Genomic DNA, 144,179 nt, shown 5'->3' with positions numbered 1-144,179 from the left:
GCTTGCCAATGCATCAGCTCCAATCCAGCTGCCGTTTGGGCTGAAAAGATCTGCGACAGATTTAACGCCCTTGTCGGTAAAGCGTTGAATAAAACACCGATCAGCAGGCATATCATGGAAAAGGGAGTTGTAGAACAAAGGTTCTTCCAGAAACATCTGTTTCGTGTAAGAAGGTGTAGCTCTAGTTATTGTCAGAGCTTGCCACGCATTTAGTATGCTCTGATAGAAACCAGAGAGGGGGGATGTGTCGATTTTGGAAAGGTTCATCAGGAAAAGAGAGTGGTCATAGCCTAGCCTCCCAGCCTGTTGCAAAAGGTGACGAGCGACGTTGACCCATGGTGGAGAGGGTCACGTGTATAGCATGCGAAAAGCAACCGAGAGTCGAAAGGCCATTAGCCGGCTCTTTATGTCGACCAGGCCTTGTCCTCCATCGGACAGTCGTAAACTGAGGACCCCAGGTCGCAACCAGTGTTTTCCGTCCCAGAAAAAGGACACGAAGCACTCCTGGAGCTGTTGAAGCAACGCCGCTGGAGGATGCAGCACGAAGAACCTATGCCATAAGGTGGAGGCCACCAGTGTGTTGATGACCAAGACCCTTCCACGATATGACAGTTGTGTGATCAGACCTTTCCATTTTTGCAGTTTACCCTCAACAAACTCAAGCAGACCAGCCCAATTTTTTGCTACTGTGGTATTATTACCTAAGAACACTCCAAGGTATTTCACACCATCATTGGCCCATGACAGTGGAGCAGGAAGTCTTGGCGCCAAGTAGCACAATGGACCGAGCCAAAGGGCGCTCGTTTTGTTCCAATTTACTTTGGCTGAAGAAGCCTTTTCAAATAAGGACAAACAATAACGAACGATGTTAACGTCATTGATATCTTGAACGAATACACATACATCATCGGCGTATGCCAGTACCTTCATGGGCCGTTCAAGCTGGGACAAAACAACCCCTGTTAGTCTACAGCGCAAATAAACCAGTAGGGGTTCGATGGAGAGAGCATAAAGCAAGCCGGAAAGAGGGCAACCTCGTCTAATTCCCTTGTTAATAGACAAAGGTGCAACAAGTTCATTGTTTATATTAAGCACACTATAGATATTATTGTATAGTATTTTAATATAAGAGATGAAGGTTGAACCAAATGCAAACCGCTCAAGTACTTCGAAAAGGTACCGATGGTCAACAGGGTCAAAGGCTTTCTCCTGATCAAGGCGAAGAAGTCCTAAATCTTTAGGGTTTTCCTTGCACAGTTCAATGATGTCTCTCACAAGGGAGATGTTGTCATAAATGGAACGTTTTGGGACACAGTAACATTGGTCTTCTTTCAACAACGAGGATAAATAAGGAGTAAGTCGCAATGCCAGGGTTTTTGAAAATACAGTAGACGAGGCGTAAGTTGTCATCATCGGGACCGAGAAAAAAGTGACGACTTAGAAATGTGACGACTTACGCATATGCGAACATTCATGATGACTGTGGGGTGAAGGATCAAGTCGCACGTGGCCTGGACATGTATGTGTGAGAGCCGGCTATTGTACCAAAAGGAAAACACAATCCTCGGGGCATAGGTGGGGGTTCATTGGTGAGTTGGAAAGTGATCAAGCAAAGATGGAATTCATGAATCAGTTTATCAAAAGTAAAGATAATGAACAACTGTAAGACAACTCGTATACCATCGGTGATGGTATGGTGACAAATTACATGACACACAGTCATCGTGGTGATGATTACCACTCAATGCTTATGTGTGAGTGAGTGCGGTAATGTACAAAACAAGCCAATATAAAACCATTATCGGACTTCAACACGAAGCTCGATTGATCCTTTACTTCTTCGCGATGTAATCCGTTATGTTTGACTGTCTCAAACTCTTGGGCATCTGGTGCATGAGAAAGGACTCAAACCGGTCATTGCATTCCATGATGTTGTCTGGGCAATCCTCCACCAAAAGACAGTATCGGCACATCACATCCAGACAGTATCGGCGAATCCACGCTGCCTGATTCGCCGCACCTCTTGACCTTGCCGATTCCCTACCTCACTTTGAATCTGTCTGTCCAGTGCATCGGCAAGGTCTCGGCATCATCATGCCGGAGGTCCGCAGCGAATTTACGTGCCTTCAGCAGCAACATTTCACCGTCCAACCGAATATTTGGCTGAGCCGACATTTGCCAAAACCAGATGATGAGCGCGTCATCGACATCTTCAAAGGACACACATTTCACGCGTTTCACACTTACCACCGGCCTCGTGATCTTCTCCACTTGTCCAAATATCTTTCCCTTATTCTTCAAGATATCGTTCAATGTCTGCCGTTTGATGTCCAACTTCTCAGCTCTGGCTGTTTTCTTCATTAGTGGGTTTGCCTTGCAAAACTGGATAATGTCGTATTTTTCTTGGTAGGTTTTAGTTGTAAGCTTACGCTTAGTCGCCATTGTCCTGCCTGCAGTGCGATCAACGTGTGTACGCAGTTATAAATAGCCTATCACTGGCGGTGTAAACGAATGAGCGAGCATCACGATTCCATGAAATCAGGCTTCTCACGAGGCAGCAGTTCCGTGTGACGAGTTAGGAGTGGTAATTTACTTGAGATTCCATTACGCGGGAACGGACAACATCTGACGACTTAGAGATGACGACTTCCAGAGGGATGACCCTTTATTCAAAGGGATTTAACACAAGATAAATTCGGGACTTTTTGACGCTGCCGACTTAGGCGAAGTGACGAGTTACACGCTGCCGACTTACGCCTAGTCTACTGTATCTTATAGTCCGTACATAACAGGGAGATAGGACGCCAATTTTCAATACTCAGCATGTCTCCCTTTTTTGGGATAAGGGTAAGAAGAGCTCGTCGGCAACTCCGAGGTCGCTCTCCAAGCTGGCAGCTTGCGTTCAAGGTGTTAATGAGTTCTGGACCCAATAAGTGCCAAAACTTCTTGTAAAATTCGGTTGTAAGTCCATCCAATCCAGGTGCTTTCCCAATGGCAAGGCCGTGCAGGGCAGTGCCAAGCTCATCCAAAGTGATGGGTCTTTCCAGTTGGGAACGCCCATCTTCACACAACACTGGCACGCCTACGGAGATCGAGGCGACACTGACAGGATTTATTTGTTCCATTGAATATATTTTCGAAAAGTATTCCTTCACGAAAAGTTTGATTTCTGATTGTGTAAAGGTAATGGATGAATCTGCTAATCACAGCTGAGAAAGCTGTTTACTGGGAAGACGTTTCTCTCAGGAAAAGAAGTACTTGGTTGGTACGTCTGCCTCATTCAGGTGTCGCAACCTCATCCGAACTAAGGCACCACGTGCATTCCTCTCGGTTATTTTCTTTAATAAGGACTGTTTCTCAGTTAAGGTTTTTTGTATGTTACTATTATTTTGTCCGATGACCCGTTGGAGTTGTAAAATCTCCAACTGTAATATTTTCTTAACTTCATGGACAGCCCTTGGTGAGAAAAAACGATACAGTTGACAGAACCCTTTAATTTGGGTTTTTACTAAATCCCACCATATCAACGGGTCAACGGAACAGCTTAGCTTCTGTTCGAGGAGAGCCGTCCAGAAGGATTCAAAGGCCTGAATGAAGTTGAGGTTTTCTAGTAAACTGTTATTGAATTTCCAGTGAGAGCTCCCTGGACATGGTTTAGAGAGTTGAATAAAGACTTGAGCTTGGGAATGGTCAGAGAAACCAGAAGGCACGATATCGGATTTATAAACTCCATGTAATAAATGAGAATTTACATAGATGTGATCAAGCCTCGCAAGTGAGATGTGGTTGTTGAAACAACGACACCATGTGTAAGACCGATCAGAAGGGCGCTGCACGCGCCAAATATCATGGAGATTATATTTTGCAATGATGTGTGCAAAAAAAGTTTTGCGGTACATGGTTGGGGTTCCGGCCCGTTCCGGTCAAATGAAGCATTAACAGTACAGTTAAAATCGCCACCAATAATTAGACAAGTCTGCAAATCCAGTGTTTGCAGGAATTTTCTCAGTTCGGCAAAAAAGGAGATCCGCTCGTCATTTTTGCTTGGAGTGTACACATTGAGAATTGTGAACTTGACCTGGTTGATAGAGAAGGTCACAGTGGAAAGGTGTCCATCAATAATACTCATAAATTTAAGGCAGGACGGATGGAAATGTTTCCATAAGACAAACATGATGCCTGCCTTTGACGAGGAGTTGTTACTGAAGAAACATTCCATAAGTAGTCGCCACTGAGCCTGAACAGATCGGACAGCATGGGTCTCTTGTAACAAAGCTATGTCAAGACCGTTGACCTCTACCAGCTGTTTAATTTGGATCTTGCGGAGCGGACTCCCACCACCATTAACATTTATCGTTCCAATTTTGAAACTGGCCATGAGGAAAATAATAGCTTCGAAGAATAACATCAGAAGTGGGATAATTGATTAGGATCCCTTTCCACCTTGGCAATCAGTTTTTTTTAAGCGGTGACAGTGTGTCTGGTGGAAACCGAATAAGTCAGGCTTACGTACGATAGCCTGAGCACACTCGAGGAAGGACGGTAGATCGGGAAAGTATTCCGTCAGGTTTATATTGCGTTTCCTGTATGTATTTTGTAAGAAGAGTCTTATTTGTTCAGGGGGGGGGGGGTAGGACCTTGACTGGTCAGCTTCTCCACCGTTTCCACCTGACTGTTCCTGTTTGCTTCCTCCAGGTCAGATTCGTCAGAGTCGGTTTTAGTTTCCGAGTCACACAAGCTTGTACCGTCCTGCATATCGATACTGTTGTCAGTATTGATACATGGATCTGTACTGGTTACCACGTCTATGTGCTCTTCCATTGTGGGAACATCTCCTGGTAAAGTAACGGAAATAACCGGTGATTTGATGAAACGGAAACACCATCAGTGGATGTAGAGATCTCGCTTCCCTCAACCGTAACGGTGTTATCGACCTCCAATGGCGTGGAGGAATACAGTACTTTAGGGGGGGGGGGGTCTCGTAAAACATCCATTTTAACATTTCCTGCGTTTCCAGCTTCACCACGTGATGGACTGGGAGCAGTAACAGGGTTAACATTTGTTTCACCATTTCCTGCTGACAAGGATTTCGGGTTAACATTTACCAAGGTGACAGCAGGTTCATCACTAGTGGTCTGTGTATCACCGTCAATGGACTTTCCAATGGGAGAGTTTTTAACGAGTGAAACAGTTTCATTTACGGCGATAACAGGCGAAGTGGTCTCTGTAAGGGAGACGTCGATGTCCTCACCGGCAAGTATGGTAAACTTGTTGGTCGTAGGTACCGGGGTCCGGGTCCATTCCGGGTCCATTCCGGGCCCATCCCGGGTAGGCCTTGTCGCGTGATGTCAGTCACAACTGCGGGAATATTACCGACAGATTCCTCGTTTGTAAATGCTCCCTTATTCTGGGTTAAACGACCATTAGGTCAAGTCTTTCGCTTCCTTGATGAAACCACGGTGAAACCATCACAAACATTCGTTTTGCTGTTTGGACTATCGGACTTGAAGGCCTGAGAGGACTGGGCCTTATTACCGGACACGAGATTCGCTTCCTTCACAGTCGAGGAAGAAGAAGAAGAAGACGTACTCTTGTTGACGAGGTTGACTTTGAGCAAGATCGTTTCAAGTGTCCGAAATTACCACATTCGAAACATTTCAGGGTGTCAGTGGTTATGTAGACTTGGTAATCATGATTATCAATTTTGAGTTTTAAAACGATGTTCAAGGTTCTTTCAGCGTTCGAGGGAGGAAGTACCACATAAGCTTATCTCCGAAAATACATCACATGCTTCGTCCGATCGTCCTGGCTATGTAAAGGTTAAATGGTGATCTGAGAAACCACAGAACCATAACGAGATAGTTCGGAGATCAGCGTCTGATTCTTCAGGAAAGGAGGAGCGTTCGAGATCATGACCTTCACGGCCGGTGTGTCCAGAGGGGACACGAGCACGAAATGTCCGTCGTCTGTTGAGAGTCCGGTCGATACAATTCCATGAACCAGTTCTGTCTCAGACACGAAGATTACCACACGTTTGTTCATTCGCGAGGGGCACGAACTTTGTCAGTACCGACTATGTTTCCTGAGGCGATAACGAGATCCTTGACGCTGACGTCGTCGGGCGGGACACAGACGACACCATGTTTACGTGTTAATGCTTCAAATGCCGAATAACGGGAATACGAAGTCATATTTAGAAGGGGGAGGAGGGGTGATTGCTCTCATGCAGTAATTAAATACGAGCCAAGACAGGTTTCCAAAGGAAATAAACACAGCTACAGTGAAGAAAAAACGATCCGTTGAAGGGCCGGGATGGGCCGCCAACTAAAAATTATCCACAAATAAGCTGTGGGCTCTTTCTCTCTCTATCTCAGGGAAAAGGTATGCGAGGAGAGAACAGGGGGATGGGGATGGGATGAACCGAAGGCCAAACCATGAAATAACAAGGACAGATGGGCGGGGTGGGGTGACAACGGTGTGAGGGAAGGCCGGAGCGCGAGGTCTAACGGGGAGGGAAGAGGGGAGGGTGGGAGCACAAATAACGATGAAAAAGAGGATAAAAACAAATATGCAGAAAAAACCCCCATGAATACATGAAATAAAAAACCACACGAATATACCCAGAAAAAAAGGAAAAACAAAAACCGCAAATGCCCCCGAAAAAAAAATGTGAATAAAACTGGTGCGACCACATCCGCAAAAGAAAACAATTAATAACAACAAAATCTCGAACACATGCACGGAAAACCGCGAATACATGAATAAACTGAATATGCCCACGAAAAACCGCGAATAGGTGAAAAAAAACAAAAATGCGAATACGCCCGCAAAAAAACACAAATACATGAAAAAAATGCGAGGAAAACTGCAAAAAGAAACCACCAATGCATGAAAAAAGGCGAACATGCGAAAAAAACTAAACAAACAAAAACAACATGGATACAACCACAAAAAAGTGAAGAAAATCAACAACAAATATACAACAAAAAAAACAACAAAAAAAATAAACATAGAAATCACCAAATCTGTACAATCCCTCCACATGATAAACAAAGATATCACCCAATCTGTACAATCCCTCCACATGATAATAAACACAGATATCACCCAATCTGTACAATCCCTCCACATGATGATAAACATCAATATCACCCAATCTGTACAATCCCTCCACATGATGATAAACATAGATATTACCCAATCTGTACAATCCCTCCACATGATGATAAACATCAAAATCACCCAATCTGTACAATCCCTCCACATGATAATAAACACAGATATTACCCAATCTGTAAAATCCCTCCACATGATGATAAACACAGATATTACCCAATCTGTAAAATCCCTCCACATGATGATAAACATAGATATTACCCAATCTGTACAATCCCTCCACATGATGATAAACATCAAAATCACCCAATCTGTACAATCCCTCCACATGATAATAAACACAGATATCACCCAATCTGTACAATCCCTCCACATGATGATAAACACAGATATCACCCAATCTGTACAATCCCTCCACATGATGATAAACACAGATATTAGCCAATCTGTACAATCCCTCCACATGATGATAAACATCAATATCACCCAATCTGAACAATCCCTCCACATGATGATAAACACAGATATCACCCAATCTGAACAATCCCTCCACATGATGATAAACACAGATATCACCCAATCTGTACAATCCCTCCACATGATAATAAACATCGATATCACCCAATCTGTACAATCCCTCCACATGATGATAAACACAGATATTACCCAATCTGTACAATCCCTCCACATGATAATAAACACAGATATCACCCAATCTGTACAATCCCTCCACATGATGATAAACACAGATATCACCCAATCTGTACAATCCCTCCACATGATGATAAACACAGATATTACCCAATCTGTACAATCCCTCCACATGATAATAAATATAGATATCACCCAATCTGTACAATCCCTCCACATGATGATAAACACAGATATTAGCCAATCTGTACAATCCCTCCACATGATGATAAACATCAATATCACCCAATCTGAACAATCCCTCCACATGATGATAAACACAGATATCACCCAATCTGAACAATCCCTCCACATGATGATAAACACAGATATCACCCAATCTGTACAATCCCTCCACATGATAATAAACATCGATATCACCCAATCTGTACAATCCCTCCACATGATGATAAACACAGATATTACCCAATCTGTACAATCCCTCCACATGATGATAAACAGATATCACTCAATCTGTACAATCCCTCCACATGATAATAAACACAGATATCACCCAATCTGTACAATCCCTCCACATGATAATAAACACAGATATCACCCAATCTGTACAATCCCTCCACATGATGATAAACACAGATATTACCCAATCTGTACAATCCCTCCACATGATGATAAACAGATATCACTCAATCTGTACAATCCCTCCACATGATAATAAATATAGATATCACCCAATCTGTACAATCCCTCCACATGATGATAAACACAGATATCACCCAATCTGAACAATCCCTCCACATGATGATAAACACAGATATCACCCAATCTGTACAATCCCTCCACATGATAATAAACACAGATATTACCCAAGCTGTACAATCCCTCCACATGATAATAAACATAGATATTACCCAAGCTGTACAATCCCTCCACATGATGATAAACACAGACATCACCCAATCTATACAATCCCTCCACATGATGATAAACACAGATATCACCCAATTTGAACAATCCCTCCACATGATGATAAACACAGATATCACCCAATCTATGCAATCCCTCCACATGATGATAAACATCAATATCACCCAATCTGTACAATCCCTCCACATGATGATAAACATCAATATCACCCAATCTGTACAATCCCTCCACGTGATAATAAACATAGATATCACCCAATCTGTACAATCCCTCCACATGATGATAAACATAGATATGACCCAATCTGTACAATCCCTCCACATGATGATAAACATCAATATCACCCAATCTGTACAATCCCTCCAAATGATGATAAACATAGACATTACCCAATCTGTGCAATCCCTCCACATGATGATAAACATAGATATTACCCAATCTGTACAATCCCTCCACATGATGATAAACATCAATATTACCCAATCTGTACAATCCCTCCACGTGATAATAAACATAGATATCACCGAATCTGTACAATCCCTCCACATGATAATAAACATAGATATCACCGAATCTGTACAATCCCTCCACATGATAATAAACACAGATATCACCCAATCTGTACAATCCCTCCACATGATGACAAACATCAATATTACCCAATCTGTAAAATCCCTCCACATGATGATAAACATAGATATTACCCAATCTGTACAATCCCTCCACATGATAATAAACATAGATATCACCAAATCTGTACAATCCCTCCACATGATGATAAACATAGATATCACCCAATCTGTACAATCCCTCCACATGATAATAAATATAGATATCACCCAATCTGTACAATCCCTCCACATGATGACAAACGCAGATATCACCAATCTGAACAATCCCTCCACATGATAATAAACACAGATATCACCCAATCTGTACAATCCTTCCACATGATAATAAACATAGATATTACCCAAGCTGTACAATCCCTCCACATGATGATAAACACAGATATCACCCAATCTGAACAATCCCTCCACATGATAATAAACAGATATCACCCAATCTGAACAATCCCTCCACATGATGATAAACACAGATATCACCCAATCTGTACAATCCCTCCACATGATGATAAACACAGATATCACCCAATCTGTACAATCCCTCCACATGATGATAAACACAGATATCACCCAATCTGTACAATCCCTCCACATGATGATAAACACAGATATCACCCAATCTGTACAATCCCTCCACATGATGATAAACACAGATATCACCCAACCTGCACAATCCCTCCACATGATAAACATAGACATCACGCAATCTGTACAATCCCTCCACATGATGATAAACACAGATATCACCCAATCTGTACAATCCCTCCACATGATAAACATAGACATCACGCAATCTGTACAATCCCTCCACATGATGATAAACACAGATATCACCCAATCTGTACAATCCCTCCACATGATGATAAACACAGATATCACCCAATCTGTACAATCCCTCCACATGATGATAAACACAGATATCACCCAATCTGTACAATCCCTCCACATGATGATAAACACAGATATCACCCAATCTGTACAATCCCTCCACATGATGATAAACACAGATATTACCCAATCTGTACAATCCCTCCACATGATGATAAACATAGACATCACGCAATCTGTACAATCCCTCCACATGATGATAAACACAGATATCACCCAATCTGTACAATCCCTCCACATGATGATAAACACAGATATCACCCAAGCTGTACAATCCCTCCACATGATGATAAACACAGATATCACCCAATCTGAACAATCCCTCCACATGATAATAAAGAGATATCACCAAATGAATACAATCCCTCCACATGATGATAAACACAGATATCACCCAATCTGTACAATCCCTCCACATGATGATAAACACAGATATCACCCAACCTGCACAATCCCTCCACATGATAAACATAGACATCACGCAATCTGTACAATCCCTCCACATGATGATAAACACAGATATCACCCAATCTGTACAATCCCTCCACATGATGATAAACACAGATATCACCCAATCTGTACAATCCCTCCACATGATGATAAACACAGATATCACCCAATCTGTACAATCCCTCCACATGATGATAAACACAGATATCACCCAATCTGTACAATCCCTCCACATGATGATAAACACAGATATCACCCAATCTGTACAATCCCTCCACATGATGATAAACACAGATATCACCCAATCTGTACAATCCCTCCACATGATGATAAACATCAATATCACCCAATCTGTACAATCCCTCCACATGATGATAAACATCAATATCACCCAATCTGTACAATCCCTCCACGTGATAATAAACACAGATATCACCCAATCTGTACAATCCCTCAACATGATAATAAACATAGATATCACCCAATCTGTACAATCCCTCCACATGATGATAAACACAGATATCCCCAAATCTGTACAATCCCTCCACGTGATAATAAACATAGATATCACCCAATCTGTACAATCCCTCCACATGATAATAAACATAGATATGACCCAATCTGTACAATCCCTCCACATGATGATAAACATAGATATGACCCAATCTGTACAATCCCTCCACATGATGATAAACATCAATATCACCCAATCTGTACAATCCTTCCACATGATAATAAACATAGATATTACCCAAGCTGTACAATCCCTCCACATGATGATAAACACAGATATCACCCAATCTGAACAATCCCTCCACATGATAATAAAGAGATATCACCAAATGAATACAATCCCTCCACATGATGATAAACACAGATATCACCCAATCTGTACAATCCCTCCACATGATGATAAACACAGATATCACCCAACCTGCACAATCCCTCCACATGATGATAAACACAGATATCACCCAATCTGTACAATCCCTCCACATGATGATAAACATCAATATCACCAAATCTGTACAATCCCTCCACATGATGATAAACATGGAGATTACCCAATCTGTACAATCCCTCCACATGATAATAAACATAGATATGACTCAATCTGTACAATCCCTCCACATGATGATAAACATCAATATCACCCAATCTGTACAATCCCTCCACATGATAATAAACGTAGATATCACCCAATCTGTACAATGCCTCCGCATGATGATAAACATCAATATTACCCAATCTGTACAATCCCTCCACATGATGATAAACACAGATATCACCCAATCTGTACAATCCCTCCACATGATGATAAACACAGATATCACCCAATCTGTACAATCCCTCCACATGATGATAAACATCAATATCACCCAATCTGTACAATCCCTCCACATGATAATAAACATCGATATTACCCAACCTGTACAATCCCTCCACATGATAATAAACATCAATATCACCCAATCTGTACAATCCCTCCACATGATAATAAACATAGATATTACCCAATCTGTACAATCCCTCCACATGATAATAAACACAGATATCACCCAATCTGTACAATCCCTCCACATGATGATAAACATCAATATCACCCAATCTGTACAATCCCTCCACATGATGATAAACATAGATATTACCCAATCTGTACAATCCCTCCACATGATGATAAACATCAATATCACCCAATCTGTACAATCCCTCCACATGATGATAAACATCAATATCACCCAATCTGTACAATCCCTCCACATGATGATAAACATCAATATTACCCAATCTGTACAATCTCTCCACATGATGATAAACACAGATATTAGCCAATCTGTACAATCCCTCCACATGATGATAAACATCAATATCACCCAATCTGTACAATCCCTCCACATGATGATAAACATCAATATCACCCAATCTGTACAATCCCTCCACATGATGATAAACATCGATATAACCCAATCTGTACAATCCCTCCAGATGATAATAAACATCGATATTACCCAATCTGTACAATCCCTCCACATGATGATAAACACAGATATTAGCCAATCTGTACAATCCCTCCACATGATGATAAACATCAATATCACCCAATCTGTACAATCCCTCCACATGATGATAAACACAGATATTAGCCAATCTGTACAATCCCTCCACATGATAATAAACATCGATATTACCCAATCTGTACAATCCCTCCACATGATGATAAACACAGATATTAGCCAATCTGTACAATCCCTCCACATGATGATAAACATCAATATCACCCAATCTGTACAATCCCTCCACGTGATAATAAACATAGATATTACCCAATCTGTACAATCCCTCCACATGATGATAAACATCAATATCACCCAATCTGTACAATCCCTCCACATGATGATAAACATCGATATAACCCAATCTGTACAATCCCTCCAGATGATAATAAACACAGATATTAACCAATCTGTACAATCCCTCCACATGATGATAAACACAGATATTAGCCAATCTGTACAATCCCTCCACATGATGATAAACATCAATATCACCCAATCTGTACAATCCCTCCACGTGATAATAAACATAGATATTACCCAATCTGTACAATCCCTCCACGTGATAATAAACACAGATATTAGCCAATCTGTACAATCCCTCCACATGATAATAAACACAGAAATCACCCAATCTGTACAATCCCTCCACATGATGATAAACATCAATATCACCCAATCTGTACAATCCCTCCACATGATGATAAACATCGATATAACCCAATCTGTACAATCCCTCCACATGATAATAAACACAGATATCACCCAATCTGTACAATCCCTCCACATGATGATAAACATCAATATCACCCAATCTGTACAATCCCTCCACATGATGATAAACAGATATTACCCAATCTGTACAATCCCTCCACATGATGATAAACATCAATATCACCCAATCTGTACAATCCCTCCACATGATGATAAACATCAATATCACCCAATCTGTACAATCCCTCCACATGATGATAAACATCAATATTACCCAATCTGTACAATCCCTCCACATGATGATAAACATCAATATCACCCAATCTGTACAATCCCTCCACATGATGATAAACATCGATATAACCCAATCTGTACAATCCCTCCAGATGATAATAAACATCGATATTACCCAATCTGTACAATCCCTCCACATGATGATAAACACAGATATTAGCCAATCTGTACAATCCCTCCACATGATGATAAACATCAATATCACCCAATCTGTACAATCCCTCCACATGATGATAAACACAGATATTAGCCAATCTGTACAATCCCTCCACATGATAATAAACATCGATATTACCCAATCTGTACAATCCCTCCACATGATGATAAACATCAATATCACCCAATCTGTACAATCCCTCCACGTGATAATAAACATAGATATTACCCAATCTGTACAATCCCTCCACATGATGATAAACATCAATATCACCCAATCTGTACAATCCCTCCACGTGATAATAAACATAGATATTACCCAATCTGTACAATCCCTCCACATGATAATAAACACAGATATCACCCAATCTGTACAATCCCTCCACATGATGACAAACATCAATATTACCCAATCTGTACAATCCCTCCACATGATGATAAACACAGAGATTACCCAATCTGTACAATCCCTCCACATGATAATAAACATAGATATGACTCAATCTGTACAATCCCTCCACATGATGATAAACATCAATATCACCCAATCTGTACAATCCCTCCACATGATGATAAACATCAATATCACCCAATCTGTACAATCCCTCCACGTGATAATAAACATAGATATTACCCAATCTGTACAATCCCTCCACATGATGATAAACATCAATATTACCCAATCTGTACAATCCCTCCACGTGATAATAAACACAGATATCACCAAATCAATACAATCCCTCCACATGATGATAAACACAGATATCACCCAATCTGTACAATCCCTCCACATGATGATAAACACAGATATCACCCAACCTGCACAATCCCTCCACATGATGATAAACACAGATATCACCCAATCTGTACAATCCCTCCACATGATGATAAACATGGAGATTACCCAATCTGTACAATCCCTCCACATGATAATAAACATAGATATCACCCAATCTGTACAATCCCTCCACATGATGATAAACACAGATATCACCCAATCTGTACAATCCCTCCACATGATGATAAACACAGATATCACCCAATCTGTACAATCCCTCCACATGATAAACATAGACATCACCCAATCTGTACAAACCCTCCACATGATGATAAACACAGATATCACCCAATCTGTACAATCCCTCCACATGATAAACATCAATATCACCCAATCTGTACAATCCCTCCACATGATGATAAACATCAATATCACCCAATCTGTACAATCCCTCCACATGATAATAAACATCGATATTACCCAATCTGTACAATCCCTCCACATGATAATAAACATCAATATCACCCAATCTGTACAATCCCTCCACATGATAATAAACATCGATATTACCCAATCTGTACAATGCCTCCACATGATAATAAACACAGATATTAGCCAATCTGTACAATCCCTCCACATGATGATAAACATCAATATCACCCAATCTGTACAATCCCTCCACATGATGATAAACACAGATATCACCCAATCTGTACAATCCCTCCACATGATGATAAACATCAATATCACCCAATCTGTACAATCCCTCCACATGATAAACATAGACATCACCCAATCTGTACAAACCCTCCACATGATGATAAACACAGATATCACCCAATCTGTACAATCCCTCCACATGATGATAAACACAGATATCACCCAATCTGTACAAACCCTCCACATGATGATAAACATCAATATCACCCAATCTGTACAATCCCTCCACATGATGATAAACATCAATATCACCCAATCTGTACAATCCCTCCACATGATAATAAACATCGATATTACCCAATCTGTACAATCCCTCCACATGATAATAAACATCAATATCACCCAATCTGTACAATCCCTCCACATGATAATAAACATCGATATTACCCAATCTGTACAATGCCTCCACATGATAATAAACACAGATATTAGCCAATCTGTACAATCCCTCCACATGATGATAAACATCAATATCACCCAATCTGTACAATCCCTCCACATGATGATAAACATCAATATCACCCAATCTGTACAATCCCTCCACATGATGATAAACATCAATATCACCCAATCTGTACAATCCCTCCACATGATGATAAACATCAATATTACCCAATCTGTACAATCCCTCCACATGATGATAAACAGATATTAGCCAATCTGTACAATCCCTCCACATGATGATAAACATCAATATCACCCAATCTGTACAATCCCTCCACATGATGATAAACATCAATATCACCCAATCTGTACAATCCCTCCACATGATGATAAACATCGATATAACCCAATCTGTACAATCCCTCCAGATGATAATAAACATAGATATTAACCAATCTGTACAATCCCTCCACATGATAATAAACATCGATATTACCCAATCTGTACAATCCCTCCACATGATGATAAACATCAATATCACCCAATCTGTACAATCCCTCCACATGATGATAAACATCAATATCACCCAATCTGTACAATCCCTCCACATGATGATAAACATCGATATAACCCAATCTGTACAATCCCTCCAGATGATAATAAACATAGATAATAACCAATTTTCACAATCCCTCCACATGATGATAAACATAGATATCACCCAATCTGTACAATCCGTCCACATGACAAACATAGATATCACCCAATCTGTACAATCCCTCCACATGATAATAAACAAAGTTGTCACCCAATCTGTGCAGTGTACAATCCCTCGACATGAAAAAAACATCACCCAATCTGTACAATCCATCCACATGACAAACATAGATATCACCCAATCTTCACAATCCCTCCACATGATGCTGTCATTGCAAAAAAATATCGAGAACCACGGATTACGGCAACCGGTCCCTCAACAAATGAGTCGATTGAGTTCCAATACGTTTGAGCAATGAAAAACATCCCTGAGAAAAATGCAATTCCACAAGCAGCAGAAGACTCTTGGGATTGGGCACAAAAAAATGCAATCTTCACACCAGCGATGAGATTGGCAAGAACAGAATGTCCTCTTCGAGTCGGTCATGCCAAGGCTGCCGATGACGTGCGCTGCAGCATGCTTCCACCTCATCCGCACATCCGGCAGGGTATTTGTGATCATGCCATGGACAAATCTTAAACACAGGATTACTGGAGACTCGCATTAAACAGGTTTTGAGACAAATTTGATCCAACAGTGGCAAAAAGAAAATGAGAAGAAATTACTTGTATAATTAACTGCACGACTATTACTCCTTCCACCTCGTGGAGTTGACCAGGGATTGCATTTGTCCCACAGTCTTTCACAAACCGGTTGGCCAGGCCTGACGTTCGACTGGAGGTGACTTTGGCAGAAATTTATCATTTGTTTAAGGTGCTGGTGATGACTCACCTACTCTTCGAGAAAGAAACCACAGGATTTTTTACACCAACTAATTGTCGCAGATTGGACACTCGGCTTTACGTCAATCTGGTCAATGGCACTCAGTGATGCCTCACCTTGTCTGTGAAACACCGGGATGAGTTAATAGCCACTCTGGGATAGACGGCTCAGAGGGGAGTGCACATTCCTTTTGGCTATCCCTATAGGTTTGCAGTTTTCAGTATTATCGAAATTAATGTCAAAAACTGCTTTGAAGAACAAATAATGTCTAAAAAGCCATCACAAAACTCAGGATGGAACTTTGTGTTGGAGACAATGCACCAGTGTCTTGGGAGGACCTGCGGGGTGTTGTGACAACTTTGAGGGGAGTGACATGAATGGCACATTGAAAGCTTGTCATGGATTTATTCATCAATTATGTCATAATGTCCAAGCTTATCCTTCATGGAAATGACGTACAAGGTACTCTATAAGTCATGGTCAGTGATACAAAACTTATAAAAGCATACATTTACTTAAAACTAGAAGGGCAGTCTTCAACGACATGATGGCGCAAGATATGCCTCCACCCACGTTATTACATCATTAGACATCCTTGTACCAAATTGTATTTAAAATCCCTGCACCAAGATTCAAAGTAAATAATCCTGGCTGCCGTCCAATCAGGTTGAAATTTAAAACATATTTCCCATGACTATTACATCATAATTGTGACGTTTCGTGTCGATTTATGAAGCAGATAAAGATGGTTTTTTTTTTTGGTTTTTTTTTCCAGAGTTGTTCAATCCAATATAGTTGCGAGACCTTGTGGCCTATTAATTATTCATGAACACCCTGGTATCCCCAAGGCTTGGGGAACATGTGGGTGAAGTTTCCCCTCGATCTTTCAAGCTATTCTGGAGAAAAAGAATTTTAAAGTTTTTTTCCCTTAAAAAAGTCATAGCTGCCAAACCATGTGGCCTATGACGTCACAGGTGGAGAACTTTTTGTTTCTCATGGATAGGTGATCACACCAGTAAAGTTTCACCTCGATCTGTTCAGCCATTTTGGAGTTGAAAAGATTTTTGAAGGGTTTTTTTTTTTATGTTAAAAAACTGGCTGGCTGAAGGACCACATAACCGATGATGTCAATTTTTTACCCAATACGATTTCGCCCTAGATGACCCTCAAATTTTTCATGATGATGGGATAAAGTGTGTGACAATTGCAATTATGATGTCATAATGAAGCCACCTATGACATCAAAAAACTCCATTTATTTCCCATGTGGAGTACTTCACATGTGGCAAGTTTCAATTTTTTTCAAGGAGCGATTTCGGCAGAGGTCCAAAGTTTTTCCTTTTGTCAAACATGCTTGCCACATCACATGACCTATGACATCATAATGATCACTTAAACATTCGACATGAATCGTCACACCTTTGGTGAAAAGTTTGTGTCAATTGGATAAGCAGTCACAAAGAAAACAGAGAAAATTAGCACGGATGTACGTACGTACGTACGGACAACCTGAAAACATCATGCCACTGGTGACTGTCAGCAGAGGTATAAAACACACACACACACACACACACACACACACACACACACACACACACACACACACACACACACACACACACACACACACACACTCAGTTCCTTCACACAAAAGCCAACCATGGTGACCACACAGAAACCTTAACTTGCAAGCCGCACACCCTCTCTCCCAAAGTAATAAAGTGAAGCCTTCGTGGGAAGTTCGCCAAGATTAATATTGTAATATAGAACAGAAGATAAAGCAATACTATATATATATATATATATATATATATATATATATATATATATATATATATATATATATATATATATATATATATATATATATATATATTACCTACCTTGTATTGTGGTTTATTTAAAGGTTAAACTAAGAGGGAACAGCACAACATTCACACCACACACATTTAGCATGCTCTCCTACATATACAGTTTCCATGAAGCCTTCCCATCGACAAAGCATCAACTCTTCCGAGGACGACGACCGTGGAACAACGGCCTAATGACACACACAGGAAACACATCCTCACAGATCCAGCAAAAACTTACAAGCGATGCACACCGAGAGAACATTTTGACATCACGAGAATGGATAGACTGAGTGGAGTGCTTAATGTTTGATGAACATAAGATGTGATCGATAAAACATAAAACAGTAAAAAAAAAATAAACAAAAACTTCCAAAGACAACATCATATGTTATATAATAACGAGGGGTAACTCATGTTCTTAAAAAAATACAAGCTCATTGGGATCCATGTGAAGGCAAAGAAAATATCACATGACTAATGAAATTTGTAATAAGGAAAGGGGGGAGGAGGGGGGCGATGACGTGAAAATGAAAAGGGGGGACGAGGTGAAAGGGGAATGGGGGGCGAGGTGAAAGGGGAATTGGGGGGACGAGGTGAAAGGGGAATGGGGGGGGGACGAGGTGAAAAGGGAAGGGGGCGATAACTCAACGTTGTGCACAAAAAGGTAGTGGTGGAAGGAATGGTGAGTGAAACAATATTACAGCATATGCAAGTCAAATAGCACCTCTTCACTGGAGTAGTGACCATGATTCCTCGTCACACACCAACATTTGATACAATGATTCTGATCAATAGGGGGAGCCTGCAGCTTGCAGCTCATCCACCCTACAATTTACTAGTATTTTACAGGAGCAAGGAAAGAAGATACATTAGAGTTAAAATAGCTACCTACGGCTTTTATTTGGAGTCTGACAGACACACGTCCGCCGACTGCAAACAAGCAGCATGTTAGTCGCTAAACTCCGACCCACAGGATCAGTCGGACAAACGTGTTGCCCCGCATGCGTGAAACGAAAAGCGGGGTTCAACAATTGGTTCACTTCTATCCTTCTGTCTACAAACGTCAGTTTATGGTCGAGGAAGAACTTGATTTGAATTGAATGTTGTTTTTTTTTTTTTAACACGAATCGGAACATCAATCAGAAAACGAACCTGTAGTTTAGCAGAACTCTGGCTCAGAATTTGTCCTGATCGTACACGCGTACAGAGATGAGTGAGATAACATCTTCACTCTGTCTGCATGTCTGGCAATCGAACAAAATTGAAAATCATTACAAATATTAAAGTTACCGTTTTTAAGGATATTTGGAAAGGACACATACAACAGGTGTGACAAACGAATGGAACATGTTAGATCAGGTAGTGTAATCGACATTGGGTAAAACGCCGAATTAATTTATTTCTACGATATATACAATCTTTATCTTCATTAAATGGAATTATATACTTGAGCACTGTTCAACACAAATCGCCTTCTCAATCCTTCCAAGGTTTGCAATACTGGGACGTGTTAAATAGGATGGTTGGTGGTCAAGACTGCTTCAATAGCACCAAACTGGAATTTTTAACAATCTTTAAAATCATTATATTATTAAAATTGAAGTGGTGTGCGGGTGTGTGCAATACACACACACACTATATATATATATATATATATATACACACACACACACACACACACACACACACACACACACACACACACACACACACACACACACACACACACACACACACACACACACACACACACACACACACACACACACTCTTCCGGTCAAAAGTTTTAGAACACCCCCATTTTTCAGTTTTTACTGAAATTTAAGCAGTTCAAGTCCAGTGAATAATCTGACATGGTACAAAGCTAAGCGGTAATCTGCCAGAAGTTAAACAAGCTCAAATGAGCTAAGATCCTCGTCCTCTTAATGATGACATCATAAAAACGAATATGACGTCATTGTGATGTTTCAGGTTTGCGATAAATTATCTGTGCTAATGCCCGGCTTGATTCCCGCAAACAAAATTCAAACAGCTTGCCGAGTTTCGGAGATAATGGTATAGGCGATTTCCATTAGCAGCGATATTATGACGTCAACTCTTTTTTTCAAGGAAGAATTTCCAAAATTGGAGATGGTTACTACCTGCGCGTGGGCATTCTGCATATACATGGCAAGTTTCACAAAGATCCGATGAAAACACTGGGTTGTGAAACAAAAAATATCAAGAAATAGGAATGACATCATAAAAATTGATATGATGTCATAGTGATGTATCATATGTGTGGTAATTCATCTCTGCTAATGCCCTGTTCGATTCCAGCAAACAGAATTCAAAAAGCTTGCCTAGTTTCGGAGATAATTTTTTAGGCGATTTCCATTAGCGGAGATATTTTGACGTCATAACTTTTTTTTGTCGAAGGAATTTTCAAAATCGGAGATGGTTACTGTCTGTGCAGGGAATTTTTACATATATATGCCAAGTTTCAGGAAGTTTCGATGAAAACTGTAGGCTGTGAAACAAAAAAGTCCACAAGAAGAAGATGAAGAACAACAACGTGAGTAAGACTTGGAGATCTTCCACGAGGATCTAAGAAAGAAGTTTACGTTACCAAAAACTGAAAAAAATGTAAATTTCAGAGTTGTTAAAAAAGGCCCTTTTCAGGGAACAAGTAATGGGTTAGCAACTGCAGCTGTTCTGCAGCAATGGAAGTAAATTAAGCCTTGAAAGTTGATGCAAACAATTCCTACAGGTGTCCCAACTTTTATTGAGTTACAAACCCTCTGTCAATATAAAAGCAGTTGGAACAGACTGTGTTGCTCCACCCTCTGGAAGTATTATTTGGACAATATTGCACTGCACGAAGTAGTATATTGCTATCATCATGGCGAGAAAAAGACAATTCACAAAGGATGACAGAAAGACCATTATAACCCTTAAAAGTGTAGGTCTTTCCCTTGGAGAAATTGGAAAGGAAGCCAAGGTGTCAGTGAGTACAGTTTCCTACACCATCAAAGGGCACTTGGAAACTCTGACAGGAAGAGGTCTGGCAGACCCAAAGCCACAACACAATCAGGAGACAAGTTTCTGAGAGTTAACAGCTTGCGTGATAGGCGGTTCACATGACAGCAGCTTTAAGCAGAGCTTAACACTGGTCGAAGTAAGGAAGTCTCAGTTTAAACTGTGAAGAGAAGACTTTGAGCTGCAGGTTTGACAGGTCGAGTGGCAGTAAGAAAGCCATTGCAAAGATTGCAAAACAAGAAAAAGAGGCTTGCCTGGGCCATGAAGCACCATCAGTGGACTACTGAAAACTGGAAGAAGGTCTTATGGACCGATGAATCAAAATTTGAATTCTTCGGTTCATCACGCAGGATTTTTGTACGCCGTCGAGTAGGCGAAAGGTGTGTGACACCAACTGTCAAACATGGAGGAAGCCTGATGATCTGGGGCTTTTTTGCTGGATCCAGAGTCGCGACTTGCACCCTGAACCAAAAGAGCGACCACAGCATTTTGCAGCGCCATGCAATTCCCTCTGGTCTATGCCTAATACAGTGTTTCTCAACCTTTTTTTGTCCCATGCCCCACTTTGATTTTCAAAAAAAATCGTACGCCCCACTATGATTGGAGACACTGCAGTATATACTACATATGTATTCAAAGGGCTTCATTAAAATTTTATTGCAAATTTTATTCAATTGCTACTCACTTCAATGGGAGCCCTGCCCTTGATGCTGGCTGCAGATTTGTTTGATTCGAGGAACCAATTTTGTCAGTTTCAGCCTTAAATCACCACGTTATGTGATTTCCAGTCGATTTCTCTTAGCTTTCTCTCTCTTTCTCTCAAAAGCGATCATGTATTAATTCATTAATTCTGAATCCTCAAGAACAAGACGGTAGGCTTCAAATCATGGAATGGCCAGCACAGTCTCCAGACTTAAACCCCATCAAGCTAGTTTGGGATGAACTGGACAGAATGGTGAAAAGCAAAGCAACCTACAAGTGAAACATTATTTGTGGGAACTTCTGCAACAGCGTTGGGAAGAACTTTCTGAACAATATTTGATTCCATTGAAGAAAGAATGTCACGAGTATGTTCAGCTGTTATATCTGCAAAAGGTGGCTACTTTCAGTAAAAACTGGAAAAATGGGGGTGTTCGAAAACTTTTGACCGGTAGAGCGTATTTATATATACATATATATAAAATCATATATACATATAAAATCATATATATATATATATATATATATATATATATATATATATATATATATATATATATATATATATATATATATATATATATACACTTCAACACTGCATGGGGTATCATGTTCTATGAACTCTCGTTGTTTGTTGAGAAGCTACTACAAAAGCACGTAAAAAGATGACGGGTTGGAGTTATTTTACTCAAAACATTCAAGGAGACTGGAAGACATGATATTTCGTAACAAGACGCATTATTATTTTTAAAAAACAAGGTATGACATGTATAAATGTTACCCTAATTTTATCATCTTCTCGGAGGTTTCGTTCACATGGTACTCATGAGCATGCCAGTCTGAAGCCTCAGCTTGAGCCTCAGGTGAGCTAAAACATTCTTTATTCATTAGACATCCTACGGACATAAATGAACTCGTTTTACTCTGCGTGCATTCCACATCATGCGCACTAATTTTACCTCCCTGTACCTTGTGTTTGTTTATTTATTTACGTTTCTGTACACCGCGCTTGAGGCCCAGTTGCACGTAAACATCTACATTTCCAACAGAAGAGACGTAATTACATTTATGAAAAATGTTTTTCGAGTATTTTTATCTTGCAAAATAGACCGTAGTGAACACACAGTCGTGTTAAAAGATTGGCCTTTAAAACCCTTCTTAAATCGTCCTTTTGAAGGGGGACAGACAAATTCACACTGTTTTATATACCACTAGACGACCCGTGAACCCGTTGGGTTCCCGTTGTGACAGCGATTGATAAAAAAATCATTAAAAAAAAAATAGCCCCAGCAAACTATACCGCTGAAGTTGTTTGCATTGATCAAATAATCCCAGAGAACTTGACTCAATCGGGAATTGGTTTTTTAATAATTTTTTTCGTTGCCCGATTTGAACGAAACTTGATATTGCGCATCAATGTGAAAAAAAAAAACGGTGAAAAGAAAGTCGAAGAAATTATTGTGCGTAATCTTCTAAACAATTTTATTTCTTAATGAACACGAAAATTGTGTTGTTCGTCTTTCGGCTGCTTCCGTTTGGGGTCGCCACAGCGGATCATCCGGTATGATCCGCATACTGATTTGGCATAGGTTTTACGCCGGATGCCCTTCCTGACGCAACCCTGGTCGCCTCTTACGACACACGGATAAGGATTGGGTTTCGCCATGATTCCGGGCTGCCCTACACCCTCTCATAGCACGGCCCAGTGCAGAGCCCCCGTCATCAAGCAATCCTCCAACCCAAGCCTCCGAGTAGCCAGATTACAGGCGCACGCCACTACGCCCGGTTAATGAACACAAAAGTATTAGATCAAAATGGCGATGTTTATTTTATGCTTAAAAATAAATCGTTCTTTGTCTGTACTAAATGTTTGAGATTTAAAAAATAAATCATTTCAACAACAACAAAAAATATAGCTCCAGAAAACTATACCGCTGTGGTTGTTTGCATTGATCAAATTCTCCCGAAGAGTCCTTGACTGAATTGGGAATTTATTTTTGAAATATTTTTTTTCGTTACCCGATTTGAACAAAACTTGATACTGCACACCGCAGGAGAATGGTGAGTATGGTGGGCCGAAAATATTTGCACTATCGTGTACCGTTTTGGCTGTATTTCGGGAACATACATACATACATGATGAGAGATTTAGTAATATATAGATAGATGCCAGACCACCCCTTAGGAAGGGAATATATCCATGGATGTATTTCTGACTCACCAGATTTCATCAGCATGGAATGGACTCCCCACAAGAGTTGAGCTGTAACGGAGAGACATATACTGTACATATATCTATAAAGGCACTCGGTAGAGCACATACCTCCACCAGGTGAACAGTTTATGTTTTGTATTCCACCAATAGGCCGAATCCGGATCCGGACCTGAACCAAAGTCTAATCGGCTCGTTCTCGTCACCGACCAAACTCATCCACCTCGTTTTGTCCTAAACCGTCCATAAGTTCGAGACATCATGTTATACATATTGTCTTGGACCCAATATCTCAATGGTGAAGAATTACTTTATAAATTCTCGTATCCGTATCTTCACCAAAATCTAATCAATTTCGGGCACAACGTCTGTCCATCTTCAATGATGGATAATTAATCATATGATTTTGCACACACATGCCCTTCCCTTCCACCATTACAAGTACAAGAAAGCAAATCCACGACCAACGAGTCAAAACAAAAATAAAACAAACACCCAACGTAGTGAGATCTTCAAACAGTGAAACAAACCTAGATAACTTGGATTAAAGACATGGGGGGGGGGGGGGGGGAGAAAAACAAGTGTACTTTTGCATCACAATTTGCAATACCATGGATGTGATGGTGGTGGTGGCATAGTGGTTATCAAGGCTTGGAGATAGAAAGGGAGAAAAAAGGACCGTGCATGCCAAACCACAGCTTCAAATAAATAAATAAAACAAGAGCTGCACACTCATCTTGGTGTTTTTACTACACTTTATCACAAATCCAAAAGCGGGAATGCAATTACGAATCCCACAAAAAAATATGGACAACACATGGTGAAGGAAGCCACACGTGGGTTTAATCGATGGTCGGGAACGGCCCCTTTGGTGGAGACAGAGTCATCGTTGAGTAAGAAAAGCATGTAATTCAAGATCAGGTATACACTCATGACACCTGTATAATAAATTAATTAATTAATTAATATCGTCTGCTCATTGTGCGTCACATTCCTTATCCCAACGTCCAGGAGTATATGTCAATAAATTGATTTGCAAAGTGATAAACACTGTCCATAATATTCGAGGCAAACGTTAGAGCAAGAGGAATAAGAAATGGATTTACGAGGAAAGGAAATGTCGTGCAGCACGTGCTCGATGTGTCATGCGCAGCATACCGTGTCGGAATCCTGCTCAACCGCAAGCCGCGAGCACACGCTCACGATTTAATCACATGGCATCCTGCACCACAAACGGACCACCACACAGCTCAACCATGAGAAGCCTGTGTCACAATCAGTGCCGACCAGTAATCTCCTCTTCGCAGGATTAGCTGCACATTCTGAAAGCCAATAACTGGTCGTTTGTTTCCAAACCATAACTGACAGATTCCTGTCATGGCAATGGATGCAGCAGAAGGTGCCATGTGTGTGGTGGAAAAGGCTCCAGTAAGTTGAAGGGAACAAGCTCGGGTTTGAGGGAGATACTCGCACGGAGGAGCACGAAGAAGATGTGTTAACTTCAAATTGCAAGAGATGGTTTTTCCAACTCGAGCTGCAATTTGTTTATGAAAGAAAGCACTAAACACCGCTGTTGTGACATTTCCCTGCACACCCCACAATGCCCCGCCACGTCCATACAAGTCCCGACAAGTCCCAACAAGTCCTGACAAGTCCGGCAAACACAAACACACCAAGCATGCACCGGTGTGCCACACCACACCCGCACAACCATAATACATCCCATGCCGCAGCACGTCCTGTCAACCTCAGCACACCCTGCACACAACGATGCACCCCAAAGTGCTGCAATAAGTCCCACACACCTCAACATGCCCCACACACCGATGCGCCTGAACGCCCTGATGCATCATGCATACCGTGATGCACCCCAACGTACCGAAACACATCCGCAGACCTCAACGCTCAAGCATGCCCTGATACACCACACAAGCCCCGACTCGCCATGCACGCCCAGACACACTGTGACACACCCCTGCACATCCCAAAGCACCTGCACACTGCGATGTACACCAACATGTCTTACACACGCCGACACAACACACATACATCGAGCCGCCCCACACATCCCAACGAGTCTGCACACCTCGACACATCCCACTTGCACCGAGACGCCCCACACATCCCAACGTGTCCACACACCCTACGGCGCGCCCTGCACACCTCAACACGTTCCGTTACACAAGGTAAGACCTCTGCTTAACAAAGTCTTTCCTCCAGATCAGACTGCACACTTGTGCCATAAGAATGACCTTTTATTTAATTGTCTTTATTTAATTTATTTAATTTAATTTACAGACGGGCAGATCTCTCAAAAGCACCATGAAAAGGGCATGTCGTTGCAAACTCGCATGAAAATCAATTAACTTGCAAAGTCGGAAAATACATTTTCCTTTCAACTCTGACCTGCCGCACAGGACATCTCCCCAACACATTCACACAATGATGATCCTCCGGATGCTCCCATCATCATCATCTCTGCACTTTCACGGCAATGGCTATTTAACACCTCGACCATTCAGACCAACAACCCCGTTGCCTGCATCGTGTGATGTGATAAAAGGTCTCTTGAACCATGTGGCAGTTTTGTTGGTGCATGTTCGGGTGGACTTTGGGGGGGTTGATGACGGAATACGTGTCTGGCAGATGAGTTCAGTTATTGGAGTCGAGGCGATTCGAGTTTTTGGAGGCAAGGCTGTTGGAGTTATTATTGCAGTTATTGGAGTTGAGGTTGTTGGAGTCAAAGTTATTTTGGAGGTGAAGGAAGGTTCACCGAAGGTGAAGGAGGTTATGTTTTCACCACTCTCTGTCGGTTTGTGCACAGGATATCTCAAACGGTTGGACGGATCCGGATGAAATTTTGTGGACAGGTTGTATTGGGTGTGTGACAAGGACAAACGGATTAGATTTTGGTGAAGTTCTGCATCCAGATCCGACTACTAGAATTTTTTAAGTGATTCTTCACCATTGAGAGATCGGGCCAAAAACTATATAAAGCATGACATATCAAAAAGTTGTGGATGGATTTTGATGAATCTCGGGACAGGTTTTGTGTGTGACAAGGACGAATTCATTCAATTTTGGTGAAGATCCGGATCCGGATATGAGGATTGTTTAATCTTTAAAGTGATTCTTCACCATTGAGAGATCGGGCCAAAAACAATCTAAAGCATCATATTTGAAAAATGTATTGGGCCCCGATATGTTCTTGTAGATCAGGCATTACGTGGCGGAGGTTTGTGATCTACCGAGTGCCCTTCTAGTTGGAGTTGTTATTGTAGTCGAGGTTATTGGAGTTATGGTTGTTGGAGTTATTATTAGAGTTTTTGGAGTCAAGATTATTCGAGTTATTATTGGAGACAAGGTTATTGAAGTTATTATTAGTGATTGGAGACAAGGTTATTGAAGTTATTTTTTAGTGATTGGAGACAAGGTTATTGAAGTTATTTTTAGGGATTGGAGACAAGGTTATTGAAGTTATTATAATCTACATCATTGGAGTCGAGGTTATTCGAGTTTTTATTGGAGTCAAGGTTATTGGAGTTTTTATTGGAGTCGAGGTTTTTGGAGTCAAGGTTATTGGAGTTATTGGAGTCGAGCTCAAGAGAGTTGAGGTTATTTGAGTTTTTGGAGTCAAGATTATTCGAGTTATTATTGGAGACAAGGTTATTGAAGTTATTATTAGTGATTGGAGACAAGGTTATTGAATTTTTTTATTTGAGTGATTGGATACAAGGTTGTGGAGTTATTATTGGAGTTATTGGAGTTTTTATTGGTGCTATTGTAATCTACATTATTGGAGTCGAGGTTACTGGAGTTATCAGAGTTATTAGATACAAGGTTATGGAGTTATTTGATACAAGGTTGTGGAATTATTATTGGAGTTATTGGAATCAAGGTTATTGGATTTATTGGATACAAGGTTGTGGAGTTATTATTGGAGTTATTGCAGTCAAGGTTATTGGAGTTTTTATTGGTGCTATTGTAATCTACATTATTGGAGTCGAGGTTACTGGGGTTATCAGAGTTATTAGATACAAGGTTATGGAGTTATTGGATACAAGGTTGTGGAATTGTTATTGGAGTTTTTATTGGTGTTATTGTAATCTACATTATTGGAGTCAAGGTTACTGGAGTTATCAGTTATTAGATACAAGGTTATGGAGTTATTGGATATGAGGTTGTGGAATTATTATTGGAGTTTATATTGGCGTTATTGTAATCTACATTATTGGAGTTGAGGTTATTATTGGAGTCAAGGTTATTGGAGTTATTATTGGAGGTGAGGTTATTGATTTATTCGAGTTATTGCAGTTGAGGTCATTTGAGTTATTATAGCGCATTGTATAGTATTCACAGGTGCACTGACATTCAAACCAAATTCGATGGATGCTTTATGACATGTTGCATCAGTCAGACGGAATACGAATGGCTAAGCGTGGTATTGTCCAGTTGAGATGTTAGCATCTGTGGGGATAGATAAATATACAGAACTAATGTTTACAAGAGAAAACAGCACACTGGATGAACAAGCAGGGTGTGACACTTTAATGAATGAATGGAAGGAATGCCATGGACCAGACAAACAGTTGGATGAATGTAGCAATAAGGAGGTGAATGAGCAGGTGGATGGAAAAGGGTGGGAGGACAGGTCTATGACAGGGAATCAGGTGGGGGTATGGCCCATGAACGGCACGTGGGGGGAGTGGTGATATGGGCCAGCGATGCGGCACAAAGCAGGAGGGGGTGGGTTTAGAGGTCTGTGATGTGCTACGGGGTTGGCGGGGGGGGGGGGGTCTGGGTCTCTGACGCGTCACGGGGATGTGGGGGTCATAGGTCTGCGCCGCGGGGATTGGGGGAGATGAGGTCCAGGATCGTGCCTCGGCACAAGGTGGGGGCATACAGTCCCGTTCCACGGTACGGGTGGTCAGGAGGGAGGGGTGTTATGTGCGCCCGAGACGCGGTACACGGAGATACGAGCCCACGATGCACAAAGAGAACGCACATTAAAGAGACACGCGTGGGGAATACGCGATGAACGGACACGGATACGAGACGGACATGGCCGCGCAGGCACATCCCTGACCTGAGTCCATGAAGCTGACGTCTTGCTTCTCCACCCGCTCACGCCTCACTCGCTACCTCCCCGGGTACTGACGCACGTTGCCTTCCCCGGTACTGACGCACGCAGCCTTCCCTCCTACAGACTCACGCTGCCTTCCCTCCTACAGACTCACGCTGCCTTCCCTCCTACAGACTCACGCTGCCTTCCCTCCTACAGACGCATGCTGCCTTCCTCGCATTTTCTATTCCCCACGATTTCAAAGACCTTTGCAATAAAATGATTCTTTTAAATCCCTTAAAGGTCACACACCGAATGAATACCTTCGGACAATTCCAGATCCAGTTCAGCCAGACGAGCCTTGAGTTCCCCGGGTAGAGGCCCACACTCCGCTCCACGTTCAGCCATGCCGGGCTCGGGCCGAACCGGGGCCGCGATTACAAATTCGCCCTCTTCGGGATCAGAGCGCCATCACTGCGCCTGTGTGTGCTCCTCCCACCCCACTCACAGAGCCTCATTGGGTCCGACTCGCTCACTCACTGCACCTCTCTGTGCTCCTCCCAACCCTTTCCCTCCACCACTGACCCTCATTGGGTCCAACTCGCTCACTCACTGCATTCCTCCCAACCCTTTTCCCTCCACCACTGACCCTCATTGGGTCCGACTCGCTCACTCACTGCACCTCTCTGTGCTCCTCCCAACCCTTTCCCTCCACCACTGACCCTCATTGGGTCCAACTCGCTCACTCACTGCATTCCTCCCAACCTTTTCCCTCCACCACTGACCCTCATTGGGTCTGACTCGCTCACTCACTGCACCTCTCTGTGCTCCTCCCAACCCTTTTCCCTCCATCACTGACCCTCATTGGGTCCAACTCGCTCACTCACTGCATTCCTCCCAACCTTTTCCCTCCACCACTGACCCTCATTGGGTCTGACTCGCTCACTCACTGCACCTCTCTGTGCTCCTCCCAACCCTTTCCCTCCACCACTGACCCTCATTGGGTCCAACTCGCTCACTCACTGCATTCCTCCCAACCTTTTCCCTCCACCACTGACCCTCATTGGTTCTGTCTCGCTCACTCACTGCACCTCTGTTCTCCTCCCAACCCTTTTCCCTCCACCACTGACCCTCATTGGGTCTGACTCGCTCACTCACTGCATTCCTCCCAACCCTTTTCCCTCCACCACTGACCCTCATTGGGTCCGACTCGCTCACTCACTGCACCTCTCTGTGCTCCTCCCAACCCTTTCCCTCCACCACTGACCCTCATTGGGTCCAACTCGCTCACTCACTGCATTCCTCCCAACCCTTTCCCTCCACCACTGACCCTCATTGGGTCTGACTCGCTCACTCACTGCACCTCTCTGTGCTCCTCCCAACCCTTTTCCCTCCACCACTGACCCTCATTGGGTCCAACTCGCTCACTCAGTGCATTCCTCCCAACCTTTTCCCTCCACCACTGACCCTCATTGGGTCTGACTCGCTCACTCACTGCACCTCTCTGTGCTCCTCCCAACCCTTTCCCTCCACCACTGACCCTCATTGGGTCCAACTCGCTCACTCACTGCATTCCTCCCAACCCTTTTCCCTCCACCACAGAGCCTCATTGGGTCCGACTCGCTCACTCACTGCACCTCTCTGTGCTCCTCCCAACCCTTTTCCTCCACCACTGACCCTCATTGGGTCCAACTCGCTCACTCACTGCACCTCTCTGTGCTCCTCCCAACCTTTTCCCTCCACCACTGACCCTCATTGGGTCCGACTCGCTCACTCACTGCACCTCTCTGGGCTTTCAGTCAGACTCCCCTCACTCACTGAAACTCCACACCACCCTTCTCCCTCCTCTCCACTCCGTCCCAATCAGTAACCCTCACGGTGTCCAACTCCATTCGTTGGATGCAAGTTGCTCACACACTTCAACCTCCATTCCACTCACCTCACTGTGCCTCTCTGTGCTCCACATTGTATCAATAGCTCATCCACTGATGGGCAGACAGCACCTCCATCACTATCTACCGATCTGGAAACTGATGGGCATGCAGCACTTTCATCACTCTATCAATGTGGAAATTGATGGGCATGCAGCACTTCCATCACTTCCAATCTGGAAACTGATGGGCAGACAGTACTTCCATCACTCGCCACTGATCTGGAATAGATTTGATACTGGTACCTCCGAGCCGTCTGTCCTGGGTTCGAATCTCAGCCCATTTATAAAGTCACCATAAAGTCACGTGCAGGGTGAAACTTCATCACACAGATGTTTGTTAAACTGTCCATATTATCCCGAGTATCATCAGTTGTTGGAGATTCCCACGGTGTGCTTTGTGAAGAGTTAGGCGAGTTATTACCAGCATCAAACAAGGCTGGACTGCAGGTAGAAAGTGATCTGTTCTTGGAGATTCCTTGACACCAGGTTACACTGCTCGATATCTTTATAATTTTAAAGTCAAGGCTCATGGAGGACCGAGAACAGAACGAAAAGAACAGTGGAAAGAACGGGAAGAGGGAGAGGGTGTGGGACACACCAGCAGCAGCAGGGTAGAGGTAAACAACAATGACGCATTGTGGTCAACCTGCGACAATATCCGGGAACGGGCCGATTGGGAAACGCACATTGAAAGCACTCTCAAAACATCAACTCAACACCTCTCATCCACGTCAACCTCCGCCACGGTTTTATCGGAACGAGCCGATTCGTCATGCAGTCAAGGATTGCTTAACCCCAATACGGGTCGTTCAAAGACTACGCAACACTTTTTCTTAGTTTTTCGGGAGGTGCGTACCGACTGGCTAAATTAAACCTTAATTTTTATTCGACATCGATTACAGTTTTCGGAGGTCCCTCATCCTGTGTTACACTCAACCCAAACAAAACCAATGGAAATCTGACAAACCTGGGTAGTGCATAATTAGCAGAGGCCTCCAGGCCTGATGTCTTCAGCCCACCAGAAAACGAAGATAGCGGCCATAATATTTCGTTTGGGTGCCGTGGAGAGTGGCGTCGAGACAAATGCAGGTGCCGTCCGGCAGCTGTCCCACCAATGGCTGCATGCTTCAAAAATCGACCCTCCAAGAACCACGACCACCACCAAGTGGAGCTCTTACAGGCCTGCCACACGCAAAAAGAGGGATATGAGGAGAAATAAAGGACAAGGGGAGGGCACAGGGCTGGATACAGCCACACACCCCCAATCACAGAAGTGAATAAAAAGGTGCAAATTAATAATTTCCTCATAAATACAAGTTCACAAGAAAGAAAGAAAATCTAAACTATTAAAGTTATTACGATCAGTATTGGCAAAGATATCCACAGTTGTACAGAGAGAATAGTGTGATATTCTAACCCGAACAGCCCCATGACCCCAACCTCAGCAACCCCAACCAGGAGAAGCCCAACAACCCCAACTACTCCCTCCAACACAATCACCCCTCACACGTCTCCAATTCTAGCAGCCCGCCTTCTCAACTCCAACTTCAACCCCCCACCCAGCAAACCCCTCCCAAACCGGTGATGGTCATGCTAGGTCTGATCGATGTGTGTAAGAAAGCTCATTTAACCTGGTGTTGGCTTCGTGGTTAGGGTGGCTGGCTTGGGATCCGAGGGTCCTGAATTTGAGCCCTGTTGGCTGCTGAATTAACACCAGGTGGGGTCGACTCGGCCCGTCAGCCTTCCGAGGCCGGCGAAATGAGTAGCAGTGCACTGGGACAGGGGCACAGCATCAGCGGCACTCCAAGAAATGATAGATACCTGGCAGCCAAAGCTGCCGCACGCAAGAACAGAGAACAGAATAGAAAGCTCTCACTGGTGCCAATGTTCATGATCGGATTCTGAAACAAAAATACCTTGTACCGCTAATCTGTTGTCAATAACTCCAATGCTTCATAGGTGAGTATAGGTATTGAGAAACTATCTGCATCTGATAAGTTAATGATATTAAACGGACTAAACGATCGTAATAACGGTCCACAAGAGAACCTACAAAGTCCGGCTTAATGTTCTCTGCGTTAAAGGTGTGCTACAAAGCACTTCACGTTCGAAGATGAGCGAGATCAGAGCATGGTGGGACTCAAACGCGATCTGGACTGACCGATGCACACAGAGCACTGGCAAGTCCTCGAGCAGGTAAGAGACTCCAAGAGAGCGTTTGCACACCTCGTGGCACGAACCACTTTGCCTTGGGATCACTCAGTTTATCTGCCATATGGGTGGCTGGAGTATCAAGTATGTGACTTATTTGCTGAGTATGGTACAAGCTGCAAGTTAAACTTAATGGATGTTTGCGTTATTGTGGTGTATTTCTTTGCATTATGTGCTGTGGAAATGATAAACCTTTTTTGATCGATTCAAAACATTAACATGGAAGAAGGAGGAAATCCCAGGAAACGGACAAGGCAGGGAATCCCAGGATGGTAGTCGTATGAAACACGCGCTCCCTGACAGCAGGATAACAACCCTCCCTCTTAGGTCAGTGAAGCACTTTGACAATGGCACATGTGGTCATAAAGCACAACATATCCATCCAGGGAATCCCAGGATGGTAGTCGCATGAAACACACGCTCACTGACAGCAGGATAATAACCCTCCCTCTTAGGTCAGTTAAGCACTTGGACAATGGCACGTGTGGTCATAAAGCACAACATTATCCATCCATTGGGACCATACTCTATGCAGAGCGTTGGTGCTGCCGAAGCAGTCTCCTTGGCTATTGGACACAATCCTGGACGGGCCGTCACTCCGACACAGGATACAACATATCTGAGAACCAACTCTTTGCTAACTTAACATATATCTTTGCGAACTTCACATTATTTTTGATAACTCTGCCCCCCTCCCAGAATGTATAGCGATGTGTGGTGAGGCCAGCCCCTCTCTCGCTCCTGTCTGTCACTCTCTATCTCTCATTTCATGAACTTTTTTTGGTTGTGTTGCACTCTGAGTGAAACAAAGAGCCAAAGCTCTGAGCTAATTATCCCACCCACCACAAAATACATACATTAAGTTGCGCCCGGACATTCACGGGGGATACGTTCCTGAAAATGCCACGAATGGCAGGGCATTGTTTACATAAGAAAAGGGGCATAGGTTCCCAGTGGTTCGTGATTCATAAGGGAAAATAAAAAATCCCGCGAAAAAGCGAAGCACAGGGCCGCGAATGTCGAGCCATTGTTTCAATGGGAAAATGGGGGGGTCGGTTCCCTGCGTTCGTGATTTTTAAAAGATTTTTATTTTATTTTATGAACACAAATGCACGTGATTAGTTTCCTTAAAATGCTTAAAAATGAAAGAACAGCAGCAGGTACACTTTTCAATATTTATTGAAGGTACGGCACAATATGATGCAACTTTTGATGACGATTTAAAATCCAGTGAACTCAGTGGAGTCTAAAGAGGACAGAGATAAGGGTGCTAGTGCATCGTGCACCAAAAGGGATGCAGGTGAGGGTGTTGACGAGGCAGCAGGTGAGGGTGCTGAAGGTGTTGATGTGGAGGGGCAGGAGCAAAAAAAAAAAAAATAATAATAATAAAAAGGGCGATTGTGAGCTGCTTTGCCTAGTGGGGCAGGTTTCTGTGCAACTCTTTGTATGGCAGAAAAACATCATCCAACCCCCTCTTGAACTAGAGGGACTGCTCCATTATTGTGGTGGCATCTTACAACCAGTCAGTGACGAACCTAATCTCCTGCAGCGCCTCAGCCAGGAGCTTCATGGTCAGGTTGGGCCTTGCTACCTCATTCTCCTCTTGATTGCCACCCTCATACTCTTCCTCCGAAGCCTTAATGATGACCTCCAACTCCTCCTCAGTCAGCTCTTTACAATGCAAGGCGATGAGCTGTTCAAATTCCTCAAGCTCCATATCGTCAAAGCCTTCCCATCTCACCTCCCATGCCAACCTGGCAATGTTGGCAGTTAACAGCTCGGTGTTGGTGGGAAAACCTCTGAAGTCGTTGACTGCCTGAGGCCATAGATTCTGCGAGCAGGCGTTGATGGTGGAGGCTTTCATCTCGTCCAGCGAGTCTTTGATGGCACTGATACAGTGCATTATGTTGAAATACTTCCAACAATGCACGACGGTAAACAATGCACGACGACGGAGTCGAACTCCATGGCATCCACAATGTGACGGAAGGTGTGGCAGAAGTAACAAGTTTCAAATGTTGAAATCACACAATGTTTGAGTGGTTGGATCAGGGAGGTGGTGCTGGTTGGCAGGAAGATGGCCTCCACATTGGCATGGGCAAACTTCAGCTGCTCTGGGTGGCCAGGAGCGTTGTCTACCAGCAGGAGAACCTTGAAGGCGAGGTTCTCGTTTGCCAGGTACCTCTCCACTTGAGTGACGAAAACAATTGTGGAACCAATTCGTCAAGATTGTAGCTGTTATCCACGCCTTTCTGTTGGCATTCCAAAACACGGGCAGAATTTGCTTGTTTTAGCCCTTGGGAGTGAGTGGGTTCATGTCAGGATACATCATGGGTTTGATCATGCAGTCCCTTTTGGCATTGGCACAAAGAAGAGATACCTGGTCCTTCGCAGCCTTGAAGCCCAATGCTGTCCTCTCTCCTTTTGAGATGAAAGTTGTCATGGGCAGAGCGATAGATGCCTCCCGAGGGGCGGAGATATGAATAGCTTTGGATGGGGGGGGGGAGCATTGCCGGGAGCGAAGTGGGAGGAGCCTGATCGGGTGGTTCGAAGTCTGAGACGATGGAGAGAGTCTGAGGCCAATACAACGAGAAATAACAATTGGAAGTCGGAGTGACCGAGGAGAAAAGGGGTCTGAGGTAAACTTAGGAGAAAGAGGACTGTGGAGAGCTCGTGAAGGAGGTCGTCCTGCCTGCCCGTCTTCGCCCTGTGTTTGTTGGTCCTGCCTACCTTTTCGTCGTTCCTGCCTTGCCCCGTTAGTCGACCTACCCGTATGCCTTCATCTCATTGTCTCATTACCTGCTCCCCCCCCTCACTTCCAGTCCCCCAGTTTTTGTCCCTTTCCCTGTCAGTGACTGAGTCTGGTGTGTGCCACCTTAATTCTTTAGATTTCTTTTATTCTCGTGATATATAATTATTTATTAATTGCATCCTGTTCCTTCCCTCCCAACCTGCAGTCATCTCAGGATCACCATTTCCCTGGTTGCTTGTAGTTTGGGAATAAACCTGTTGTTTTTTCAGAAGAGCAAGATTTCTCGTGTTTCTCCTCACAATGGGCGGGCGTGTCATGCGCCATTGATTTGGAACTTTTCCATCGGATTTAAGCTGCTTGGAACATCGTGGGATTTTACTCTCCCGGCACGATAAGCTCGACGTCAGTCGAATCGTCGACACTGCAATACATATCACACACTGGCATAGCTAAAAATATTGGCACACTTGCACTTTTTCCTCTTTCAAAAAATGCACCATTTCTTCCAGAAAATTGTTGAAATTAAAAATATATTTTGATATTCACAAATGTATTTCTTTGGTTTGCAGTGATATAAAACAAAACAAAAGAATACACCCGAGCGGGTTTGACGGTCAGCTCGGATACAAAACTTGAGGCATCCGAGTGTTAATCAACCTCAGCAACTACGGAAAGTGAAAACAGAATTCAAATTGAATTTAAAATAAACGTGAGGCCGCTCGAAGCAAAAATCTCCATATTTTAGGAATCATTCCCAACATCATTATACAATTTTCAAACCTGCGTTTAAGGCCGTGAAATAAATACTCTAATTGTGTGCATTTAATGGCTGTATCCAGAACAGAGCTGGACCCCAACTAAAAAGGACCCTCGGACCACCAAGAAGCTCAATCACTCGTTGCTTGCACGGTGTCACGTGACCAAGGCAGCTCGCCGTCGGATGAAATGCCCTAACATCTTAAAACGTTCGTTTTTCACCGGAATTCTTTCACATATTTGTTGAGCACATCTCCAAACCATCTAAAATATAAACATTAATCTCACAGAAGCTACGAATAACTAATAAGCAGTCTCTCAGGAGGACAGGTTATGAGGTGAAGCAGTGAACGGAAAGCATGTGGTGTCCCTTCCAGTGTCACAGTTATTTAAATTTAACATATTTTCCTCATGAAAAGTGTGTTTCTGAGCGGATTTGCACAAAAAGTATCTTCATTAAACATGTAGCTACACCAGAAGGTCCCAAAAGTGAAAACAGAAATCAACTAGAACCAAAGACAGCCTCGTTATATGGCATTGAAACGGATGGAAGCCCATGGAAGTTACCCCTCGCTTCAATGCATTCCACACAGACCAAGGATATAAATATCCAATTTTCACAAAACTTGATGCAGCCGAGTGTTACTCAACCTTAGCGATGATGAAAAGTGAAAACAGAATTTAAATTGAACTTAAAATAACCACGTGAAGCCGTGTTGAAGTCAACGGACCTCGTGTTGCCCAATAAACAGGGCCAGACGACAGAGGTAACGAGAAACTAGTTGGTCGAATTAAATCTTATTAATAATCCCGATGAAACACATTATGCATTATAGCTGTCTGATGCTTCCTTATAGGCCTTTCGACCAATCAGTCATTTTGCACTTGATGACCCTGTAACCTTGACCCCGGTGAAAATGCGAAAAGGGACTCAGACGATCTATAGAAAGCAACTAGTGTTATCGTCGTGTCAAGTTGGAACTCAATTGGCCGAGACGTCGAGGAGGATATAGAAAAATATAAATTGTTGACAGACGGACAGACCTGAGGACATTGAACGGTTTTATTAGGTCAGCGAGCTGACCTAAAAAGCTGAAAATTACTAAATCTTAGCTTATTCCACACATAAATCCAAAAATGGCCTGGACAATATTATTGGCACCTTTTAGAAGTTGCGAGAAATAATTAGATTTCAAGCAGGTGATTCTCCTTTACTTTGGAATTGAACTCACCTGTGTTGAGTTACGGGTGCCTGCAATATGGAAGTCATTCATTCAACCAGTTTGAATAGAGAAAAGAAGTCATTGTGCAGTTTTGTGTCACTTTGTGTCCCGCAATCAGCATGGAGAAAAGAAAGAAAAGCAGAGAATTGTCTGAGGAGGTCAGACACAAGATTGTAGCCAAGCATGGACAACCTAAGGCCACAAGTCCATCTCCAGAAACCTTGATGTTCCTGTGTCCACCGTACGCAATGTTATCAGGAAGTTTAAGGCCCACAGCACTGTAAATAACCTCCCTGGATGTGGCTGCAAGAGAAAACTTGATCGAAGATTGCAGCGAAGGATTGTTCGAATGGTGGAGAAAACACCTCAATCAACTGCCAAACAGATTTAAGCTGACCTTCAACTCGCACCATCGTCGCCAACTCAATGAAAGGGGGTTCTATGGTAGGAGACCCAGGAGGACCTCACTGCTGAGACAGACACAAGAAAGCCTGACTGGAGTTTACCAAATCATACCTGAACAAGCCAAAATCCTTCTGGGAGAATGTCCTGTGGACAGATGAGACCAAATTAGAGCTTTTTGGTAAAGCACATCATATCTATGTTTACAGAAAACAAAATGAAGCCTTCAAAGAAAAGAACACCTTCCCTACAGTCAAACATGGAGGAAGTTCAGTGATGTTTTAGGGTTGCTGTGCTGCCTCTGGCACTGGATGCCTCGAATGTGTGCATGGCATCATGAAATCAGGAGATTACAAAGGAGACATTTTGGAGTGCAATGTTCAACCCAGTGGCAGGAAGCTGGGTCTCCATCAAAGATCATGGGTCTTGCAGCAGGACAATGACCCCAAACACACTTCAAAAATAGCTCTGCAAAGCGGGTGTAACCCCTCAGCCCATGCATTGTAGAAGGAAGCAGTGATATCATGATGATGCAGTCAGTTAGAGCACGTTGGACGCCATATCGAAAATCAATCAGACTTCAAGATGGCTACCGTGGCGGCTAGTGAAAATCGCAGCGTGCCCATTTTCGAAAGGAACCTTCCTCTACTCAACTCCAACACAAACACTGCAAAAATGCATTTAATCGGACAAGCCAAGCCGTTCTCGAAATCGATGAAAACCAATTTCAAGACGACTGCCGTGGCGGCCACACTGAAAATCGCAGCGCGCCCATTTTCGAAAGGAACCTTCCTCTACTCAACCCCAACACACCCTGCAAAAATGGATTTAATCGGACAAGGCGTTCTCCTCGAAATCGACGGAAACCAAAAGTTGACAGACGCCCGGACAACGCCTGTGACGACAATACCCCTTAGCCCAATTTGAGCTGAGGGGTAAAAAGCACCCATGAATGGTTCAAGACAAAACGCTGGAATTGTTCTGAAGTGGCCAGCAATGAGTTTAGATCAAAACCCCCATTGAGCACCTGTGAGGAGATTTGAAAACAGCAGTTGGGAGAAGGCACCCTTCAAATCTGGGAGAACTGGAGCAGTTTTCACAAGAAGAGTGGGCCAAACTACCAATAGAGAGGTGGAGGAAGCTCATTCATGGCTCTTGGAAGCGCTTGACTGCAGTTATTATGTCCAAAGTCTGTGATACTAAATATCAAGTTGAGGGTGTCAATAATTTTGTCAATGCCATTTCTTTTTATTTTCTGATTTAGAAGGATGTATTAAGTTCTGAATCAAAAACAAAGGTTCTGTAATATTAACAGTGAAATAAAGAATTGTGGAGACAAACTACTTTTGTCAATTTCAACTTATTTTTCAAGAAAAAAAAGTGCAAGATGTCAATATTTTTGGCCACAACTGTATTTCACAATTCTAAGATATTTCCAAATCAGTGGATGAAACATTCAAAAAGGATGAATCAAAATGGAAGAAAACCTCTACCATATCACTCACCAATGATGGCAGGTAAACACGTTCATGGATCACTGCTGTTTGTGACTGGGAAATTACAATGATCTCAATCCAGGAAGAAACCTGCAGAAGGCATTACGACAAAGCACAACCCCAAAGGGGATATACTGTGGAACGATCACACAAGAGGTGAGCTGGAGTCTTAGTGCTTTATTTACAGCGTTACTGTACACACCGAAACCAAAAGCATACGTTTGGCGTTGAGTAGGATGAGAGATGCTGCAATGTTTTTTGGGGTTGTTTTTTTTTTTTTTTTTTAACAGTGGATTCACCATTGAGAAGAAAAATCACATTTGACCAAATGCAGAGGCTGTCACCATGTTAAATATAAGCTTATATGGCTAAGAGCCTCGTGTTTGCATCACAAACAGAATCTCATATCATCCAAAACATCATAAAAAATATTAAGGCAGAAAGCTTCCTTCAGCAAATTCAAGTTTTTTGGAATTGTGGCAACGATTATGAAAACGGACATGATACAATTGTGAATCAAACAAAATCAAGTTTCCTGAAAATGCAAACAAAAATATCCCTTTACAGAACAATGGACGAAAATGAATCCCTTCAAACCAAGCTTGGTTCACTTCACATTTGTCAGTTTGTGGTACCACTCCCCACATCACCAGAAACAAACGATTGTGGGTGAAAAATGAAAAGCTCCCAGTTTTAAGTCGCCCCCTTCGAGTCTAATAGTTATGTGCACAAAATACCTGGAATTTTTCTTTTTTTTGACAAACCATGAAAGTTTGTAAAAAGTTCAAACACACGTTGGTAAACATTTTTGGATGTGGGGTCACTTGAATATCATCGATGTGAGCAGAGTGGCCATTTTCAGATGGCCTCCAGAAAGTTGGGTTGGTAGAAAACAAATGGCCAACACGTCTTGGTTTCATGTTTCCATCTCAAAATTATCCAAGTCTCTTCACCAAATAGCATGTCAGGACATTTGCATGGAGAGCATTGTTCACTCGGTGTCAGATTTTGTGGCATGTACAACATACAAGATAAGGTGAAGGGCTCAGAGGTATTGGGCTCATTGACATGATAAATAACAATAGAGGGGAGATTGTTAGTAAATGGAAGGATCATTTTAAGGAACTGCCAGATGTGGATAATTAGTATTTGGAGAGGCCAGCAAGGTGCAGGGTCCAGGAAAAGGAAGAGAGCAGGAGGAGGTTGTGGCAGCTGGAAGGAAATTGAAGAGGAAAAGCTCATGGAACCATCAAGGAGATGCGGCAGTGGTGAAGATTCAGGGATTGGAAAACGAAGGAGTGGATTTACTTTGGTAGTTGGTTCGGATTTGGAAGAGGAAACTTAACAACTGTCAGACTTGGCTCCAAGAATAAAGAGAACGTTGTGGAGTGTTGGAATTACAGGGGTAGCAAGCTGATGAAACAAGCTTCTCAAGTTGGGTGTGTGAGAGACAGACAGACACAGACACATAGACACAGACAGAGAGACAAGAAAAACCTACTTGTTGCCAATTTATGTTCACACATGGTATGTGCACATGCCACACAAGTTTTTGAGCACCCAAATTATGCCATACTTTATATTTTGCCCACGGCACACCCCTCGTATCATGAATGGGATCCCATACTTCATAATGACTTTGCTTGAAATTTCTTGGGTTCAGTTTTTTCATGCAGGTGCAACACGAGGAGCCTACCATGTTGAATGCTGGTTGCACCAAAGGCATTTGCACCATCCCAGCATTGCAACAAAGTATGTACCATTTGACTCATGAATCATCCAACATCATGGTCCATTCCACAAGGCCCCTGAAAAGGTAAATGATGAGACTATTTGTGTTGTGCGCCAAGAGAGCCCTTACGGTGTCCTGCAGAATCAACCTGTGGTAATGTTGGTGTTAGATATGATAGTCTAAAAATAGTTTGCTTCGATAGTCTGCAGAAAATGCTGAGAGACATTAACACGACTGATGTGGGGGCAGGGGTGTAGCTGTCACGATAATAGCAGAGAAACTAAAGTAGTGTAAATCATGCAACGTGACGGAGAGCAACAGCTGTCTGAAAAACACCAATCCGTGACAAACGTATGAATCGGACTCGGAAGCAAAATGGTTAAAACATCCACTCCCGACACCAAGAGGTTGGCGGTTCAATTGTGGCAGTCTCCTTCATAATCACTGGCAGTCTCCCAATGTCAAAGACTTCTTGTTACTCATCTGACGTTCAGTATTTCAAGGGCAGAGCACAGACAAACCCCACGGGTTGGCTTCCCGTGGAAAGGAGGTTGGGGGCTTCACCATCCCATGAAATCTCTCTCCTCAATTGCCGTGCTGATTGTGGAAAGAAAATACGTCAGATGGCGTCACCGGTACCCAGAGTTCCCCCAGGAAGTTGTCATTTCTCCCCAATGTCAATGTGTTCGTCTGGAGCAGAATGTATAGTGTTGTCACAGATGCTTGCGCGTGTGTGTCTCCATTTGCGGGTTTGAGGAGATGGAACGAAGTCCTCCTCGGACTCAACGCAGCCACCTTTTTCTTCGTTAAGGGATCACAGTTCATAGACCAAGCTGTTCAACTTTGTTGTTCTCGGAGTTTTGTTCGCTTTTTCAGGATCGTCACCGAATGCCGAGCTGCCTCCAATTGCAGTTTGTTTGTTGTAATATTCCCAGGGATGGTGTATGTGTGCATTACGGCTCTCGTGGTTTCGGCAACGTAAAGTATCGATTTTAAAGTACTATGCAATCAAAGTTCAAGTGTTGACGTGAAAATAAAGGATGCCTGCTTCTTTTGTGATGAGGCACTATCAGACAAGCTTAATGGGACAAACATTTCACCTTGGTCATCATGTTCACAAATGTGCCATCGAACTGGAACATTAACGACTTCAAGGAAAGTTCAAGGCAGGTGAAATGATCACACAGGCCAAGCATCATGTGCAATGCTTTGCTTCATTCTACGATGACACCAGATATCCACATGGGAAGGAATGCGGTGACCACGACGGCAACAAGACAAGTTACGGATAACATTTGCAGTCAATGGAATACACAGACACAAAGATGGAAAAAGTTTCCCGAGTCTTAAAACTTGTTCTTCTCAATAGAATAGGAACGACGAGGCCAAAAACGCGTAGTTGGTCCAACCAATCATATCCACGGGGCAGCAATCAAGGACTGCCACCTTCTACAGCTTGCAGACCTCAAAGTTTATAAAGATGGTGCTGATTTATTTATTCCATATTATAAACAGTAACATAGGCCCTGATTTGCGAATGGCTTAAGGTGAAGATCAGGAAAAGGTCATCTACCTGGTGAAAGCAGCGAAGATTGTCTGAAGGGGTATGTTTAATCTGCAAGAGAAGTTCACCTGTTTTCCTCGTCACCAACTTTTTTCTTTGTCTTCATTCAATGTCAGAAACCTTCTCCACCACCGTCACCAACTGCGATCAGCAGTGACCTTGAATGCTCCAAACAAAGAATCGGCAAGCTAACAATCACACGCATCAGACTGTCCTCGCTGTAGCCCAGGTGTTCAAGTACGATAGGTGCGAGCGGAGAAGACAATCCAATGCACTTGTGCATCGTCGCAGAATAGAAACCTCTGCACCCATGTAGTGCCACGCTTCCAAAGATATTGCAACGGTAAGTGTGCGCGATTACGTTCATGTGATGTTCTCCGATGGCGGTTTGTGGCTTCACAAGTCACGCAGATAGTGGGGGATGTAAAGTGGGCCCCGGGGGGGGGGGGGCACCACAGAGTTCAGGATGGCCCCACATCCAAATTCCTTTACGTCACAGTTTACCAGTGTGCCGACCTTCATCACAAAAATCACATTTTTACAGATAACTATGAAAACAAGAGCATTTATAAATCATTTCACCCAATCTGTCGATTTGTTAATCCACTCAATGGAGGTGTGATTTAAAAAAAAAAAAAAAAAAGAAGGGATAATCAAACGTAAACGTTTTAAAATACAAATGCTGATATGTCTGGCATTGTGGATACAATGGCAAAAACATTCGCTGGCACCTCTTTCAGTGTCGAGACAAGCGTACATTGTATACAACTCGGGGGGAGGGGGGGCAAATTATTTGTACACAACTTACTGATAACCTGAAAAATAGTTAACTCCTCGGAAATACTTGCATGAATTTTTACACTGCAGCGATCAAAACCATAAAAATATATCCATCATTGAACAAAGACAAATTATTATTTTATCATTTAAACATCATTAGAACCTAAATTGTAATATGTCTGGCCGTTTAGCGTTTAAAATTAATCTTCATGCTCTGAACAAACCGTTTCGGATTTTTTATCGTTCACCTTTTGTATCGAGACGAGAGTTCCGAAACACAAGAGCTCCTGCTTTCAGAGCCCCATTTCAAGCACGCATTTCGCGTAGCTCTGGTAGTTACCGAGCAACTTCAAAGTCGTCGAAGTTTACCAGGTGGATCTTTGGACTGAGGGCGAACACGGGGATCGAAAGGCGTTCCGTCCAAAGGCACCGAGCTCGGGGTGCCGTGACCACGGTCTACGTCTTACGAACACGGTGGCCGGGGGTGCAGCGGTAACAATCTGTGTCGACCGAAACCACCTCAAAATGCAACTGTGCATGCTCAGCAATTTTCAGTGGACATTTCAAGTCCCATTAAAAAGAACCCAACACATAAAACGCCTTGAATCACAGTCCAAACAAAAGCAGCCAACCCATTTGTTTGTTCGTTTTGTGTTTTTTTTTCCCTACCGAAAAGGCGTTTCCAAAAACGTGGACGTAGATCTTCCACTTTGAGGACAAATATGTGGCATCCACAGCATACGATTGGCCTGTGCAAGTCTAGTATGTACATGAACTCAGCGGAGGCAAACTGTGGTGACGTCATCGAGCAGGTCCAGGCACTCGCCTTCAATCAACCTGTACGTTCCAGTGCAAAACCCTCAAAACCAGGCACATAATGCCGAAACAAAGTCAATTCACTTGCAGCGGGGGGGGGGGGGAATAAAAAAAATTAAATTAAAAGAAGAGCAGCAAGAACAGACGGCAAGGAAGTTGAGCATCGTAAAAAGCATGGTAAAGAGAAATTGAAGAGGAAGAGCTGCTGATCACCAAGTAGGTAAATCGGGAGAGATTGAAAAGCGATGCAGGTCCAAATCCCTCGTGAACAAAACGGTTGACGCTTAACGTTCGCCAACCTGAAGAATCCAAACAAAAGTAAGTCGGATTGTGGAAGTGAAGAATCATTTGCAGCACCTTGCAAGATGTCCTTCTTCAAAAGGCAGTGCCTGATGGTCATAGTCAGAGACCTTCAGCCTAGAAATTCAGGCAACCGACCTGTCCTGGGCTCCTTCGGTCACGGCCGACAAGGTGACCGACGCTCGAGCACACCATTATTGGGAGGACCGGCCCGTGGTGGGGTGAGCACGAAGCTGTCGGCGGGTGAGAGGTGGTGAAGCACGTGACACCCAACCCGTCTCCGATTGTCCTTCAGAAGAGCGCTCGATCAAACCACCACCCTCGTCCACATCCTCGAGCTCCTTCCCGTCAGGTGGAGAGTCCCGCAAAGGTCTACAGGTGAGTACCGTATCTCGTGCAGCTTTCTGACAGATCTCTGCATAACTCAGCTTTTTTGGTTCCACCTGATGAGTACAGCAAGTAAAGGGAGAGAGGCAAAATAATACATCTCACTACATGTGTTCAATTTGCTTTGATAGCTGTGGGATGAACAAATGATATGGAAAAGGTCAATAAACTTGACAAACAACAATTAATCTTCTTCTTCCTGGACCGTATACGGTTGACTCCAATCAAGCCGAACACGACAAGAGAAGAATGAAGAACTAGTCTTGGTGGTGAAGGCTGGTGTACGATCACAACAGGACACGCTGATCGAGGTGAACTCACTGCCACAGAAAGCAAGGGAAAGCTGACGTTTCGGGCATTAAAACCTTCTTTGGAGCAAAAAAGTGATGACGTTCAAAAACTTAATAGGATTTCTAAAAGCAGGAACCAACAACTAATTGAACGTGTTAAATAAGGTGGTGAATAAGCCTCTGGATCAACAACGGTAAACATCCAAAATTTATTTTTTCTACGACCTTTAAATTCTACTTTCTTACCTCTGCCACCGAAGGTGGACGGTGGTTATGTTTTCATTCCTGTCTGTTTGTATATCTCAAAAAGATTCGAACAAGATTGGTTGGACAGGCTGGGTGTGTGACAAGGACAAATGGAAACCGATTTTGGTGAACATTCGGATCAGGAGGCGAGAATTTTTAAATCGATTCTTCACCATGCAGGAATGGGACCAAAAGCAAGATATAGCACAACATCTCAAAAAGCTACGGACAGATTTGGCCGAAACTTGATGGATGATTTGGTTCGGTGCCAAGAACAAGCCGAATGGATTTTGGTTGAGGTCTGGATCTCGATTTGGCCTGTCAGTGTGATACAAAACACAAGCTGTTCAACCCGGCAGAGATATGCGCTCCTCCGAGTGCTATTCTAGTTTCAGTTAAATTACACAGTTCAACACTGCAGAACACAAACCACCAATTTTTTTTTTTTCGGCACTTTCAAAACAATTTCGTTTAGCGGTACTTGGACAAAATATTACAGCATTTTACGTCATCACAACCAATCGAATTTGCCGCTCGTAAACCCTCTCTCATTCGATGGTGTGATTGTTGTGTTTGATTGCATCGCATTTCTCTCTGCACATCAGTGCATTTCGTCATGTGTTTAGACTGCCTGCACATCTCAGACTTGCTTCACTGTACATTTCATGCACACACACTCTTGGGTGTTTACAGCAACACCTTTATGTACACAACTTGTTTGCCATACTGTACTACGCGCTGTGTGGTAGGCTGAAAAAAATTTAATGAAATATAAGCAACCACAAATCAATGTTAATGAACACTGCAAAGGATGATGCTTATCAAGGCAGATGATCTACAGAACACCAGTTTGGCATCATGAGAATACACAGTACCATGCATGCAACCACCAAGCTGACTGAAAGGTAACAACTGAATTTGCTCGGACATCAGAAGGAAGCAATACTACTCAATCCCCAATGCACAGGGCAGTTCAACAAGCTCACCACCTCATGCTCTCGCACCATCTCATCCTCTGTAATCACCGTTGGAAATTTTGAAATAGGGGCAATGCCCCTGGGCTCACCTGGTGGAACCAGAGAGCCACTGGTGGGCATGGGTGACCCACAAAATATGTAAACTAGCTGCTCGTTTGAACAAACGAGTTTCATTAAAATTGTGTGTGTGGTTTCAGAGAAGAAAGCAAATACCTATTTTGGGGAGGATGGGGGGGGGGGTCAAACATGGACTCACTTTGACCCCCTTGGACCCTGATTTTTTTTAAATGCCGTGAACAAACTTTGGCACATCACGGGTGATGAAGGTTGTGGTCAAGTTTCATCAAAATCGTGTGTGTAGTTTCGGGGACGAAGATCCGACTGTTTCCATACTGAATGACTGACTGACCAACAGTACGCGATGCTAATACCTCACCTGAAGTATGTTCCAGGTGAGCTAACAAAACGGCTTCAACTCATTCTCTCATGCAATGTGAAGCATAAAAATAGCTGAACACAGATGAACAAGATTTTAAATAAAAACCAAACAAATTGCAAAAGCTGTCACAACTTGATCCTGACAAAAGAATCACAGCATGTTCAAAGCCGGAACATGTGTTGCTGGACAGCTGGAGCAAAGGTCAAGACAGTACAACTTACGGGGGGCAAGCAAGACGACGAATATGTGCCTTCGCAGGAGGGAGCAGCAGCACGTGGCCTGGGCGGCTCTGGTTCAGGCTCAATGACTGGCTCCACACTCAGCGGAGACAGACAGCTGTCGCCGCTGCATGGGGTAGAGTGGACATAGAAAAGACAAGCATGAAAATTCGGTGATCATTTTATATACGAGCCTTTTGACAACACAATGTTGTGTGAACCCAACTGTGCCCTCAAATCTCATAATCTTTCAAATCAACAGGACCAGCCCAGGAGCCAAGAGAGCAAGACTCAAGAAAAAGAAGAAAGAACGAGATTGAAATGAGATTAAAAGGAAGGATTGCAGAGTGCAGAGAAAGAAAGACTGAAATACGGCTTAGTTAAGAAAGAAAGGCAAGATAGCTGCTTCCGGCCTTGGGGTTTCCCTCCACAAGTTATTTGTCATCATCGGGCACAAGATGGGGACTACCACCACAACCACCCAGGTGGGGTAAAAGCAGCTGGAATATGAGACTTGCCTTCCAAATGTCACACGTGCTGTGCCGTCGGAACAAAGGGGTTGCAGGTCTGGTGGCAGAGAGACGGGAACGAGAGACCGCACCTTTCCCAGAGTTGTTGTTGGAGGATTGGTGGTAGACGACTCTCCATTAATATTGGTAGTCTAGTCAGGGAACGGAGTATGCCATCATGGTAAATAATAACAATTATGACATTTATAGAGCAAGAGGCCTTAGTAATGCAAGAAGTCTGTGCTGTTTGCATGCCACAAACTTACAATAAAGACTGTAATAACACAAGGGTAAGATAATAAATGGAGTGAAAATAAATTTTGTGAGTCCGTCATTTTCAAAACCACTCACTTCATTTGTGTCCAATTATCCTCCGAAAAAGTCACACGGTTCAACACCCTCACAAAGCAAAAACCCGACAACTCCTCGATGCTCTGTGGAGGTGCATTCTTGTGGTGGGGCTACGATACCGTCTTGACAGCAAGATAACCAGCGCCTCACACGGCTACATCAGAGATACTCATACTAAGCAAGTGGTCAACAAATGGCTCGCACTCGCCCCTCCAGAGGAGCACTCCTGTGGTGCCCTGGACGGCTCTGGTTCAGGCTCAATGACTGGCTCCACACTCAGCATGGACAGACAGCTGTCTCTGCTGCATGATGTAGAGCAGACAAATAAAATGATCACCAAATTATCATGTTTGTCTTTTCTATAAGAGCCTTTTGACAACACAATGTAATGGGTGAACCCAACTGTGCCCTCAGATCTCATAATCTTTCAAATCAACAGGACCAGCCCAGGAGCCAAGAGAGCAAAACTCAAGAAAAAGAAGAAAGAATGAGATTGAAATGGGGTTAAAAGGAGGGATTGCAGAGTGCAGAGAAAGAAAGACTGAAATAGGGCTGAGTTGAGAAAGAAAGGCAAAAGAGCTGCTTCCGGCCTGGGGGTTTCCCTCCACAAGTTATTTGTCATCATCGGGCAAAAGATGGCTCCCATTCGTGCCCGAATGTCCTCCGAAAAATGTCACACGGTTCAACACCTTCACTCAGCAAAAACCCGACCACTCCTCGATGCTCTCCAGACGTGCACTCTTGTGGTGGGGCTTCCGTCTTAACAGAAAGATAACCAGCACCTCACACAGCCACATCAGAGATATCAGAGATACTAAGCAGGTGGTCAACAAATTGCTCACACTCGTCCCTCCAATATCACACACAAAACCGTATTACACAAATGGATTGGCAATGATTACAAAATTCACTATATTATTGAATTTCACTCTGATACATCATGCTTATGTGGGGGGGGGGGGGAGAGAGGGTGGGATACAGACGCTGGTTGGTAGACAGGGAAGGTGATATGGTTACAGTTTAACTCGGTGTGGTGTCGCCAACCTTGGTGGTCCCTCGCACCACATCTGCCAAGCAATTTTGAGAAGTGCTGTCATTTCGAGAGCCGGTCGATGCCCCAGGTAAAGGTGGAAAATCAGAAGCGGCGAGATCGATGCTGGGGGTTGCTGGAGGGTTGGGATCACAGGGAGATGCTTGCTGAGAGTGCTGCAGGGAAGAGAGAAAGCGAGACAATTTCCCATTCTATCCAATCAAATACAGTTCACAATGTGGTATCTTGCGCACGTTTTAACAATTTTCAAAATGTCAGTGAAGAATGACTATCCTGAGCTGATTTGCTAAAAGAACAAAACTTCAACGTGGTATGTCCGAGAATGAACAGAGGGACAGAATGGTTGAGTTTCCTGTCTCTGGAGTACAGGAAGATTACTGCACCAAGTTCAGAAATGGTGCCACAATTTAGAAATACAACACACACGATTATTCCATTGACACTTAATATTTTCTTCCTGGGAAACTTTGTTACTCTGCACGACCAATTATCAAAATACGTATTTGCATCTTTAGAAACATCAACTTCCCTTTGAACAGCATGTGGAGTGAGCAAACAAAAAAACAACCCCTGCACTTCAGCACATAAGCTGCAAATAACCACGACCACCCCTCGATATAAACCTTTTTAGGAACAGTAGGTTCAGTTACATTGTTACAGCATCGAAGGTTCATCATGGAGGCTCCAAAAGAGAATTTTAGCCTGAAAACCACCAGAATGGTGAGCCAAGTGCTCAAATGGGAATGTTAAACACCCAAAAAAGTTCATGAACGATTTTATTTTCTCCACGAGCAAAGAATAATTTGCACCAAATCTGTTGAATTACAAAAGTTAAGTTAGCCTCGCACAGGTGAAAAATTCACAATGGGGGAAGGAAGGGAACTCTTTACATGTAAAAAAAAGTTACTTTTGGAAAGTCACACATTGGCATTCATAAAGAATGAGCATTAAAATGTCTCTCCAATCACATCCCTTGTTATTATCAAGTCTAGGCAACTCACTGTCATCTTCTCATCTTCACGCCTCCGCCGTCCACGGAAGGTTTTCCTGAAGTAAAGATGGAAGACTTTAGCGAACTTACAGCAGCAAAACTCGAGGCAATGCAATACCATCTTTACAAGTGGACGAACAAGAAATGCCTGTTATGACCAAGCTGCCACCAAGTACAAAACAGCAAGGAATCCACTGAGACCGGTCGACACCGACCTGCCTCGAGACGCCACGTTGGGCAAATCCAGACCGTTGAAATCTCCCTGCGAAAGCGGCAGCTCCATCTTAGGAATGATGCGCCAACCACCATCCGCATGCTTGGAGCCAACCTCTAAGGGAGGCCGAGGCCCAGGAAGCTTTCGCAAAAAACCTCGCCCATCTCCGTTCATACGCTCCGTTCCCAGCCCAATCATGGACCCACCACCTTCCAAAATGGTCTTATCCACAACTCCCCCCGTTCCACGACCATGAGGTTTTCCTCCCCTGCAAACAATATAGACAGCTGATTTCCCAATGAGATTCCCAACACAGCCAACAAGACAATGGAATAGACAAAGACAAAAAATAAATAAATAACAATAAAAAGGAAATCACAGGTTTGAGATCACAATCACATTTAAAAAGTTTAATGATACACAGAATGTTCCACTGATACATACCACTCTGATGAAGGGTCAATTTGGAGAGTTAAATTAAAAAAAACACACACACACACACACACACACACACACACACACACACACACACACACACACACACACACACACACACACACACACACACACACACACACACACACACACACACACACAGTGGGGGAGAACAAGTATTTGATACACTGCCGATTTTGCAGGTTTTCCCACTTACAAAGCACGTAGAGGTCTGTAGTTTTCATCACAGGTACACTTCAACTGTGAAAGACGGAATCTAAAACAAAAAATCCTGAAAATCACATTGTATGATTTTTAAATAATTAATTTGCATTTAATTGCATGAAATAACTATTTGATACATCAGAAAAACAGAACTTAATATTTGGTACAGAAACCTTTGTTTGCAATTACAGAGATCAGACGTTTCCTGTAGTTCTTAACCAGGTTTGCACAGACTGCAGCAGGGATTTTGGCCCACTCCTCCATACAGATCTTCTCCAGATCCTTCAGGTTTCGGGGCTGTCGCTGGGCAACACAGACTTTCAGCTCCCTCCAAAGATTTTCTATTGGGTTCAGATCTGGAGACTGGCTCGGCCACTCCAGGACCTTGAGATGCTTCTTTGGGAGCCACTCCTTAGTTGCCCTGGCTGTGTGTTTCGGGTCGTTGTCATGCTGGAAGACCCAGCCACGCCCCATCTTCAATGCTCTTGTTGAGAGAAGGAGGTTGTTGGCCAAGATCTCGCGATACATGGCCCCATCCATCCTCCCCTCAATACGGTGCAGTCGTCCTGTCCCCTTTGCAGAAAAGCATCCCCAAAGAATGATGTTTCCACCTCCATGCTTCACGGTTGGGATGGTGTTCTTGGGGTTGTACTCATCCTTCTTCTTCCTCCAAACACGGCGAGTGGAGTTTAAACCAAAAAGCTCTATTTTGGTCTCATCAGACCACATGACCTTCTCTCATTCCTCCTCTGGATCATCCAGATGGTCATTGGCAAACTTCAGACGGGCCTGGACATGCGCTGGCTTGAGCAGAGGGACCTTGCGTGCGCTGCAAGATTTTAATCCATGATGGCGTAGTGTGTTACTTATGGTTTTCTTTGATGTTGTGGTCCCAGCTCTCTTCAGGTCATTGACCAGGTCCTGCCGTGTAGTTCTGGGCTGATCCCTCACCTTTCTCATGATCATTGAGGCTCCACGAGGTGAGATCTTGCATGGAGCCCCAGACCGAGGGAGATTGACTGCTATCTTGAACTTCTTCCATTTTCTAATAATTGTGCCAACAGTTGTTGCCTTCTCACCATGCTGCTTGCCTATTGTCCTGTAGCCCATCCCAGCCTTGTGCAAGTCTACAATTTTGTCCCTGATGTCCTTAGACAGCTCTCTGGTCTTGCCCATTGTGGAGAGGTTGGAGTCTGATTGATTGAGTGTGGACAGATGTCTTTTATGCAGATAACGAGTTCAAGCAGGTGCAGTTAATACAGGTAATGAGTGGAGAATGAGAGGGCTTCTTAAAGACAAAACTAACAGCTCTATGAGAGCCAGAATTCTTACTGGTTGGTAGGTGATCAAATACTTATTTCATGCAATAAAATGCAAATTAATTATTTAAAAATCATACAATGTGATTTTCAGGATTTTTGTTTTAGATTCCATCTTTCACAGTTGAAGTGTACCTATGATAGAAAATTACAGACCTCTACGTGCTTTGTAAGTAGGAAAACCTGCAAAATCGACAGTGTATCAAATACTTGTTCTCTCCACTGTACATGTATACAGGAAAAATATATTACAGATGCTAAAAGCAACCAAGCAACCAGACTCAGTGGTGTAATGGTTGGAGTGTCTGCTCCAAGTCTGGGAGGTCGGTGGTTCAAACCCTCGCTGAGACACAAAGACTTCAAAAGTCTTTCTCTACCTTACTCAACATTTAAAAAGGATAGAGGATGGACAAACAGCAGCCATCGGTTGGCAACCACAGTACATGCTTAATGGGTCTACTGGCCTCATATGTTGAAGTTCTTTGAAAGAAAACTCACAAAAAACTTTTTTTAAGAACCTTGAGGCCCAGGACACCTTCACAAGAAGTCTTGCCAATCCCCTTTCATACGATATGGAATTAATTAAATGTAGAGTAAAAAGAGGTGACAAGTGTTCATGGTGAAGACAGATTTTGCAGCTGATGGAAAGACTGTTCGGTGAATCTCCAGCTGCTTCTGGACATGGAGCCAACTTGGGATGACATGGATATAGAATAGTCCCATACTTCGGAGTAGATCATTGAGGGAGGGGCTTTCGGGACGTTTTCGTAAGAATGTATCCAAGTGGCAAGGCAGATTCCAGGACAAGAGAGCTGAGAAGCCAATCATCATTTACTTTGTGGTGTGCTGCGCCATATTGGTGTGTTCATATATTGTTGTGTGCATCATCTTTAGCACAAACACAAGTTTGGACAACGTCCAACTGTTGGTTGGATATCGATCGATGAAAGAACCTTGGATTTTGAAACACATGGGCCAACATGTAAACCTGCACTAACCCGTTTCATGGTCGGGTTATCGGCGACTAAACCGTCTCCCCCACCAGGTTTCTTGGTGAGGAGGGTGTACGACATGGACACCCAGCAGGATTAAAAACAAAACCTGTCAAAGGGCAGAGGGGCTCCTTGTGAGCCAATGGCCATCAATATCTCGTGCCAAACTGTCTGCGGACGTCCTCCTGTTGTTGGGTTACCTATTTATAAGGAGGTTGGTGGCAGGTTTTGCACTTCAGCCACCGTAAAACCTTTCATTCCGCAAAACATAACAAAAGCACAAAAATCTGAAAAACCACAACCTGTGCAGCTGCCCTCCCCAAGGCGGCTGACGGGATTGGAGCAAAGCCTTCGAGACCCCCACACTTAGGTAGGAGGAAAATCACAGGGTAACCTTCCCAGGTCAGATTACAGTAGAGTGTGTCGGGGTGGTGCTGAGGAGTCGTCCACCAGACAGCGGTCTCCTTGGGTTAACATGAGGTGGTCCCTTAGGGTGGGTACCCATGATGTCCTATCCCCAAGAGAGGATGATGACCTGTCTGTTATCATCTGAGCTCAAGCGTTTGGACATTGGTATTGCAGCACTCTCTGAGGTTCGGAGACCGGATTGCGGTGAGATCATGGCGGGTGGTTGCACCTACTATTGGTATGGTCACTCTGATGGTTAACATGGCCAAGGAGTTGCTGTAGCTGTGTCCAATAAGCTGACTCCAATGATAATTGAGGTAACACCAGTCAATGAGCGTATTATGAGACCAGGGATTCGTCACTCCTTGGGTGTCGTTTCCCTGGTCTCTATATGCTCAGACTGAGGTGAGTGATCTCACCGTGAAGGACACATTCTGTGCCACGCTCGAATCTGTGGCTCATCAGTGCCACAGGCGAGATACTCTTCCAGTCTTGGGGGATTTCAATGCATCAACTGGAACTGATAGGGATGGTTATGAAATATGTGTTGGTCCCCATGGGTCGAGAACTGTGAACCTAAACAGCACTAAGTTCCTGGAATTCGGGTGGCTGGTTCATGGTTTCAGCGCCCACAGGCTCATCGCTGGACTTGGTATACCAACACTGGTGATGTGGCAAAGGAGATTGGTAGACCCTGCAGTTCTAGATTATCCTCCAGCACCCATCAATGAGTACATGGTCACAGTGTTCAGTTTCTCAATACCGACTACAGGCTTATTGTCGCAAATCTGAAGTTGTAGCTTAACTCCGGGAAAATGGGACCATCCCAGTCGAGGCTGGATTTTGCGAAAAATCCCAGGAGGTGTGCATGAGAGGGCAGCTGAGGAGCTTGCGAACAGGCCGAGTGGATATTTGGGGGGTCTGGGTGCTTTGGGGAATCCTGAAGAGTTGTGGAATGCCTTCAAGACCACCGCACTTGATGTTGCCGGTGGATGTCTTGGAACTCACCGTAAGGTGAAGAAGAATTTTGTCTCTCAAGGGACAATGGATACCATTGAGCAGAGTCACAGGGCCAGGCTGAATGGCAGAGCTGAGCTGTTCAAGCAGCTGAGGCATAAAACTGCATATGCACTAATGGTTGACAAGGAGGCCTATGTGCGAGGAATCTGTGAGGGGGTAGAGCATCACCTGTGGTCAAGTGATTCTCGTTCTGTTTTCAGGGGAATTTGCACATTGCGTTCCTCGAAGCACGTCCCTCGGTGTAGTGCAGTTACAGCAGAAGGTGGGAGGCTCTTGACAGAGGAGTTCAAAGTGAAGGCCCGCTGGGCCGGATTCTTTGAGCGGCTGTACCAGGCTGATCGACCAGCTGTCGAGTTGGATGTCAGGGGTATTACCATCCCTGTTGCTGACCCTCTAATCAACTGTGATCCACCTTCGTTTGTGGAAACACAAGCTGTGGTGAACTGGTTGAAATGGGGTAAAGCTCCATGATCTGTGGCATCCATGCTGAACTTCTCAAGGCTGGTGGAAATGCTGCACTCGTGTCATTGCATGTCGTTCTTTGCTCTGCCTGGAACACAGGCATCACCCCAAATGACTGTGCTCTGCCTGGAACACAGGCATCACCCCAAATGACTAATAGGAGCCTTGTTGTCCCTCTGCAAAGGGAAGGGTGATCGCCAGGACTGCAGCAACCACCGAGGGGTAACACTGCTCTCGGTGCCGGGCAAGGTCTTTGCTCGGATAATTCTTGATGGGGTTCGCCACCACCTGCTTGAGCACCAGCATCCAGAGCAGTCAGCTTTTACACCAAAGAGGTCAACGATTGACAGTATCCTTGCTCTTCAGGTCCTCACCGAATGCAGATGAGAGTTTCAGCTGGGGATGCTTGCAGCTGATGTTGATCTCTGTAATGTGTTCGATCCAGTGAATCGGGATGCCCTCTGGAGGATTCTTGGTCTTCGTGGGGTGCCAGCAAAACTAATCAATCTGATGTCTGAACTATACTCTGGTACTGAGAGTGCTGTGAGATGTGGTGATACCATCTCCGACTTATTTCCAGTTGTTACTGGAGTTCTTCAGGGGTGTGTACTTGCCCCCACACTTTTCAGCACTTGTCTGTACTGGATTCCGGGGAGGATGTCAGAGAGATCAAGCTGCGGTGCATTGTTTGGGATTGTCAAGATCTCTGACCTTGATTTCGCAGATGATGAAGTCAGTTTTGCGGAGACTCTCAAAATCAATTTGGGGCCCTCAGGGTGCTGAAAGAGGAGTTGGAGTCGCTGGGATTACGGGTTTTCAGGGTCAAAACTAAGATCCAGGCTTTCAATGACATCTTGGATGCTGCTATTCTGTCTGTACCTGTTTGTGGCGAAGATGTTGAGGTCACGGAGAGATTCACTTACCTTGGCAATGATATTGATGTCGCTGCTGGCTGTGAGCCATTGGTCAACCGACGTCTGGGTCAGGCCTGGGGAGTCATGAATTCACTGGACCATGGGGTGTGGCCCTGCCGGTACCTGTTCGGAAGGATGAATGTCCGAGTCTTCAGGTTCTTGGAGCTTCCAGTCTTGCTCTATGGATGTGAGACTTGGACTCTGACCAGGGATCCGAGACGGAGACTTAATTCCTTTGGTGCCAGGTCTCTTCAGAGAATCCTTGGCTATCGCTGGTTGGACTTTGTGTCCAATGAGCAGTTGCTGAGACTCAAATTAGATTTGTTACCTGCATAGTCCGTGAGCGTCAGCTGCGGCTGTATGGAGATGTGGACGTTTTTCTGACGCTGATCCTTGCTCACCAGATTTTCTCAGCGAGGGAGCCTCGTGAGTGGAGGAGCCAATGGGCCGACCACATGCCTCGTGGTTGCAGCAGGTTGATCAGCATCTCAAGGAGATTGGGATGGGCCAGGCATCTGTCTGGGGGATGGCCAGACGGAGGCCACTGGAGTACCAGCAGAAAGTGGGATGCAGTGACGCGCTGCTCCGTCGTATGCTCCCATACCTGACCTGATGGGCCAAAACATTATTCATTTGGCAAGGGTCACAACCTCTCATGACATTACATTACAAGGCATGGCGAGATCTAAAGAGTGACCAATCGGATTCAAGCAATGAAGCTGTGCATGTATCAGTTTATGGAGGGATGTTTCAAGATTGGAATCAGATGATTAATCGGACCTGTGCTACACAGGAGTTGAACTTGTCATGGACTTTACATGCTTTTCAGCTAAGCACAGTTTATGATGCAATCTGATCAAAAATCTTTCAGTTTAATGAAACATTATTTGAAACATGAGCAGACCCACAGAAATTCCACCAAACACGAAATGTGACTTCAGGCCCTCAAACCCCTCCAAACCCTCCAACTCATCAACCCCCCCACCCCCAAGGCTATCACCCCTCTCCCCCCCGCCACAAGCCTTGAAATATATGTCCTCTCTCCCCCTTTCATATTTAAGTCCTCAATTAAATCAGATGGCATCAGCTCACATGTCCTAAAAGCCTGTTCTGCTGCTCTTGCATTTCCTCTTTCTGCCCTTTTCACCCTTTCATTTACCATAGGTCACCTTCCATTTGCTAGAAATCAGCCAACATCACAGCATTACATTAAAAACATATCCTCTTAATAACTGACTGATGAGCTGGCTTCCAATCATCAGCAAGGTCATGGAATCCATTATCGTAGTTGATATAAAATCCTTCTTGTTTTTTCCAACAGCCTCATCTCAGATCATCAATTTGGATTCAGACCTGGTCACTACATTGGACATGCTACTTTTACTTCCCCAACAATGAATGAGTGCCAGCTTGCTGGTATCCTGTGTCAGAGCGGCAACCTGTCCAGGATTGTGCCCAATAGCCAAGGAGACTGCTTAGGCAGCACCAACGCTCTGCACAGAGTATGGTCCCAATGAATGGAGGCCCTAAATTTCAGACATGAGATTAGGGCTGTCTGTATGGACATCTCTTGAACTTTTGATTGTCTGGCATCCTTCCTTGCTCTCCAAATTCTTTGCTTGTGGAATCCAAGACAAGCAACACTCTTGGAATACCGACTTCAAGTCTCGTAGCAAACATGTGGCTCTCAACGGAACCCTTTCATCTTCTCTCCCTGTAAAGGCTGGAGTACCACAAGGCAGTGTTCTAGGCCCCATATTATTCCTCATCTTCAACAATGATCTCTGACTGGAATGTCCTCTTTGCTGACGACTACACACTCTGCCATGAGATCCCTCGTCCTTCTGACAAGACAGGCAGGCAAGCAGCATCTTCCCTCTCCTCAGGCCTTGATAAAATCACAAGCTGGTCAAACATTTGGAATACATTTTTCAATCCTGACAAATCTCACTCTATCCTAACCTCCACCCGAAACCATTATCTTTTCGACCCCAATCAACCCCCCAAGCCCACTTCAGAGTTCGCAGATTTTCCTTCCAATTATGTGATTGAGAATTTTCAGCTCTATCCACATTGTTCACTGTCTGTATTGTTGATCTCATTCTTCCATATATTAATATAAAAGCCTGCCTCAGTTTTGTCCTCCACCCTCTTTGTGCTGTGATTACTTCCACCACTGAAGGTGTTTGTCTCTCTGTGAACAGGATATCTCAAAAAGGTGTGGATGGATTCGGACAAAATTTGGACAGGTTGGGTGAGTGACAGACAAAATGATTAGATTTTGATGAAGATCCAGATGCAGAACCGGCCTGTCAGTGGGATACAAAATGTACACTGTTCAGCCTGGTGGAGGTATGCGCTCTACCAAGTGTAGTATTTTTTTTGTCCTGTTACATCCTGATCCATCCTGTGTTCTGCCTCCACCACTAGTATTAACACCATATACAAGTTTGTTTTTAAATAAATATGTATATACAGGTCATGGACAAAAATTAATAAATAAATGGATACACAAGTGTCCACAAGCGTCTGAAATTCTGCAGGAGGGATGTGGCACCATTCTTCCATGAGAAAAATCAATTAACTCACACCTGTTTGATGGAGGTGGCAAACGCCATCTCAGGTGTCGTTCCAGAATTTTCCATAAATGCTCGATTGGGATCAGATCTGGTGACTGACAAGGCCATGACATACTGACGTGGCCAAAACTATTGGCACACTTGCACTTTTTTCAAGTAATGCACCATTTCTTCCAGAAAATTGTTGAAAAAAAAAATCTTTTGGTTTCCACAAATGTATTTCTTTGGTTTGCAGTGGAACAAAAAAAAAAAAGCTAAAAAAAAAAATACTAAATCTTAGTTTCCACAGAAATCGTAAAATGGCCCGGACAATATTATTGGCACCTTTTCGAGGTTGGAAGAAATAATTAGATTTCAAGCAATGATTCTCCTTTACTTTGGAATTGAACTCACCTATGGTGAGTTGCAGGTACCTGCAATATTGAAGTTATTCATTCAACCAGTTTGAATAGAGAAAAGGAGTCATTGTGGTGTTTTGTGTCACTGTGTGTCCCACAATGAGCATGGAGAAAAGAAAGAAAACCAGAGAATTGTCTGAGGAGGTCAGACACAAGAATGTAGCCAAGTATGGACAATCTCAAGGCCACAAGTCCATCTCCAGAGACCTTGATGTTCGCGTGTCCACTGTACGCAATGTTATCAGGAAGTTTAAGGACCATGGCACTGTAAACAACCTCCTGGATGTGGCCGCAAGAGAAAACTTGATCGAAGATTGCAGCGAAGGATCGTTCGAATAGTGGAGAAAACACCTCGATCAACTGCCAAACAGATTAAAGCTGACCTTCAGACACAAGGTACGACAGTTTCAACCCACATCATCCGTCGCCAACTCAATGAAAGGGGGTTCTATCGTAGGAGACACAGGAGGACCCCACTGCTGTGAGAGAGACAGACAGAGCGAGAGTGAGAGTGACATAAGAAAGCCTGACTGGAGTTTGCCAAAACACGCCTGAATAAGCCAAAATCCTTCTGGGAGAATGTCCTGTGGACAGATGACACCAAATTAGAGCTTTTTGGAAAGGCACATCATCTCTATGTTTGCAGAAAACAAAATGAAGCCTTCAAAGAAAAGAACACCTTCCCTACAGTCAAACATGGAGGAAGTTCAGTGATGTTTTAGGGTTGCTGTGCTGCCTCTGGCACTGGGTGCTTTGAATGTGTGCATGGCATCATGACATCAGGAGATTACCAAGGAGGAATTTTGGAGTGCAATGTTCAACCCAGTGGCAGGAAGCTGGGTCTCCGTCGAAGGTCATTGGTCTTGCAGTAGGATAATGACCCCCCCCCCCCAAACGCACTTCAAAAAGCACCCAGGAATGGTTCAAGATAAAATGCTGGATTGTTCTGAAGTGGCCAGCAATGAGTCCAGATTAATATCCCATTGAACACCTGTGGTGAGACCCAAAAACAGCAGTTGAGAGAGGCACCCTTCAAATCTGGAAGAACTGGAACAGTTTGCACAAGAAGAGTGGTCCAAACTGCCCGTATAGGTTTTGGAAGTGCTTGACTGCAGTTATTTTGTCAAAAGGCTGTGCGACCAAATATTATGTTGAGGGTGTCAATAATTTTGTAAATACCATTCATTTTTTCTGTAACATGAACAGTGAAATAAAGAAATGTGGAGACCAAATCCTTTTGTTATTTTCAACTTATTTTTAAAGAAAATTGAAAGGTATTTGAAAAACGTGCACGGGTACCAATATTGTTGGCCACAACAGTATCATAAAGGCCCTGTCACACCTTGACGATTTAGCCAGCGTATGCCGACGTATGAAAAATTTGTCTAAAACGCTGGCACACGTCGAATACGTATGGGTAAGTTTCGTATGCGTTAAGAGCACGCTGGCATACGTCGTAGTACGCTGGCATACGTCGTAGTACGCCGAGCTGTTAGACAAATTTTCCATGCTTGAAATTTTTCGACGTATGCCAGCGTATGACTCACACGTTCCGCATAACGCTGGACATAAGTTGTAGGCACGTTACGCAATCGTTGACACACATCGACACACGTTACTTGTAAGTTACTCATAAGTCGAAACACGTCGAGGTAATGGTTAGCGTCAGTGTTCCAGACTCCCTGTTTTTTTTTTTTCTTCCCCCTTCGGTATGACGGTGATGTTGACACTTCAATTTCTAGTGTGGTTATAATATAATATAATATAATGAATAGGCTGCCGCTCAGCGATTTAAATCATAACCGCACTAGAAATCGAAGTGTCAACATCACCGTCATACCAAAGAAAAAAAAGAAAAAAACAGGGAGTCTGGAACACTGACGCTAACCATTACCTCGACGTGTTTCGACTTATGAGTAACTTACAAGTAACGTGTGTCGACGTGTATCAACGATCGCGTAACATGCCTACAACTTATGGCCAGCATATGCAGAACGTGTGTCATACGCTGGCATATGTCGAAAAATTTTCAACATGCTGAAAATTTGTCGATGTACTCTGCGTACTACGACGTATGCCAGCGTGCTTCAGCGTGCTATTAACGTATTCAACAATTTTTCATACGTCGGCATACGCTGGCGTAAACGTCAAGGTGTGCCAGCGGCTTGACACTTCGATGTCTAGTGCGGTTATGATTTGAATCGTCGAGCCGCAGCCTATTAATAGCCTACACCACGTGATCGTCGGCGATACGCTGCCGCGCTATGCATGAGTTAGACTATCGTTGGGCATAGGTTGTGAACGCCGACAACACGCTCAGCATTCGTGGATATGTTATCTATATGTTATCGAAACGTTCTGTGTACGTTACTAATACGTTATGCATTGGTCCAACTCGTTATGAATACGGCCAAAACTGGAAAAAAAAAACAAACATCAATAGTTCAGCGTACGCCAGCGTTTTACATACATTTTGATACCTTGCCATACGCTGGCGAAAAACGTCAAGGTGTGACAGGGCCCTTACCAATGCTAGGAATTTAAATAATAAGATGGAAGAGCCTGAGGCCAAAGTAGATGGCGAGAAGCATGATATAGTTGCAGTAAGCGAGACATGCTTTCATGAGGAGAGCAACTGGAGGACAGGATTAGAAGGGAGCAAGGTGCTTCGGTGTGATGTGAAGGAGAAAATAGGAAGAGTGGCAACCTGGGTAAAAGACAGCATTACATCAAGAGAAAGGGGTGATATTAAAGAGGAAACTAATGGGTGGAGAAGAGATGGTAAGAGTCGTAAGATACTGGGTAGGATGCTTTTATAGGGCTTCGGGTGTGAAGGATGAGGTTGAAGGAGTACAGGAAGAGTCCTTCAAAATGGAAGAGGAGTCCTTCAAAACATCTGTTTTTGTCTATATTAAAGTTTTGTAGTGCCAAGCATCTTATTAATCATTTGAGACTACGGTACTCATGTCCACAGGTGGAGCAGTTAAACAACTTGACAGAGAGATATCTCCGAGCCTGTCTCCACCATAAGGTCGTTCCTGTATTTATTCAGAAAATAATTCAACATTCCAGAATGAGATCAAGTCCGTCTGTTGAGTGTATGTTTTTGCAGGATGAACTTGGGAGAACACAACGACGATCCTCAGGCCTACGTAACGCTTTGCGAACAGAGTGGTGGCTTGCACGGGAGTTTTTTGTCCTTCTTTGACATGGTACGTCTGTGTAGATATATCACAAAGATTGAGGATTGTGTCGAGTTGGTTGCAAGACAGAGAAACGATTGAAACATTGATCGTTTAAAGGTGAAGTGTTTTGGCTCTATTATTCCTGATTCTTCTCAGCATGTTCTCAATTTGTCGGACGATATCCTATCTGACACCGAAAGGTATATTCTCGCTCATGGTTTTGGGTTCAGCATTCCAAACAACAACATTAAAAGAGAGGAAGTTTTTGCAGAGTTTGAGCTTATTTTTGAGCAGTTGAGTAAACATTATGCAGTTTCCATTGAAGCAGATCAGGCGATGAAGGCTGGACTTTGTGATCTGGCATATGTCTACTGTGTGTAAATAGAAGTCAGAAAGGTCGTTTGGGGCCAAAGGGAATGCATTACTACCATGAAGAATTTAAGAAGAAACCCTGGAATCCACATCTGTAAACCTGACAAAGGCTATGGTGTGGTTATTTTTAACCAGGTGGACTACGTGAACAAAATGTTGATTATTCTACAGGATCAGTCCAAGTTTCGGCAGCTGGGAAACGTGGATACACATGACCGTACATCACGCTTGGAGAATGAAATCGGTAAGAGGTTGCTCCAACTGCATAAACGTGGTGAACTGTCAAGGGAATACAAGCCTCTGGTTACAGGAGTATCAAGCTGGAAGGCTCTCTTCGTCCGAGAATGTATGGTCTACCGAAGGTTCACAAGCAGAATGTTCCACTGAGACCAATTCTGTCCATGGTCGGCTCTACCCAGCATCAGCTGGCAAAATGGCTGGGAGAGTTCCTGCAACCAGCATTCGAGTCTGTCTCCAGGTTTGTCATCAAAGATTCTTTCACTTTTGCTGATGCCACAAGGGAGACGTGTCCAACTGGTTTGGAAAATGTAATGTGTTCTTTTGACATTGATCGCCTGTTTACAAATGTCCATATGACAGAGACCATTGATATATGTGCACATTTTATTTTGCTATATCACATGGAACTTGAGCATCTGCCCATTTCTGAATCTGTCTTCGTAGAATTGATGAACATGGCTACAAGAGATGTCGAGTTTAGCTTTAATAACATTATGTTCGTCCAAATTGATGGGGTGGCCATGGGCTCTCCTTTGAGCCCAACGTAAGCAAATATTTTTGTTGGCTATCAAGAATTGCAGAAGTTGACCAAGTTGCAGGTATCTCAATCCCCCATCGTATACTAGATATGTGGATGACATATTTTGCCTGTTTGAATCTAGTGAAGTCTGTGACCACTTCTTGAATGAATTGAATTCTCTTCATCCTGCCCTCAAGTTCACGACGGAATTGGAACATTCTGATTGCTTAACCTTCCTGGACTTCCTCGTAGGGAGATCTGCATCTTCATCTACTACGTCCATCTATACAAAGCCCACTTTCACCGGCCAGTATACTCGATGGGACTCTTTTCGTTCAACGAGATACAAGATTGGTTTGATCAATGTATTAGTGAGTCGAGCGAAGAAGATATGTTCCAACTCTAAGCTTCATACAGAGATGGACAAGATTGCCAGCATCTTCAGTGAGAATGGATATCCTGAGTATATAATCAGGAAGTTTATGCACAAATTTCTCACTGCTACAGACGAATGGAAGATGGGCCCTGAAAAGTGCCCGGTCTACATCAAGATTCCTTGGAAAGGGAAAATGTTGCAAATATATGAGGAACAAATCAAAAGATGTGTCTCAAACACATATCTGGCTGTTCGTCCAAGAGAGATTTTCACCTCTCGACATCAGAATCCTGCAGTTAAAAAGGATGTTCTGCCTACCTCAAAACTTAGCAATAATATTTACGAGTTCAAGTGCCGGTGATGCTCGGTATGTAGGCCAGAACTACCCAGAGTGACTGACCGAATCAAACCGCATCTCCCTTTGTCCATCAGGATAAAGATTCTGTTAAAGTTAGAGTTCAGGATAGTAGGGTAAGGCTATTAGATTTCAGGAAGGCAATCATTGAGGGTACGAGGATAGAGTTGGGTGATGGAGATTGGGAGAAGCTAACAATAGGATAATCAGCATCTGAGAAATGGGAAACCTTCAAGGAGCAAATGTGTAGAGTGCAGAGTAAGTACATTACAATGAGGTGTAAAACTTGAGGCAGAAAGAGACCAGGGTGGTTGAGCAGTGAGAGGAATGCTATTAAGGAGAAGCAGAAGGTATTTATTAGGTTTAAAATAACAGGACTGGAATTAGATTTATATCACTATCAGAGTAAACAGAGGCAAGTGAAGAAAATAACTCGGCAAGCCAAAAGAGAGTATAGTATGAGAAGGACATGACTAAGAATATTAAACATAATAGCAAGACATTCTTTAAATATATCAGGGGAAAAAAAACAGGTTAGAACCAGTGTGGGCCCATTGAGGAATGAATAGCACCGGAAGAGTCGTTAGTGATAAAAGTGAGATGGCAGGCTTATTAAATAAGTATTTTGCTTCAACTTTTACAAAACAACAGTCAAGAGAATTGCCAATAGCAGAGAGTATCTATGAAGGAGGTGAAGAAAGGGTTTTTACAGAAAATCCAGAGTGGAGAAAGTAAAGGAACAGCTCGGAAATCTAAGAGAAGATAAGGCTTCGGGTCGAGATAATATGCACCCGAGAGTATTGATGGAGGTGGCTAAGCAGGTAAGCGAGATGTTAACGGATATTTTCAATAGCTCACTGGAGTCAGGACAGGTACCGGAGGATTGGAGAGTAGCAAATGTAACACCATTATTTAAGGACCCAGAAAAAAATTGGGAAACCATGGAACTGTTCGTTTGACTTTAATTAGTTTGTATTTATTTGAGGAAATGGTTCCTCATCTGGTCCCCAATTAATGTCTTCAACATCTTCCCCACAACTAAAGGTAGTCAACATGGGTTTACAAAGGTCGGTCTTGTCTCACAAAGCTTTTTAAGTTCTATGAAGCAGTGTCATTGGGTGGATGAAGGAATGGCAGTGGACAGAGTATAATCTTGGCTTTAAGAAGGCATTTGATAAGGTACAACATCGGAGGTTGTCAGCAAAATTGAGGGCTTGTGGAGTGGCTGGTCAGGGAGCTAATTGGAATGCAAACCGGCTTAATGATGGGAAGCAAAGAGTGGCTGTGAGTGGGAGGATGTCTTGCTGGGAGGATGCAAGTAGTGGGGTACCTCAAGGATCAGTACTCGGACCATTATCTATATTAATAAATGGCAGTGTGTGAGTGCACGGGTCTTCTCCATAACTCCAAAACCATGAAACCCAGCATGCATATAAACAAAACTTCAAGGAAGTGCAAGACTGAAAATTGGGTGTTTGAGTCAATTAAAACACCCCTTTTGAAGATAATTAATGGCCTTATCAAGCGCATCCTTGGACACCTTAATCAGGCCATCCTCGGACCCGTCGCTCCCTCGACGGGGTCTTAAGGCACTTGGTCCTCGGTAACCTCGCTGGGGTTTGAATTCGTCATTTTGTTCAGCCTGCTCAACAATGCCTTGAATTGGAGCAGGCCGCAACGGTTTGTTTATGATAAAGTGCTCAAAATGGTTTTCTTCACTTTCCTCACTCATATCATCAGAAGCCACATCAACAGACCTACGGAACACTGTATACATCGTTTTTATAAGTGCTATAGTTTTCAAATTAGGAGCTTGGAGAAATTTCAGCATTGTATGATGCAATTTTCCACGATCTACTCTCACAGACAAATTAAAGTATATAATCAAAATATAATTTGAGTTTGGAGGATCGGATCAAGTGGACTAAATAACTCAAAATGTGGAGTGAAATCTGAAAATGTGAAGAAATCAGCGATGCTTCATTTTTAGCAAGTATGTGCCATAACCAATCAGCTGGCTATCGCTTACCAAGCCAGCCGTTCCTTTTCAACCATTTCATTGGAGTGCTTAAGCCATGTGCCAAGCGATCCACGCTACTACAGTTGATAGCAGGACAGTTCATGTCCCGATAGGGATGTACAGTCGACAGTTGCTTCAAGGTATTGGTACATGTGGGTCGATTTGGATTTGAAAGAGACTCTCCGCGGATGTGTGTGCATGTCTGCATGCCTGGTTACGGGCGCTGTGGAGGCAGTTTCATCCCGTATCTTATGATGATGGGTGATGGAGGTTTTAACTTTTAACCTTAGCAGCGTAGGAGCGATCACATTTTCCTTTGTCTTTGTGACTTTCAAAAACAATTGGATATTATATGTGAATCGGGTATTCGTTATAAAAGTAATATAGTTTCTCTTTCCGAGTTTCAAAGCAAAATATATTTGACTAGTGAGGTACCTAACCGTGCTTTGCATAGGTGGGGCTGGACAGCCCCTGGGCAGCTGGTTTGTGAAGGGCTGGGGGGGGGGGGAAAGACGAAACTACAAATGCCGAATCGGTGAATGTCATAGGTGGAACCCCTCACAAAACTCTCATTCTGCTTTAAACTCAATCTCTCTACATTTTCTTTCCACACAGCATCATTCCAATCACAAATCGATACTATATCATTAACATAACAAAGTACAATATCACAAGCACTTGTGAAGTAAACGAAGAGAAACGCCATTCTGAGAAAACATCCGGATCAGGAACAGCTTCGTATGGATCGAAAGTCAAAATCATAATTATATTAAGATATTTATGAAAACTCCCACCCACCTTCGGACACTGGCTGGGACCCTAAAACGTTCCACAGAAGGTTTGGCAGGGCTAGCCCCAAAAATGAGGGAGTAGTTCAGGGTCAGATGGACGGACAGACACTCCTGCTATCTATATTAATATTTCGGCACGCCCCTTTTTTTGTTCCACCATCAGATTTTTGTTACTGCATGAAATGAAACAAGCTTTGACATATATAGTAATGATATTATTGTCTTCCTTTAGAGGCCCCTCAAAATTCGTTTTGATGATTATCTATATTAATATTTCGGCACGCCCCTTTTTTTGTTCCACCATCAGATTTTTGTTACTGCATGAAATGAAACAAGCTTTGACATATATAGTAATGATATTATTGTCTTCCTTAAGAGGCCCCTCAAAATTTGTTTTGATGATTACCTATATTAATATCTATATTAATATTTTGGCACGCCCCTTTTTTTGTTCCACCCTCAGATTTTTGTTTCTGCATGAAATGAAACAAGCTTTGACATATATAGTAATGATATTTTTGTCTTCCTTAAGAGGCCCCTCAAAATTTGTTTTGATGATTATCAATATTAATATTTCGGCACGCCCTTTTTTTTGTTCCACCATCAGATTTTTGTTACTGCAAGAAATGAAACAAGCTTTGACATATATAGTCATGATATTATTGTTTTCCTTAAGAGGCCCCTCAAAATTCGTTTTGATGATTATCTGTATTAATCTTTCGGTACGCCCCTTTTTTGTTACTGCATGAAATGAAACAAGCTTTGACATATATAGTAATGATATTATTGTCTTCCTTAAGAGGCCCCTCAAAATTTGTTTTGATGATTATCTATATTCATATCTATATTAATATTTCGGCACGCCCCTCTTTTTGTTCCACCATCAGATTTTTGTTACTGCATGAAATGAAACAAGCTTTGACATATATAGTAATGATATCATTGTCTTCCTTTAGAGGCCCCTCAAAATTCGTTTTGATGATTATCTATATTAATATTTTGGCATGCCCTTTTGTTGTTCCACCATCAGATTTTTGTTACTGCATGAAATGAAATTATATTAATATTTCGGCACGCCCCTTTTTTGTTCCACCATCAGATTTTTGTTACTGCATGAAATGAAACAAGCTTTGACATATGATATAGAAATTATATTATTGTCTTCCTTAAGAGGCTCCTCAAAATTCGTTTTGATGATTATCTACATTAATATTTCGGCATGCCCCTTTTTTTGTTCCACCATCAGATTTTTGTAACTGCATGAAATGAAACAAGCTTTGACATATATAGTAATGATATTATTGTCTTCCTTAAGAGGCCCCTCAAAATTCGTTTTGATGATTATGGTAGTTAAAAAGTTCATGTTCATCCGACTTTTTATTATTCCTACTGCACTTCATTAGAACATAGATTGTGGATGGATGCGCAGATCCCAGGAGAACAACTATAGCTGTACAGAACAATTCATATAATTATGGATGGATAAAAATGATATTTAATTGATATTATAATAAATTGTTTATTTAAAATATCTTCAAATTTTGTGAGTTTTTACTTTGTTGTGAAATATTAGGTCCTCGGGTCTCCGCATAGTGGCGTACAGGCTTAAGTCGTACTTCTGTTTACTACCGTAGAAAATCACAGAACCATCCGATCGACATGCTGTTAACAGTTTCAGAATCAGCTAAATTCTACAACATATGAATATGTAGACGAAACTGATCCAGCTTTTTGGATCATTTTAAAGTGGGGTGCCCTGGAATTTTAATGCGCTCTATGGATCCTCCGGAACTCACGAATGGTACACGTTGTGTAGTCACTAAACTACGTGGTAATGTCATCGAAGTGGAGCTACTGCAGGACAGTCGAAGGGGAAAACCTGAATGATAATCAATGGATAAAAATGATATAATATATTGTTTAAAATACATTCATGCTATCTGTTTTTTTACCATATGTCGCCAGTGACGCCCGTTAAAGATGGGCACCTTTACTTGTATAATATAGATAACACCCAATTTCCGAGCCGTTCACCATATTAACGCGTTTTCTAAATTAAAGAACCAAATATTTTCCAGTCATCACACAACAATGTTCATGTGTGTATGTGGTGGTCATAAAGCATAACATTCTCTCTGCCAGCTCCCCTACCCCCACTCCTCTCTGTCTGTCTGCCTGTCCAATCCTTGCTTCACCCTCTCCTAATACAGTGCAGCACCCTTCTCTTTGCTTCACCCCACCCTCCCCCCCCCGACGTCTGTCTCCTCCTTCTTCTTCTTATTGCATATGGCCAATATGGATTGTGCTAAAGTTTAATGTCCAGGTTCTGCAGCCATGTGGCTGCCTCATGGGTGAGTTGGTGGAGAGCTAAAATTCCTCCCGATAACTTCCGTAAGGGACAGTGTGACGTGATGTGCTCCATCATCTGAACTACTCCGCAGTCAAAGAGTGCATCCGACCTCATCCTCCATCGGTGGAGGGTACTACCGCAAAGGCCCTGTCCAGTACAGAGCCTGTTGAGGGCTGTCCATTGCCTACGTGGGAGTGTGAAACCGGGTGGAGGAATGGTTGGATCATGTACAATATGTTTATTAGGAGCAGTGGCAGCCTCCCAGCTGGTCCTCCACAAGTCGGCTTCGCTTTGATGGTCTCCGGTAAGGAACTCGGCACGGTTGCATGGTGGTTTTCAGGACTTGAGGCAGCAGCACATATGTTCAGTGAATAGGTACTGGGGTGAAATTTCGGGAGCCAAAATGCGGCTGATGTATCGGGGTGATAGCACATCCCTACCGATGGCTGGCGGAGCAATGTTCCAGAGAATAGTAAGCCAGTCTTTGTTGGCTTGAGGGTTCCAGACACCGTTTTCACCACGGCATTTAACTGAATGTTGATGGCCTTCGTATGGGCATGAAATACTCTGCCGCTGAGTATATGAGGGCGAACGTTGTCGTGCATAAGGTGTTAACGCCAGCTCCCCACGATGTTCCGACCAGTTTCCGGATGAGGTTTACCCGTGCACTGAACTTCTCCTTGCATATTTGCAGGTCTTCTTTGAAGGTCAGTGTCCGGTCGAAAATAACCCTAAGGTATTTAGGATAATGGACATTTTCAACTTTCATCCTGCAAAATGTCACATCAATCTTTGCATTTGCTGTGCGATTGAGAAGATGGTGGGTGGAGACGGCTGTTTTGTTGGGGTTTGGGTGGAGCTTCCATTTGTTTAAATACTCCTCCAGTATGGCCAGATCTCGGGTGAGTTGGTTCCCGACAGATTTTAGGTTGGGTCCCTGTGCTACGTGTGCGATATCAGCATCGGCGAGTTTGAAGGAGGGCGCCGTTGGCAGGTCACTAACAGATGTTAAAGAGGGCAGGGGCCAGAACAGATCCTTGAGGGAGGCCATCATTTAGTGTTCGAACATGCCTGATTTTGCTGTTGAGGCCAACACGGATTTTTTGGTCCCCAAGGAATACCAACAGCAATCTGATTATCTGCTGATAGCGGAAGACTTTCGAGACCGAGGAGCCCACGGCGGCAGACTGTCATCAACTGATGACAGGTCCACCTAGGCGGTTGCAATCTTTTGTTTTTTTTCTGAAAATCAGCCTCGATGATGGTGGAGAAGGCAAGAACCTGATCACAGGAACTGCAGCCAGGCCAAAAGCCCCCTTGCTCATCAGGTAGGAAGGCCTCGAGGGTGGGGGTTAAATGGGAGAGGCTATTCACCTTGAGCAGACGAAAGTGGGGCCCTCTCCATGAGCTTTCTTGTCATTGATGGGAGGACAATAGGGCAGAAGTTGCAGGGCGAGTCTGCTGGCTTACCAGTTTTTCGGATGGCAATAACATTAGGCTTCTTCTAGGATGCAGGAATTTGCCATGTTTGGTGGACAGCAGTAAAGAGAAGGGCAGACAACCAGGTACGACCCTTTTCTCTGGGGTTTTTAAGTAATTCAGAGAAAATTCCGTCGGCCCCTGCGATTTTTGGTTGCCGACAGTGTGGCATGCGTCTTTCCCCCTCTCTCCCGGTCCGTTCATGTGTCCGTGTGACGAAGTTGACGTCGTCCCGAGTGGTCTTTCGGACCACCACATGGTTGTTCTTCACATTCTGTAATCGCAATGCCACCCACTGGACCTTCAAAGTGAGCCTCTTGAAAGACAATGCTTTTCCTATTGCCTTTCGAGCCTTTTGGAAAACTCGACTGATGCGGAAGCCTTCCTTCTCTTGCCTCACACAATGGTGGAACAATGTGAAAACCCATATTAGGACCTTTTGCCAGCAATATAGCTCCTTTTGTACAAAAGATGAATCTGCGCTGCAGTCTCTTATCGCCAAAGAAATATTGTCTCCACAGTCAAGCCTTCCAACTCCCAGTGCTGAAAGAACTAGTTCTCTACTAGCAAAGAAAATAGCCCTCCTCGCTCAACTCTGCATATAGCAGGTTTGAGGGGCTCTCGTAAGATTACGAATGGAGAACTTCAGCTTCATTGAGACTCCTTCCAAGTTTCTTTGCTTCGGAAATGCGAACAAAGAGAAGCCAGCAGATAACCTCGCTGCAGGCACAAGGAGGTCGAGCAACTCCTGATCCAAAAGACATCAGAAGCTTGACAAAGCAAGATTTCTCTGACTTGAATTGTGCCAAGAACACACACACACACACACACAAAAAAGACACGATTCATGATTTAACCACTCTTTGTCCACCTTCTCCGAGTCTGCATGTAAACAACTTGACAAAAAGTGATTCGAGGAACTTTTTACCGCTTTGCAAACTTTGCCCACGGGGAAAGCTTCTGGGCTCGATGGAATCCCTGCAGAGTTCTACAAGGCCTTCTGGGACTTGTTGGGAACTGAAATGCTTCACCTTTTAATTCATAGCCTGCAGTCAGGCTTGTTCCCACTCAGCTGCCATAGGGCTATACTTGCCCTCACACCAAAGAAAGGAGACATCTGGCAACTTAAGAATTGGTGTCCAATTTCGCTCCTCTACACAGACTATAAAATATTCTCAAAAATCCTTGCCAACCGCCTCAAACCCCTGATTGGGGAGATTGTGCACTCCGATCAATCCTATTGTATTCCTACAAGGACAATACATGATAGTATTTTCATTGTACGTGACGTGATCGATATTTGTATTGCTGATGAAAGAAATGCTGGTATGGTGTTTGTAGACCAAGAAAAAGCCTTTGACACGATTGATCATTCTCATCTCTTGACTATTTTATGGGGGTTTGGTTTTGGGGAGAATATAAATTTGTCATATCCATTATTGCAAATAATATTTTTAGTCTGCTCAAGGTAAATAGCATCTTAAGTCAGCATTTCTCTGTTACCAGGGGTATTCATCAATGGTGCCCCCGTCTGGTCTTATATATATTCTCTTTCAATTGAACCTTTACTGATCCGTTTACGCACACGGCTACATGGGTTTTATCCCCTGCCGTTTAGAAATCCCGAAAGAAACATTGCTTACGTGGATGATCTCTGCGCAGTTGTGCACTCCGATGATATTTGTGTGTTGGTTGAGTCCATCAATTAATTTAGCTTGGGTAGCTCAACAAAAGTTAAATGGTAAAAGAGCAAGGCTTTTTACTTGGGTCCACAAAATGGAATCCCCCCCCCCCCTCCGGCCCTGCCAGGGCAGCTTGAGTGGACACATGAAGTAATACACGACCTAGGTGTCTTCCTTGGAACTCAGGATTATATTTCAAATAACTGGGAATTGTTGATTGCCAATACTGAGCAGCGGTTGTTAAAATGGAGGGGACAATTAAGGCAGCTTTTCTTCCAATGTTGTACTCTGGTCATTAATAACCTTGCGGCATCAATGCCATGGCACAGTTTTAAGGCACTACAGGCCCCAGGTTTTTTACTCAAAAACTTCAGAACATTTTTATGGATTTTCTTCTGGGGGGGAGGGGGGGAGTATTGGCTCAGGCCTGGAATATGAAGCCTGCCCATCGTGAAAGGTGGACATGGGCTAATAGATGTGACAAGTAAAGTGATGGCTTTTTGCCTCCTTTCTGTACAAAGGCTTCCATACTCTGACGTCCAATGGAAAGCCTCCACCCACTGCTTGCTCAGGCAAGCTGGTAAACTTGGCTATGGTGATGAGCTTTTTCTTCTTGACATGAAGCGAGTGGATATAACATTCGTCCCTCTGTTTTACAGAAGATAGATGGAAGCCAGCTGCTGACGTTGCCGTAGCCACCAGTGTGAGGTCCGTCTCAGTTATTGGTGGAATTTTCTCTGTGATTTTACGAATTTTTAAGCAAACTGGGTTAAAATGGGACCCAGACATTGAAGCTGCCATCCCTTTACCCCAATGTCCTTTTCCAACTCTTTTAATTTTGTTTCAAGGTTTTATATCTTTTAATCGGATGGAGAAATCATCAGTGTATGGTCTGTGTTATTACCCTTTTTCCTCGCAAACCCGCAAGCTCGTTGGCGAGCACTGCTTCAAGTCGACCTTCTGCAACAATAAAATGGCACGGGATGTACAAAGAACCCATCGTCAAGCGCTCAGGAGATCTACAATGGTGGCTGGCACACAACTTCTTACCATGCAACGTTTTGTCCCATCGCATGTGTCCTGTTCACTCAGATGTGCCCTTTTTGCGACCCCCCTCCCCCCCACCCCCACCTCTGAGACAGTTTTTCATACTTTTGTTGAATGTTCAAGGTAGGCCCCGCTTTTAAAATTTTGATCACACGTTATTCAGGTGCTCGGTTTTAATATCTTTCATCAGTGTGAAAGTGAATGTCTTGAAGCAAACTTCTTGAGTTGAGGCAAAACTTGCCATTTATTTGTCAAGAAAACGTAAACTGCAGAACAATGACATTTTTGCTGATGAAGTTTTGTTTTTAAAGCATTGGTCGCGTCTCGTGTCCGTTTTGAGTTTGAAACTCATGATCCTGTCTTGTTTGAAGAACGGTCGTGTGCTAAACAATCTTTATGTGATATAGCTGATGGTGCTTTAATAATTAATTTATAGTTATTGCTTCTTTAGTTACCCCTTCCTCTTTCTTGTCTATTTTTGATTGCTGTGTGAACACCCTTCACCATGTAAAATTGGAGCTTTCTTTGTAATAAAGAGGGAGGAAAAAAAAGTGTGCGTGCGTGAGTGTCCGTCCTAATCAACTGTTTCGTTGGAGTACTAAAGCCACTTGGCCAGCACTCGACAATATACGCACTGTCATTGAATACTGTATGTCGATTGACTTGAACAAAGTTCAGGAGGCACTTGCCTGCGTTGGCCCCACTGCAGTGTATTGGGTGATGTCTGGCTCGCTGAAAATGTGCAATTTCCCCTTTTTCTATGTTATTCTTTCATTACAAGACCCATCACTTCAGCAGAGATGAATAGAAAAAGAAGAAATGAAAAAAAAAAAATGAAATGTTTCGTGAACATCACGGCAGGATAGCCGATAAAGGTACGCACACTCGCTCAAAGCTGTGTAGTCTGGGTTCGAATTATGACCCAGCTATAAACTGTCATCCTGGTGTTTCACAAGCAGGGCAATTCATCATTGTGTATGCCGTTAAACTGGACAACATCTGCCAGAATCCTCCCCCTCTTCACTCATCATTCTAATATCTCTATCTCTCTTCCTCCGAACGTACATGGACGGTGGTCATCTCTGCACTTATCCGGATGGTGATTATGTCCGGGCGGTAGTCATCTCCACACGTGTCCGGACAGACCCTCCCCACACTGACTTCCCTTGCACCAACCCTCCTCACTCCCCAACCCCTCCTTGCTACCCCCCCCCTCCCCATCACTCCCTACCCCTCCACTCCTTACTCCCTCCCCTCCTTTATCTATCCCCATCAGTGAAGCGACGGGTTGCATTTGCTGGTTATTCCTAATTTACATTAACGATTTGGATAATGGGGTAAAGAGCAAGCTTTCCAAATTTGCAGATGACACAAAGCTTGGAGGTGAGGTGGATAGCAGAGGGCGTGGTGATCGGATTCAGGAGAGTATTGATACTTGCATAGATTGGGCAAAAGATTGGCAGATGTAACTTAACCTGAGCAAGTGTAAGGTGTTGGGGATGGGAAATAACAATGAAAATAGATATTACAGGATGCAAGGGGTAATTTTAGAGTGTGTCATACAGGAGAAGGATCTGGGGGTGGTATTAGATATGGGAGGTAAGCAGGCAGCTACAGGTAAAGCAACGATGGGTTTAGGTTGTCTTCAGAGGGGGATCATGTTTAAAATCAAAAGGTGGTGGTTTTAACATTGTACAGGAATTTAGTGAGGGCCACATCTTGACCATTGCATGCAGTTTTGGTCACCACAAATCAGGAAGGACATAGCTGCTAGAGGGTTCAGCACAGGGCTACTAGATCGACTCCAGGCCGAGCTAGACTCAGCTGTGAGGAGCAGCTGAAGGAGACAGGGCTTTATATACTAGAAAGGAGGTGGTTTTGAGGTGAGATGATAGAGATGTTAATGAATGGTGTAGACAAAATAAATTCAGAAGAATAATTCAGCAATGTAGACAGTGATAGGACCAGGGCCATAGCCTGAGAGTAAAGAAGAGAGTCAAGATGGTAATAAGGCAGGGGACTTTTACTCAGAGAGTAGTTAAAGCATGGAATGGTCTCCCTGGAAAAGGTAGTGGCAGCAGAAACCATGGATAAGTTCAAATGGGAATGAGGTACCTGGAAGTATTGGCTAATTTCCTTGTGTGTATATGGAAAGCTTAACTCGATGGAAGGGGTGGGGAAATGTGGAGAAACTGGTAGAGCAAGCAATGCAAGTAAACTTTCAACAAAATAACTTAAAAGACAAGCACTTACAAAGCATTCAACATGACATGTGTTAACTCTCTCTCATTAGCATCTCACCTGCCACGCACAATGAAGGGCCTGTGCTGCGATTGCTGCCCATGCTTGAAGTGCCCAGGGGTAGGAAAACCATTGAGGAAGGTCGTCCTTGGAAACGAGTTCTAGCAACAAATGAGAGGCAGAGTATGCCAGCAAAATACTCAATAAATCAAAAAGTAAGTTTGTGAATTAAAAACCTGTGGGAGATCATAAAACTACACAAATCGTTTGCATAAACGTGCAGGTAGATACCAAGTGTGTGTCGTAGTAAGTGGCTGCCGGGGACCATGGTTGAGTCAACATTCCATACAATGGGTACTGTCCATACAGTGTCGGCATGTACACCGGTTGATGGAAAGGTTGCTGAGGGTATACTCCAGGTTCGTTGATCTGATGACTCCCGTGTGCAAGGAATGTGCTCAAAGATGCCATGGGCTTGGCTTTAATGCGAGCCTGCCGGGATAAAGTAGTCGTGATATTCGGTCATGCAAATTTTCAGGAATTAAAAAGATGGATTCAACAAGAATAATTGAGAAAGTAATTTTTTTTTAAGTGTGGCACCTTCTTTATATGATTGAATCAAGTTTTGCTTTGCCCATTCAGCAATTCCATCTGAATGCATCGTTCATGGTGCTGTGATCCCAAATAAAATCCCAAATACTGTTTGGTGTCTGATGTCTCCTAATGTTCTTAGAATCCAAGTAAAAAGTGCACTGATGTCTCCAGGTCATTATGCTGCTCATTCCTCCATGAGCCTTATATCATAAAAAACAAAAAACAAAATCTTCATTTTGAAAGCGTTTTTTTTTTTGCCTGTACAAAATATTCTGCACAAGGACAGTTCCTTGTGGAACAAAGTACAATCTCCTGGCCCAAGATCAATGCAACCATTCAAAATTTGCCTGCAACAAGGTCTGTGGTTTTGAACGGTACAGCCAGTCCAAGGCAATGCACAGATGTTTACACATGGACTTCCATCATGAGATGGTTACACCCTTGGAATTCCTTGCAGAGAAGTTCCTTATGAGCCCATTTGAACTTGGTCAAGTTCAGATCTTCTTACAAGGTGAGGTAGGCTGTCGAGGATGGCGACACACTTTTGGCTCTAAACTGCTTTTTAGATCCTCATGGAGGATCTCCAAGTCTTACTCACGTTGTTGTTCTTGTGGACTTTTTCACAGCCGACACTTTTCATCGAAACTTCCTGAAACTTGGCGTATATATGTAAAAATACCCTGCGCAGTCAGTAACGATCTCCGATTGAGAATATTTCTCCGAGAAAAAAAGTATTGATGTCAATATATCTCCGCAAATGGAAATCGCCTAAAAAAATTATCTCCGAAACTAGGCAAGCTTTTTGAATTGTTTGCGGGAATCGAACAGGGCATTAGCAGAGATGAATTACCGCACATATGATACATCACTATGACGTCATATCAATTTTTATGACGTCATTCCTATTTTTGACATTTTTTTGTTTCATTTGTTTCACAGCCTACAGTTTTCATTGATACTTCCTGAAACTTGGCATATATATATATATATATATGTAAAAATACCCTGCGCAGACAGTAACCATCTCCGATTTTGAAAATTCCTCCCAGAAATAAAAGTTATGACGTCAAAATATCTCCGCTAATGGAAATCGCCTAAAAAATTCTCTCCGAAACTAGGCAAGCTTTTTGAATTCTGTTTGCGGGAATCAAACAGGGCATTAGCAGAGATGAATAACCGCACATATGATACATCACTATGACATCATATCAATTTTTATGACATCATTCCTATTTTTTGTTTCACAACCCAGAGTTTTCATCGGATCTTCGTGAAACTTGCCATGTACGTATATGCAGAAAGCCCACGCACAGGCAGTAACCATCTCCGATTTTGGAAATTCTTTCTAGAAAAAAAGTTGACGTCATAATATCGCCCCTAATGGAAATCGCCTATACCATTATCTCCGAAACTAGGCAAGCTGTTTGAATTTTGTCTGCGGGAATCAAGCCGGGCATTAGCACAGACAATTTATCGCAAACCTGATACATCACAATGACATCATATTCCTTTTTATGACGTCATCATTAAGAGGACGAGGATCTTAGCTCATTCGAGCTTGTTATATACATTGTTGAGGCTTATATGAGAGCTAACACACAACACACAAGGGGAGCAGGAGACAAGAGGGGTGGAAGAGGGATGGACAAAACAGTGGGGAACAGAGACATTAGGAGATCTGTGGAAGGGAGAGGGATGGGGTATACAAGATGGACAACACAGGGACTTTCAGGACCTTAAATGACAGGGAACTTTTGGGAAGGAAGGTATGGAATTTGAAGGAGGTGGGTTTGGGATGGATTATGGGGGTAGAAAAGATCATTGCCTTGGATGGGGGAAGATGAAAGGTGGTGGTGAACAGCCGTTTTGAAGACCTGGAAGGAAGAATGGGATTGAAAAGTGTGGGAGTTTATTCCAAAGGCTGGAAAAAAAAAAGAGGAATGAAAGAGTGAAGGTGAGCAGTGATTTTGGTAGTTTTACCAAAAGGGGGTTGCTGGTGGACCTTGAACACCATGCAGAAAAGTATGGGGGGGGGCGAGACTGGACAGGAGACGGTAAAAGACAGAAAGACCACAGACCTGCCTGTGGTGAAAGTGAGAGGCCCAGACTCAGCCTCACCACGGAAGATACCAATGATCCGAAATGCCTTGGTTTCCACAGCGTGAAGCCGAGAAAGGTGAGAGGAGGGAGTACTAGCCGAGGAGGTCGAGCAGTACTCCAGACTGCGGACAAAAGCTTTGTATGTGGTCAAGAGCTCAAGTGGGCCGAGGAAGGACTTTGCATGACGGAGGATGCCCATTCGGCGAATGTCTTTGGAGGACAGGTTGGAAATGTGGCTTTCCCAGGAAAGATCATGGCAGAGAGTGAGACCCAGAAGCTTGAAAAGTAGGGCTTCTTCCAGAGGATTGTTGAGAAAGTAGATTTGGGGAGGGGTGGGGGGGGGGGGTCCAAACGGTCCTTTCAGAGAGACATAGTAAGAGTGTGAGATTCGTCCGGATTGAAAGACATGTTCCACGTGTTGGACCAGTTTGTGATTTTATCCAGATCTGCAGAGAACGAAGAAGCTGCTGCTTGCTGGTCTGAGGGATGACAGATGGCACAGCAGAGGGAGGAGTCATCAGCAAAGAGATGAAGAGGATTTTGCAGAGAGTCGGATAGATCATTCATGAAAACCAGAAAAAGAACAGGGCCCAGAACGCTGCCTTGAGGAACTCCAGCCTGGACAGGAAGAGGGGATGAAAGAACTCCATTTAGGGCCACACGGTGACTGCGACAGGAGAGGAAGTCTGCGAGCCATGAGTGGAGATGGCTTTGGATACCATCGGAAGAGTTTGGTGAAAAGGGCAGGGTGCCAGACCGTATCGAAGGCTTGCTATATGTCCTGGGATATGGCTCTGATTTCATGTCTGGCATTAAGGATCTCCATCCATTGTTGGGAGAGCAGAAGCAGCATATCCAGGATAGAGTGACCTGGTCTAAAACCAAATTGATGATCGGAAATCAGGCCATTGGCAAAGAGGAAGGATTTAATGTCTGAAGCGATGATGGATTTCATAACCTTGCTGATGATTTGGAGAAGGCTGATTGGTCTACAGTTGCAGGGATCTGTTTCAGCCCATTTTTTGTACAGGGCAGTAATATTTGCTTTGCTGATTTCAAAGTGGATAGCAGATGCCCTTGAGCAAATGAGAGGGTGAAGAGAACAGAGAGAGGGTGAGCAAGAGCAGAGGAGCAAGCTTTTAGGGTACGTGGGCTGATGCCGTCTGGACCGGTTGCAGAATCTGAGTCGAGATTTGGCAGCAAGCTCTCCACCTTGTCAGAGGAAAAGGACACGGAGTCCAGGGACAGTTGGGTGTGACTGGAAAAGGTGGGTACAGAAAGCGATGGGTTTCAGACACAAGATTTTGATGCAAACACCGAGTTTAGGCATTCAGCCTTTTCACGTGCGGTATCAGCAGTGCGGCCATTTGAAGTAAGGGAGGGGATGGAAGGGATGGAAGGGATGGAGGGGGAACAAACACCAGAAACAGATTTGATTAGATGCCACCAGGATTTTGAGGAGGGAGAGAGGTTTGAAAGTTCAGACTTAAGCTTCAAAAGATGTTGTTTTCTGGCTCTCCTGAGGGTAGATACACATGTTCTGAGCTTTATGGAAGGAACTGAGATTACCCTGAGTTGGGTTTGCTTTCCATGAGGCAAAGGCAAGTTGTTTCAGGACAACTGCCTCGCCACAAGCTTCAGTGAACCATGGGTGGGAAGGAAGGGTAGGACAATTGAAGACGAGAGGTGATACATCTGTGCATGAGGGAGAGCAAGTTTCTTTGAAAGAATTCCCAGCAGGAGTTGATGTTGGAGAAAGTCACGATGGGAGACCAGTCTCGAAGTTTGATGGCTGCTTGGAGACCCTGCCAGTCGGCTTGAGTGAAATGTCAGACTCGACGGCGCTGAGGTGGTTCTCTGATAACAGCCAGAGAGATGTCCACTTTACAAGTATGTGGTCAAAAGAACCGATTGGAGCGGAGAAAGAATAGCAGATATTTTCAGGGAAATTTGTCAAAATCAGATCCAGAAGAGATGGAGCACCGTTGGTTGAGGTCCGGGTGGGGAAATAGACCGATTTATTCAGTTCCAATGAATCGCTGGAATCTTTTGCTGAAGAGCCATGACAGGTGAGAGGTACCCACACCTAGCCAACTGGCATGATGACAATTTAAGTCACCACATATGAGGAAGAGAGAGTTCGGATGAGAAGATAGAAGTTGGTCCATGTTTTCGGATAGTGAGGTGTAAATGGAGTCATTACTGTTTGGTGGACGGTACAGTACACAGATAAACATGAGGTGGGAGTGGAGGGGAAACCGTAGCCAGAGGTATTCCTGAGAGTGTGGGGGAGTGAGGGCAGTGCATGGAGAGTGAGGAATAGAGTATTTGATGAAGAGAGCAACTCCTCCACCAGGACGAAGCTCAGGTCTGTCATACCGGAGGAGGAAGTAACCAGGGAGAGATACTTGGGAGTCAGAAACATCTTGAGGGAGGAAAGTTTCTGTTAGGCAGATTATGTCTGGTTTGTCAGTGGCAACCTGTATGGAAAGATCTGTAATGTTTGAGCAAAGGCCCCGGATATTTGAGGTCCACACTGTTAATGAAGAGGAAGGGGATGAGGTTTTGGGTGCAGAGGATGGGAGGGGAGGAGGAGGGTAGGACAAGGGAGGAGTGGGGGAGGTAAGGAGAGTTGTTGAAAGAGTGTGGGGGATTGCAGAATAGCTTGGGGAGGGGGCTGGATGAGGAGGAGAAAAGGCTCTGTGGTGCTGGGGGAGAGGGGGGGGCAAGAGAGGGGGCAGAAGGCAGTTGAGGATTTGAGGAGGTGGAGTGATGATATGGAGGTGAGAGGGCAGGGGAAGGAGGGTTTCAAGGACTTCGTGATCCTTTATCAAGTCTGTCACCAACACATACCATCCAGTCTGTCACAATCTACCAAATCATCTTCTCCACCCATCTCCAGCACCCACAAGGAAACAAGTTCTTCCAGAAACACAACCCCTGACTGGTGAAACTCCTTGACTGACTCTTGCACTGAACAATGTGGAGATGTAATGGATAAATTCAAGGAATTTGCTTACCCTTCCCAAATCTCAGCTGTCAGATTATTTCTCTTTGCACAATTTCTTCAATTTTTCCAAGACTTTTCAGTGCTGGAAAATGCTATTTCCTTTTTTCAAGTGTTTCAAGGACTGTGCAAACCCCGTTAGTTCTTTGTAAGAGCCGACGGTTTACATACACCCACTAAGCAGGACACCACCAGCTGTTTTCGCTCCAGTTTCAATTCAGACAAGAAAAAAATATACATATATATATATATATATATATATATTCATAACACTTTACTTTTTGTATGCATAGGGGCAGGAGGGGGGGGGGGTTCATGAACTGTTAACAAGGACCATACCTTTGAGGTTAAAAACGTTCTCACAATCGATCAAACTGGTCCTGGAGTCATAAAAATAAAATTACCCCCGTGTGGGGGTGACGGTCATCTCAATAATACCACAAGTTCTCAATGTTCAGTTCAGGTAACCACGAAACAGTCCAAACTAACCGTTTAGATTGAAATAGTTCACAGAGATACACTAGGATAATACTACCAATGACATAATTATTAAATATGTATTGTTCATTTAGTACCCGGATTAACACATCAGAATCACCAGTAAGTGCAATACGTGATTTTCCGGTCCGTCCACTCTCTGGGGACATTTCACTTCCGGTTGTAGAAAAAAAACGAAAAAAATAGGCTTAGCTCTTGGAGATTATGATAATACTGTAGATTATTCTTCACTGATTATAATGCAACTTTCAGAATGAAAATTGGTCAAGTATTTATAGAGATATTGAGGTTTGAAAAATCGTTAGAGCGAGCAAATTCATTAATTATTAATTCCACAGAAGTTTTGTGACACTGCACAAAGTAACATGTCAGGTATAAAAAAAAATTGTATGCCAGATTCATTAATTATTAATTTATTAATTATGGAATGTACTCATTGATATATTAATCAGAAAGCCCGAAGCATGGAGCATAATTTATCACTTATCCCCCTCATACGGGATCCGTGGCCTCGCCACACAGCCTGCGGCCCTATGTCCGCCGGTGATTACGTTAGATATCGGCACGATCGAGAGGAGCCTGCGAATTATCCCTGCTGATGCACTGAATTGATGCAATCGTTCGGCCAGAATATTCGTTGTCAAGATGTTGCGTGATTAAATCACCAATACAGTCACTCGAATTTATACCGCTGACATACTTCTTAACAATCACCTTCGCCCCAGAAACCACAGTCAATTTGAACCACGCTGGCCACTGCTCAGACACCATGACCGGACTACTGCGCAGTTCGACTACGCAGTTTGGTTAAAGATGACTCGGCAGTTTGGCGCGCGCGCGCACAAAATTATATTTTGAAAATAAATGCAGACGTTTACATTTCGGGTTTTGAAACTTTTGCACCTTCGGCGGAAAATGTATTAATATAAAAGGCTAAAAATGTGTTAAATATTTATATTTCATTCCTCCTTCCTTCCTTCTTTGCGAATCGCATCAGCGTTTTTGGCCATCTTCCAGATCACGTGACGATCAAACGGGAAGGAAATTCAAAAATCTGTCCGGTTAGATACAAGATAATATTTTTTACTATCATAATCAATAAACAGTTGCCGAATATCTTGTAGAATGGCAGACTAGATAGGTTTCGAAAATGGCGATTTTTATAACTTACGTGACCTCGTGACCTCGTCCCTGACCTTCAACCCGGACAAAAGTTATATCGTTGTGCAACACTCATCGACCTCTACCCACATACTAAATTTCATCAATATCGGAAAGAAAAATTGTTGACGGACGGACGGACATTTGGTCCGGCTTTATTAGGTCATCTCGGTAGAGATGACCTAAAAAGCAAGACTCCCACTTTGCTGATGACCACATGCTCTCAATGAACAGCTCACAACCATTCCTCACAATCCCACCTGGAGACATCACTTCTGCCACAAAAAGGACCAAAGCATTGTGTTGCTATCCTATTTAAAAAAAAAAAATCATTTTGTAGTGTCGAGGATCATGGAAGAGCAAGAATACATAACAGATCGGGACACAAGAGAACAAAAGGAGCAGCAGAAAGGATGCATGCAGGTGGGCATGGGGAAGGGAAGAAAAAAACAGCAGGGCTGGGGGGCAAAACAGAAGCAGACCTGGAGAAACAAGGGCCATGGAGAAGAATTCAAGCAAGGGAAGGACACAGAGGGTGAACAAAATGGATCCAGCTGCAAACTCTCATTTGCACAAGTTGAAGGAAAAACGAGAAACAGGAAAGAGTCGAGATTGGAGAGGGTTAATGGAGTTGAAAAGATCATGGTTTTAGATGGAGGATGACCTGACATGGTGGTGAACAACCGTCTTGAAGCCCTTGGGAGAAAGAATGAGATTGAAAAGACCGAGGAAGTTTGTACTACAGGTGGGGAAAAAGAAAGGTGGAACAAATGAGTGGAAGTGAGCAGAGAGTCTGGATTTTGAGAATTTCATGGGGGGGGGGTGACTGGAACACACCACATGTGCCCTGTAGAAACCTGGGAGGAGGGGTGAGATGACAGACCATGGATAGAGCAGAGGGTGAAAGACCAGAAAGGAGGTGGTAGAAGACAGAGACCACCAACCTGCGATGGGAAGCGATAGGCCAATATATTCAGCTTCATCGCGGGAGATTCCATCGATTTTGATGGCCTTGGTTTCCATGGCATCAAGCTGAGCAAGATGTGAGGCAGGGGAGCCAGCCCAGAGGGGAGAGCAGGACTCAGCCAAGCTGTCGATGAAGGCCTTGTTCATAGACAAAAGATGTGCCAAGGAGACTTTGTATAACGGAGGATGCCCTGTTGGCAACAGTACCTCCATTCTAAATCCCATAAAAGTCATCAATTATAGCAAGAAAAGCCAATCATAATATGTAATGTGACGAACGTCTAAATTGGGGCCAAAACATTGTGGCTTCTTCACATTTCCCCTTCAATATTTGACTGACCGTTGCACTGAACAATATGGAGATGTAATGGATTGATTTGAGGAATTCAGCCATCACCACGTGGGATCTTGTATAATGGCTTGAGGTTGCTCATGGGACATGAAATTCATTACAAGTGACCTGGAAAGTGTTCTGATGGTTAAACAGTTCTGAGTTATCGAATTGAGGCTAACAAAGTCTGCCATGTATATTATGAGATGCCAAAAACATATTGCTAATCGATATGAGAACATGTACTGATTATTATTTTTTTCCAGACAAAGCCTCAAGTTGCATTTCAGCAAGCACACATGCACATTCATGCAATATATTTATTACAGATGTAGGTAAATTTTATGATGTGCTCCTCCTCCACCAGATGTTTCACAACTCGACAAAACATTTGGGAATCCCAGCTCTGTATGCAGGCTTGAAAACTCCATTAAAAAAATAATAAAACACGAGACAAGCTGTGCCAGATGAGGATCATGAGCAAACGGTTGTACTGCCTTTGGGAAGTCAATCCTGCTTCGTGATTATTTGTCACTTCTGGTGCGTTTGACTTGCAATTCCATTTTCCCCAAGTCATTTACAACATGCTGTTTTTAGTCCTTCCGTATGCTGCCTTGTGGTTCCAGCATGGTGTTGACAATTGTCAAAGAAGGAAGCCAACTCCTGCATGAAACTCTGACAGCATTTTATAACTATAGAATTGCTCCAAAATAAAATAACTTATTTCTCAACTCGCATTAGATAGGCGTGAAAAATTCCGGCTTTGTAAAACGAAGCGTTTGAGTTGTCATACAACTGAACGACATGGCAAGATCTTTTTAGGATCAAAATCTCGGCTCATGAAAGAACAAGGTGACAGAAATAAAAGGACAATATACTGACTATGGGTTGGTAGTAAACAACTAAATGCAAACAAGCAGGGAATGGAGAGAGGAAAATAAAAACATGGTAGCCTGCAGGTTGGAGGGTGATTGTGGGAAGGCCTAAAGGGGGTAAAAAACCATGGGCATAAATGGGGAGAAAAAAAAAATCACACCGATTGCTTGTCACATATTAAACCTACCTTTATTTGTTTGCCAAGGAAGGTTTTGGCATCTTCTCTCAAGAACTTGTATGCCTGAAAAGCAAAGCATTTATTGAAAGAGTTAAAGATTCTTGAGATAATGCCATATGCTTTCAGCTGTGTCAGTGGGAGAAACAAACTTTAAAAACAACTGAACAATGACTAAAAAAAGTTGTCTCAGAGTGGCACACTTGCAAGAATATATATATAGTTGTGGGACGGGGTCGGGAGAGAAGACCATGCTGGATGTACAATCTGACAAGGTGAAAATCCGCCCGCCATTTCACTTCCGGCCAGATGGTTCCAAGCTGTGGAATCGTCTCGCTCCAAGCACCGTGACATGAATCGCCTTGCAACGAACCCCGTGACATGCCCCGGCAATCCATGGTTGGCGCTGGTCAATGTGCATGCTCCGTGGTGCGCCACACGGCCCGAGCGATCCGGCCGCACAGCATGCCTCTGCCTGGAAGCAGATACATCGAGGCGGAGGTGCAGGAGGATGTCTGCCATCCGCGGGAAACATTTGTTGCCGTGGTGGTGAGCGAAGACCGACGGTAAGATGTTATTGTAACCCCATGCGCAGACCCGACCAAAGATGTGTGTTTTTCGTGCCTTGTTCTGTACGATGACAAAGTATCACGGCTGCGCACAAGTCCGCCATGAAGCACGTGGCCAGCGCGCGGGTCCGCCCGCCATCGAGAATGCCCTGTACAGTGCGCGCGGGTCCACCATTGTACAAGCGGCCAGCGCGCGGGTTCGCCCACCATCTAGCATGCATACAGTGCGTGTGGGTCCGCCATTAAACACGTGTGATCCAAAAAAGAATGGGTATGAGTGCAGAGATTTAATCAGACCAAGCTATGAAGTTTCCACAATGCAGTCCCATTGTCCCGCTCGACAAAAGGGAAGGGTCTGTCAACGTATATTAATGGAATACCTGTTTAGGGACCGCTGCATGATGGTTGCTATTGCTTTGGAGGGATGCAGTTCCTAGAACCACAACAATAATTATATATGCATACGTATACGTATATGTATGAGGTCCGTCGAAAAAGTAACGGGACTGAGCGTGCAGTGAGTTCCACTTACACAACTTGAATGAACGGGTTGCATCACAGTCTTTCGCAACATTCCAGCAATATATACGATTGGTGATGGTTTTTTTGTGAGATTTTTTTTACAGGTCGTGCCTTACACGTTGTCTTGTCTGAGTCGTCGCGCTACGAGTCGTGAGCAGAGACCCAATCTGAAGTTTCTTGCCAAGCTTGGCAAAACACCTTCCGAATCCTTCACAATGCTGCAGAAAGTCTACGGGGAAAAAACGATTTCACGCACACGTGCATTTGAATGGCACAAGAGGTTCAAAGAGGGACGGGAGGAGGTTGAAGACGATCCACAGTCTGGAAGACCTTCAACGAGCAGAACGGCAGACATTGAGCGTGTGAAGCAGATGCTGTGCGCAGATCATCAACTCATGGTGCAGATGATTGCTGAGGAACTTTCCATCAACAAGGACACTATCTGGAGGATCATCACTGAAAATCTCGAAATGTGCAAGGTGTGTGCAAAGATGGTCCCCAAGCTGTTGTCCGAGGACCAGAAACAGCAAAGAGTCACTGTTTGTCAAAACATTATTGAGCGCCTCGAGGATGATCCAGACCTGCTCAGGAGAGTCATTACTGGCAATGAATCGTGGATATTCGAATACGATCCCGAGACCAAAGGGCAGAATAGTCAGTGGAAAAGTCCGGCATCACCAAGACGAAAGAAAGTAAGGATGTTGAAGTCGAAAGTCAAGGTGATGCTCATCACGTTTTTTGACATCAAGGGCATCGTCCACTTAGAGTTTCTACCACAGGATCAAACAGTGAATCAATACGTGTACAAGGAGATCCTCCGGCGCCTCATGAGATCAGTCCGTGACAAGTGGAGGGCTCTGTGAGAGAACAACGCTTGGGTGCTCCACCATGACAACGCCCCTGCTCACAGTGCCCTGAGCATCCGACAGTTTCTGGCGGAGAGGAACGTGCCAACTCTAGAGCAACCCCCGTATTCGCCAGACTTGGCCACTTGTGATTTTTTTCCTATTCCCCAAGCTCATGGGGATGATCAAGGGGACCCGATTTCCTGAAGTGGAGGCAATCAAAAGGGCCGTCGTGATGAAGGAGCTCCGGAGGATTCCAGAAGAAGCCTTCTCGGGGTGCATCAAAGCGTGGAAGAAGAGGATGGGCAACAAGTGTGTGAGACTGGAGGGAAACTATTTTCAAGGGGACAAGCTGTGATTTCAATCTTTTTTTTGGAATAAAATTTCTGTGAAGTCAGTCCCATTACTTTTTAGATGGACCTGGTATGTACACTGATGAGCCAAAACATTATGACCACCAACAAGTGAAGTGAATAACATTGATTATCTTGTTACAATGGCACCTGTCAAGGGGTGGGATATATTAGGTAACAAGTGAACAGTCAGTTCTTGAAGTTGATGTGTTGGATGCAGGAGAAATGGCCAGGAGTAAAGACCTGAGCGACTTTGAGAAGGGCCAAATTGTTATGGCCAGAAGACTGGGTCAGAGAATCTCTGAAGCGGCAAGGCTTGTGGGGTGCTCCAGGTCAGCAGTGGTGAGTACCTACCGACAGTGGTCCGAGGAAGAACAAACCACAAACCGGCGACAGGGTGTTGGGCGCCCAAGGCTCATCGATGCGCGAGGGCAACGAAGGCTATCCCGTCTGGTCCGAACGGACAGAAGGTCTACTGTGGCATAAGTCACAGAAAATTTTAATGGTGGTCACGGGAGGAATGCGTCACAATCCACAGTGCATCGCACCCTGCTGCGTATGGGGCTGCGTAGCCGCAGACCGGTCAGTGTCCATGATGGCCCCTGTCCACCGTCGAAAGGGCCTACAATGGGCACGTGAACGTCGGAACTGGACCTTGGAGCAGTGGAAGAAGGTCGCCTGGTCCGATGAGTCCCGTTTTCTTTTAGATCACGTGATGCCCGTGTACGTGTGCGCCGTTTACCTGGGAGTTGATGGCACCAGGATGCACTGTGGGAAGACGACAAGCCGGTGGAGGGAGTGTGATACTCTGGGCAATGCTCTGGTGGGAAACCCTGGGTCCAGCCATGAATGTGGACGTCAATTTGACATGTGTCACCTACCTAAACATCGTTGCAGACCAGGTACACCAATTCATGGCAATGGCATTTCCTGATGGCAGTGGCCTCTTTCAGTAGGATAATGCGCCCTGACACACTGCACACATTGTTCGGGAATGGTTTGAGGAACATGATGAAGTGTTCATGGTGTTGCCCTGGCCTCCAAATTCTCCAGATCTCAATCCGATTGAGCATCTGTGGGATGTGCTGGACTGACAAATACGATCCACGGCGGCTCCACCTTGCAACTTAAAGGATCTGCTGCTAATGTTTTGGTGCCAGATACCACAGGACACCTTCAGGGGTCTTGTGGAGTCCATGCTTCAGCAGGTCGGCGCTGTTGCGGTGGCACACGGAAGACCAACAGCATATTAGGCAAGTGGTCGTAATGTTTTGGCTCATCAGTGTGTGTGTGTGTGTGTGTGTTATATATATATATATATATATATATATATATATATATATATATATATATATATATATATTCTTGTGGGCCGGGGGTCGGTGGCGAGGACGACCGCAAGATAGAGCAGTCGGGCCGTCTCCCACCGAACACCGGAATTGAAATGTCGTCACCCCGGATAACTCCGGAGTCGACGGGTCGCTAAAGGACTGTGGTCGCCAATATTTTGATGGTGTGAGGTAGGGTCCACTTGTCTATTCCAATTTACCTGAGTACTCACGTCGTCTAACTACCGGGGAAACCACACCCTCGGCCGACTCTGTCCGAACCGAGTCGCATGCACCGACTCGGGTCCGGCGTACCGAGCAGGAGTTACCAGAGCCGCGCCGGACCAAATGAACAATTTACGACACAAACGGCCTCACTAATTCTCAAGCCCGAACCATGCTCGGCCAATGATAGAAACGACAGGCAACGAGCTGGTACATTTAATAGGGGATTTATTTTACAATAATCAGGAAGGGAGACACAGAGCAGAGTTATCATGAATATGCAGGCAATTTACAATGTACAAGGCACTTAAACAGTTTCTACTTACAGGACGGCGCCACACACACACCCAAAAGAAATGGACCCCGTGGGGTCTTTATTCAGTCCCTCAGCCCAGGGAGGAAAGGCGAGCTGGGGACCAGGGCCTTGTCGGGTACCTCTCCGCCTCGTGCGGTCACACCAGACTCCAACCCACCACGGTGGGTCTCGAACCCACGACCCGAAGTCCACGGGCCCACGACCCTGGCAACTCGGCCACCACTTCCACGAGGAGCCACCGCGAAGGACCGCAGACCACGACTGAGACCAAGCCACCACGACCGCAGACCAAGCCAATCGCCATGATGACTCCGTACTCTCGTCTTGACAACCACTCTACTCTCCTTGACGAGGCGATCACTTCATCTGGCTGGCGCGGAGCCGGCCCTCAGGTCATGAGCCTCCTGATTGGACGGGGTGTCTCGGGGGGGGGGTGTCAGGGTGTCTCGGAGGCCCGCCCCCCGAAGAGGCTCTGTAGTAGCTTTCGGAACGCTGGCCTCCCATTGGCCAGAGCGCCTCGGCCCTGCTCGCCCTTCCCCCATTGGCTGGAGGAAACTCTCCATGCCCTTTCTCAGAGCAGAGCCTCGATCTGAAGCTCTGGAGGAGGCTCTGCCCACGCCTTCAGCCAAAAACACGTGGGCAATGGAGTCGGTGGTTTGAAGAAGTGAAGGGGATTTGTTGTAAAAAACTAACTATAAAGAAACTTCGCAGTGCACACATGTAATTCCCGTTAGACATAGGGGATGGGACTCTAACTATACCACATACTTATCGACATAACTGAACTGCGGGGACTGCTGTCTGTGTGTAAATGGCTTCCAGATTCGTTACAAGATATATATATATATCTAACAAACGGGTGAAAACAACTTCTGTCCACCCTCAGCTGCAGAGTAATAATTTTTACTTCTGGTAGGTGCGTGGACCAGCACCTCTTGGCCAACACACCATCCACATGTAATTATTTAAATTTTCTCCAAATTCCCCGAGGTGAGTCCAATAATGCGAGCGACTGTGAGGAATGGGGTTATGCGTCAAATCACTATCTCTTTGCTGATGACTCCAACCCTGCCGTACCATTTGTTATCCCTCAGATCAGCAAGCAGCAGCCTCTTCACTCTCTGCAGATCTGGATAAAAATCACAAAATGATCCAACACGTGGAACAGGTCTTTCAATCCTGACAAATCTCACACTCTCACTTTGTCTCTCTGAAAGGACCGTCTGGAAACAACACTCTCCCCGCCCTCGGCTCGAATGTGGGAGGGGTCAGCTGTGTATAATATACATATATATCCTTTATTTACATGGTAATTTTGTGTGCCGACAAACATCGGAGCCGATACGCCAGCAAAAACTCACAGCACCATTGGAAAGCGTCTGTAAACGAAAATATAAATGAAAATAGTAAATTAAAAATCTATGCGAGAGTCTATGTACTCGTCTATGCGATAGCTTGACCACAATCATGAGATGTCTTTAGCGTGAAAAGACAAAAATAAAAGATTTAGACTTACTTGCAGTGAAATTGGTAAGGCAAATGAGGCCAAAAGGAAAAACCAAGCAGATGTCACAAGAGATTTGGGACTCAAAAAAGTATGGAAGGAACTGTGTGGGTTAACAGAGCGAAGGTAAAAGCAGCCATTTTAGATGCATATACGCCAGGGACCATTGTGAGTTTGAGTACCCAAACATGATGATGAAGTGGTACATGTGTGGTTTCTTCTGGCAAGGCAGAACGTACCACTATCGAGAGACATTTTAAAAGCCAAAGCCAAGAATTACAGGATCTCTTCAAGGAAATTTCAAGTATCCAAACAAATACCTTGATCAGTTCAAAAAGAAACTTGACCCAACTTTTGAAACATGTTCAAGTTTTAAAAGTTCGGTCATATGTCTTGTTTGTCTTCGAAAAAAAAAAAACAACAACTTGCCTTTAATAAATGGAGACATTACAATCGTGTTGCAATGTTAATTACCTCCGCCAACGAAGGTGGACAGAGATGATGTATTCACCTGTTTGTCAGCAGGAAATCTCAAAATGTTATGGGCAGATGATTCAGACAAAACTTGGTGGATGGGTTGGGTGTGAGACAAGGACGAATTGGTTGGATTTCTGGCCCGATTGATGCAGGTCTGGCCCGATACAAAACAAACTGTTCAGGCTGGTGGAGATATGCGCTTTACTGAGTGCCGTACTAATTTGAGTGTGCATTGCTTTTTTATAAACTTATCAAAGTGGTCGCGTGTAGTGCAAGGTGATAATGATGGTACGTGTGCGGTGTCAGGTTATTCTGGATGGCTGTGTGCAGTGAGGGTGTCAAAAGATGCTGTAGACAAAAAACAACAAACTGTTACAGTGAAGGATCATTCAGTCCGATCCCGAGGGGTGTGCCTTATAGAGGGGGTCCGAACGCACACACATTACCTGTTGGGCATCTGTATCAGACTCGAACGTGATGTACCAGCTGTCATTGTGAGCAAATTCACAGCTCACAAAGTTAGGACAATTGTCTCCTTTGAAAAGGTTTTCAACTTCCTTCAATCAACACAAATGTGAAAAACAATGATGGCAAAAACTGTAAGAAACTGAATGGAACAGTATCAAAGGCATAATACAACTCAGAAACAACACAGTAATCTATTATCATATTTCTTAGTGGACTGGTAATGTAGTTTTGGAGTCATGAGGGATAGTGCTTAGCACAGCCACTTTGTGAGTGCCAAGACCCAGGTTCAATTTCCAGACAAGGGAAACATTAAGCAAGTTTCCTCACACCAAATGTTTAACCTCACAGTAGGTATGAACCCGGGTTGTTAATCAACTGGTAGATCACTAACAAACTGGTAGTAATGGTACTGACAGTGTGGATAGCAAGTGGTCCGGTCCTTTTAGATATCCCTAAAAACTCGGATATACTGTTCGCGATGCTGGTGTGGTTACTGCGACAGCAGCAGCTCCCACAAAATAAACTAGAGGGGGAGCACTCGGGAGAGTGCAAAACCTCCGCCGCCAATACTGCTGGATCACTCAAGTGAACCTTAAATCTTATTCATTAAATATGATGTCAACAGTGCTGACAGTTATAGTTCTTTTATCCAACATTTTTTTTTTTGGGGGGGGGGGGGTTGGAAATCACTTAAAACATGTAAAAATGCAAAACAAAACAAAACAAAAAATAGAAATTTTGTTGAAAAAAAAGTTGCAAAAAAATTTTTTTCTCTAACAATTTTTTTTTGGGGGGGGGTTGGAAATCACTTAAAACATGTAGAAATGCAAAAAAAAATCTTTTTTGGGGGGGGTAAATTTTTTTGGGGGGGGTTGGAAATCTCTTGAAACATGTAAAAATGTAAAAAAAATATTCTCAAACAATTTTTTTTTGGGGGGGGGGTTGGAAATCACTTAAAATATGTAGAAATACAAAAAATTTCTCTTACAATTTTTTTGGGGGGGGGGTAAATTTTTTGGGGGTTGGAAATCACTTAAAACGTAGAAATGCAAAAAAAAAATTCTTTTTTTTTTGCGTGGGGGTAACAATTTTTTTTGCGGGTGTTGGAAATCACTGAAAACATGTAGAAATGCAAAAAAAATTCTCTATTTTTTGGGGGGGGGGGTAAAAAAAAATTGGGGGGGGGGAGGGTTGGAAATCACTTAAAACATGTACAAATGCAAAAAAAAAAAAAATTTGGGGGGGGGGGGACCAAGTCCAAAATTTAATGGCATGATCCTTGGACCATACCTAACCCCCCCACCAAGTTTCGTCGAAATCCGTCTAGGAGTTTTTCCGTAATACTGTTCACAAACAAACAAACAAACAGAAAGGGGTGAAAACAGTAACCTCCATCCATCTTCGAAGATGGCGGAGGTTAACAAATCCACACACCAGTATTCAATTGCTACACAGACAACTCCCAGTTTGAGAATGAGTTACGTTCCTGGACCCTGTCAAAGCGAAATGGTTCAAACATTCCCCCCACCCCACGACAGCAGTGGGTGCCTTTCCTGATGCCATTGGAACTATACTATTCATCAGAGACTCATGGTCCAGTCCTTTCAAGAGGCAATTCTGTTTTTTGGTAGTGTCAGATAATTGACAGGCTGAACGTGAACAATCACTTACGATCTCCTCCCCAATCTCGAAGAACTCTCATTGGCACCCTTTCCATTTCAGCTCTGCTACCGAAGCACATCTTTGGCATCAGCAAAGCATACACAGCTTACTGATCCTCCATGTAGGAGGAGTGCCAAAGAGATGTTCATGGGCCCGTTATTATTTAGTATTATTAATCACAGTGAACTAATTTACAACTCAACAAAGGAAAAACACAGGACCACTTTAATAATGACACCAGAAGAGACCGAAGTAACCCTGCCAGAAAAATAACTCGCTTTCCAACGGCATCCGGACCTTGCACCGCTCGTGAAAGTTTGAAATTGCAATTCAAGCATCGGACAAAACCTGCCTACCCAAAGTGAATGTATTCCCAGATTGGCTTTTTGGTCCTCAGGATAGTAGAAACATCAATAACTAGAGGGGGAGCACTCGATAGAGTGCAAAACCTCCGCCACCAATACTGCTAGGTCACTCAAGTGAACCTGATATCCTATTCATTCAATTTGACGTCAACAGTGCTCACAGAGTTATAGTTTGCAACTTTCCCTTTTACATACTCAATTCATTCGTCATAACTCGATTCCTTGAGACAGAAATTGATTTTATGTGGGTATATCCACCTGAAGTTCCAAAATCAGCCGCAATTACAATTTTGCCATGTTTTTTTTGTTGGAAATCACTCATAACATGTAGAAATGCAAAATATATATATATATATATATATATATATATATATATATATAAATATATATAAATATATATATATATATATATATATATATATATATATATATATATATATATAGTGAAGTCCACGGGACTTTAACAGTCCCGCCAACGTAGAATGAGCCGAAACGATTGAGGCGGTTTATTTATTTATAACCCAAACATGGCGGTTCTAATCGCTCTACCGCAAACGGGACGAGGAAGGTGGCACGAGTCACTTTTCACTGAGTTGATGATGTTTATTTGTTTTTATTATTAACCAGAAATAACAAGACTTGGCAAGAAAAGGGATCCGGGTCGATTCGACGGGATGGTGTGGGATCGGGCGTGGGGAAAACACAGACAATTCCAATGAATATACAATTCTCAAACCCTCGAAGGCGCCAAGTACACACACACAGACACACACACACACACACACACACACACACACACACACACACACACACACACACACACACACACACACACACACACACACACACACACAAAACGTAGCTACTTCTGGTGGTCAGGCTGGACCGTGGTGTGGACGCAACTGTCCCTGGATCGGCGTCGGACGAGCTGGCCTTGCTCTCGTCAGGGGGGCAGGAGAAACCGTGGTGCTGTCGACCTCCTGGTCCTGGCCCAAGTCCGCTCACAGCCACCAGGGAACCAGTTCTGGCGCCAAGTTGCGAGCAGGAGAGGGAGGCAGGTCCGCCCGCCGTTCGACCCCGTACTCAGTCAGCAGAACCCCAGAGCCAACCAAGGTGAGGCACGAGGCTCAGCAAGGCTCCAAGACACGATGAAGAACACGATCGAATCAGCACAACAAGTACGCTTCCCACGCAACAGCCTCCACACCAAAAAAACACGATCTTTTTGTCCCGATCTTCTTCCTCTTCCTTTTCGACCCCGAACAGAACCTTTTTATCCTCCCGTCCTCGTCACTTCCAATCGAGCCGTTTTATTAGCCCACTGCCGTCGCCTTCCGCCAATCGTGATCACGGGGCGGAGCCATCCGCAGCCCTGTCCTGTGACGTCACGGCCAGCCTCCAGGGACTACTAAAAGGGGTTTACGCAGACACACTTACCCTATCCCGTGTCCCTATCTAATTACGTGACAATTATCATTTCCCCCTTGAAGAAATGAACATTTACTAGACAACTTATCACCACTGAATTGCTACTGATTACATCGAGATCCTGGTAAACTCGAACAGCATGGCATACCTAATTAAACATCCTAATTACCCTTTGAATGCATACCCCCCCCCTCAAACGTAACACTGCCCCCTCCTCTGGTACCGCAGCTCCTGCAAGGTATATCACAGGTGCGACCGTACCAGCCTTAACACTTACTGACTCACACCTAATTAACCTAACGAAATAAAGTAGGAGGGGCAATGGGCAGCGAGTCGCAGCTAACTTACCTATCCTGCTTAATGTACTACCCCCTTATGGCCTTATCCTCACCTAAACAATCATTCGTTTTTTTATTTTTTCTTTTTTTTCTTTTTATTTTATCACATGATAGCACTGAGCGAAGTTGCACTCCATCTTCTGGATCATCGCTCTTGCCCAACACTCTTCCAGTGATCTGGGGAGGGGAAACAAAAGGTTCCACAAAAACACAACACTTATATTTTACATTCCTACTCCAAGCATTAACGACACTATTCACAGGATATTTACACTTGACCGCCTCCCCCAGTGGATGCTAATAGACCCAGCGTTACCTGGGGAGCCAATTTTCAAATTTGCTTGCCCCAAAATTATGCGGACATCATGCCCTTGCTGCACCTGTCAAGTTGTGTGGGATCGAGTGGGACTCACACATCTTCACAACACTCACACCATGGTCATCATCACATTTCTAGGTCATGGTCCTCATTTTAATCATGCAGGCTGAATCCCGTCGTGGCCGTGGGGCGGGTTAGCACAAGATGATGGGGGCATCTCAGGTGCAACCATGCCCACAGGTAAGCTTTAGTCCAACCCGGACGTTTCTCCGCCCCGCTCCCTTTGATTCCCTCCCCCCTGGTAGCCATCAGCTCTAATCCCGTACAACACTCTGGAAGGGGTCTCACTGGCTCCTCTGGCCTTCCTGGGTCGCCAAGGTCCTACCCGCCTTGGTCGCCCAACCAGACCCTCTCCCAGTTGCCTCCAGACACTGTCACCATTAGCCACCAGGTGGTGAATCTCCTTGAAGGGGGTCGCAATTCACGCTCACTGTGAGCTTCAGCAATCCCTGTGGACAAGCACATCATCCCCACCCACAAAACCCACATGACTCCCCCACCCCATTGGCCTTACATGTGACACCTGCATTTCTAACACTTCACCGACCATGACCTTCCTTGTTACCACACCATGTCCAATAAAAAAATCAATGTGTGCACCATACATTTCACTTCTTAACTTAAAACAACTCGCACAGCACTTCTCACCCGATCCACGCACCAGCCATTGGACAGCCACTCATGCCCGCTTTGTTTCCAATTACCCACTGTCCCGATTGTCACTCTAAAATCCAGCAGAACTCACAAACCCATGCCAATTTTCCCACAATTCACTATTTTTCACCAAAGGAGGCACTTCGCCACTATCTCAGCAGCCGAGCATGGCCGTATATGCTCAGCCCAATCTAGTCTCCCCGACCCCCGAAAGTGATCTCCGGACCCGACCTATGAAAGGGCATCTCGGATAGACCTGGCGGTTCAGCAGGAGGATTCACCCTCTCCGGGTCTAAAAGTCTATTGGAGGGTCCCTCCATCGCCGGGTACCGGCAATATCGTTGCATGTGTCCTCTTCGCCCGCACCGGAAACAAATCCCCATAAAAGGCCCCCGTGAGTATCGGTGAAATGTCTCTTCCGGTTCAGGACCCCCTCGGACATAATCGAATTGCTCTATTGGCTGGGCTGGACCCCGCCGCTTTGGCGCACTAACTACCGGATTACCCTTTATCAAACTTGACAGTTTCTGGCAAATTTCCTGAAACATTTGGGTAATGCCAATTTCTCCCAGCCCCCCTCCCTGACCCTGGATCTCCGCATGTCGGACCGTCACCGATAGCCTCTCGGGCACCCGACTCGGCCGCCTCCACGAGGCCAGCCTGGCTGCGCACTCAGCCGCTCGGTGAATGGTGGGTGGATCCTGTAGCTCCACTAGCGCTCGGACCTCAGGGTCCGGAAGAGCAGCTAAAAATTTCTCTAGTGCCAGTCTGTCCCACGCCTCCACTGTAAGGTCCCGATACGCGATCCTGACTGATTGGTAAATGTCCTGTGCCAGCTCCTGCACTGTCTCACCCGGCTTTAATCTGCGGTGCTGGAGCTGGGCCCGCACCAAATCACAGTTTGCCGCGAACCCAAACCGACGGCTCAACGCCTCGCAAATGTGGGAGCTGGTCAACATCCCCTCCGCGATCACGTTTAACACATCTGCGGCTGGTCCCCACAACGTTGCCACCAAATTCCCTGTACGTTCCTGCTCATTCCACCCGTTTAGTCGGGAAATGCACTCAAATTGCGTCAGAAAAGCTTCAACGCTCCCTGACCCGTCGAAATTTACCAGGGGGATCACTTTTACGGTGGCCCGCTTCTCAGTTTCTCCCTTGTCCGAATCCAGTCCAGGGATCAAACACCATTGTGGCTGCGTATCCAATTTCGGAGCCCACTGTGGCCAAAGATGTTTTGTGGTGAGGGTCTCATGGGTCAATTTTGCCTCCTGTTCCAAACGTTGAATGGACCGATTCACCTCTTCCCGCAGGATCTTCTGGGCCCGCACAACCTCCTCCAAGGCTCCGTCGCGAGTTTGACGCTGCTCCTCAACCAACCCGGACACTCTACTTACAAAAGACGGCTCTACCAGGCCTTTATCCAAGACTTCATCTTTGCTCATAATTTTATCTTGTTCGTCCAAACGAGTCTCCAATCCTTTTACCTCCTCCGCCAAATTCATCCCTTGCTTCCTCAGCTCTCCCCACTCTTCAACCTGCAGCTGCATACGAGCATCCACACAGGCACGATGACGTTCCAGGCTTTCATCCACTTTATCAACCCGAATGTTCGTTGCATCAATTTTATCTACCAATTTTTTTTCGTATATTTTCCCCCTCCAATGTAATTTCTACCTTTGTTTCCTCTAATCTATCCTCGAATTTACTTTGTATTTCTCCCAATTTAACTTCCACACACTCCTGCATCTCAGTTTTCATTTTCTCCATCTTTCCCCCCAATTCATCCCTCATTAAATCAATCCGTGCACCCAACTGTTCACTCATTACCCCCAATCGATCCACCATCTCTGCCCCCTGTGCCGTCATTTTTGCCCTCTGTCACGAATTGATTTTCCATTTGTGCCGTCATTTCTGCCCTCTGTGTCACGAATTGATTTTCCATTTGTGCCGTCATTTCTGCCCTCTGTGTCACGAATTGATTTTCCATTTGTGCCGTCATTTCTGCCATTTGTGCCCCCTGTGCCGTCATTTTTGCCCTCTGTGCTGTAATTGCACTCATTAAACGTTCCAACATTGTCCAGATTTTCATCGTGCCGGTTTCCGGCGCTGCCGGCTCCGTTACGGGCGATGAAGCACGGTCCACGCTCGGAATGGGGGAGGTTCCAACCCTACCCCCGTCTCTCCCTTCTTCCCCCGACTCGCTGCCAGACACGTGGCCTTCCTCCTCAAACATCTGCACATCCGCCATGGTGCAGAAGTCCCGTTTGCCGCCAATTAATTTAAATTTGAAAAATCCCGCCAAAATTTTCCCACGCTCGCGCGCTTTTCTGTAGTAATTTTATATTCCAATTCGTGGCGAGATTTTAATCTTGGTATGTTCTCCCGATACCAAATATAATTTAGAGGGGTTCGAACAGCCAACACCCTGACACCAATGTGACGTCCACGGGACTTGAACAGTCCCGCCAACGTAGAATGAGCCGAAACGATGGAGGCGGTTTATTTATTTATAACCCAAACATGGCGGTTCTAATTGCTCTACCGCAAACGGGACGAGGAAGGTGGCACGAGTCACTTTTCACTGAGTTGATGATGTTTATTTGTTTTTATTATTAACCAGAAATAACAAGACTCGGCAAGAAAAGGGATCCGGGGCGATTCGACGGGATGGTGTGGGATCGGGCGTGGGGAAAACAAAGACAATTCCAATGAATATACAATTCTCAAACCCTCTAAGGCGCCAAGTACACACACACACACACACACACACACACACACACACACACACACACACACACACACACACACACACACACACACACACACACACACACACACACACACACACACACACACACACACACACACACACACACACACACACACACACACACACACACACAACATAGCTATTTCTGGTGGTCAGGCTGGACCGTGGTGTGGACGCAACTGTCCCTGGATCGGCGTCGGACGAGCTGGCCTTGCTCTCGTCAGGGGGGCAGGAGAAACCGTGGTGCTGTCGACCTCCTTGTCCTGGCCCAAGTCCGCTCACAGCCACCAGGGAACCAGTTCTGGCGCCAAGTTGCGAGCAGGAGAGGGAGGCAGGTCCGCCCGCCGTTCGACCCCGTACTCCGAGTCAGCAGAACCCCAGAGCCAACCAAGGTGAGGCACGAGGCTCAGCAAGGCTCCAAGACACGATGAAGAACACGATCGAATCAGCACAATAACAAGTACGCTTCCGCGCAACAGCCTCCACACCAAAAAAACACGATCTTTTTGTCCCGATCTTCTTCCTCTTCCTTTTCGACCCCGAACAGAACCTTTTTATCCTCCCGTCCTCGTCACTTCCAATCGAGCCGTTTTATTGGCCCACCGCCGTCGCCTTCCGCCAATCGTGATCACGGGGCGGAGCCATCCGCAGCCCTGTCCTGTGACGTCACGGCCAGCCTCCAGGGACTACTAAAAGGGGTTTACGCAGACACACTTACCCTATCCCGTGTCCCTATCTAATTACGTGACAATTATCATTTCCCCCTTGAAGAAATGAACATTTACTAGACAACTTATCACCACTGAATTGCTACTTATTACATCGAGATCCTGGTAAACTCGAACAGCATGGCATACCTAATTAAACATCCTAATTACCCTTTGAATGCATACCCCCCCTCAAACGTAACAATATATATATATCGAAATTTTGGTGAAAAAAAAAAGTTGCAAAATTTTTTTTTCTCTAACAATTTTTTTTTTGGGGGGGGGGGGTTGGAGAATACTTAAAACATGTAGAAATGCCAAAAAAAAAAATTCAAATATATTTTCAAAATGGCCACCATAGCGGCCATATTGGATTTTGGACCAAGTCCAAAATCTAATGGCATGATCCTTGGACCATACCTAATCCCCCCACCAAGTTTCGTCGAAATCCATCGAGGAGTTTTTCCGTAATACTGTTCACAAACAAACAAACAGAAAGGGGTGAAAACAGTAACCTCCGATATTCGATGGCGGAGGTTAACAAATTAACCAACAATTTTTATCATTCAGGAAGGTCCATCTTAATTAGTGCATCCCTCGCTCAGCACGAGACAGGGTTTTGCTATCACTTCTGTGGGTGTGCGCACGCGTTTGTCCGGGCTGCAACCTTTTTTTTTTTTACCATTTGAGCTTTTATCATCACATTTTCAACAAAGCTTTATCATCAGAATATGGAGAAGACAAATTAAGGATTTGGTTGAAAGGTCAAAGGTACCGTTTAGCAAACAGAGGAAGAAGAAGTCCGAAAACAAAGTGGACGGGTTTTGCATTTTGAGATGCTTTCTTGTTTTAATTATAATGAAATCATTGAAATGACTTCAAATGACCCTCAAATCGATGCACGCGCTCAAGGAGGCAACACTCTGCAACACCCCACCCCTTCGTTGCCAGGTCATTACACCACTGTGTTGTTTCATATGCAGCCTGTGGCTGCTGGTTGCATCATTTCTGGAAGCACGGCTGTGCTGCTGATGCAGTGCCACTGCTACCAGTAAGCTGGTACTCATGTTGCCGACCTCAGAAGGATGATATGTTGAGTCAACCCACCAGGTGATATTTCAATGGAGAACAGGGGCTCAAACTCAAGACCCTAAGATCTCAAGACAGCCACCTTAACCATTTAGCCAACCCCACCATCATTAATGTGGACAGCCAGCAATAAAGGTAAACATTTCAAACTCCACATGGCATGAAAGAGGTGATTTTTCACCTTCAAGGGTGTTGAGGCAGGCACTTCACGCAGAATCACAATGCAACGCTGGTGGTTTGGACGAACCTTCTCGGCCTTTTCATCCACTTGTACGAGTGGGGACGCTGGCACAGAGACATGATCCCACTAAATCAAGTAATGAACAAGTTCCTTTTTGAGATGCAACATATTCAAAGGAATCCAACATCGTCTGCTGTATCAAATGCAGCAGAGGAAGGGGGGGTGCGGGGGGGGTTGGAATATATACGCACATTTGAGGACTTCAACAATTAGTTCTTTGTCATTCGTAAGCTTTTTCACTTGATTAAAGTTTGCAATTGTCCAGATGGGAACATACTGGTCACTGTCCATCTGGGACACCAAATACATGTCACTTGCCAAGTTTTCCCTGCAAAGCAAAAACAAAACGCATCGCAATCATTCATTAGTTATCAATCTCATCGGCACAACTTTGTGATGCGTGAGGAATGAAACCACAAATGTGTATGGATGTATATATATACACATATACATAAATACATATACATGTGTGTGTGCGTGTGCGTGTGCGTGTGCGTGTACGACACAATGGACCTATGAAAATGAAATTACAATGAAAAGTACGCTCAATTATTTTTCAAGAAAATTTAATGCGATTAAAATTGATGTGTTGTCACATGAAGACCCAAATCAAAGGTAAAGCTACAAATGAAGTTGTAGGAAGTCAAATTGCATTTTGTGAAGTAGAAGTGTATGGTGGAGTGAGGTTGGGGGGGGGGGGGTTTGGATTCTCAAACTTACCGAGAGAAGTAGTATTCCAGTTGTTTTTTCAGCAAATCTTTCAGTTCTTCTGGTGTCATCGTTTGTAATTCTGGATTATCTGCATTTTCCAAAAATAACAAAATACTCAGGTGAGTGAACAAATGGTTACACTTGACCTATACAAGGATTAAAAAATAAAGAAATATCTCAGGCACCTTTTGAGCTTGGAAACTAACATTTGGACATGACAGTGAACAAGTGATTTGACTGTAAAGGGTATTTTTGATTTATTGATCAATTAATAATTTAATTTTCAATGAATTACTTAATTTTCAGTTACAGATTCGGATGAAACAGTGGTGGTTTCAGTATGCCTTTGGCAACGAATTGAGAAATTGATTATCTCATGACAATTATTTATTTTAATTACGCAATTAATCACTGAATCAATCAATTATTGCACACCACTCACTCAATATCCGTCTGCATAAGCTGCATGGCGAGTTAGTATCATTTGAACACATTCACCTCAGAGTACACCGCTCCCTGGAGGCATTGCGTGTTGGAGGATTTATTTATTTAGCATGGGCGGTGTACTTTGAATGTACTGCAACTTGTAAATATTAATGTTTGTGAACATATCCCCGAAACGTCTATATAAATGCAACGTTGTTTTTCGGTGAAAGCTACTCAAGCTTTCTGGGTTGTATACAGTATGTACTGCAGTCGGTAATCACACCGACTCCAACCTGCCGATTCCCGAAAATCGGCCAAGTACTAATGTGTGTGTATGTTGTCATAAAGCATAACATTGTCTCAGTCTCCATCTCAGTGTCTGTCTCAATATCCAGACGGTGGTTATGTCGGGGCAGCGTTTATGTCTGGACGCGAGTTTTTCTCCAGACGAGAGCTAGTGTTCAGATGTGTCCGAGCAGTGTTTGTGTACAGACGGCTTGGCTCCAGGTGTTTATCGTATGACCGGTAGAAAATGGATTTCAGACCGTTTCCTTCCATCTTCACTGATATTCTATGCAGAATAATTTTGATGAGGCAGTATGAATCGTAATTAACACTCCACCGCACATCTGCCTTTCCTCCCCCACCCCTCCTCACTCCCACACCCCTCCTGTCTCTCTCCACCCCCCCCCTTCCCCTTCAGTATTCCCGACAGTGAAGCGACCGGTGGTATTTGCTCGTGCTTAATATAGCAGTTTTTTTCAAACCGAATGTTTCCCGTAAGCGGAGAAGTAATTAAATGTCATTTAGCGCTGCATCACTAAAATATATACGCAGTCGTTAGAAACGTCAGACCCACACGATAGTCCAGCATGTTTAAAATCCCTCATTCCTGTGAGCCTTTATTTCATGTCCTTATCCTCCATTTGTCTAAATGTTCCCTTTTTGTGACACAACAGGCCATGTCAACAAGTTTCGGCAGAAAAAGTGTGAGCATCTTATTCGTATAACTTTTTAAAATGGTCTTCATATTTCTCATGCCCCAATGCACAAGTCTCATATTTGAGTTCATACAATTATAATGACTTACCAATCTCAATGGTCTTCTTGCTGGAGACAACACCACTATCTTTAATCCCAACTTCTCCATTCATGGTATGGGAATCAGGAGAACGGACAAGCTCACAAGGTGAGGCCTCATCTTTTCTCTCCTTCGTCCCTTTAGAATTCAACACACGCTTTTGAGCGCTCTCGGTGGATGGAATCGGAGGCTCTGAGCAATCATCAGTGTGCTCAGAAGCATCACCGTTCACCTGGGCAAACTCTGCAAGTGGTTGAACAGACAAAGCTCAATGTCAAGAGGATAAGAGGTAAATGTGAATGAATAAGAAGCAAATGGCATTCGTGTTGCATTTGCTGACCTCGATCAACCAAATGACAAACATCCTTTCAGTATCCATTGCAAAGAATGAAAAGTACCAGAGAGGGCAGGCACCTCATGGTTGCCTTAATAACAAAGACATGCTTGTGCGATCTGTCTCAACATGAAGCAAGCAATCAACGTGCAGCCAGGCACAGGCAAAAGTATTAATCATTTAGTTTTAATTCCATGCCTCATCCTTAGATTCGTAAATTAGCAAGCAGCATTTGTAGCATTAGACCAAATTCGAACACATCACACCAAGTCCCTCACGAAAGGGAAGAAAAATCACATTTTTATGACGGCAAAGATGGGTTGCATAGAAGCCTGCCCCGATCAGATGGGGTGGGGGGGGGTGGACGTAGGGAATGAGGGATTGATCATAGAAGGGATATTCCTCCATCCTCAGTTCAAAGCTTTTTAAAACAAATGTGAAAAAGCCATCATGGTTCTTTTTGCATTCAAATTCACTCAGTTGTGGGAATTATGAGTCCACTGAAAGCCTCTCCTCTGAGTGTACCTGGTGTTACAACATAATCATTCAATTTGTTTACATCCTTTTAATTGAAAAGTAAAATGTCAAAACACTTTATAAAAACTGCAAAGAAGAATAAAACATTAAAAATATATATATATAAATATTTTTAAATTTAAAAAAGCACATTAGAAATGGTACACGCTACATCCTTGCTTGAGGTTAAGGATTTAAAAGGTTAAGAGCACAGACAATTAAATCACCATAGGTTGGCATCAATGGGGAGGAGGAAATTCCTCCTCAGGAAATGCCCCACTGAGTGCAGTGAGAAAAGCGGGACCATTGTTGCTATATCGCTAGTACCCAGTGCACGCCGGGAAGTGACAGAAGTGACGGAACTCCCCCCCCCCCCCAACAAAGCTCAGTGGCTGTGTTTGTCTCATCTCCTTGTGTTGTGTCACGAATGTTTGTCTATGTCTTTAAAAAAAATTTTTTTTTTAATGATCTTTCAAAATTCTATAGAACTTTAGACAACATTCTCTGTGATTTTTTTCCCCTTGTGCCTACGACCTGACCCCTGGTACTACCAACACATATTCAAAATTTGGTGGAGATTAGGCGAACATTGAAGGTCCTCTTTCCCCCCCCTCCCCACATGAAAATGTACCCTTCAGACCGGAGCGTGCTCAAGTTCCGTGGAATTTCTATAAAACATGTTTGCAGCGTTAACTCGAGAGAGATTTTCGGTCCTGAAATTGAGACTATCTCTGATTGAAGGACAAAGGGCAAGTCTTTTAACCAGGGACTGTCCTATTCAAGAGATCAGAAGAAGCAGTTAAACAAGCAATCCAAAAAAGCTGGTCATTTCAGAATCATTGTGTAACTTGAAGTTTGTCCGAATGACATATTTACCTGTGAGGTAACTCGGATGACAAATCAATAAAAGTGGAATTCTTTCTTCAATTTCAAGTTCGGAAGGTTGTAAAACGGTCTTTTTTGAACGTGACCTAGGCTCATGGAAGAACTATGACAGAAAAGACCAGGATACAACATAACAATTCAAAGAGAACAGCAGGATAATAAAAGGGAAACAATAGCAAGGTGAAGGAAGAAGGGAGACGGAGACGGAGACGGACAAACAAGGGATGCAGGTAACGATGAAGGTTAAGGGAGAACATAAGCGGTGGATAAGATGGATACATAAGCAACTTTTGGGAAGAGGTGGTTGTTTAACGGATGTAGAACAGATCATGGCTTTGGATGGAGGATGACTTGAGATGGTGGTGAACAGTTGTCTTGAAGACTGGAAGAGCAGAATGAGATTGAAGAGTGCAAGATGGTTCCACAGGCAGGAAAAGAGAGGAATAAATGAGTGGAGGTAAGCAGTGGTTCTTTTCAGTTTCAGTTTCACGAGAAGGGGGTTGCTGGTGGACCACGTGCATCATGCAGATACTTGGGGGGGGGGGTGTACAGAGCATGGAGAGGGAAGAGGGTGCAAGACCAGAAATGAGGCAGAAGAAAGTAGAGATACCACCAACCTGTCGGCAATGGCAAAGTGATTGGTCCATAGACTCAGCTTCATCGTGAAAGATTCCAACGATCGTGAAAACCTTGGTTTCCACGGCATCACGCTGAGCAAGATGCGATGCCGGAGAGCAGTACTCTATCAAGCTGCAGATGAAAGCCTTGTAGGTGGACAGGAGCTCAGGTGTGCCACAGAAGAACTTTGCATGATGGAAGATGCCAAGCCTCATCTGGATTTTGAGGCAAACTTTAAAATGGGCTTTCCCAAGAGATTGAGTGACTGAACCTCTGAGACGGTTTTTCAGAAAGTAGATGGGAAGGTTTGTGGAACGGTCCTTTCAGAAAGAGTGCGCGAGTGTGTGGAATTTCTCAGGATGGAAAGACATGTTCTAAGTGTTTGACCAGTTTGTGATTGTGTCAAGGTCTGACAAGAGGGAACAGGCTGCTGCCAACTTGCCAGAAGGATGTGGGATGTCACGGTAGAGCGTAATATCATCAGCAAAGAGATAATGAGGATTTTACAGGGAGTCAGTGAGGTCAATGATGAATATGAGGAACAATATGGAGCCTAGAACAATGCCTTGGGGTACTCCAACGTTGACAGGGAGAGGCAAAGAAAGGGTTCCGTTGAAAGCTACATGTTGGCTTTGAGAGTAGAGGAAGTCAGTAATCCACGAATTGATTTCTCCTTGGATTCCACAGGCTGACAGTTTGGAAGGTAAGGTGGGATGCCAGACTATCAAAAGCTCGAGATATATCCAGATGTGCAAGAGCAGCAGAGGAGGTTTACAAGACACGCGAACGAATGGCGTCCGGTCCTGGAGCAGAGTCGAGGATTGAAAAAAACTTTTCTACCTTCTCAGGTGCAAAAAGACAGATTCAAGGCGGTTGGGTATGACTGGGAAGGGAAGGTACAGAGAGGGGGACACAAGATTTGCAAGCAAACAGAATTAAGGCATTCGATGAATGGAGTTGGCTGTGGTGTGGAAGGAAGAGGAGCATACTCCTCATAAGACAGAATTGTCAAGGTACAACTAGGTTTTTGAGGAGGAAGACAAGTTTCAAAAGTTCATTCGCGAGATTGGCCAGATGCTGCTATCGAGCTCTCCCGAGAGCAGACACTTGTTGGGGGCTTTGTGGAATGCTTCAGTTGGATTTGCCATCCAGGAGAAGAATGAAAGTTGTTTTCAAGCAACTGCCTCACCATAGAATTCAGGGTACCAAATTCAGGAGGATAGGTAAGATAACTGTAGAAGAGAAGGGATGAATCTGTGCATTTGAGAGGGCAGGTTTCTGTGGAAGAAATCCCAGGCCGAATCAATATCAGGGGTGGTCGATATAGTAGACCAGTCCTGAAGTGTGATGGCTGCTTGTTGTCCCTGCCAGTTTGCCCAAGTGAACTGCCAGATTCGCTAGCATGGAGAATGGCCAGTGAGATGTTGACCTTCACAAGCACATGATCAGATGAGTCAATTGGAGCAAAGGACATGCAAGACATTGGCAGGGAAGTTGGTCATCACCAAATCCAGAAGGGAAGATTTGCCAATGAGAGAAATCCGAATGGGAAACTTCACAAATTCAGTCAGTCCCATGCAGTCACAGAAGTCCTTTGCAGAAGTGCCACGTCTGGTGAGAAGGGTACCAACACACATCCAATTAGCATGGTGACAATTGAAGTCACCACATGTGAGGAAGAGCGAGTTTGGATGAGTGCGTGGGGTGTGGGGGGGGGGGAAAGACTTTGTGTGCGGGGTGTGGGGGAGGGGAGACTTTGTGCGCAGGGTGTGGGGGGGGGACTTTGTGCAGAGGGTGCGGGGGGGGGGAGACTGTGTGTGCGGGGTGGATCAATATTGATCAATCAATATTGGCAGCAAGGATAATCACACTTTGTAAACAATGGGTTAACTCTGATCGGCTTCCAAACGCTCCAAAAATTTTGTTTCTGTATCAATCTTCTCCACCCCTTGTGTTTTCTCCTACCCCTCATCCTTACCCACATCCCTTGTTCATCCAGCTCCAATTTCTCCCTCCACCCTTCTGGTGTTGTTTCCCCTTCTTCTGCTATTCCTTTTGTTATGTTGCGTTCTGATCCATTCTGTGTTTCAGCTCTTCCACGAGATTCACGTAAAGAAAAAAATAAAAATGAAAATAAAAAGAATTAACATTTCATCAGACCATGATTTGATGTCTGAATGACCACTGCACACAAACGGTGGAGCCTAAGCAATTTAGAATATGGAATAGACCTTTTAATGTGGGAAGGGTGAGAGGATAAACACAACAGGTAAGTGTGGAATGAGTACTACATTTGTAATGGACTATGGTAGCCCGGACATTTCCTGTTAACAAAACATAGAAATGGCAGTGGCATCTGAAACCTATCAAGATAAATAAATTGAGGTCAGCACAAAAGGATTTACCAGGGTTCAAACTTCGGTGTACCGCAGGATGTTGCACCGATACAGTAATCTATGTAGCAGCCAAATCATTTCCGGCTTGGGGTTTGGCCATCAAAGTGATCACAAAATTGTTCCTCTACGTAGCCAACGAAAAAAAGAACAATTAAAAAAAATTACCCCCGTGTGGGGGTGACGGTCATCACAGAATTAATATTTGAATATTAATTCTGTTTCTATGTGCTGTGTTTGATATTACTTTTGTTCCAATTAACAACGTTCAACATTGGTATAATGTTTCTATCAATATTTTTAAAATATTTGAATAAATGATGTTCTGCCAGTGCTGTGCGCTATTTAATGAACAGTCTTTTTACATGTAGTACATGTATATACAATGTACATACATATCATCTGCTATTAGGATACCATGAACACAATACTTTGAAATTTGAATTTGTAATTCTTTGTTTCTAAATTTGTAAATAGCAAGAGCTTAACTCATCTGGCTGGGGCTAAAAATAGAACTCAGGAATAGTGGCTGATCTGCTGATGTCAGCAATGTATATAGTTACATTCAAGGGAGGACATTTGTTGGGTTCCTTTGGTCCATGTGATGAAAGTTATTGATGCTCCCCTAACGTCAACTGGGAGGCAGTACAAGCTCGCATCTGACTTGGAAAAGCAGATCAAGGACCTATTCAAATCATTTATGTGAAATGTTTTATTACATTGTTATTGCAATATGTGATATATTTTTGTATTAATTTGAATCATAGAACTAATCATTCATGATTACCATGGTGCCCACACCATGCACACACTTCATGTATTCACGACTGTGTTAAGTTTTTGAAAAAAAAAGAAAATATATATATTTTAAAATATACCACTTTGATATTTGACACTTTTGTAAACTTGAATATGCTCTTTCCAATGGTGAACCATTTGAAGTGATATACCTTGTCATATATTTGCAATCCTCACCTGAATTTCAGGGGAAAATGAAAATTTTCAATATTTGAGGGATCATGACTGTAATAAATGTATATAAATGTATATATATATATATATATATATATATATATATATATATATATATATATATATATATATATATATATATGACTGATTAAGAAAAGTAAACATGTATGTGAATTCTACTACCATACAGTTATTACATGAAAAAATGTCAAGCTTCTGCGATGGGTCAATAAAAATATATGGGTTCTCAAAGTTGGGTCTTCATACAAAACCAACATTTTTTCTGGATTTCAACTGATCAGGTCATAAAATTTAATGGAGGTATACTCAGTTTAATGTTTGTTTCTTGCAGAGCAGTTATAGAAGAATAATCTCTGAAAATTTCAAGGCTCGAGCATTAATATTTAAAAACTTTTGGGAGTTGAAAAGTAGCCGTTCATTTTGTGATGCTCGCAACGACCATAAAAATAGGGCCACAACCACATTTTCAACCCTCAATATCTCAGAGTTGACCGCATCTATGGACCTAAAATTTTACGCAGCTTCATTTTGATACCTGGGAACTATTTTATGAAAGTTTAAAGTAAATCTGAGGGGTCAACTGGGAACATTTTCTTAAATTTGGTGATTTCAGATGGAATGACTCCTCTGTGACAATTTATATTTATCCTCATCGCAGAAATTTGGACGTTCAAAAGCACAAACAACTCGAAGGGCAATCGGTAGAGTGCATACCTCCGCCACGTAATGCCTGATCCATAGGAACATATCGGGCCCATTATATTTTTGAAACATCATGCTATACAGTACTGTATCGTATTTTGACCCCAATCTCTCAATGGTGAAGAATCACTTTAAAAATTAAATAATTCTAGTATCCAGATCCGGATTCAGGTCTTCACCAAAATCGAATCGATTCATCCTTGTCACACCCAACCTGTCCACAAAGTTTCATCAGAATCCGTCCACAACTTTTTGAGATATCGAACTATATATCGGTTTCACCCGATCTCTCAATGGTGAAGGATCACTTTAAAAAAATAATGGGAGCCCAATCCAGAACCAGATCTTCACCAAAATTGAATCAATTCTTCCTTGTCACACACCCAACATGTCCACCAAGTTTTATGCAAATCAGTTCCCAACTTTGAGATATCCTGCAAACAAACAAAAACAAGCACAGACAAAAAGGGGTGAAAACAACCTCGTTCACCTTCGGTAGTGGAGGTAACAAAAGTAATATCAAACACAGCACATAGAAACCAAATGGGATGGATTAACAAGTGGTTCTTCAAACTTCATTTCTCCTCCCCATATTATTTAGTTATTGTCTTGTTTATTCCCCAACTGTCCTCTTATCGAGTCACTATGTATGTATGTATGTATATATATATATATATATATATATATATATATATATATATATATATATATATATATATATATATATATATATATATATATCTCATGAACAAAGCAAAATAAAACCATTGTGCAAGTACATTATAAAAGGCAGTAACCTCTCTTGGAAATCCAGCATGCGTTCAGCATCAGAACGCCCATTCTTTTCAAGCCGAAAGATAAACTGCTGATGCTTTTTTGAAATTTCACAACCAATCGACGTCTACAGCTCGTGGATTTACAAAACAGCAACGCTGGCCTATTTCAGCATAAACCAGAGAATGTAAATGGAGTTTACATGATAAGCCTTTAATTGGAGTTTATAGGATAAACTTTCAGTGGAGGTTACGGGATAAAGCAATATGAAAGGGCATTTGTCAAATGAGCGAGCAAATTGGCACACGTTAGCAAAAGCATTGCGAGTCATCGCAAAACATTTCCTGCCTTTGAGCAGAATTAAATGAAAAATCTAATAATTCCTTGCACAGTAAGCAATATGCATGGCGATGCAAGCCGAATGTCATTTACAAACTTTACAGACAACCTTCCAAATGCGAAAAACAAAGATAAATAAATCACCAAAACGTGAAAATCTCCGGGATCGACGACAACCTCAAAGGTCTCTCAAGCATGCGCAAAGATGTAAAACAAAAAGCAGAGTGCGTGCATTGGAATGCAATTCACTACCTTTGGAGAATGACATCTCTACATCCTGCCAACCACCATTGACATGAGATTCAGGAGCAAGGAGTTCATTTGGAGGAGCCGGGGTCTTCCAAGCCGCCGCCAGAGGATTGAGCGGTTCACCGTTGACAGCACCCTGATTAATGACAAATACATGGCCAGGGTGATTCCAAGCTAAAATAAGTAAATTGGGCATCACCTTCAAATAAATAAAATAAATTTAAAAAAATAATAATAATAAAAATAAAAACACGGCCCTGCTCGTGGAGCAAAATATTCACACAAATATACACACATTTTCTTAATAACCCAGTGGAGTCAACAATATGAATAGCCCTACGAATAAGTAACAACAGCAAAACAATCGCAAACTACTCCTATATTATTATTCACAAGGTATGTTTACCCATCACTTCGCTGACAAATGTAATCAAAAGACAGCATATTGTATTCACAAACATTCTCCTCTATTCACCCTATCATTTGCCTGAGGTCACCTTCCATCTGGTTGGAAGTCACCGAACATCACCTTCATCAACTAACTTTTTCTTCTTCTTCTTTAATGCCCACAAATATTTCATCAGCCAATCTTGCTGCTTATATATATATATATATATATATTGCCAGAGTGAAAGGGGGGGGGGAGGGGAAGGGGGAAATGAACTCCACTTCGCTATTAAGTTGTGTTGGATGCTTTGGTTTGAGCCTCCACTTAAAAATGAGTGAAATGCAACATATGGAAAATTTCTAATTATTCTCACTCAGATTTCATCACCACCGCAATGCATATGAAGTTGTTTAAACTTTCTTTTATGCAAGATGATGATTTACAACACTGGCTATACGACACACACTTACATAGAGAGAATTGAAGTCTCCCCGCCCCCCCCCCACCTCCTGAACCCCCTCCCCCAGATAGAAAACAGACTTGGGGTACCCCAAGACAGCAGGGAAAATTTGGTTCAGTCGTTTTTTAGTTTTTGAAGCATATATAAACAAACATATATATAAACAAACACAATTTCACTTTTATAGTACTGGATGTAAGGAAAATCAGCTGGGATTCACCCACTCAAAGTGAACAAAATGATACGATCATTAAAGTGTTGTTTATAAAACGAGACTTTTTTTAAAATCGTTGTTCTTGCACAATGATGGATACAAAGGTATTCATTGTCATAGACGTGGCCAAAAATATTGGTACCCTTGCACTTTTTTCAAATAACTCAACTTTCTTGAAAAATATGTTGAAATTGACGAAAGTATTTGGTCTCTACAATTCTAAAAATTCACTGTTAATATGACAGAACCTTTGTTTTTGATTTAGAACTTAATATACTGTTGTGGCCGGAGGGGTCGGGTGAGAAGACCACGGGGAGGGGGAAGCTATCTCGGGTTCCCACCAGACTCCCCGGAATCGCTGGCCGTCACACACGGATAACTCCATGACGTGGCGGGTCGCCAACAACTCAACCATGTGACTTCGGGTCCTTCATCAAATATCAGTGACCTAAAAATAATCACATGACCTAATTACCGGGGAACACACCCTCGATACGCCTTGTCCAAACCGGATCAGATGCAGCCGAATGACACTGCCAAGGAATGTACCGGCTAAAATGAGCGGATTGTTGGGAATAAAGTCCCGACGAGGCTAGGATACGGACCATGCTGGATCAATGAAGGAAAATACAAAAACGAGCTGGGAACATTTCTGCATATTAAGTAATTATTACAGGCAGGTGAGGAAAAATATGTGGCACAGTGAATAGATTTATTTTAGTGTGTAAGCAGGGATAGAAAGAAATGTGAGGTGCGACAACAAAACATGCAACTTACAAAAGCAGACAGAGCAGACATATCCCGATATAATTCTTCTGCACTCTTAACTTAAACGAGGACAGGCACAATCTCACACACACACACACACGTACACGAAACCCCATGAAGAGGAGTTAATCTCAAGAAAGGAGATGAGGCGAATGGTCTCGTAATACCTTGCACGGTTGACCGACCGTGCTACTGAGTACGTTTTGGGGGGACGTGCCACCGAGCAATCCCGGTTCGAGGGTTGGCGCGTTGTCTCCTGCTTGATTACGATGTCGCACAGCACGTGCACCGATCCAGAGAAAGGGCGAGACAGTCAGGCATGAGGGAGGGACTTCAGGTGGAGCCAGGTGAGTGGGTTGTCCAGCGACGAGAGGCAGGCGGAGAAAGTGGGTGGGTGTAGCCAGCGGCGAGGGAGTGGAGATTCCAGAGAAGGCAGAGATCGAGAGCGAGTGGGCAGAGTGGCAGACGCGACTTGCGGAGCAGCAGGCATATGCAGAGATCGATCCAAGGCCAGGCAAAAATGATGATGACCAATGACGACGACCACCACCACTCTGGACGGCTTCGCGATCCGTCCTTTATAGGTCCGGCGTTGCAGGGCGGGGCGCCACCCCAAAGCAATGCGTCGTCACCTGAATCGGGCGCTCCCTTTGGGGCCCGGCCACCGCACGGCCTGGCCGGAAATGGCCTTATTGTACATCCAGAGAGAGATCGCGGAGCTGAAAATATCTCACTCCGAACCCAGTGATATGAATCACATTGCACTGAACTCCCGAGCCGTGCTCCGGCGACTGGCCGAGGGCCACATAGATGTGGCCAAAAATATTGGCATGCCCGCTCGGGCAAACCCGGCACACTGCCGTTGATGAATGCGCTTGCTTCGTCCAGACACCATGCGACCCGAGCGATCCAGGCTGTACAGCATGCCTCTGCTTGGTGGCGGCTGCAGAGGCAGAGGTGAGGAAGGATGTCTTCCGTCCGTGGGAGACATTGGTGGCAGTGGTGGCATGCGGAAATTGACGGTAAGATGTTATTGGAAACCCATGCGCAGAGCCGAATGGAGATGTGCGCCTTGCGTGCACCGTCCAGTGCGTTGGTAATATGCTATTGTAATCAGCATGCAGAGCCGAATGAAGGTGTGTGCTATTCGTGCACCGTACTGTGCGATGGATTGAAGGAAAGGATTGGATATAATGAGGGTAGAAAAGACCGTGCCACGTGCGTACTGTTCGGCGTTTGGATTTAACGTATGGTTCTAGTATTCCCTTTGACACTTTATCTTGCAACGGAGGATTTTTCCATTGCGCAGGTTGTGCTTCCTTTGGCCTCCGCGAGGACGCATTCTTATCATGGAGGATGTTGCTGCGGTTTTCAGAAGCAGCCGTCCCTGGTGCGGTGCCTGCTTGAATATATTTCAGGAATAAGAGGAGAAGAGTTGGAATGAAGATAGAGATATAATTAGACCTAACTATGAGATCCACACAACGGCCTTCATCCCGTTTGACCCATTAGACATGAGGGAAAGGTCTAACTGCACGTATATGAATAAAATAACTGTCTGGGGGTCACTGTATGATGGATGCCATTGCTTTAGAGGCGTGCGATTTTCAGAACCGCAAAAATATCCTTTTAAATAAGAAAATAAAAATAAATGGCATTCACAAAATTATTAACACCCTCGACGTAATATTTGGTAGCACAGCCTTTGGACAAAATAACTGCAGTCAAGCACTTCCTATAGCAATGAATGAGCTTCCTACACCTCTCTAATGGTAGTTTGGCCCACTCTTCTTATACAAACTGCTCCAGTTCTCCCAGATTTGAAGGGTGCCTTCTTCCAACTGCAGTTGTCAGATCTCCCCACAGGTGTTCAATGGGATTTAGATCGAGATTCATTGCTGGCCACTTCAGAACATTCCATGAGGGCTGGGGGGAACACATGCAGGAACGCGCAGCAAACAGCCAGGGGAAGGTGCGCAGCATGGAACAAGGAGCCAGTTGTGAGTTTGGGGAAACTAGCGGAGGGCACAGACTGCAGGGCAGTTGTACACAAAACTAGATAGATTACACTGGGGAACAAATTTTTTCTTATTATCTGTTGCATGAGATTTTTCAACTTATTCTATGTATTTTTTCAACGCTGATTTCAAATCTGAAATCAGTTTTCCTCGACATACTCTAATTTTCATGCAATTTGAAACTTGCGATTTTGACAAAAAAGGACACCCATTGCTATTTGCATGAGGGATAACTTGAGAACAAGGGGTGTGATTTTGGACTTTAGTGGAAATATACGATGCCTAAACTGCTAAATAACTTTTGACCATATTAGTTTTGCTGCTAACGATTTGCTCACGATTTATTTGACATCAATTTTCTTTATTGAGATTTATTCTTTAACTTTATGTTTTTTTCTGTTTCAGATGTGATCATGGCTTCTTAAATAAGACATAAATGTGTAAATAATCCTGATGCATTCTGTTATGTATGTGGCTGCTACACACGACTTCGTCAAAAGCGCAATATAACATCGTTTGTAAGGCGTGCCTATAAAGTCTATTTTGATGTTCCCCTTGGCGACCAAGACAAGAAATGGGTTCTCATATTGTATGTCATAATTGTGAGGAAATGCTTCGTGACTGGACAAAAGGAAAACGAAAGGGTCTGCCTTTTGGAGTTCCCATTGTTTGGCGAGGACCCAAGGACCACGTAACTGACTGCTATTTTTGCCTGGTCAAAACAAAGGGTGTCGGCAAGAAAAAAAAACGGCAAATGATCTCCTATCCCTGTATTCCCTCAGCAATTTGACCGACTCCGCACTCTGAGGAACTCCCCGTTCCAGTCTTTAATGGTTTTGTCTTATCTGAAGATGAAGGCAGTGAACATGATCAGCAAGAGCACGAGGGTCGTAATGACGGGCTTTAAGAAATGATTTCAGAATCCGAAGCCTCATCTGATACCAAACAGTCTTCAGCCCCTCAGCAGTTTAGCCAACGGGAATTGAATGACTTGGTGCGTGATTTCGGGCTCTCCAAGAAAGCAGCTGAGGTATTAGCATCCAGGCTGCAAGAAAAAAAATCTACTTGACCACTATGCAAATGTTTCATATTTCCGAAAGTGGGACCAGATCTTTGTCGCCTTTTTCTCAGAAGACAAGCAGTTTGTTTACTGCCACAATATCCCAGATCTTCTCAGGCAATTAGGTGTTACTTCATATAATCCAACAGAATGGCGATTATTTCTGGATACCTCTAAGCGCAGCCTCAAGTGTATTCTCTTGCACAATGGCAATGTTTATACAGCGGTTCCAGTTGGTCACTCAGTGCATTTGCGAGAAGAACATAATGACATAAAAATGGTCATCGACTTACTCAAATATCACGAGCACAACTGGATCATTTGTGTGGACCTGAAAATGGTCAACGTTGTCCTTGGTCAACAGAAAGGCTTCACAAAGTTTCCATGCCATCTCTGCATGTGGGAGAGCCGAGTTCGAGAGAAACACTGGATCCAGAAGGAGTGGCCCATCCGTGAAACTCTGGAAGCAGGCATGCCAAACATCGTGAATGACCCAATCGTCAGCTGAGAGAAGATCATTTTTCCCCGACTCCGTATCAAGCTCGGCTTGATGAAACAGTTTGTGAAGGCATTGAGTACTGATGGTGAATGTTTTCAACATATAGTTTCTGCTTTTCCTGCTTTGTCTTTCGAGAAAATCAAAGCAGGTGTGTTCGATGGACCTCAAATTCGTGCCCTTGTACGTGATGAGGAATTTGTAAGGAAGATGAATGACAAGGAGAAGACAGCGTGGCTGTCTTTCGTCGCAGTTATACAAAACTTTCTTGGTAACAAAAAGGCAGATAACTGAGTTTCTGGTTACTAGAATGCTGTTGGCTTTTCGCAATCTTGGGTGCAACATGAGTGTCAAGCTCCATTTCCTGAATAGTCACCTTGATCAATTCTCTGAGAACCTTCGGGCTGCAAGTGAGGAACAGGGAGAGCACTTCCATCATGACGATGGAAGAGCGCTACCAAGGGCGATGGGACAAAAATATGATGGCTGACTACTGCTTCAGCATCAAATGAGATTGCCCTGTGGAAGTCCACAAACACAAGAGCTACAAGCGCAAATTCTTGTTTGAATAGGACCTATTTGAACTTTGCATTCCATCCTTATCAATTGTTCTGAATCACCTATCGTCTGTATGTCGAAATATATGTTAATTTAAATTTGCTTTTAATTCAAATTGTAACTTACCAAATAAATGTTGAAAATGTTGAATTGCAAAATATATGTTTAATATAAATTTGCTTTTAATACAAATTGTAACTTACCAAATAAATGTTGATAATGGTGGATTGCAAAAAAATCACAGCAAAGCCACGTGGAAACAATAAGAAAAGGTTGCGAGATCTGAAGGATGAAAATGATGTCTGAGAATTTGTTTAAAAATTTTTACAATTTTAAAAACTGGAAAGAAGTAGTGACCAAATCACAATACATAAATAAATAAATAAAACGAGGAAAACCAAGCATCCAAACCGTGCTCGCAAAAGCCTGGAGTTGACACATAGTTTAACAAGTCAGAAATAGCCTTTGATGACAAGAGAAATGTTCAGGCTACACCAGGGAATGCACCTTTATACACCACTCCACCACTCCTCCCAATCCTCCCAATCCTCCCCATCGTCAAGCCACCAGGCTCCGAGAACAATCCAAAGGGAGTAAATTCGCAAATCTGTCCACTCCACAATACGAGGGATTCAATAGGCCCGATGACAAAATTATGTTGTGACAATTTTATTGTTAATGACAATGGTAAACGAGCTTTACAAAGTCACTGTTAAACTGCTCAACAAGCTCGTGTACATGAGCTGACATGACAGTCAAACCGAAACATTCATCAGGAAGTAAGGCTCAACGCTATGGCAAACAAGACTGCAACCACCATGGCCACTCTTATTGCAGTTCTACCAAACAGGACGACTAAAGGACCATTCTAATCACTGGATGTTGAACTAAGTCTTTCCAAAGAGCAAATGTTCAGACAAAAACCACCCAACAAAAATACCTGGAGGCAATGAGAAAAAAAAAAAAAACTATAAGATGAACAAGAAAATAAAACATGTATGTTACAAACTCCCACTAACAATTTTCCTCCATGTAAAACGGGTGAAAAGAAGCAGCAACATAAAAATTTTTAAAATAAAGAATTTAGAACAGCACTCTTCGATGCTGTTACAGATATGCCACGTGATAACGTCAATACCTTTGACTTGTACAAAGTTTGATTTAAATCCCTTCAGCCGTTTTCAAACATCACATTTTTAATTGACATGACCTTTGACCTCTTCATCCCACAATTTCATCAGTTTATTGAAACATCATTATACATACTTGAACCAAGCTTGAATTTGATCCCTTCAGCCGTTCTCAAGTTATCGGAGCAACGAAAACCTATGGACTCTGACCTTTGACCTCTTGATACCACCATCTCATCAGTTCATCTTCACATCATACTGTATACCAACACCAAGTATGGTTAAAATCCCATCACTGGTTCGCAAGTTAGCACAGCAACATAATTTTTACCCAACATGACCTCTGACCTCAAAATCCAATCAGTATATCTTGACATCATTACATACTTGAACCAAGTTTGACTTGGATCCCGTCAGGCATCAAGTTATCATGTTACCGAAAACCTATCAAAGACGCACGGCCAGATAAACAACCTGAAAAACATCGGCGGAGGAATAAAAACGTCAGGATGAAAATCAAATGACAAATCCTTGTGCGTCGGTTGTAAATGTGCTCGCTTTGGATTGGTGGGACAAGCTACACGAGCAGTCCAAAACTTGCTTTCTTCCTGGAGCCCTTCCACACAGCGGTCAGACCACAGCCGGCCATGCTATGTTAAAGATATATTGAAAAATACACCCGTGCGGGAGTGACGGTCATCTCTGCGAGAAAAAAACTGGCCCGACCAAATCTAGATATTGTCCCATAGATTCATATGCCACAATCAAATTCAAGATATTTTAAGAAATGTAGGAGATAGATTTTGAAAATCGTCATTTTGCAACTACATGAAGCAGTTTTCGCAAAATTCAGTCACGTGATGTGTACGTATACGAAGATATCGGTATTCTTTCGAATGGACATGAAAGACAAGGTCAGGTGCTATGCAATGACACCATTCACTAACTTTTACCATGCCCAGTAGAGAATATATAGCCTCCTGAAGGTAGGGCAGTTTTTGCAAATTTTGAAGTCACGTGACGCGAAAACGAAAGCGAAATTCGAAAATCCGTCCCAATCAAATTTAGATATTGTCCCATTCATTCATATGCCACAATCAAATTCAAGATCGCTTGAGAAATGTAGGAGGAGATAGATTTTGAAAATCGTCCTTTTCGCATTTTTTGCCAACTTTGAAGTCACGTGACACGAAAACGAAAGCGAATATCGAAAATCCGACCTGACCAAATTTAGATATTGTCCCATAGATTCATATGCTACAATCAAATTCAAGATCGCTTGAGAAATGGCGGAGGAGATGGAATTTGCAATTTTCGCAACTTCAAAGGCCTCGTGACCTTGACCTTGACCTTGAAAGTCATACCATCGTGTACGTCTCATCGACCTTTATCAGGATCACTAATGACTCGATCTACCGCTTCAACTGCATTGTGAACGGACGGACAGACGGACCGCAGGACATCGACACCCATATTATTAGGTCATGCTCGAAGAGATGACCTAAAAATGGGGACACACGTGTTCACTGCATTCAGCACAATCCCTGTTCCAGACAAACCTCGAGGTTATGCTCATCTGAAGCATAGTCTTGATGTGGAACACAAAACACACACACACACACAAAACACACACACACACACACACAAAACACACACACACACACACACACACACACACACACACAGACACACAACATACCCACACACACACACACACTCACACTCACACACACACACACGCACTCACACACACACACACACAAAGTAATACGCACAGAGAAAGTAAGACACACAGAAAGAAAGATAGAAAGAAAAACACACACAGAAAGAAAAACACACTCACAGAGAAAGAAAAACACACTCACACACAGAGAAAGAAACACACAAAGAAAAACACACACAGAGATAAAGAAAAACACTCACACACACAGGGATAAAGAAAAACACACTCGCACACACACACAGAGATCAAGAAAAACACACTCGCGCACACACACAGAGGTCAAGAAAAACACACTCGCGCACACACACAGAGATCAAGAAAAACACACTCGCGCACACACACAGAGATCAAGAAAAACACACTCGCGCACACACACAGAGATCAAGAAAAACACACTCGCGCACACACACAGAGATCAAGAAAAACACACTCGCGCACACACACAGAGATCAAGAAAAACACACTCGCGCACACACACAGAGATCAAGAAAAACACACTCGCGCACACACAGAGATCAAGAAAAACACACTCGCGCACACACAGAGATCAAGAAAAACACACTCGCGCACACACAGAGATCAAGAAAAACACACTCGCGCACACACAGAGATCAAGAAAAACACACTCGCGCACACACAGAGATCAAGAAAAACACACTCGCACACACACAGAGATCAAGAAAAACACACTCGCACACACACAGAGATCAAGAAAAACACACTCGCACACACACAGAGATCAAGAAAAACACACTCGCACACACACAGAGATCAAGAAAAACACACTCGCACACACACAGAGATCAAGAAAAACACACTCGCACACACACAGAGATCAAGAAAAACACACTCGCACACACACAGAGATCAAGAAAAACACACTCGCACACACACAGAGATCAAGAAAAACACACTCGCACACACACAGAGATCAAGAAAAACACTCGCACACACACAGAGATCAAGAAAAACACACTCGCACACACACACAGAGATCAAGAAAAACACACTCGCACACACACAGAGATCAAGAAAAACACTCGCGCACACACACAGAGATCAAGAAAAACACACTCGCACACACACAGAGATCAAGAAAAACACACTCGCACACACACAGAGATCAAGAAAAACACACTCGCACACACACAGAGATCAAGAAAAACACACTCGCACACACACAGAGATCAAGAAAAACACACTCGCACACACACAGAGAAAGAAAACCACACCCGCACACAAACAAAGAAAGAAAAACACACCACACACAGAAAGAAACACACACACACGCAGAAAGAAACACACACACACAAAGAAACTCACACACACAGAGAAATAAAAACACACACACACACACAGAAAGAAACACACACACACGCAGAAAGAAACACACACACACGCAGAAAGAAACACACACACACAGAGAAATAAAAACACACACACAGAGAAATAAAAACACACACACACACAGAGAAATAAAAACACACACACACACACACAGAGAATAAAAACACACACACACACACACACAGAGAAATAAAAACACACACACACACACACAGAGAAATAAAAACACACACACACACACACACACACACACACACACACACACACACACACACACACACACACACACACACACACACACACACACACACACACGCCGGTCGGCGGACATAGGTAGTAGACTACCCAATAGAACCTGACGTGATGGGCCCGTTCGATGGGGAATGACCTGAGGATTAAACACAAGAAAATTCATGATTCTAGCTTCAAGGGTTAATGCTGCAGATTGTTTTTTTTCGTTAAAATACCCCCACATTTAGAGGTTTTTTGGCCGTTGCTAGGCAACGGAGGGGCCCATAGCAAAGGTTCTTTCTCACACAACTAGGACATACCATGAACCTACCATACCAGTTCCATGTATATCTGACTCAGAGTCTCTGAGATATAACAAACTTCGTTTTTTTTATTGTTTTCAACCAGGGTTCATTCAAAGTCTATCTTCTCCGAAAGTTGTCATAGGATCCGGCTGGAAATTTTTGACAATATGGCTGAATGTACTGCCCACAGTCGCTCGTGGCCCGATTTTAGAAAAAATTAATTTTTTTATGATTTTTAAAAAATTTCAAAGTCCCGTTGCTAGGCAACCAAAGGGGCGTTAGCAACCAGTACCTACGCGGCACGAGGTCATAAACTGGTCCTACCACCCAAATTTCATCAAAATTGAACTGCAAGGGGGTCAAAAACCCCCGACAAACACACACACACACACGGACAGACCGACACCACAACCAACAAATAAGGGTAGATCAAAAAAAATTTTTTTAATCGAAATTTTTTTTTTTCGACTCCATCGACAACCCAAAAGAAAAACACACACACACACACACACACACACACACACACACACACACACACACACACACACACACACACACACACACACACACAAAGAAACACCACACACACACACACAAAGAAACACCACACACACACACACAAAGAAACACCACACACACACACACAAAGAAACACCACACACACACACACAAAGAAACACCACACACACACACACACACACACACACACACACACACACACACACACACACACAAAGAAACACCACACACACACACACACACACACACACACACACACACACACAAAGAAACACCACACACACACACACACACACACACAAAGAAACACCACACACACACACACACACACACAAAGAAACACCACACACACACACACACACAAAGAAACACCACACACACACACACACACAAAGAAACACCACACACACACACACACACAAAGAAACACCACACACACACACACACACACACACACACACACACACACACACACACACACACACACACACACACACACACACACACACACACACACACACACACACACACACACACACACACAGAAAGAAACAAACACACAGAAAGAAACAAACACACAGAAAGAAACAAACACACACACTCCAGCACGAGCCATTTTCCCCCCATGCACATGGCTGTGCTCATGAGGCTGAGGGTTCATTCACCGAAGAGGAAAGAGGTGCTCACGAGACCATGCCAAAGTGGCGGGAGGTACTCGTGAAACAGTGCCGCACAGACACCCACCGGCAGGACGCTGCCTTGGGCCATCTCAGCCACGGCCTCGCAGTCTTTGTCCGAAGTCATGATTATGTTCTTCGTCCGGAAATGCAACGGGAACCCACACGTGGCCGAACAGGCGGGAAGGACAACGTGCTGTGGATAAGGAGTGGGGAGAACAAGTCACGACTCGGAACATCCAACAGCGAGTAAAATGTGCTCAACAACAAATACATGGAGGTAGTGGAGGGATCACGTTCAGGGACAAAGGAAACTTGAACAAACCATCCACGAGTAGAGCCTCCGGATGAACAGTGCACGGGGATACTTCAGTGAAGTTAGATATGAGGATGCATTGAGCGAGATTGGTGGGAGGGGGGGGGGGAATGAGATTATGATGAAAATTCTTTACAAACCGGGATCCTGTTGAAACATCAAAGGCGAAAGGTACAAACTGTTGTCGCATCAAGACTATCACACAATCATCAACCACCAGATTTGGTGCACACACGCACACACACACTAAGTCCGACCCGGGGATTGTCATCCACCAACTCAGCTTAGAGCCTGGTGTTGGCTCAGTGGTTTTGGCGGCAGGCTTGAGATTTTTGGGTCCTGAGTTTGAGCCCCGTGGGCCGCTGAATTAACACCAGGTGGGGTTGACTCAGCCCGTCTGCCTTCTGAGCTTGGCGAGAGCACCGGTGAATTGGTTATAGGGGCGCCACCATACTATGTGGCAGTGGCGATGTACCATTGATCATCGCCAGTTGTCAGCATGAAAACATTCCACCACGATAAGTGGAAGTGTTGAAATAAAATTTAAAAAACCCTCAGCCTTTAAAGACCCCCGAAGACCCTTCAAGACACGTTAAAACAGAAGACCCCAAACTTCGTGACATTTTTTTTAAAGACCCCCGAAACACAAGACCCCAGATATCTCCGAGGACCCTTTTCAACTCCTCAAACCACAAAGACCCACAGACCCTCCAGACAGATTAGACAGCTTGGACCCTTGCCCACGTCGGGCTCCTTTGATCACTTGAGACCTTTTTACATGCTTGACAGATTGGATCCTTTCAACCAGTTTCTTCGACACAGACTACGATTGGAACGTACCCTTTGGAGTTATTCCAAATTCCAGAAGCTTTTAAGCACACGCACACACACACACACACACACACACACACACACACACACACACACACACACACACACACACACACACACACACACACACACACACACACGTCGTGTTCTTGCAAAACACAGACTACTTTTTTTCCTGCAACTTATGAGCAAACTCGACCCAGCCAGAGAGTGGATCGTCTGCCATCCAAAATCCTTCCTGTCGTGGGGAAGGAGGGAGGTGGGAAAGGGGAGGGAAGAGGGAAAGGTGTGGGAGGAGGACCAACGGCGGGTGCCTTTGATAGCACGAAATAAGGTCAAATCTCTCTCGAGGGTTTCGTCTCCAAAAGCAAGTTTGCCTGCAATCCGAAGTTGGAGAAAGGGGGCGTGTCCTTGTTCCTGTGACCACGCCCATTTGGTTACTTGTGGCAAGGTGGCTTCGATACGTCACGTGAAGAGCCAATCAGTACAAAAGTCCAAGCAAACATGCTCCGTGCGTTCGAGAATCGCTTAGCAACTTGGTCCTGTGAGGCTGTGTGCTGCACTTCACGTCAAATTCACCAATCACGTCATCGTTAACTGCTTTTAAAACCACGGCGGGACGAGGAGGCACACGCACAAACACCAATGACGATCATTAAAAAAAAAAAAAAAAGATCGCCCGGTATCATCGCGGGCCGACCTCGCCCAGAACATACTGAATGGCCGCTAGTCGAATAAACGCCTCACGCCGTCCGACCGAACTACGGCACCGACGATCCTCCGAGAGAGGAAAATTGAGGCACGGTCGAGCCTCGACGTTCAAGCAGGTAATCCTGTCGGGTCGTGCGGACCGAACGGCTGAAGCGCGGGCTTCGTGGAGCGATCGAGGCCTGCTGCCGGACGGACATGTGCACAGACATGGCGTCTCCGCCTGTCAAACGCTCCTCGTGACGCCCCGTGAAATGGAAGCCTCTCTCGCGCCGGCAACTCGCACTCACCTCGAACTCGTCTCTTCGGGCTCTTTTCCACGTGAGCAAAACCTTCCCGCCCGTTCTGCGCGGCTCCGCTTCTCTACTGAGGTGATGCGGCACCGACACGCGCCCGCGACCTGCGACTCGAGGGCCTCGCGCCGGCTCGTCCTCACGGGCGCGGCGTTCGAATCACTCCGCCAGCCACCGCCTCCTCCTCCTCCTCCTCCACTACCTCCACCTCTTCTTCTTCGGTCATCGTGCTGCTTGGGATTCTTATTACCTTCCTCTGCTGCGCGTCTTGTGGCGCTGGTTGGAAAGATGACTGACTAGCGGACATATCCTCGCTCGCTTCCCTCTGGGGCCTTTTTGACGACTTTGTCAAGGGCCAAGGCCGAACGCACTATTTTTCAGTGCGGATGACGATCTCGTTCCGTCGTTTGTGGCTTGCCGCAGTGCGGCGAAGTTCGGGATCTACGAGCAGCGTCCTCCCCGTCGCAACGTCATCGCGTATCAGCTGTGGCCCAGACGGCTGTCTCATGGTGACATTGCCAACTGCCGCTGTGTCCCGAATATTCGAGGCACGTGCTTGAAACGTCCTTATGTCACGCGAAGAGGTCATCATGGGGTTTTTTTTCTTCCCAAATATGGTAAACGACGGATCATTGATAACGCTGTTGTAACTATAACACCGAATAACGAAAATAAAAATCTCTTCTCTTTCATCGAGGTTATAAAAACGTTCGGTTGTGCGTTAAAATTTGCATAATTAAAAGATGATTCCAGCTGATTCCGAGAAGCACGTGCGAACCAGGTGTGGAAGGACATCGGTAAGTACACACGACGTACAAGGACCTACACTGTACTGTACTGTACTGTACTGTACTGTACTGTACTGTACTGTACTGTACATTACATGCATTTAACCCCCAACGAGGTGAAGAAGCAAAGTACAGATCGAGTCACATCACAGCCAGTGAGGAGCACACAACCTGTTGGCAACAAGTGCCGTCCACACGAACGCATTGTCTCTGCCTTGTTGGAAGCACCAGTTAGGAGGTGGGGTTGTGGTGAGGAGTGATCAATAAACCAAAACAAAAAAAGGTTCGACCAACACTAAAGCGACGTGACGCTGAACGTCACCTGCGTGTGCAACCACCACTTCACCTGCAATAATGGATGGTTGCCGGTGAAGACCGAGATTTAAATGGTCGCAATTAAAACAATCTGGTCGAACGACTCCGCATTCCTTCACTTGTGACGGTTCAAGAGGAATTTGGGGACAAAAGTTGGTTACATTTGTGGAGCGAGTCTGCAGAGGAGATTGGCAGTGGCAAGGGTCGACTAAATGCAGGTGTTCGGGAGGGTGTGGTGAGTGCAGATGGTAGGGAGGTCATTGGGAGTGCAAGCAGTAAGAAGGGCGTGGTGAGTGCAGGCGGTAGGAGGAAGGGTGTTGTGAGTGCAGGCAGGTATGAGGAAGGGTGTGGTAAGTGCAGTTTGGTCGGAGGAAGGGTGTGGTGGGTGCAGGCAGGTAGGAGGAAGAGTGTGGCGAGTGCAGGCAGGTAGGAGGAAGGGTGTGGTGAGTGCAGGCAGTTCGGAGGAAGGGTGCGATGAGTGCGGCGGGTACGGTGGACATGATGATAGACAGGGAGGGTGTGGCAAGTGCACACTGTGGAGAGGGCAAGGTAAGGTTGGTGTTGGCTTGGAGGTTGGGGTGGCTGGCCTGGGATCTTAGGGTCCTGAGTTTCAGTCCCTGTCGGCTGGTGAATTGACACCAGGTGGGGTTGACTCAGCCTGACATCCTTCCGAAGTCGGCGGAGTAAGTCCCAATGCACTAGTAATAGGGACATTGCAACAGCAGCACAGCCGTGCCATCAACCAATGATGCTACCCACAGCCTTGTGCTGCATACGAAGGAGAGGGCATGGTGATTGCAAGTGGTGGGGAGGGCCTGGCGAGTACAGGCAGTTGTGATGGAGGGTGTTGCGAGTGCAAGCTGCCATGAGGGAGGGTGTGGTGAGTGCAAGTGGTCTCGAGGAAGAGCGTAGCAAGTGCAGACAGTAGGGAGGGCATAAGTGGAAGTGGAAGAGTGTGGTGGGTAGAGGTGGCAGGGAGGTAGGGTGTGGTGATGATGTAATTGTGATTGATAAGGCCAGGCATGAAAATATCATTTTGGGAAGGGAAAGGTCATGTCAGGAATGGGAGCATGCACTGGAGCAGAATGTCACTGAGTGCACTTTTAGCTGGTACTCGAGAGACCTCCATTTGGCCATCCCCCAGGCAAATGCCTGACCATGCCATCTCCTTGAGATACCGATCAACCTGCTGCAACCATGAAGAATCACGTGGTCAGCCCGTTGGCCTCCTCTCCTCATGAGATTCCCTCATTGAGAGAATCTGATACTCAGGATCAGCATCAGAAAATGAGCCACATATCTATACAGCCAACAAATCTCATCTGAGTCTCTCTCAGCAACTGCTCGTTGGACACAAAGTCTGACCAGCGATAGCCAAGGATTCTCTGAAGAAAGCTGGAACTGAAGGAGTTAAGTCTCTGTCTCAGATCTCTCATCAGAGTCCAAGTCTCATAGCTGTAGAGCAAGACTGGAAGCACCAAAGACCTGAAAACTCAGACTTTCGTCGTCCTGCACAGGTACCGACTGTGCCACACCCCATGATCCAGTGAATCCATGACTCCCCAGGCCCGACAGAGACATCTATTGACTTCTGGCTCACAACATGCGGAGACATTAATATCATTGCCAAGGTAAGTGAATCTCTCCATGACCTCATCATCCTCACCACCAACAGGTATAGAAGATAGCGGCATCCAAGATGTCATTGAAAGCCTGGATCTTAGTTTTGACCCAGGAAACCCGAAATCCCAGTGGCTCAGACTCCTCATTCAGCACCACGAGGGCCCCCATGAGGATATCCAGCATCTCCGCAAAGATGACTGAATCATCTGTGAAATCAAGGACAGAGATCTTGACATTCCCAAACAATGCACTGCAGCTTGATCTCTCCGACATCCTTCCCAGAATCCAGGCCATATAAGCACTGAAAAGTGTGGGGGGCAGTAAACACCCCTGACAAACTCCACAATAACTGGAAATAAGTCGGAAATGGAACCAAAACACCTCGCAGGACTCCACCAGATTATAGTTCAAAAATCAGATCGATCAGGTTTGGTGGCACCCCAAAAGACCGAGAATCCTCCAGAGGGCATCCCGATTCATAGAATCAAACGCTTTGCAGAGATCAACGTAGGCTGCAAGCAGACCCCGCCGAAACTCTTGTCTACGGTCTGTGAGGACACGAAATGTAAGGACACGGTCAATCATTGATCTTGTTGGTGTAAAGCCTGACTGCTCTGGGCACTGGTGCTCAAGCAGATGGTGGCGAACCCGATCAAGAATTGTCCGAGCAAAGACCTTGCCTGGCACTGTGAGCAGCCTTACCCCTCGGTAGTTGTTGGTTTTGGTGATCACCCTTTCCTTTTCAGAGAGGGACAACAAGGCCCCTCTTCCAGTCAGTTACGATGATGCCTGTGTTCCACACAGAGCACAGAACTGCATGCAAGAACACGAGTACAGCATTTCCACCAGCCTTGAAAACTTCAGCATGGATGCCACAAATCTGAGAAGCCTTACCCCTGTCAACTGGTTCCAGACAGCCTGTGTTTCCACAAATGAAGGTGGTTCACAGTTGATTGTAGAGTCAGCAATAAGGATAGTTACAACCGTGACCTCCAATTAAACAGCTGGTGGGTCAGCCCGGTACAGCCGGTCAATGTAACCGACCCAACGGGCCTTCATTTTGGACTCCTCTGTCAAGAGCTCACCACCCTCCACTCTAACTGCAATAAACTGAGGGACAGTTTTGGAGAAATGCAATGCACAAATTCCTCTGTAAGCAGGGTGAGAATCATTTCACTTCAGGTGATGCTCCACTCGACTCCTTCACAGATTCCTTGCATATTGGCCTCCTTGTCTGCCCTCAGTGCATGTACAGTTTTATGCCTCTACTCCCTGAACAGCTCAAATCTGCCATTACGCCTGGCCCTGCGACTGGTCAATGGTATCCAGTCTCCCTTGGGAGACAAAGTTCTTCTTCACCTGACGGTGGGTTCCAAAACATCCACCGGTAACATGAAGGATGATGGTCTTGAAGGCACTCCACAACTCTTGGAGGATTCCCCAAAACATCCAGACATCACAAATCCCCACTCAGCCTGTATACAAACTCATCAGCTTCCCTCTCACCCTTAATCTTGCCAACATTCACCATAAACTGGGATGGTACCATTTTCCTGCATTTAATCTGAAACTTCAGAGTTTCAGTATCTTTTGACATTGTTCAAAAGTTAGTTTTACAATACCTATTGACGTTGTTCCATCACAATCCCACAACACAAGTTAAACATAAAAATATATCGTTTTCAGCTCCTCAATAAAATGGAATGAAGTTTGGGGGGGGGGGCATGGTTGTTTAAATATCAATGTTCATTGCTGACAGAGTCCACACAACAATGTTACTTGCAAAGTCTATCATAATGCTTCTTACATACAAAGTCCAAAACTACTGTATGTTCAAAAGCTTCGGGTTTTCACCATGTATGAGCTCTTAAATGAGCTATTTACATTCTTTATACTTTAAAAAAGAAAGTAACTCCAAAGTAAAAAGAAAAATTAGGCCTCAATGTTTCAGGCAGCATGCTCCACAAATCGACAGGAGGAAGTAACTGGAATGAATGAAAGCAGATTTTACAACAACTCACTCACCCCCCATCGGCTGATTATTGTGGGGTGCTTATTGGCTGATTATTGTGAGGTGCTGATTGGCTGTTGTATGCATGTTTGGTACATTTTGCTTATCATCGTCCAATGCCCTCAGTGTATTGCAAGCTGGAGTTGTAGGTTTTCATTTGTTAATAAGGGAGAGCCAGATATCGTGAATGGGTATTGTGTGCCAGTGACTGATGGATGTGATAAGTTTGCTGTCTGACCATATAATAGTATGCGATGATTATTGATCTGTGCATGATTGAGAATTGCTGATTTTTCCCCTTCCCCTCTTTTATTGTATGCCTGATGTTCTTTCAATCTAGTGGTGAACATCCTGCAAGTTTCACCAATGTAAACACTGAGGGCATTGGACTATGATGAGCAAAATGTACCGACCAATCGGTAACATGCATCCAATAACCAATCATCACCTCACAATAATTAGCCAATCAGCACCCCACAACAATCAGTAAATGGGGTGGGGAGGGGGGGCAGTGAGTTGTTGTCAAAGCTGCATTCATTGGTTCCTGTCGATGGGCGGAGCATGCTGCCCGAAACATTGAGGCCCACTTTCTTCTTTTTACTTTGGAGTTACTTTCTTTTTTAAAGTATAAAGAATGTAAGTATAAAGAATGATATACATGGTGAAAACCTGAAACCTTTTAACTTATTATTATTGTTCCACCATGGAAACTTTTAAACAGCACTGTATGTTCATGGAGACAAAGTTCATAACAATGTTCCTTGCAGACAGAGCCTTGAAACAAAACAACAAAATACACACACAAACACATTGGCTCGATATCACTGTGAATCACTTTACTGGTGATAACAACAATAGTAGGGTGAATATACTGATTCTGGCTCACTTTTCCCTATGTAAATGAATGGAGGATTTTCAGCGATTCCCTTTTTTTTCCCTAAAAATAAACCCCCTTTTTATCCCAAGGTATATTTATTTGTCTCCCCTTTTAACCTGGAGGTTGAACCTCATTGAATTGAACACCTGGGGGTTGAACAGCTCACTCATTGAACCTATAAAGATTTGTTCATTCTCAAATTCCTTCAATAGTTTAATTTTCTTTGCACAATAATCCCCATCTAAAATATTGACAAACAAAACATTTGAATCTTTATATTTTTTAAGATACCCCTTTTGTGCCATTACGAAATGATAAGCTTCTCTTAATGATCTCATCTGACCACCTCCTGAGCCACAGGTTATTTTTGTTAAGCCCCGCCCACTTTTCATAAGCCCCGCCCACTCTCAAATGGAATTTTTTAAAGCCCTGCCCACTTTTCTTTAAGCCTCGCCCACTTTTCACGAGGTATTCCATAAGCCACGCCCACTTTCCTCGAAGCTCCGCCCACTTTTCTGTGGATTTTTATAAGCCCCGCCCACTTTTCTGTGGATTTTTATAGGCCCCACCCACTTTAAGCCCCGCCCACTTTTCTGTGGATTTTTATAAGCCCCGCCCACTTTAAGCCCCGCCCACTTTTCTGTGGATTTTTATAAGCCCCGCCCACTTTTCATGGGGTATTTTATAAGCCACGCCCACTTTTCCTAAGCCCCGCCTACTTTTGCTAAGCCCCACCTACTCTTACATCATTTCCAGTTCATCTCTGACTCACAAAGAAATCACAAGAAAATTCCAGCATGTTATGGTTTTGAAAAAATTGCCCAAAGAAGGCCTGCGTGAGCTTGCCCAGGGAATTTCCACAGGAAACCACACCCACCAGTCTTTCCCTATAAAAGCTTCAAGCCCAGGCTCCATTTTAAACATTTTTTTTTGCTGGCAATGGTGTGCTGTGTGCTTGCCTGCAACTCTCAGACTTGTATGGAACGAAACCTTCAAGTTGATGAACTGGATTCAAACCTCTGATCTGTTGAGGTAAGATTTTTATTTTCCTATTTTCAAACTTTGATTGAAGCATACTCATTTAATAATTAAATAACTTAATTAATACATTATTATTTTCTCTCACAGGAAATTGTATCTGAAATACAAAATGAAAATACTGCTTTTGCTACAACTTGGGGGGAAATTGTTGGCTTGGTTGAAGACCTTATGAGCGACCAAGACCTATAGAACGAGTTCGTCCTTGATGACCCAACCAAAGAGTTATACCTTGGAGACCAGCAAAATCCTGAAAAAAGAGTTTTACAGCAATAGTACTCATTGTGAGTTATCAAGACAATACCCACTGAACAAGTTATACCTTGATGAGCCAGAATACAAGTTTTACCTTGGAGACTCACAAATTTTGAAAAAATCAGTAAATGAGTTCTGCCTTGATGGTTTAAATAACTACCTTGGAGACTCAGGAAAAGGGTTCTGCCAAGATGGTTCTAAATATGGGGCCTACCTTGGAGACTCACAAATTTTGAAAAAATCAGTAAATGAGTTCTGCCTTGATGGTTTAAATAACTACCTTGGAGACTCAGGAAAAGGGTTCTGCCAAGATGGTTCTAAATATGGGGCCTACCTTGGAGACTCACAAATTTTGAAAAAATCAGGAAATGAGTTATCCTTAAGAGACTTTGTAAGTTGGTTTTACTTTGAATACTTGAAATGTGGGTTCTGGATTGATAACTCACAATGTGATACATATCTTGGAAACTCAACGGGAATGTGGTTATACCTTGAAGACTTGGAAAGTTGGGTTTATGTTGGACACTTGAAACTTTTTTGGAGACTTTTATTTATTTATTTATTATTATTATTATTTTATTTATTTATATTTTGGAGACTTTTGGAGTTGCTATCACTCTTTGGGATCTAAACCTATCGATGTAGTTCTTTGTCGGATGGTGCTTGATGGGAGCAAGATCAAGAAAGTTCTGGGAAGAAAGTGCAGGCTTACTCCCCCTTTCTACGTCATCAAACCTGAAAGCCTTAAAAGACAGAATTGGAAGAAGAAAAAAAAAGGAAAAAATATATATATATATATATATATATATATATATATATATATATATATATATATATATATATATATATATATATATATATATAGGTGGAAATCTCATTTTGAAAAAGACATTGTGTTGGGTGAGGATTGAGTTGGGGTTGAGATTTTGAATGTGAGGGTTGGGGTTGAGATTTTGAATGTGAGGGTTGGGACACACACACACACACACACACACACACACACACACACACACACACACACACACACACACACACACACACACACACACACACACACACACACACACACACACACACACACACACACACACACACACACACACACATCAACAAAGTTAAGCCTTGACTATTCAGTTGAGGATTCTGTGTTTGGGGTTCACAGATCTAAGAACGTCCACCCCTTGACACACATTATATACTGCTATACACCTCGGACTTGGCCCTCGAGTGTCCACAATGGTGTATAGTAGGAGGGAGTGAAGCGCCAACCCATTGCTCCCATTGCACACACAAACACACACACACACACACACACACACACACACACACACACACACACACACACACACACATCAACAAAGTTAAGCCTTGACTATTCAGCTGAGGATTCTGTGTTTGGGGTTCACAGATCTAAGAACGTCCACCCCTTGACACACATTATATACTGTTATACACCTCGGACTTGGCCCTCGAGTGTCCACAATGGTGTATAGTAGGAGGGAGTGAAGGGACAACCCATTGCTCCCATGGGTATTATCTGCTTAGTTTTGTCTTTTGTAATTCCTGTGAATAAAATGAACCTAAAATCTCTTCCCCTTCCAAATCATATATCTTATAAGTCCAAGGAACCGTATCTATTACATCAACAATTTAAAAAAGTTCTTTCGTCCATCGTTTAGTAAAACCCTTTTCAAAATTAGATTTCCACCTATATATTCTTACGATATCACCAACTTTGAACTTAGGTTTTCTGACATTAATCTCTTTTTCATATTTTAATTTTGTAAATGTTTCTGATGGTTTCATATTTGTTGACGTGTGAATCGTGTCATTATACTTATCCACAATATCCTGAATAAAAGATGACCATTGTTGTGAACCGAGTTGTGTGAATTTTTTATATAGTCTCTCTTTTAAGGTACGATTAAAACGTTCAACAACAACTGCCTTCCCTTCATTAAAGGTACTGTATAATGTAATACTGTTATTTTTTAGAAAATTCATAAATGTCTTGTTATAAAACTCTCTACCCTCATCAGTCCACAATTTTTTAGGTTTTCTCTTACTTTTATTAAATATCTGTTGAAAAGCTAACATAAGATAAAACCTGTTTTGTTTTTTAAAGGGACAACCCATGCATATCTACTCCTCAAATCAATAATGGTTAAAGCATACTTGTACCCCTTATCATTATTGAGTTCAATCAAATCAGCAGACCAGATATAATCAACTTCCTTGGAATAAACTTTCCTTCTCTGAAACTTTGTGAATATTGGTTTATGTAATTCATCAGCTAATTGCTCTTCAGTCTTAATGGCATGATTAGAGCCTATAAGTTTTTTGAATTTCCAAGTCCAAGTTTCAATTTAGCACTGATCATATTCTTCACAATGAACCGATCAACTTTTTCTCTCAAGGTTGGATTTTGTATCAGAGACAAATTATACAACATTTCTCTATCGGCTTCATGCTTTTCTTCCAACGTTGTGGTATTCCCATAATCAATATCGTGTCTCATGCACACTTCATCAACTCTATTGATGGGCTCACTCCAGGATTTAGGATTGTCTGCCTCATCTAATCTTTTATCCAAGTTTGTGCCTGGACCACAGAAAGAATACCCTGGAAGATGTAATTCCCCTGGTATTCCAGTAGTTGTAAATTTACTTCCTGATAAAAACTTTTGTATATCTCCTCCGAGTTTGTGTTTGGAGATAAATTGATTGTTTTTGAACCACACACCGAACATATACCTTTTTGTATAACCCTGTTATTTTTACTTTTAATATATGAAATATTTTTAGAATTAGTTTTCTTTTTACATTTGAGACAATAACTCATTTATTTATGAGAAAAATTCCTGCAGAGTGCAAAAACCTTTTTAGTTTCCAACATGCACATTTGAATCTTAATTTTTAAAACATAAAGAATCCTTAGAAATGCCTTCACTCTCTCCTCCATTTATTTAAGGAAAAAAAAATGAAAAACTTGAATTAAAATACATATCTTGTCGATGTCAATAGTCTTGTCAAAAGTATTGCAAATAGACTTGTCAATTCTTTGTTTTCCTCCTAGGTGGGTTGAGTTATTTTCTGTAATACCACCAATCTTTTTTTAATCTCACTGGTTTCCATATTTTGATATTTATTTTGTCTCGCTCTTTCCTCCCTCTCCTCCCTCTCTCTCTTCTCTCTTTCCTCCCTCTCCTCCCTCTCTCTCTTCTCTCTTTCCTCCCTCTCTCTCTCTTCTCTCTCTTCTCCCTTTAATCCCTCTCTCTCTTCTCTCTTTCCTCCCTCTCTCTCTTCTCTCTTTCCTCCTTCTCTTCCTTCTCTCTCTTCTCCTTTTCCTCCTCTTCCCTCTCTTCTTCAACTCCTTCCTCATCCCTTATTATCCTTGAATCGCTTAAACCCCATAGAATATCATACATATATTCATCAGGATTTCTTGTTATTCCTGTATCCAAAATAATTTTTTTTACAACAGGAAACCAATAAAATTTCTTTTGAATTTCTAAAAGAGCCTTACCTTTTCTTAACTTTATAATTTTTTCATTATTTAACATTTTCATTAAATCTAAAGTTGTCGGTTTATCAACATCAGCATAATACCAATCTTTTATTGAAAATACCTCATTCTTATGTTGTAGAACATATTTATTAAAATACCGAATACCCTTTTCTTGAAGGTATGCTTGGACACAGAAATGATAATTTTCTTGAAGCCTTCTTGCTGTCATTTATGTATTAGAAATATATGTTAGAATAATATTATGGCACGAAACACCTCCCCATCTTCCCATAGTTAAATCATTTTGTATTTCCTTACTTATTATATATAATCCTGTTTTTTCTGTTTTCATGAGATAAACAAGGGCAAAACCATTATTATATTTACCCTTATTAAATTCTTTTATTTGTTGTTTACTAATCGTGGCCCCACAAAACTCATTCTCGATACCAAGTGGATAATATTCTTCCTTACGAGACTGATTTAATTGTTCCAGGTCTTCGAGGTTAATTTTAAATGACCAATTATACCCTAAATCATTCATATCATACCCCCATTGTTCTATTCTCATACAAACGATACGCCCTTCTTTATAAAAAATTATTTTAATTCGAACTGTGAATTCTGTATGACCTGGAGATAATATCAACACTTCTGTATCTTTGGAATACACAGCCGTTTTATTTAAGTATATATATTGTGATAAATCGCTTAATCTCACCAAGTCATTCGCGTCAGTCGGGCTTGGATAATTTTTTAATTTATAAGCATTTTTCATGTTAATATTTTTGTTTATATTATATTTATGTCGTTCAGCCTGTGCCTTTGTGTAATAATTTGATAAATCAATATCCAGTTCTTGAGATACACCAAAGATAGAACCATCTTTACCAACATAAGTCATTTATATTAGATTAAAAATAATATCATAAAAATTTTTATTTTTGTTGAGTTGAAATAACACATATAGACATAATTGACCACAACACTTGGAATTTAATTCTTGGACTTGAAATGTTTGATAAACACCATTCTGTAAGAATTTTATAACTTCAACAGGTGGTGGAAGACCAAAACTATCAAAATAATATTTGTCTTGACTATTAAAAATACAAACCCAATGAGAACCGTTCCCATTATTATCTTCTAAGTTCATAATAATATTCTTTGTATGTTTCAGCACATTTGTTAATTCATCTCTCATACAAATAACCACATTATGAATTTTTAATTTCTTACAATATTTAACAAGTTGTAAATTTGATGTTGTATTCTTTCCAAATTTTTCCAACCACTCATCAATGCTCATTTATTTATTAGAAAGATATAATCCATTACCTCTTTTCGTTAATTTTACACCTGCTTGTGCTATAGAAGAAAGCATATCTCCAACTAACAATCTCGCTTTATCAGGCAGACCTTCAAGTTTTTCAGCAAAATCTACAATTCCACCACTTCCACTAATTTGTTTCTCCAACTCTTTGTTATGTCTTTCCAATTATTTTTGATAATGGAGTTGAGCCTTCCTTTCGTTGGCAGTTTTCACCGCTGTTGAAATACCACCCGTCAATGCTCCAACCGCACTTAAACCAGCAAATAAAGGAATTAGAAATGGGAGAAATCCTCCACTCGTCTCTCTTATTGAATATTTTTTCAACATTGGTTTTGTCATTTTAATTTTAAGTGAGCCAGTGTCATTCAAGATTTTAACCTATTCTCTTGTGAGCAAAACATCAATTCTTACTGCTCCTTTTCTCTGAATTGTATTAACGTTAATCGTACAAGGCTTTTGATTTTGAACACAAGATGATAGTTTATGAAGATTGATTTGATTAACATATACCCCAGTTGGTACTTTGCCACTCATTTATTTAACAAAAAATTATGTGAGACTAATCATCACACCATTATCTGTATTAATCTGCAATTCTGTTTCTTCCAAAAGCAAACAATATGTATCAACTTCTTCACTCTCTCCTCTTTCAATGTATAGGGAAGTATCCACTCGATTAGACTTTATAGTTTCCTTTTGAGCGCTCAGGTCAAACGCATAGATTGTATACAAACTTTTAAATGCTGTCATATCCAAAATAGGTTCTTTATTTCCATTACTTTCACACACCTTTTGGTAAGACTTGTATGCTTCAGCAAAATCATTTTTCCCAATTAATTTCCAATCTATCTCGTGGATAAAATGTTCCATCTAGAGAAACGCGAAGTTGTTTCACCTTAGCATTATCACTCAATGCATTATTCTTATCAGTCGCAGTATCACCATCTGGCTTTTTAAAAATGATCCACAGATATCGTGGCTTTCCTTCCAGAACACCCAAATTCCACGTGTAAGTGGTTTGGTTGAGTTTAACGTGTTGACATCTTCTTTTGAGGTATGATACACTGAGTGGTTTCTTTGAGTTAAGTCTTCTATTCAACATCTCTTCTGTTTTAAGATTAGGAGTATATTCACTGATATACCAACTCATTTCCTCAATTACAAATTTATTCTGTTCACCAAAAGCACTACCAACACCAAAAAGCAATCTATTTTCATTATCATTCCTTTGTAGTTGAAATCTAATTTTAAAACCATACAGAACTTTATCATGATCACAAAATCCAAATATACCTTTAAGAGGAACTGCCACAGTAAAAATATTTACTGCTTTTGTATCATCATTACACATTCCTTTCCTTTGAGTACATCCAGGGTCTGTGTTTGTTCCCGTTGACATATCAGGAACAAAACCTTCGACAGACCCCTTTCCCATTCTATCACTGAATGTATAGAGTGTAAATTTCATCATTTCAGATACAGCAGAGACATAATCAACCGCTTCAACTTCTTGTGTTCCAATATACAAACGCACACTATCAAACATTTTCCAGAAGAAATCATTTACAAGTGTAGCGTTTGTGTTATTCCCAGCTTTAGTGAATTTAAATTTACACAACAAGAAACTTTCGGAGAGATTCAAATAGGTTTGTTGATTATTTATTTCAAAACTTTTTGTACCATTCGTATTCCAGTCTGTTCCAGTTATTGCATTTACCTTGAAGTAATCTTATTTTTTAGTGGAGTTTGAGATAATAATAGTATCATCCAAATCATAGATACTATCAATTGCTTCCATACTTGTATTTATTTAGGAAAAAAGATGTTAAAACTTTTGAAACCCTGATCCAAGTATTTGAATTATTTTCTGTCGTTCTTGGGGGGACAACTGAGTTTTGCCTTTCTTAATTTCTTTTATTGCTTGTAATTTATGAGATTCCTTCTGAACATCTTTTATACTCTTTACAGCACCTGCTACATTTCCCACAGCAGAAGCAGTTGAACCAATTAGATCTTTATGTTTAAGAATAGTTGAACCAATACCCATGAGAGTATCAATTATCCCATCTCCTCTAAATTGATGTCCAACACCCCTTTGTCTCTTAGGTTTATAGTATCCTCTACCAAGATATGTACCTTCACCCTTGTAGTATGGGGAAAGGAACATCCCATCCCCTGTAATTATTTTATATTTTCCCAACTCGTGTTTCCTCACAATAACCATCGTATTTATTTATTGGAAAACTTCATGTAGGTGAATTCTGATGGATATAACTTCTCCATTAAAAGAAATCATACGATTATCTTGGTCGGTTATCCTAAAATTTACTCTGTGTATGGTTTTTCCTGACACAGGGAGATAAACCAAATTTTTGGGTTCCATATTGAATTTATAACCAATTGGGGTTGAGTATGCGCTGAATGAAAATATTGTATTTGTTTTTTTTCCATCATTATAAGCAACATCAATCAAATCACAGTGAATTAACACTGAATTTATTCCTGAGGATGTTTGAATGACATTATCACTGTAAAACATCCCATTAGTTTCAATCTTTTTTGAGGAGAAACCCAATAACTCTCTAAATGAATTATCAATTGTGAAATCAACCTTGTAGTTATTTTTAACTTTAATCGTTGATTTTGAAGTATGTTTTTGAATGTTTATAACAATATTTTTTGGTTCATCACCCTGTTCTTTCATAAGACGAGCAATTTCGGAAGATATTTGAGAAATCTCATATGCTCCGGGTGAGACTGTTATCGTTTTGTATCCACTTCCCGGATTATAACTAAACTTGTCATTTTTCTCGGTTATATTAAATAAGGTGTTATAAGTTTCCATGGACAATAAAGATGCCTCATATTCTTTTGTTGTGTCAAGTTGTAGTGGGTATGGGAATGAAGATGTGTGGTCGCTTGTTGTGAAATTGAAACTAAGGATTGTGCTTCTCATCTTATTTAATATGAGATAAAATGTCTTTATATTGATATTTATTAATTATTTTCATGTTCATCAACTGGTCTAAAATGGCTGATGCTTCATTAAAACAATTGTTATTTCCAGCCTTCTTACTGCCTAACAACAATAACAGTCTATTAACTAATTGCGATGGGTCATTTGGAAGAAAACTAACACCTGAACCAAGGATACTTAAAGCCTGAATAATGTGTTTCTCCTTCTCATTCTTCCTACTTTTACCAGAAAGAATAACCTTATAATTTAGAGTGTTCAGCAGATCAATATATACTCTATCATCATTATTTTCCATATCCAATGGTTTATCAATATACTTTGATTCATCCCTCACAGTTGAACCTTGTCTTCCATCTTTTGTGAGAAGAAACATTAATCTCGGAGTTAGTTTAACAGGGGGTTGAGCAGAACCCAAGAACCTTAATTCATCATTAAATATCAATACCTTTTCTTGAAGAAGATGAAATATTGCTGGTTGTTCTGTTGGAATGAGTCCTGCTTTGGTTTTTGAATCCGCTGAATATTCATTGTTTTGAACAGCATTCACAATATAATCAGGGGTTGATTAATCTCTTCCAGTTGTTGAAATAAACCTTCATCATCATATTCTAATTCTCCTAAATGCTCTAATTCTTCCTCCGTCATTTGATCAAAATCTTTTAACATTTTAAGTTTTTTTAGGAGTATATTCTACTGTGGGAACTGTGGAAACATCTTTCATTTTTTCTTGGGAAGTTTTTAAAAGTGGTTTAAAAAATTTCTCTTGTTTTCTTTCAAATGCTTCTTCGCCCGTTAGTTTCTGTCTGCGTTTCTTCTTTATGTCTTCCTGTTGTTTTACAACTTTTGAAACCAACTCTTGATGTTCCTTAAATCTTCTTGCTCTTTCTTTTGCATCCATTTATTTATTGTAAAATATAATTTAATGAATTGTAAAGATCAACAGGGAAATTTTCCTTTTCTTCATCATTCAAGTAGATGTGTTCAAATAAATCCTTTTCTTTAAATATTTCATCAAATTCTTTATTAACATTAATGCGAGTTGTAATTTCTTCTTCACTAATCCTTGCATCTCTGCTTTTCATACGTTTGTGTTGAGTTTCTTCATCAACATCAAAACCGAATGATAAAATCTTCACTCCGCTCAGATATTTAATAATTTGTCTCGTTCCTTCTGGATTAGTTTCTAATATCCCAACACCACCAGATTTTAGTTTCCTTAACTCACTCTTACAATGTGAATATTTTGTTGTACCAAGAGAAACCTCCTCAAATATTTGTCCTTCATTCCTCAATCGCATATGTTCCTCCACTGAAATATAGTGATAATCTTCACCTTTTACTTCTCCAGGTCTTATTGCTCTAGTTGTTGTTGATACAATGCATATCACGGGGTGTTTTTTAAGTAAATTTACAATATTCTCATTTGTACTACACAAGAACCTTGATTTATGAAAGTTTTTTCCAGAAGCAGATTTACCCACAAGATTTATAAAAATAGTTGTCATTTATATATGTAATTGTTTATAAAACAAAAAATATATCCCTTAATATCTCATCTTGTTTCACAACAATATATTTATATTTTTCAGTCGTGTGCTTCATGTAATCCTCAAATTTCTTTTTACTACATGATGTAAAACAATTATCTCTCCAAAAATTATTGATATCTATTGAATTTAACTTGAATAAAATAAAAGTATTAGCATTGTTTCTGATGGAACGACGAGGAAGTTGAAAGTACGATTGACTAAGATAAATACAATTACAAGAAGAATGTCTCCCTCTTGTGTAGTAGCTGTCCATTACCGTTTGGTTTCTCTCATTAACACAATCATCAAAGATAACAAGGTTCTTTTTTGATTTATCCAAATCTTGGGGAGACGGTATATCATCCGTATTATCACTAAGAATACAAGTTATAGGATTTGATTTCTTTTTACATCTCTGTGTATCACAAAATAGTTGAATTATATCTTCAATGTTATAATCATTTAGGTTTTTTTGACGTTTAAATAAACCGATTATATCTTCTTTTTGAAGACCAGCATTAAAACCTTGTGAGAGTAGTTGATACTCTGGTTGAAAACTCGACTTTGTGAAAATTATTCAATTATCATAATCTAAAAAGTTGGGAGTGAGGAGCATTTTTAAAAGTAAGCAGGTTTTTCCACATCCACTTGAACCAACTATGAGACATCTTAATGAATTTGGGAGATTTTTATGGTTGTTAAATTTTATCTTATTTTCCCAAATGGGTAAAAAATCATTCATTTATATATTTGGAAAACAGGTTATTTAATTTATTATTGGC

At 43.2% G+C, this 144,179-nt stretch overlaps 2 protein-coding genes across 5 annotated transcripts in view; both read right to left on the bottom strand.

Annotated features, from left to right (window-relative positions):
* LOC147027393 (disco-interacting protein 2 homolog C-like) overlaps positions 1-30,701 on the bottom strand; it is a 220,336-nt gene extending 189,635 nt beyond the window's left edge. The window contains exon 1 of the mRNA XM_085876123.1: positions 30,406-30,701. Within this exon, the coding sequence (XP_085732249.1) occupies positions 30,406-30,490 (85 nt within the window). The 5' untranslated portion in view covers positions 30,491-30,701. The remainder of the gene's footprint in view (positions 1-30,405) is intronic.
* Positions 30,702-41,012: 10,311 nt separating this feature from the next.
* On the bottom strand, positions 41,013-127,622 carry LOC147027392 (la-related protein 4-like). 4 transcript variants are annotated; one of them, XM_085876749.1, is made up of 17 exons: positions 127,142-127,622; positions 125,064-125,192; positions 113,106-113,238; positions 105,309-105,542; positions 103,802-103,886; positions 103,273-103,409; positions 103,022-103,125; positions 93,424-93,534; positions 86,851-86,904; positions 77,422-77,622; positions 77,191-77,291; positions 51,722-51,988; positions 51,517-51,562; positions 50,509-50,670; positions 49,123-49,265; positions 48,608-48,731; positions 41,013-46,490 (listed from the first exon to the last, which is right to left on the bottom strand). In XM_085876749.1, the coding sequence occupies exons 2-17, from the start codon at positions 125,121-125,123 to the stop codon at positions 46,242-46,244; spliced, it is 2,211 nt and encodes a 736-aa protein (XP_085732875.1). In that variant the 5' UTR covers positions 125,124-125,192; positions 127,142-127,622; the 3' UTR covers positions 41,013-46,241. The 4 variants fall into 4 exon arrangements, with proteins under 4 accessions (XP_085732875.1, XP_085732876.1, XP_085732878.1 ...); XM_085876750.1 differs by having other exon boundaries at positions 103,802-103,880; positions 127,142-127,618; XM_085876752.1 differs by lacking the exons at positions 125,064-125,192; positions 127,142-127,622 and adding exons at positions 110,058-110,172; positions 124,985-125,000 and having other exon boundaries at positions 103,802-103,880.
* Between the last annotated feature and the right edge of the window lie 16,557 nt (positions 127,623-144,179).

Source organism: Eptatretus burgeri, chromosome 4 (assembly GCF_056783735.1).
Source record: "Eptatretus burgeri isolate ZD-2024b chromosome 4, Ebu_testis_v1, whole genome shotgun sequence".
In the NCBI taxonomy this organism is placed as follows: Eukaryota; Metazoa; Chordata; class Myxini; order Myxiniformes; family Myxinidae; genus Eptatretus; species Eptatretus burgeri.
Note: the sequence above shows the minus strand (reverse complement) of the source record. Positions and strands in the feature narration are given on the sequence as shown.

Coding starts and splice junctions, on each gene's coding strand:
- LOC147027392 (XM_085876749.1), bottom strand. CDS start 125,123: ATGACTTCGGACAAAGACTGCGAGGCCGTGGCTGAGATGGCCCAAGGC. Junction 113,239..125,063: donor CCCAAGGCAGCGTCCTGCCG/GTGGGTGTCTGT, acceptor GTCATTAATCAG/GGTGCTGTCAACGGTGAACC. Junction 51,989..77,190: donor CCCTTCATTGTGCGTGGCAG/GTGAGATGCTAA, acceptor TATTGTTTGCAG/GGGAGGAAAACCTCATGGTC.